At 36.8% G+C, this 144,179-nt stretch overlaps 9 protein-coding genes and 1 non-coding gene across 26 annotated transcripts in view; 5 read left to right on the top strand and 5 right to left on the bottom strand.

Annotated features, from left to right (window-relative positions):
* Positions 1–5,619, bottom strand: part of tsen54 (TSEN54 tRNA splicing endonuclease subunit) — a 7,852-nt gene extending 2,233 nt beyond the window's left edge. Inside the window, exons 1-8 of the mRNA XM_058771755.1 lie at positions 5,460–5,619; positions 4,083–4,241; positions 3,940–4,003; positions 3,770–3,853; positions 3,087–3,185; positions 2,820–2,872; positions 2,588–2,692; positions 567–1,132 (exon numbers count right to left, since the gene is read on the bottom strand). Coding sequence (XP_058627738.1) covers positions 567–1,132; positions 2,588–2,692; positions 2,820–2,872; positions 3,087–3,185; positions 3,770–3,853; positions 3,940–4,003; positions 4,083–4,241; positions 5,460–5,521 — 1,192 coding nt within the window. The 5' untranslated portion in view covers positions 5,522–5,619. The remainder of the gene's footprint in view (positions 1–566; positions 1,133–2,587; positions 2,693–2,819; positions 2,873–3,086; positions 3,186–3,769; positions 3,854–3,939; positions 4,004–4,082; positions 4,242–5,459) is intronic.
* A 4,778-nt stretch (positions 5,620–10,397) lies between these two features.
* trnaa-agc (transfer RNA alanine (anticodon AGC)) lies at positions 10,398–10,472 on the top strand. Its single transcript has one exon. It is a non-coding gene; the product is annotated as a tRNA-Ala (tRNA).
* A 14,904-nt stretch (positions 10,473–25,376) lies between these two features.
* foxj1a (forkhead box J1a) lies at positions 25,377–29,728 on the bottom strand. Its single transcript, XM_058770277.1, has 3 exons — positions 29,554–29,728; positions 28,301–28,887; positions 25,377–26,447 (listed from the first exon to the last, which is right to left on the bottom strand). Exons 1-3 carry the CDS (start codon positions 29,594–29,596, stop codon positions 25,599–25,601), a joined length of 1,479 nt encoding a protein of 492 aa, XP_058626260.1. The 5' UTR covers positions 29,597–29,728; the 3' UTR covers positions 25,377–25,598.
* Positions 29,729–34,516: 4,788 nt separating this feature from the next.
* ubald2 (UBA-like domain containing 2) lies at positions 34,517–53,391 on the top strand. 2 transcript variants are annotated; one of them, XM_058770035.1, is made up of 3 exons: positions 34,517–34,869; positions 42,628–42,681; positions 49,765–53,391. In XM_058770035.1, exons 1-3 carry the CDS (start codon positions 34,750–34,752, stop codon positions 50,122–50,124), a joined length of 534 nt encoding a protein of 177 aa, XP_058626018.1. In that variant the 5' UTR covers positions 34,517–34,749; the 3' UTR covers positions 50,125–53,391. The 2 variants fall into 2 exon arrangements, with proteins under 2 accessions (XP_058626018.1, XP_058626019.1); XM_058770036.1 differs by lacking the exon at positions 42,628–42,681.
* Positions 53,392–55,655: 2,264 nt separating this feature from the next.
* On the bottom strand, positions 55,656–86,203 carry LOC131533630 (glutamine-rich protein 2). Of its 5 annotated transcripts, XM_058765981.1 has the most exons (20): positions 85,555–86,203; positions 78,383–78,487; positions 78,218–78,298; positions 75,771–75,884; positions 75,065–75,425; positions 74,054–74,139; positions 71,057–71,214; positions 70,634–70,739; positions 69,505–69,783; positions 69,233–69,355; positions 69,085–69,159; positions 68,825–68,989; positions 68,337–68,455; positions 67,716–67,781; positions 66,746–66,847; positions 65,359–65,547; positions 64,049–64,214; positions 63,866–63,977; positions 57,544–57,663; positions 55,656–56,266 (listed from the first exon to the last, which is right to left on the bottom strand). In XM_058765981.1, exons 1-20 carry the CDS (start codon positions 85,933–85,935, stop codon positions 56,100–56,102), a joined length of 3,075 nt encoding a protein of 1,024 aa, XP_058621964.1. In that variant the 5' UTR covers positions 85,936–86,203; the 3' UTR covers positions 55,656–56,099. The 5 variants fall into 5 exon arrangements, with proteins under 5 accessions (XP_058621964.1, XP_058621973.1, XP_058621983.1 ...); XM_058765990.1 differs by lacking the exon at positions 57,544–57,663; XM_058766000.1 differs by lacking the exon at positions 65,359–65,547.
* Positions 86,204–87,396: 1,193 nt separating this feature from the next.
* Positions 87,397–93,755, bottom strand: mfsd11 (major facilitator superfamily domain containing 11). The gene is made up of 14 exons (XM_058768962.1): positions 93,597–93,755; positions 93,190–93,322; positions 93,021–93,076; positions 91,764–91,871; positions 91,563–91,642; positions 91,379–91,475; positions 91,233–91,291; positions 90,878–91,034; positions 90,717–90,757; positions 90,541–90,606; positions 89,770–89,895; positions 89,511–89,685; positions 89,260–89,395; positions 87,397–89,010 (listed from the first exon to the last, which is right to left on the bottom strand). The coding sequence occupies exons 2-14, from the start codon at positions 93,283–93,285 to the stop codon at positions 88,849–88,851; spliced, it is 1,359 nt and encodes a 452-aa protein (XP_058624945.1). The 5' UTR covers positions 93,286–93,322; positions 93,597–93,755; the 3' UTR covers positions 87,397–88,848.
* Positions 93,756–94,806: 1,051 nt separating this feature from the next.
* srsf2b (serine and arginine rich splicing factor 2b) lies at positions 94,807–99,991 on the top strand. 4 transcript variants are annotated; one of them, XR_009269891.1, is made up of 5 exons: positions 94,807–95,302; positions 97,050–97,356; positions 97,533–97,665; positions 99,159–99,264; positions 99,705–99,991. XR_009269891.1 is itself a non-coding variant. In XM_058768967.1 (3 exons), exons 1-2 carry the CDS (start codon positions 94,947–94,949, stop codon positions 97,342–97,344), a joined length of 651 nt encoding a protein of 216 aa, XP_058624950.1. In that variant the 5' UTR covers positions 94,807–94,946; the 3' UTR covers positions 97,345–97,356; positions 99,159–99,991. The 4 variants fall into 4 exon arrangements, 1 of the variants encoding a protein (XP_058624950.1); XR_009269892.1 differs by lacking the exon at positions 97,533–97,665; XR_009269890.1 differs by having other exon boundaries at positions 99,159–99,991.
* Positions 99,992–100,064: 73 nt separating this feature from the next.
* Positions 100,065–103,556, bottom strand: mettl23 (methyltransferase 23, arginine). 3 transcript variants are annotated; one of them, XM_058768964.1, is made up of 5 exons: positions 103,418–103,556; positions 103,240–103,344; positions 101,614–101,851; positions 101,447–101,531; positions 100,065–100,366 (listed from the first exon to the last, which is right to left on the bottom strand). In XM_058768964.1, exons 1-5 carry the CDS (start codon positions 103,505–103,507, stop codon positions 100,207–100,209), a joined length of 678 nt encoding a protein of 225 aa, XP_058624947.1. In that variant the 5' UTR covers positions 103,508–103,556; the 3' UTR covers positions 100,065–100,206. The 3 variants fall into 3 exon arrangements, with proteins under 3 accessions (XP_058624947.1, XP_058624949.1, XP_058624948.1); XM_058768966.1 differs by lacking the exon at positions 103,418–103,556 and having other exon boundaries at positions 101,614–101,869; positions 103,269–103,328; XM_058768965.1 differs by lacking the exons at positions 103,240–103,344; positions 103,418–103,556 and adding an exon at positions 102,803–103,166.
* Positions 103,557–104,046: 490 nt separating this feature from the next.
* On the top strand, positions 104,047–113,098 carry jmjd6 (jumonji domain containing 6, arginine demethylase and lysine hydroxylase). Of its 2 annotated transcripts, none has more exons than XR_009269888.1 (6): positions 104,047–104,186; positions 106,923–107,311; positions 108,129–108,415; positions 109,386–109,521; positions 109,858–110,104; positions 111,035–111,172. XR_009269888.1 is itself a non-coding variant. In XM_058768963.1 (6 exons), exons 1-6 carry the CDS (start codon positions 104,058–104,060, stop codon positions 111,164–111,166), a joined length of 1,212 nt encoding a protein of 403 aa, XP_058624946.1. In that variant the 5' UTR covers positions 104,047–104,057; the 3' UTR covers positions 111,167–113,098. The 2 variants fall into 2 exon arrangements, 1 of the variants encoding a protein (XP_058624946.1); XM_058768963.1 differs by having other exon boundaries at positions 109,858–109,996; positions 111,035–113,098.
* A 1,619-nt stretch (positions 113,099–114,717) lies between these two features.
* Positions 114,718–143,847, top strand: si:ch73-366l1.5 (FILIA-N KH-like domain-containing protein). Of its 6 annotated transcripts, none has more exons than XM_058771279.1 (6): positions 114,720–115,177; positions 117,277–117,411; positions 129,790–130,264; positions 133,381–133,498; positions 136,747–136,815; positions 143,227–143,835. In XM_058771279.1, the coding sequence occupies exons 1-5, from the start codon at positions 114,881–114,883 to the stop codon at positions 136,778–136,780; spliced, it is 1,059 nt and encodes a 352-aa protein (XP_058627262.1). In that variant the 5' UTR covers positions 114,720–114,880; the 3' UTR covers positions 136,781–136,815; positions 143,227–143,835. The 6 variants fall into 6 exon arrangements, with proteins under 6 accessions (XP_058627265.1, XP_058627262.1, XP_058627263.1 ...); XM_058771280.1 differs by lacking the exon at positions 143,227–143,835 and adding an exon at positions 141,590–142,726; XM_058771277.1 differs by lacking the exon at positions 136,747–136,815 and having other exon boundaries at positions 143,227–143,834.
* Positions 143,848–144,179: the final 332 nt, after the last annotated feature.

Genomic DNA, 144,179 nt, shown 5'->3' with positions numbered 1-144,179 from the left:
ACAAAACTAAAATTAGAAATGCTTCCTTGATAACTAACTGAAATAAATTCATTTGACTTAAACTAAAACCAAAATAAAAATAACTTACATCTATAGAAATATTTTAAAAATAATGATAAAAACAAGTAACAATATTACTTGTTTATTATTACTAGAAAATAAAACAACACTGTTTATTGTTAATTTATTGTATTATTGTACGGATTTATTGTATTTATTATTATTTTTATTTATTTTGAACAGTAATAAACAAATGCCATAAACAAATACTGTTTGATAAACATAGTATGATATTAACTAATATTAACACTACTATTCACTAATATTAATGTTAACAAATGGAACCTTATTGTAAAATGTCAGCAAAAATATTTTGATACAGTTAACGTATAATAAACCTTATAAGAAAGAATAACCAAACACCTCTTAATTCTTATGTTTGATTCACAAAAGTCTGGAGATGCATTTAGTCAAAAACAACAACAACAACATATTAAACTTATTTGTGTCATGCAATCTGTTAGAAATCTGCTCATTGGTTGTCTAATGAAAGTGTGTAATCTTACGGTGTGAGGTGCACTGGCCAGGCTGAGTGAGCGGCGTCACCTCCTTCTCCCACAGATGCACGGGTCTGTCTTTCTGCCTCCGTCTCCTCCTGTCCTCCAGCAGCTGCAAATACTCGGCCCAGTTCCTGCAGTGCTGCACCTCTCGGTCACTGTTAATATCCCTGTGATAGCGATCCCTGTCTCTCTGACGCTCCCTGTCCTGCCGCGACAGCTTCTCCTGCTTCATGTTGAGTCTGCTGAGCCACGGAGACAATTCGCAGCCGCCCACCTTCAGCGCTCCGGGCAGCAGGCTGGGGTCTGGAGACGCCAGAGAGACGGCGCGGCTCCGGCGAGAGCCCAGGTCCGGGAAAGAGATGCTGCTGAAGTCCCAGCGAGGAGCTGCGCTTTGGGTTTGAGCAGGAGACGACTGGACATCGCCCTCCATCCACCACGTCCTGTCTGAGGCATCGGCGGACTGCATGGGCTCCTCCAGAGGCGCATCTGCTGGAGGTTCACTGGTCCTGACTAGCTCCTCACTCTGGTCTTCAGTTGTCGTCTTCTCCTCTGGGGATGTGTTTTGTTTGTCACTGAGGCCACATGACGATCAAGACAGAGATGAGAAGACTGAGTCAGGATTTAGCAGCCACCCCGGCAAAATTTCAGGCTGCCAAAACTAATTTATTAATATTTCATGCTATTTCGTCCCTGCTTATATGATTTTATCATCCTCTTGCATCACCTGACCTGTTTGTACCATTAAAATGATTTCTGAAGGATCATGTGACACTTAAGACTGGAGTAACGATGCTGAAAATTCAGCTTTGTATCACAAAAATAAATAACATTTTAAAACATATTAAAACTGAAAACAGTTATTTTAAATTGTAATAATATTTTACAATATTACTGTTTTTGCTGTATTTTTGATCAAAGAAACTTGGTTAGCAGAAGAGACTTCTCAATAACATTTACAAAGGCTTCAAATGTGCCTCACTCAATCATATTTTGACTGTAATTCAAGTGTTACATAAATTAAAATAGCAAACTCGTCATTTGTTTAGAATAATCTTTTTGATTTGCATTCAATCAAGTTCCAAATAAATAAAGAAATTAATAAAATGAGATCAAAGTATCCTTAATTAAACGGAAAATTACATGTTTGTGTATTTAATAAAATATTCGGTAACACTTTATTTTAAGGTGTCCTTGTTACACATTTTATATGTACTTACTATTGTAATAACAATTAATTATGCATAATTACCTGCAAGTAACCCTAAGACAAACTCAAATCCTAACCATAACCATATAGTAAGTACATGTAGTTAATTAATATTACTCAGTACATAAATGCATAATTACACTGTAACAAGGACACCTTAAAATAAAGTGTAACCAAATTCTCTTTTCAATTATATTTCATTATTTTAATTATATTTGAATTATTTTTAACAATATTTAATTATTTACTAATTATTTATTTATCATGCTATTTATAAGATTTTAATAAGATTTAGCTTCTTATTATCTTGCATCATCTGACCTGTTTCCACCATGCAGTGCAGAGTAATTTGTGTAGTACAGTTTTGTATAGGGATTTGAATACACCCATTTGAATTATGGGAAGCCAAACATTTCAAGTGACTAGCTGCTGAGATAATGAAGTTCATTATATCTAAAATGTTGCTTTTTAAGATATTAAAAAAAGGAGTGTTGCCCTTTTTAATGCAAAAAAGTATTAAGATTTAAAAGATTCAAAAGCTCATTCTATGCTTTCATTCTAATTTAATGTATCTTCTCTGAGAATATCTGAAGTCAAATGAGGTCGGATATTTTTCTACAATCAGAGGACAGATTTTTACAAAGGAGGAAGACGCAGCTTGTTCCATAAATCACGGAGGTTAAGCTTTTAAAAGCCTTGTAGATTCTACTATATACTATATTATAATAATAAAACACAATCCTAAATTTCGTGTATGGAACTGTTAGTTAACATGAGCAGGACCTGAAGAAGAGACATCGGTGGGGAACGTCACATGTACCTGGACACAGGACTTTGAGAGCGCTTCCTCTTCAGCTGTTTTCTCTGTTTGTCCCCTGATGTTGCTGGCAGATTCAGCCGTCTCTCATATGTGGATGGGACTGAACTGTGTGAAAGATGATATTATTAGAAATATTAGATGAGAGCATAGAAATATTGCATGATATCATTCTGTAGAAAAGTTGGTACTAACCCGCAAATGATTGTAGTGAGAATAAGTACATGATTGTTACCTGGGGTCAAATCTGTTCACAACATACCCAAGCCTTTTCAAATGGCCAAAAACCTAAATTAAAGAAGACAAATTACACTTACGAATGTTTAAAGGTGCACTCAGTATGCTTTTGTTGTCTATTTGTCTAGTGGTTTTGAACTCTGTATCTACAGTGTACATGTCCATCATCTCAAAAATTTGTCGGAAGTTTAAACCTATTTTAATGGCAAAAAATACCGAGTGCACCTTTAATAAGAGTGCTTTCTCATTCAGATGACAAACAAACCTGATACTGATGAAGAGTCACAGTCTCACGAGAGAGAAACCGCTCATACCCCTCCTGAATGGATAAAGGAAGGTCCCGGTAAAACACCTGCACATTACCCTGAATCACAAACAGGACAAACAACTGTTTTCAACACTGATGATAATCAGCACATTAGAAAGATTTCTGAAGGATCACGTGACACTGAAGACTGGAGTAATGATGCTGAAATTTCAGCTTTAACTCACAGTAATCAATTACATTTGAGCAGATATTAAAATAGAAACCAGTTATTTTGAATTGTAATAGTATTTCAGGATTTTTCTGTTTTTACTGTATATTTGATCAAATAAATGCAGTCTTGGTGAGCATGAGAACAAACACAAAATCTTGCCAACCCACAAACTTTTGACCGGTAGTGTAATGTGCCTCATCATTATCATTATTTACAATGCATTATTCTAAATATTTGTGGCTTGAAACAGACAGGTCTGTGAAGTGGTTTTATGGATGTTTTGACCCGAGGTCTCTGCACTAGTCATATGGCTGAAAACTATAGATACAGCACGGCCTCTTAGACCTTTGCCATACATTAATGATCGAGAGATGTACTTGTCCAGTAAATGTTCAACCGCACATGCTACACGATGGTATAAAATTATGCCAAACGTGATATAAATAAGAGTATGAAAATATCCACTCACACATTCCATGAGGTAAAGAGCCTCTTCAGGAAGCAGGTACTGCTTGCCTCTCTCTGAAAAACCCATCGTCTGCCAAAACTTCCCCTGCAAAACATGCCGTAATTACTGAGAGTGGCCTAGCTATGAACAGATGGAGATGATATTTCATCTGATGTCTAACACGGACTCACTGCTGGTGACTGCAGTTCCACTAGTCTTTCGTCAGGCATCCAGACAGCTTTCACTAGGTTCCCTCTGTGCACAAACACAGCACCACGTTTCTTTCTGTCGTCTTGTGTAGTAAGTGAGTGTGTGTTTTTGTGAAATCACTCACAGTCTCTCGACTCTCTCCTCGGCCAGGAGCGTCCAGTGCTCGTCCAGACTCTGCTGCAGACGGGCCCTCTGCTGCTCCGACCCACTGGGCTGGAAGTCTTTCTGACCCCTCACCGGTATCTTATGGCTCCGGGACCTCGCCTCAAACAGCTCTGACGGACTGCATGCAAAGCCAAGACAAATACATAGAAACGTGATTTAAAAAAACATATGTGTAACAGGACAAAATAAAGATGATAAAACAGATATTTTCTTCCATATTGTGATGTACATCAGAGTGAAACACATTAACGATAAAGAAAAATGTTGTTGATTAGATGTTAAAATGTGGCCGTTGAACTCAAAACTGGAGGAAGATGAACATAAGATGGCAGCGACGGAGTTTAAGATGCAGCTATAGCATTTTTATTTAACATTATGAGGAGAATTACTTTATTATTTTTGTTTGCAATAAAATATATAACACATGGATAAGTTAATAAATAATAATAATAAGTGAATAAATAAGTGAATTTTCATTTTATGCTAACTTTTTTTTTTAATGTATAATTTTATTGTTTACCTTTGTCATACACCCATACATTAAATGTCATAATATATATATAAATATTAGTTATGTTTAAAACTATTATCATATAAACAGAGACTGAAATAATAAAAACATTTAAAATCTGATTGTGTGAAAATCATTAGTATCAATTATTTGCTAAAAATCATGACTGTCTCGTTTATTATTTCCACTAGAACACGCTTGCAGTGTAAAGTAAAAACAAGTTTACTTTAGAGCTGAACATTTCTATTGTGTCGTTTGCAATCACGCTGTAATTGTGTGAAATTATTATGTCTGTATTTAAGATAATATGCAATTATAGCTACTAAATCTAAGCCTAAAGCATGTGAAAGTTCATAGCAAAATGTTCACAGTGTCATTTTCACCACAGAATGATATTAAAGAGTGATCTGAGCTGTGGTGAGAATGACAATTGTTCACAGTGTCTCAAAAAAATGAGAAACTTGTACTCTATGCATGTGAAATGTGATGGTGTGTAATGTTTGAGCACTCATAGAAACACCAGACATAAATATCACCTGAACTGTGTATCGTGCTCGGATGGAAACAAATGTGAGTTGATCCTCACACATTCAGATGATCATTACAAACTGCAGCAGATAAATATCTTTCATTGTTTTATTATTTTGTGTTACACCCATGTGTCAGGTGGTCTAAGTTTTGCGTGTTTGCTGGCTATGCTAGGCTAGGCTAGGCATGTTTCCTGCTACCAGAAGTTACTTCTGTTTGTGTTACTGCAGACCACGAACAAATCAATAAACTAACGGCACAAACGCTTTATTACAATGAATGAATGGTGACGGTTACCTGAGAAGCTCCCCATAAACACTGTGTTTGTGAGCATCTGTAGATGTGTCTCTGTCTGCCATGTTTACTTCTGTCTGTCTCTGTCTCAGGGTCCTAGCGCGCAAAGTCTGGAGTCTAGACACGATTCATGCGATTGAGCGCCTTTACCGGTAGATGGCAGCACAGCACATAGTTTTGTTGTTGTTGTTGTTGTTGTTGTTGTTGTTGTTGTTGTTGTTTTGCAGAGCTTGTAAAAACATACAAGAACAGGGAAATGAGACATGGATGTATTCCTACAAAGAACAGTCATAAAAATAAGGATAGAAAACTAATATTCTGTATTTGCAGTGTACACAGCACAGCACAAAGTACACATAGGAGTCGTGCAGGGTTTACGTATTTTTGTAGGCCAAAACAAAAATGCATTTAACATTTCCGGTTACATTTTCCTGATATCAGTGTTTTGTATGTGTGTGTGTGTGTGTGTGTGTGTGTGTGTGTGTGTGTTTTAAATTAAATATACCTGAAATACAGTCTGTGTTTAACACTTAGTCTGTTGCAGACATTATATGTCATGGCAAACACTCATTTAAATTACTCATGCAAAATATTCAAACTCATTTTTTTTTTTTTTAATAAAGACTGAAAGAGTTGTTGGAAGCGTAATGATGGTGACATTGAAGTCACGTGACCATGGTGTAGTTTGTTTATGGCCTAAGCTTAGCTTTTTACTTCTGCCAAACTGCTTTTACATGTCAGAAAAAAAAGTGTTAATTTATGAAAATGATCATAATGAACAGAACTGGTAAGAATTATAAACTTTTGTTGGTCGCAGAGCTTATTTTGTGCAATAATCCAAAACTCACAGACAAAACTTTTTTGGGGTTTTGTCAAGGGAACCAGTGTGATGCCTTCCAGGTTGGCCTTTCAGAAGTACACCATCCTTGCAAAAACTCACAAAAGAAGATATTTTGAGAAATGTACCAGTGTTTTTTTTTTGTTTTTTTGTTTTTTTCTCCATACATTGGAAGCATAGACTGTAAAAAAAGTCATTGTTTGATTTCCCAGTGCTCTTCAAAGTCTTTTGTGTTCCACTTAGAGTGTGTAAATGACAGAATTTTCATGTTTGAAAATGTATTTTAGCATTAATTATATTACATACAATTAGCTAACCTTTAGAGAGCACTTTGACTCATTTAAGTAAAGGACTTAAAACATGACCTCTGAATTTCCTAAAAATATGAACAATATTAAAGTGTACTACCATGCCAGCATACTTTAATGCTGTTTCTACTGATTACCATGAATGATATTTATCTCCACAATACCACTGTCAGACCACAACTTTCAAAAAGTCATATGAAAGATTTGTGAGAGGAACAGGAAGCTTTTTGGTTAACAATTGTGGTGGTCATGATGAACTTCTGTGGAAAAGGATTGTAAAAGTTCACTATTTCTGGTCCACAGCAAAAAAACAGATTTTTAGGTGAACCATTTGTGACCCTGGACCACAAAACCAGTCATAAGAGTCAATTTTTCGAAATTGAGATTTATACATCATCTGAAAGCTGAATAAATAAGCTTTCCACCGATGGATGGTTTGTTGGGACAATATTTGGCCGAGATACAACTATTTGAAAAAAAAAAAAAATCAAAATATTGAGAAAATCGACTTTAAAGTTGTCCAAATTAAGTTCTTAGCAATGCATATTACTAATCAGAAATTAAGTTTTGATATATTTACGGTAGGAAATTTACAAGATATCTTCATGGAACATGATCTTCACTTAATATTCTAATGATTTTTGGCATAAAAGAAAAATCAATAATTTTGACCCAGACAATGTATTGTTGGCTATTGCTTCAAATATACCCCAGCAACTTTTGTGCTCCAGGGTCACATTTAATCCTGATTGATTTCTGTTGGTCTTTTCATAGTGAGGCTGCTCTGCTGAAGTGTTGTCAGGGGTATCAGGTGAAAGGTGTGAATGGTGACGTGTGTTTGGCCGTATCGTGCGTCCAGCTCTCTTTTGTTTGACCTGAATGGCCACAAAGCTGAGCCACCTGACCCCAGCGATGAGACAGACACCTCACAGTCCAAAACACTGGCACTACAGCTCCTCCCTCAGGCCCAGCGCACCTCCACCCCCTTCCTGAAAGTCAACAATAAAGCACGTTTCCAGTAAGCCGGATAGCTTCCCAAGTCCTAGCCATTACCATAGAAACAAACGCCTTAAGCTGACAGTGGTGTCTCTCTTGACCAAATGAGGCCACCCATGCAGAGAAATGCATGGCACAGCATGACATGTTCTGTACGTATATATAAACTCCACGAGCTTCTGATGCATCACATCCTGCTCTTGTGTTTCTAGATTTACAATTATTATGTTTTAATAGTCATAGAAGTGCACTTATTTTTATGTGTTGACTAACATATTAAGGCACATATTTAGAAACAGTCATGAAAGTATCTTTCTTTAAGTACACTTAAGTCATATATTATCTGCAGTGGTTTTGTATTTTAATAAACGTTTAAGATTTGAAGTATACAAGTGCACAAACTTCAAACTAGGTTTCAAATGGTTTAAAACTTCTAAATAAGTCTTTGTCAAGCAATTCTGTATCGTCAAAATTTTGTTTAGTATCCATATGCAAATGTAATATTTGTACATACGTATGTTACATTTATGAAATATATTGTCAAATTAAGTAAAAACATATATGAAACCTATTAAATATGGGAACATTTTCAACCAGTGTTGAGGCTTATAAACACATCAGATTATGTTTTTAAGTAACTAGTAACACATTTTTTTTTATTTACAAGACAATGTCTACTTTTTCAAATAAGTAACACCAGTTACTTTGTTTTCATATTTATTCACTGACACCTGCAATATGTATATTTATGCATGTGTAACACATTTCCTTAAACCCAGCAATACATCTTGACATTATATAAACAAATATAAAAGATTTACAATATTTAAGAAAATTACACACACACATATATATATATAAATATATATATATATATATATATATATATATATACACTTTTTTTTTATGCATGTTGTTTTAATGAAGTTGCATATATAAATCCAATATACATTGTTGACATTTGCTACATATAACATATCATATTTAAAAAAATCATCATACTGATATAAAGATATAATTTATTATGGGGATGTTATCATGTTAAAATTATATATCACCCTACAGGTAACAAATGTTGCAATATATATGTATATATACAGTAGGTCATGATATAGATCAGTATATGTCATATATTACATATCTATATGAATACATTTGATCATCTGAACTGTAAAATCTCCATTAGCATACAGTAGCACACTAGAGGCTCTGGAAACTTCTTTTTGAGGGGTGTTAGAGTCGGACTACAGGCTATAAGTGGTATTGCACCGGTGTAAAACATGAGTGGTGGTATCAATGAAAGTGCAGCAGTGTAAACAAAGCAGATTAACAGATTAGTGCTGGAGGAAGCAAAACTTCCGAATGAGTCTGTGACGCTATAAAGGTAAATGATTTGTCCTCAGCGTGGCTTTGTTTGCTAATAGTTTCAATGGTGTCAGCTTCTGCAGACCTGTTTGCACAGGAGCCCTTAAAGGGATTGACAGATCTTTGATTTTCAGAATCGAGTGGTTTCCTTTGAAGCTTTTAAATTTTATTGTTCAAAACAATGGATGAAACTCATTGAAATAAACAAGACGCCTATATTACAAATGATACATTTATATAGATCAAATGGGATGTCAGCAGTACTCGAACCACCAACTGTTATTTTATCCAGAAAGTTGGCAAAACAGTGTTTATCCATTCTTGAATGGAAGGTTTTGCAAGAAAAAAAACAAAGACGTGTTTGATTCTGATAAGATTAAAATCCCAAAGTAAGCCTGAGAAATACAAATTTACCAAAGCAAACTAAACTTTCCCAAATAGGCCTAGAGTTGGTAATCAAGTTGACCTTTTAATATGACCTCTCTGGCTATCTGTTTTAACACAGTGTTTTGCGAACCAATGGTCTGGACAAAAGTGGGGGGAAAAACCAACAGCTTTGGCGATTTTAGCCGAGACAGACCCAATTCAGTGCATTAAACAGCGGATTAGAGAGTCGCATACTATGAAAGACTTTCACACATCCCAGGACCCGGCAGTTAAGCGTTCCTGAATGGGACGAAGAGAATCACACACAAAGCTTCCACGTCACTGCTGGACCGACACAGGGGCTGTTTGACGTAACTGACCACAAATCTGTAAAACTGTACAATGAACAATATAAAACATTTACAATGCCCATTCAAGACGTTCATGTTGCTGTAAATGATTGGATATCATATTGCCATGACACTACATTATTAAGATAATTCTTGTGCAGTGCTATTAACCTGACACAAACCAGATGATACCCCAAAACGTATGAATTTATGCATTGTTAATGCTTACTGAAGGTTTCCAAACATCCTAGAAGAGGATGTCATCAAGGAAGGGAGCGTTACAAAAGAATAGCCCAACTAAAAAAATCTAACTGAAGATATGTGATGTTATTAGCTGAACTTTGGGGTGGTTTTATTCTCGACCCACTTGACTAAGTACATCTTTATGTGTAATTTCACAATTACTTCTATTGTCCATGAAATATGGTTAAAGTGAACTCACAAACATTTATTGTAACTTAAATTTACTTTATTGTCATTTTTATTGAAACTTGAGTGTTATATTTTTGTCAAATGTCACTTTAGTACATTTAATATATTTTAACTTCTAAATGAAATATTGAATAACACACTACAGTTAACCCTTGTGTGTCAATAAAAAAAAAGTTACACATGTCCATGTCAAAAAAACTGTCATACAAATTTGAAGCTTGGGAGCACCTCGGACTTAAAGGGATAGTTCACCCAAAAATGAATATTCTGTTATCTGTTATCTGTAGCTTTCCTGTAGCTCAACTAGTAGAGCATGGCGCTAGCAACGCCAAGATCATGGGTTCGATTCCCAGGGAAAGCAAGAGCTGATAAAAATGTAAAAACTGTAACTTGAATGCAATGTAAGTCGCTTTGGATAAAAGCGTCTGCTAAATGCATAAATGTAAATGTAAATGTTATCATTTACTCACCTTCAAGTAGTTCCAAACCTGTATGAATGTCTTTGTTCTGCCGAACACAAAGGAAGATATTTTTAAGAAAGTTTGTAACCAGGCTGTTTTGGGGCGCCATTGACTTCCATAGTAGGAAAAAAAAAACTATGGAAGTCAATGGTGCCCCAGAACTGCTCTGTTTCCCACATTCTTCAGAATATCTTCCTTTGTGTTCAGCAGAACAAAGACATTCATGCAGGTTTGGAACTACTTGAGGGTGAGTAAATGATGACAGAATTTTCATTTTTGGGTGAACTATCCCTTTAAGTTTGGTCTCATTTTAAAGAAGACCCATGGCAGATTATTGTTGAAGTAAAAAAAGTTAAAAAATTGAAACCAAAATTTTTTTATAGAAGTTTAAGTTTATGAAAATGCTTCACGAACAATATTTTATATAAAATATATATTTTATGAAACATGTTGAACTCTAAACCTGCTAGAAAATCAAAGCCATAAATCTAAACAAGTTGTGTTCCAAATTTGAGGTTGGTTCAGTAAGATTTTGTTTGGGCGCAGTACCAAATTTTCTCCATTAGATGTCAGCAAAACTTCGCTGGTGCACACAGTGGTTGGATTTGTGATTTGTAAATCCACACACACACAATTTTTTTTATGACACACATAGAAACCACACTCTGACATCCATACCAACACACCCACACAATTATGACTGCATTATTGATGCAATTGGCTCTATAAGCGAGTATTTGCTTTATAGGCCAAACCTTAAAAAATGGCACCACCTGGTAAAAAAAAAAAATAGTAAAAAATGTAATTTTGAAGCCTTGCCAACAGAATGAAAGCCTATTAACAAAAATTTCATCATTTTACAGTTAAATAGCACTGTGATTAAAAAATAGCCATTTTAATGGTATTCAATGGGGACATTTTTCCTGAGAGGAACTATTTTTTGTACCTAGTGCAAAATAGATTTATTAAAGGAAATGGGGGTGAAATAGTAAAATTCCAATAAAAATACACATCTGCGCCAAAATTTATGCAGCTGGCAATAACACGGGTAAAATAATAATAATAAAAAAAACAAAAACTCAAAAAGACAAAAATGTCCAAAAGGTCGCACAAGGGTTAAATGAATAATCAGGTACTTAAGTACACTTTTAAAAAAGTGCACTTTAACTTTAAAGCTTTACTTTACAGAACATTTAAAATTATTTTAATTTAATAATTATTTTTATGTGTTGACTATAACATACTGCAGCACATTTGAACTACTTGATTATATAATTTTAACTGTAGTGTGTTGTTTGATATTACATTTGAAATTAATATTTTGAATGTACTAAATCACAAATTCATCATTACAAATATGTACATGTTTTAGCTGATATCATTGCTCTTTTGTTGATTTTAATTGCTTCCATTGTCCTCATTTGTAAGTCGCTTTGGATAAAAGCATCTGCTAAATGACTAAATGTAAATAACGGCGTACTTAAGTCCTACTTAAGCAACTAAAAGCAAGTAAGTTCAACTAATTGCGTTTAATATAAATTTAAGCTATAATGCATTTTCATTTAATTGCAATTAACGTGTAATCAAGTGTCATAAATCATTACATTCCGTTCGCCCTTATCCTTTTAAAGTATATTATTTCTGTAATAAGTGCTCTTTTTATAAGTATACAAAGAGTACTTCGTTTTCACAACTTTTGAAGTTTTTGATTGTCTGCTATGGGAAAAGACCAATCAGAAACAATAAACCCTAAGGCAAACCACCTTGCAGGCAAAAATTTGTGATGGAAGTTTATGTGATCATTCATTACAGGAAAACCATCAGCTTTTAGTCTTTACAGCTTGAAAGCTAAAGTCAGAAAGTCAAGTTTGTACGAGAACATTATGTTACCTTTGTCAATAAGGCAGAACAATTATTGTTGCATTCAGTGTTCATAAACGTCCAGTGACTCCAGATATGAGCTGATTAATGTGTGCATGGCATACAGGCAGCACACTGCTTACTTTCTTGCACAAGGTCACAGTGTTCCACTGCTGGCTCCCTCGGGGAGATTCCACGCTTCTAGAATGTTCTAGCTGATTCCCTGCATGGCTAATTCTGTTCTTATGTGTGAGGTGTGTGTGTGTGTGTGTGTGTGGACGGGGGGTAGATTCCTCCTTTCTCTCCGGTGTGTTCAGCCTTTAAGTCTTGGCTTGTTTGCATTCCTCTCAGTTAATAAGTGTTTGTCTGATCCCAGAGCAGGGGCTAAAGATCACCCCACGCAAACACACGGCCCCTCCCTCGCCTCGCTGTAAAAGAGCCAGCAAGAGGGACGCTGAGCTAATGAGTGTCATAAATTTCATGGACCTTCAGCTCATCCATTAACCATGATAATATCCGGGGGACCAGCACAGATCAGATCTACCACAGTGGGTCATGTGACCTGTCTGCATGCTAACACACACACACGTACACTTTGATGGCATGTTTAGCTTTCAACCCTCTTTGAAAGGCCAGTTTATTGTGTGTTGTGTTTCAGTCCGCACAAGACCAGCACCAAACCAGAAATAAACCAGCCTGGGTTTGCACACTCATGAAAAAAAGTACACTTTAGCATACTTAAAGTATTTATTATGGGGATAATATACTGCTAAAGAATATACAGAATGGAATGTTTTTTGGACGTTTAATTACATAATATTTGCAATTGAAAATGTATTATACAATTTAAATTGACATTAAATGCAATTATTTGAACTTTACTTAAGTAAGACTTTAGTGCATCCTTACATAATTTCATGGTCAGTTCTCTTTGAAATATGGTTAATGCGCTGACAAACATTTATGATAAACTAAAGTATATTTCAATTAAATTTCTATTTAAATCTAATTTGTAATTACACATTTGTATTGATGAATTTGCAATTTAGCGCTTTTAAAATATATTAACATTAAATGTAATATCAAATACTTTATGTGTGCTTTATGTTAATCAACACATCAAAATAAGTGTACTTCTTTAAAGCACAACAAAAGAATATTTACATGCTTTACATTTTAATTCGTCATTATTACAAAGTGCACTTTTTAAAAGTGTACTTAAGTGTGATAATAAACAGCCAGAAAAAAACACTCATTAAGTTCATTATAATTACATTATCATTATTATTTTTTTTTTAATATACTTTTAAGATTTAAAGTACACTACAAGTGTTTTACACAAGGTAAGAAATTATTATTATTTTTATTATTATCATTATTTAAATGTTTAAAACTTTAATCTTTAATAAAACCTAAACAAATGGCACTGAACATTTAATTTCTGTGCCACTAACAGCAAACAATAAAATAATAACCGTAAAATAATAACAGAATAATTTTCGGCATATTAAATACTGCACAGTATACAACATACTTCCATCAATTTCAAAAATATATTTTTTTTAAATAGTGATACGTTGTTGTCACAACATTGGTCACATGACCTCAAAATTTGCATGTTTAATTAACATATTTGGCATCCATTTATCATTTTACAGTAAAAGTGTCTTAAAGTGATAGTTCAATCAAAAATGAAAATTGTCACTATTTACTCACTCAAGTCGTTCCTAAACTGTATGATTTTCTTTATTTCTTCTGCACAACACACACAAAAAAAACAGTTTTCTCCATGAAATTACAACACTAGATGCAACTTACTTTCAACATCCAAAACTCCCGCGTGAAAGAGTGTTTTCAGAACACATTCCACAGAAGAAAGAAAGCCATACAAGGTTTGGAATAACATGAGGTTCAGTGAATTCATTTTCATGTTGAACTACATCTTTAACATTTGACAGTCTGGTCAGTGATGCTTGTTTTTTCTTCTGGTTAAGTGGACTGCAGTTGCGTTAATCCTCACAGTCAGTGCATTTTGTTGTATATACCACATTTGTACGGTATTTCATGCACACAGAAAATATATACACAGTATACATACTTATATGTGTGCTATTCTAAACACGTTCAGAGTTGTTATGTCTGACCCAGTCTGCCACTAGTGGCAAAGAAATTACACACTTCACCTTTCAAAAACAGTATCAGTGTTGATTAGAAAGGGACGGGCTGTGGGAAATTACTTCAGAAGTCTGAGTTTCACTTCATCCTCCATCTGTTCCAATCAAGTCATTTAATAGGAGACGCAGCCACCATTGCTGGGGGTGGAAAACCGAGAGTGTGTTTAAAGTTGCATTGGAGAAAGCCTTGGCCGAGCCTATCTACGAGGGGGTCCCCATTTGGATTCAGCATTGGGGCTTTTGTCAGGTTTTTGTCACCACAACCGCTCACCTATTGAAGGCAGCGTCTCAGATATGTAAAGCAGCGTCATTTTAAAGTCTTTGCTCCACTGGGAAACAAACAAAGAAATAAAGAAATCAAATCAAGGGAAAAAGAGTATCTTCCCTGAGTAGCGTAAAAGGCCCTGGCAGAGGCATGTGAGGGAAATAACTAAATAAATGCAAAAACGGAGTAGGGTGAAAGAGTTTACTATGCTCTTGTTTGCTTAAAGTAGGCTTTTTGCTTTTCATTGAGCGAAGCCAAGTCCTGCAGTCGGCTTGGTGTGTCTCCCACCCAGCATTCAAAGGCAGGTCCAGACTTGCCAGTTCAAGGTCGAGCCGCGTCCGCCAGCATCGCGCACGGTCTTTCCCTGGCTACCGTGGGCCTTGTTTATGTTTGTTTTTTTCTCTCTGCAACTCTCCGCTGTAATTCTCTCTCCCTGTGGCACCGGCTCTCTTGAGGACATGGTGAGATCAGGTGTCAGGTGAGCTCTTCTCTACCTGCGTTTGTATGTGATGAACGTTTAGCGCCTCTATTGTTTCTTGGTCTCCACAACAGAAGCTTCATCCTCGACACCTATGAGATTGGATAACCTTGAGCCAACAAACCTGCACTTGAAGGTGCCATTCGGTTGCCAGGTTCATTTCTTTTTGCTTGCATGCGACAGGTCTGACTTGTTGCTATTGTCATGCTATGGAAGGTTAAGCTGTTAGATAATGCAAAATGAACGAGATTTGCTTCTCTTGAACAAACCGAAAGCAGGTACCTTTGTGACTATGGTAGACTCACAGGCTAGAAACGTTCTGAGAAAACAATACCCTACAGGCTCACTTAGATTTGCAAAGACGTAACGTATACAATACATTTAATTACTCTGTAATCAATGTGAATTTTTCATGGGAGGTGCCCCTGTAATTATGAAAATAGTGAGGAATTGGTTGTGTTTATTTCGTCAGATTAGAGAAAATACCTTATTCAAAATAAACTTTTTTTTTTTTATTGGTATCATGGTTTCATGAAAAACCTTTAACATCCATGTAACCTTTTCGTTGCACGAAGGGTTCTTTATATTGGAAGAAGGTAAGAATGAAAATGTTGAAAAAATTTTACTTTTATGGTAGGTATAAATGTATACATAATGTATGCCATCTGGATACCAACCTACCTGAGCAATCAAAGTTTTTGTCACTTTAAATAATAACATAAAGACATAATGCAAGTAACATGCATGACAATAAAATAATACAATAAACAATAACTATACAACATAAATGACCAAAAGGGCATTTTCACAGAAATTAGTTACTATTATTTGGTTCCATTAAAGGTGCATGGAAAAATTACTGCCAATAAAGTTAAATATAAAAATCAAATGTAAAAAAGTGAATAAAATAAAGTGATTTGCACAGAAATGTTCCATTCCCCACAAATTCTTTTTTTCTTGTATATACATGCATTTATTTGCTTTTTAAATATAGTAGATCGTCTTACATAAAGGTTCTTTATTGGTATCTATATTGAAGAACCTTTAATATCCATGGAATCTTTCCATTGCACAATATATATATATATATATATATATATATATTTTTTTAATGTAGTGGAAAAAGATTCTTTAGATTATTAAAATATTCTAAGAATATTTTAAGAACCGTTCACTGAAAGGTTCTTTGTGAAACCCAAAATTCTATGGCATCACTGAGAAAACCCCCTTTTGGAAGCTTTATTTTGAAGATTGTTGCTGAAGGCAATTCAATTCCAATAATTAAAATGAATTTGTAGGTACAACTTTATTTTACAGTTCTGTTTTCCATGTACATACTATTTGCTTAGTATATTAATTATAATAGGTACTAGCTAGGTACTAAACCTAACCTTAACCTATGTTACATCCATGATGGTACCTTATATTATTCAGTATTTTTTAGGGTAAACATATCCTGTAAGTGCATGTACTGTAAAATGGAAATTGCAACAGTTAATTCAATATTATTTCAATAGATCATGTGAAAATTCTGACAAAAGCTGCGTCCAAAACTGCATACTGGTTTGGTTACTTCATGACCATTTAAAAAGTATGTCCTAGTATAAATGTGTGCAGTATGAATGAAATCCAGACACACTACATTTGTCACATTGTCATTATTGCTATTTGACCTACCAGTGACAGTTGCATCTTTTCACTGCCATCCTCTCCTGTGGCCTCATGGGATAGTAATGGGATCATGGGATCAGATGCACAATTCTTGATATCGCCAGAAGTAGTAGGTCATCTGAGTACTTTTCATCTACTATTTTGCAAATACTGTGAATTCAGACATACCACTCCTTTCACATGTTGTTCACCTACTATACAGTATGCATATTTGGATGCAGCATCTGTTTTATGGCGTTATTTGTCGGATACAGTAAAAAAAAGTCAAGACCTGACCTGGCGGGACAGGCCAAATGAATCATTTTAATGTCAAATTGATGCATATTTTTAGTGTGATTCGGCAGTTTAATTTCATATATATCAATGCACAAAGAAACGGAGAAACACAGCGTTAAAAATCAAATTTTCTCCCAGATATTTAGCTTAAATAAGAACAAAACTCACTTTAAAAAATGGAAAATGGAAACTTCCATTATCAGTCATTTTAAAAACTTTGGAGTTAAACTAAACTAAAGTTTATAATAGATCAGACGTATCCATGTCATTTTCAATGCTTCTTTATGTTCTTTATAAATTGTTGTGAGAAATAAAAACTTCAGTCACACCAGGTTGGATTCAAACTCGGCTTAACAGCACAGAAGTGCTGTTGGGAACACACACAACACCCTTCATTTCATACACATCTCTACTCATTAGCACCATGATAAACAGCATTATTAGAGATGATTACAATGAGCAGTGCAAACAGCAGGAAATGGCTTTGTCATGGGGCTCTTTTGCAGGCTCACCACCACCCCCAAACACCTACAAAAGAGCATCACAGCCCTGCGTAATGAATAAAGGGCCTCCCACCGTTTCACTACGTATTGTTTTCCCTATGCTCGCTCACTGTGTGTATTGCTGCCTAAGCTGGTGATGGATGTCGGATTACTCAGCCGCTAGTATCTTGCTAACAAAGAGACAGCGGCTCTGAGAACACACACCAAACACACACACACCCGCCACCTACATCCCAGCATGTCATGGCCCACTGCTTCGCCTGACCTCCACGTCTCTGATATCAGTGTTCATGTGGTAATGATGCAGGGCACAGCTTCATTGTGTAGACTTGTTGATTTTTGTCGAACAAGTACAATATCTCCTGTCTGTGCAGCAATATATCATATAAAACCGAACACACAGCTTCTTGGCCGTAATATTATGACTAATCAGCAACAGCCTGTCAAGTGCCTCCATTTCCATGTACTGTAAATCAAATTAAAGTCAATAAAACCTATTTTGTTACCATAATCTTGTGTATTTATCTGTGAAACAGGATGTTTAACAAAAAAAATTATATATGATGGTTGATGAAACTTGGTCTCTATGTGAAAAAATAAATAAATAATTTAAATAATAATAAAAAAAACCTTGCTACCGAGACTCATCATAGCACTTGCATATCATTGCTCTTTTGTTGATTTTGATTGCTTCCATTGTCCTCATTTGTAAGTCACTGTTTCCCACACATTCAGCGCACACTTACTCTTTTATATTATTTCCATATTAAGGTCTCTTTTTGATTTAAAGAAGATATGCTTTATAGCTGTAAGTGTTATACATGGTTATGTGGTTGCATTCTGGGTGCTTGCTAGTGTGTTGCTATATGAAAACCATTAGTCTGATTTATTAGAAATGTAATAGCCCACCTCTCTTCAGCATGTCGCATACATTTGGTGTTCAATATTTTTTTTTAATTGTTCAAGAGTGTTCTAGATATATTGGTAAATGGTAATAGGCCCTGATATACTTAAAGCAACATCAAAACTGGTGTGACTTCAACCCAAGCAGAATCAGGCCAAAGCAAAAGTTCATTTAGGGTTTGAAATATCTTGCCAAAGCAAACTTTAAGGAAAAGTTTTCTCCAGATGATAAACACATTTGAACTACTATTGGTCAGCAGCGATGATGTAATAGATGGGTGTGGCTTTGTGGCTCCACCTTCTTTAACATGGAAATTTTTCTTCTGTTCAGTCTGTCATGGTCAGACGTGAGTAAAAACATGAACACACTGGAGAGCTGCTTTATAGTAGAACTGAAGTTGTAACTGTAATTAAAAGCAACATTGACACTGCTTTATCATGTTTAACACTATAAAGCTGTCTATTGTATAAAGTTCTATACAAGTAAACTGGACTTTGTGATGTGACTGGACTTTAGTGTGAATTGCAGAGCTTGTACAAACATATCCACTTCACTATGATCAGATGCTTTCTTAACTGCTGATTTTTTACCCCTATCCAAAGAATGAAAAGAACTTCACCTTGAGCTGGTCATTTTAAAAAAAGATTGATTTGTTTGTGAACCGGACATCACTCTGAACCGATTGCCTGAGGCTATGAATTACAGGTGATAATATTGTAAATAATGTTCAGTTTCTTGCACAGACTCATCGTTTTGCTTCATAAGACCATAATAAATTGTTAGGAGCCATGGGTATTTATTTTGTGTTGCATGATATGCCTTTTTTGACTCTTAAAGTAACGACAGTTGCTGACTTGCATTTTATGAATCTCTTTACTGTGTAAAATCACCTACATCTGGGAAATTAAAGGTGCCATAGAATGGAAAACTGTATTTACCTTGGCATAGTTGAATAATAAGAGTTCTGTACATGGAAATGACATACTGTGAGCCTCAAACACCATTGTTTCCTACTTCTTACGTAAATCTCGTGAATAAAAAAGACCACTGAAAAATAGGCGAATCAGAACATAACACTGACTGTGACGTAACAGTCGGGATAACTAATAGTTACGCCCCCAACATTTGCATATACACGCATGTTCTAGGCCAGCCGCCAGCCGAATCATCAGAAGTTCTGTTGGTATTGTGAAGAAACAAGCGCAGACAACAGCAAAAATGGCAGATCATGGAAATAAATGTTATGTTCCAGGCTGTGCAGGGGATGTGAAGTGCAGGGATGGGTTGGTGTCTGTATTCAGAAAGGCACGGAAAGCAAATAACGCATTCTAATAAAATAACACGAGCCACTAAAGGGACATGATTAGCTCCTAGCTAGCGGTAGCCTGTTACATTACAGTACATGAGATTTCACTTACCACATAAACAGTAAGGAGAGATGACTGAAGATGATGGCGAATGATTTACAGATCCTGAGCACCACTGACAAACATCTGATCTTGTACAATATGTGGTAAGTACTACCGCTCCATAGCCTGACTACGTCAGACTTCGTACTTCCGCTCAATTTCATTTAGCTTCTGTATTCAGTCTGATATAGCAAACCATCTCCCAATTTATCTCCGGCTCCGCACCAGCCGTCCAACCAACAAACAGAGCTGAGAGCCGTGACGTAGACGCTAAGCACCGAATTTAAGATTGTAGTTTAGGTGAGAGAAATCTAAAACGACAGCGGACATGGAGACACGGGATGCTATTTGCTCTTTTGTGGAGAATATTCCCGGCATTTGCCAACTGAAGCCCGAACAAGAAGAGTGTTTGGTTCACATTTTGAATGGAGGTGATGTTGTGGCCCTACTCCCGACAGGTTTTGGGAAAAGTTTAATTTATCAACTGTTACCGATCGTCAGCGAGAAACTGGGGAGGCCAAAGTTCGGCAAGGCGATAATTGTGGATGCATAGATTTACTTCACATAATCTGCAAAAGTTGTTCACAGCCATCTTCACTGTTTTCACCGCATACCTGTGTTTACAGCAGAAGTTCGAGGCGGCTGAGCTGGCGCATAACATACATCATAACCAAACGCTGTGTGATTGGCTTACGGGTACACCAATGATTTTAAACTTCAGACAAGCGCCCGCCCACGCTTGTAAACGCTTGTCAATTATGCCCTTCCAGACTCTGTCTACGAAGCAAAGCGAAGTAGCAGAGTTTGGTATTACCAGGCTAGCCGCTCCATAGTATAAACAGAGTATGTGCGATCGCAAATCTCCAAAGTGAAAGTGAAACTAAAAAGCGATTGTGCATTTGAAAGCAGTTTCAATGCCCCGCATATTAATAGCGGCTCCCTGATGCCCACATTCTTTCATTCTTGGGAGAAAACCTAGGGTTTTAAATGGACATGTAAAACCGTTTCTGGAGATTTTTTTCCCTTACCTAAGCCACGTACCTTCTATGTAGATATCAGACAATTTAAAATATTGTATCAATGCATTCTATGGCACCTTTAAGATTAAGATTTCCTATTAAAATTAATAGCAGATTTTCATTTTGGGGTGAACTACCCCTTTAAGATGCCTTTTCAAACACATAGTAAATCCTTGAAGAGAAAGAAATAACATGTTTCCCTTTTCGGACTCTACTCTGGAAGGTAAGTGCACTTTCACAAAGACATACAGCATCACCCTAATAACTCTCAGTGGCCGCCAGACCCCTGCCAGCCCTCCCTAATCAAACCCCCACCATTGGCCACAGAGACTGTTATGGACCCTTGCCCATTTTGTGCTCGGCCCTCATGACAATAGCACCAGTAGTTGCCCAGGAGACTGGCCTTTCACGGCCCATGTGATAAAAAAGATGTATTCGCTGCTCCTCTCCCCCTCTGCTTCGTGCTCCACCCCCATCTCTTGTGTCTGGATCATGGGGATCGGTTGAGCACATGAGAGCTGTCCGACACATCAGCGGCTCTCGGCTCTTCTTGTGCTACACAGAAGCAGAATACCAATGGAGTTGTGCGGGAAACAGCGCAAACCCCGTCCTGAAGCCACAGCTTGCCCAGTGGCTCATATTCGCAACAATGTAGTAGGTCCAGCCCCCTCATCCCACAGTCTGACGTCTGACAAACGGCCTCCCGTTACAGTAAAGGCCTGACCTCTCTGATATTTACTCTCCTTTCTGAACGTTTTCTTTCATTGAATAACATTTCCCTGATGTGACGTCAAACAGACTTGAGGAAAATTCAGAATTTGAGAACTGGCTCCATTTCAATCAGTGTGAATTTGAATGGAACTGGAAATTGAAATCATAAACATTCATTAAGGTCATCTAATGTTTATAAAATATTTTGTGTTTATGATGTTTGCAGAGAAATTGTACTGAAAAAATAAAACCTATATGAATTCTTAATTTCATTCCGTTTAAAATCCACTTCCTTAAATCCAAATTTCAATTCTACATTTTAAATTCAATTTCAGCATAACAGATATTCTCAGTTTAGGTTTGAAACACATGATCCTGATACTAAACAACAAGACATTATTGCTCGGCTGTATTTTGATCACATTATCTCTTGCTTCGAAAGCTTTTTACACTTTTAGTTTTGAACATTGTTAGAGTGAAAGACAAAAGCAGCAGGTTTAGCATTTCATCAGTGTGCTCTCCTTACCTGTAGCTATCAGCAAGACTGCAGGATAATACCTGGATCTGGTTACAGGGCCTCTCATCTGACCAAGCCACCACATTATAATTACGAGTACACTTTACCTGAAAAGACTATTCCAGCTTGGATTGGTTATCCCAGACCTCTCCTGAGAGGGGTGAGAACCCGTCTGTATACAGTACACCCATCCATCCATCCTAAATTTATTTATTTATTTATTTATTTGTTGTTTGTTTGTTTGTTTGTTTGTTTGTTTTTGTTTGTTTGTTTGTTTGTTTGCTTGACTAGAATGCTATTTTAACAGATTTATTGATAGTGTGTTTATTTATTTATTCTGTCAACACATTTGGCTTGAAATATTCTTTTAACAGAGAGGCAGTGATAAATGATTAAATAATAGAAATGCCCGTTTGTTTGTTTGTTTGCTTGTTTGTTAATTTATTTATTTATCTGTTGACATATTTATTTATTTGTTTGTTTGTTTGTTTGATCTAGAATGTTCTTTTAACAAATGTATTGATAAAGTTTATTTATTAATTTAATCTGTCAACATGTTTTTTTTTTGTGTGTGTGTTTTTACAAATTTGTATCTGAAATATTCTTATTTATTTATTTGTTTGTTTAATGTTTTTATTCCATCAACACATTTAATCTAGAATATTCTTTTAACATAGATGTACTGATAAAGTTTGTTTTCTGTTTTCTCAACACATTTTTTTAACATAGAGGTTGTAATAAATTATAATGATCAGATGAAAAAATAATAGAAACACCCTATTTCTTTCAGAAATTAAATAGGCATTGTATTGTACAAAACTGTCAATGTTTAACAAGCTGAATGTCATGTAAACATATCCAGGTCATATTTATCCTAAAATTAAAAACAAAATGCAATATGTTTGAATACTTCTAAAACAGGCTTAATTTTCTTTAAGTGAAATGTAAATTCTTAGATTTTGATCAAAACCATGTTGCTGACAGATTATGTGAGAGTCTCCCAACAAATGACTGTTCAATACAGAACAAAAACATTTTATGAGGTCCAAACCAAGTGCTTCCCAGCTTCCCAATATGAATGCCAGGTCCTGTTGATCTATGTAAAAGCACAGTGATATATGAGGGCGTGGGACGTCGTCCCCGTTGGACCCCACATGGGCCGAGCGAGGGCAGGCCTGACTGGAACTCTGGGGGGTACAAGAATCTCACTGAGCACAAACAAAGCCCTAAACACTCCCACACACAGACAGCGACACCCCCAAAATAAGACAAGCAGAGAGATGCTTGTGTAAATCACACACACACTGTCTTGCTCTATTTGACGTCCCTCCCATCACATAATAAAAGCAAGAGCACAAATGGAGCGGAATGAAGCATGAACTGAGTAAAAGATGTTGCTTTGAGAAAAAGATTCGGCTTTAGATCTTTTTTTATGTCCTTTTACACAACACACACACAACATGAGATATCTGTCTTATATTTTAATCTTAAGTACAGTGTTCAAATAGGCTAAACATGATTCAAAAGTAGGTGATGTTGAGGTGAGGTTGTCAGTCTCTGAAATAAGGCAACACTTTGTAGGCATCATTGCAGATGTATCAGTGTCAATGGGGGAAAAACATAAAGTAAGCAAAATTACCAAAATTAGGAGCTGAAAATGTGTAAAACTTATAGAACAATGACAGGTAACGATAATAAAAACAAATAATCAACCAACCCACTAGTATCTTTGGAAGAAGTTTTGTTGTTACACAATCATTTGATTTATATATACGTAGTTGCATGACAAATTCAGAAAAAAACAGGCATAGGAATAGACTTATATGTTTTTGACATATAAAATATGCCTGTTTTGCCATTTATTTTACTTGGCACATACAAAGGTTTGATATTACTGAAAGCCAATGGAATGATACAAAATAATTTTACAGATCGGGGTCCATTTTTGAGCTCATATTCTGGATAAAACAAACAAACAAACAAAAAATGTTTGGTAAATTAGTGCCTTTTTATTTTTTACTTTAATAACATATCTTCCCAAGAGATTAACTCATCCCATTTAACTTTACTTAGTACTAACACTCTAAATAAGAAGATAAAAGTAGTCTTGATGTAAAATATAATTTGTATGAAGTCAGCGTAACACTCATAACACAATATGTGCGTGAAAGTGGTTAGATGTGCATGTAGAAATCTATCAGAGCCAGAATTCAGCTGCAAGAGAGAAAGTTTGGCACATATACTTTTACCTACCAAATAATCCAACATGGGTAGGAACCCCCAAAAATGTTCACTATCAAAATACACCATTTTCATCATATCAGCCATTCAGCGCTAAAACAGCTCATTTGTTTTCTATAAACCTAAACAAATCAGTTTCAATATTCTACACCAATATTCTTCATGCGTGGTCTGGAGGACCCCAGCACTGCACATTATGGATGTCTCCTTTATCTGACACCAATGAGCTGATGATATAAATCAGGTGGGACATCCAAAATGTGTAGCCCTGGGGCCTTTCTGAGATCAACTACTTAAATTCACTCTTGAAAATAAAGGTTCCAAAAGGAACCTTTCGCAATGCCAGAAGAACCACTTTTGCTTCCCCAAAGATCCTTTCGGTGAACAGTTCTTAAGAACATTCTGAACAATGGAAAGATTCCATGGACGTTAAAGGTTCTTTATGGAAGCATGAATGCCAATTAAGAACCTTTATTTTTAGAAGTGTTCACTGATAGTACATTGTTTGCAGTCGCAAGGAAGGCTGCATAATGCACAATTCCATATGCACAGTTGATTTAAAGTTCTGCTTAAAGAGTTTGAGTATGATACAACATGTCTAACATATTAGACTTCATCCACAAGGTGTTTCAACTATTCAGTTCTGCTATGTAAATTTTAATTGTAAACAACAAACTTGCATCTCTCTTTTTTTTTTTGTCTACCTCCATACATGTTCAGTCAGCGAATCCCGTGTTCCAAGCATTTGATAGATGATTTTAAGGACTCGCTAAGGATCTTGATTAGATTAGCTTTAATGCAGGTAGATAACATGTCAAATACAAAAACATAATCATAAAAATCAGTATTAGAAATAGATATGCTTTGAAAAATACATCTTCACGTGGGCTTCATGGAATCCAGCATGAAATCTTTGGGGGTAAACAGTCCAAACCCTCTTTGTTCGTTGACTTGTTTGTGTCCAAAGGCCTGAATCTCAAGTGTCACCGATGACCTCTTCAAAGGAGAGAATCGATCTTACTGCTTAAGTCTCCTCCGAGAGAGTCTCCCAGGTCAAAGAGTTGATCGATGTTGACCGTTGAGCTACAGAGGAAGTCGGGACGGTTGCCCTCTTCCACCTCCGACCAGGGACTCTGGAGAAATGCAGTGGCCAGGAAGGTTTCCTCATCAAAGTCTGCTTCGCTGCTCCTCTGAGTTTCCATCAACACATGGTTCTCAACGACGCCTCCAGGAAGTTCGAGGGGGCTGATATGGGTGCCTCTAACCATCAAGTCCTCGTCTTGTGGTATAGGGCTCAATGGACCCCCTTCATTCAAGCTTAACTCTCCATTCAGGGCCGAGTCTAGCAGGGCGTCCCAGTCAAAGTTGCCCTTCAGGGAGCTTAAGTCCTCCTGCTCGTCCATGGCCAGCAGTGGGGAGCTTGAACGTCGTACAGCTTTGCTCCCACCAGTCCTGTGGGTGTACGGCTGTTTCCTCTTGCTGCCCTTCCCTGAGACCCAACAATTCAACATGGTGGCTTCAGCCAAACGAGGGTCCCAGTTCTGATCGGCTCCCGTGGCTTCCTCGAACTCTTTCAGGAGCTGCTGGGACTCAGGACTCACACAAAGGTTTCTGGCCACCCCTGCGGTGGCTGCAGCTTGTCCAGCGTGAGAGTTCATCCTGAGGCGGTTCTGAAGAGCTGGGTTGATCTGCACAGGGGGCATCCTGCGCTTCTTGTAGGCACCGTTGAGGAGGCGTTCTGCGTATTGGGGGTCGATCTTCCAGAACCCACCTTTGCCTGGCTCATCCTTTTGCCTTGGGACTTTTATAAAGCATTTGTTCAGCGACAGATTGTGGCGGATGGAGTTCTGCAATGATGAAGGAGAAAATCCATGATAATATGTATTAATCGCCAGTCTAATCTATAGTTCAATTGTGTATTGGAATTTGGCTTTATTATGACGCACTTAAACATATGGAAATTGTGCATTAAAGACCCTTATTTTTTCTTATGTGGATGCATTTCTTGTTGAAAAAAGAACTTAGGACAGGACATATCGTAGGGATTGATTACTTTTGATTACTTTAGACTTTAGTTTTCAGGTAAGTCTTTAGTATAGGGACCAATTCTCAATATTAACTAGTTGCTTATTAGCATGTCCATTATTAACATATTAGCTGCTTATTAGTACTTATAAAGCACATATTTTGCATGACCATATTCTACATCCCTAATCTTACCTAATATCTAAACTTAACAACTACAAATTTTATAGAAGCAAAAGTCGTAGTAGAAGTAAACCTTAAAATAAAGTGTAAACAGTTTTCATATCCTTTAACCATGACATGTAGCACTTTACAGGAAGGTTTAATACTTACGAATAATACTTCATTTAGTAATCTAGGTTAACGTTAATTTCTACATATACTAATACATTTTTAGCTTTTCGACATTCTTTATAAATTGGGTTATATTAAAGTTGTAGTCACATTTACTCGACAAATGGGCAAAATCCATTCCATTCCATTCATTTCAACAGAAATCTGCAGAATTGGGAATTTTACAATAGGTTTTTCATGCAAATTTGCTGCATTGACCAACAGAAAGCTGTTCAGTTTTAAAGAGATTTCTGTCTAAACTTTAAAATTGCGACACTATTTTTAAATTAACATGAATCAAATGAATAAATTCTGTCAAATGTGCTATTTATATAATGCATCATACATTAACTAACGTTAACAAATTGAAGCTTATCTGCTATTGTTGATCAGAAGTAGGAGGTATCATTGAGACGGACATTCTCATTATAAACAGCATTTGATTGGACAAAATTTAGATATGCAAGTAAGTTCAAAATGCATCGTCAATATTTGTGGCCATTTCCTGGAAGAGGAAAACTGTATAATTTAAAAGTCTATATCTCAATATATTAATAGACTAAATGGTAATTTTGTGAACTTTCAGTAGTATGCAAGATCGCAAAGCTAACAAACATGGACTATTAATAGCGCCGAAAGTCCAATTTTGATTTCGTAGGGTCTTTAAAGGCCTCCACTGTGTATCAACAAATCAGGCATGCCAACCAACCACCACAAGCTAATTACATTTAAATGAAGCACTGACCTCCTAACCCTGGTTAAACATTGTTTTGAGTTTAAATATCTAAAAACTGAGCGAATGTCTATGTTTTCTTCAGAGAAAAGAGGTTATGGCTAAGTGGTTAATTAATAATTCACCAAACCATCTAAATCTTTTTTGTAAATATCCAACTTATGAGCTCATTCTTCCTCCTCACCTCACTTTGAAAAGCAGTTTAAATTATAAACCCGTCTTAAGGAGACAAAAGCAGACAAATGTCCAATGTAACTTTTTAACACAACACCTTACTGCACACTTCTGCTGCGATTCTTAGAGCACACGTCATTACTCGAACAACTAAGCTGGAAAAGCTCTTACTCTGTTTTGTATAGTCATCCAAAAACTAAAAATATCAAGCCTCTAAATAAAACCAGGCTTCTGAAAGGTTTCTGTTGGTCTCTCTCCAATACACAATCCACTTCAGCAGGTGCTAAGAAGGCTTTCCCTCACTCCATTCTGCTCAAACAATAGCAAAATACCCTTTGCCAGATATGCAAATGAGCCATCTATTAAGTGCAACTTTTAAGTGCAAATGAATGTAAGGCATTAAAACAGTTGTAAAGTTCGACTGCAGCATCTTACCTGCCAAGTGGGGTCTGCGTGGCGGAAGTAGCAGAAGTTGTCTGTGATCCACTTGTAGATGCATGAGAGAGTGATTTTGGTTTTCTTACTGGCCTGCATGGCCATGCAGATGAGAGTTGCATATGAGTACGGTGGCTTGATGTGAGGGTTGGTCTTATAATCGACTTCATCTGGACAGTGTCCGTGTGCAACCAGGCTGGGAAGAGCAGACAAGCAAGGCGTCCTGCAGAAAGATGCCGCCGTGGGTTTGCCCGGGGTCAGCGGCATACCTATGGATGCCGGATCTCCTGCTAAAGGAGACGAGGGCGCATCCGAGCCTACTTGGCTCCCAAAGAAGTGGCTGTGGTGATGGCTGGATTGGGAGGCGCTGGCGTTGAGAATGGAGAACTCCTGCAGCCACTGGAGGCTGGTGAGGCTGTCGTCTAAATTGTCGGAGCTGCAGCTGCTGCTGTTGCAGTCGACTGAGCTCCGGTCCAGCTGCTCGGCCTGAGCGGCGGCCGTGACCACCTCCTCCTCCAGCCCCACCGAGCCCTCCGGCCAGGGGTCCGTGTAACTCATGGAGAGCATGGTCCCGTCCCAGCCAGATCCTGAGGAGGAGACGTAAAGTTTGAGCGCAGTCAAGTTTGAAAGTCATGTGGCTTTATTTGGATTCTCCAGCTTATAGAGGTCATAGACGTTTCCTGAAACTTCACAGGTCAAGCTTTACAACAGCTCATAACTGGCGTCTGTGAGCACACAATAGAGCAGATCCCAAACCAACAACATTCCTCAGCACGGCAGGTGCACCAGGATTCAGGAAGCCCACAAAATACTGCTCTGCCTTCAATATTCAGAGAGGAGATCTGCAATTGTTAGATAAGAACTAAAGAGCTATTTCTTGATTTAACCTATAAAAGTAAGTTTAAATTAATATATTTAGATAGATTCAGTGATATTAAATATAATTTTGACTCGAATAAACCCAGCTAACTTAGATCTTCCCATTTTTTTTTTTTTTGTTAGTGTAGTTTAACAAAATATAATAAATTATTATTCTAAAGTAAGCTTACTTCGTTTTCTTTTTAGTTCTACAACTTTATTATCATTATTATTGTTATTATATAAAAATAAGTAATTTTATCACACTAGACCAAGGTATACATTTAATGTATACAACTGACTCTACAACTGATTTATTTTCATATAAACACATTTTTGAAATGATAATACGTTTGTCGTGTCTATTCCAAAAGGCACAACTTGGACCAACTCACCTGTCTTTACTGATAGGAGGCTTGAATGGCAGGGAAATAGCATCCAATAACACAAGAGCTGTTTTCAGAGAGGAGCAGCACAAACGTTATCCGATGAAGGCGCAAGAGCCTCCAGTAGAGTGTGTCTCTGCGCGTCTCGGTTCGAGGTCTGCGGGGCAGCAGGGGCTCAGTTTAATACCTGCCGCAGGACGTTTGTCCGTCACCCCAGCAACGCGACACCCCCCTGTAAACAGCTTCCCGTTCTTCTATTGGCTGGGCGGTTGTTATGGTGACCGTGCTGTTAATCGCGAGCGCACAGGTTTGTGCTTTACGCACGTCCGTTTCTCGTCTGACTGGCAAAGAAAAAACTATATTTTACAAACAAGAGACGAGAAAAACACATTATGTTGTTAATAATGAAATTATGTAGTTCCTCGAAGGAAATAATCAAACGAAAACAATGCTAAACGCACATTCCGGTTACCTGTATACTTTTGAACTCAGCACGCAGAATGGTTTTGGTGTTTTTGTAATATATATAACGTTATATATTTTTTTTTTTTTCATTTTTTTTTTTAATTGAAAATAGCCCTTTAATACAAATTAAATGTACTTTTGTTACAAGAGTTATTTCTACTTGATCTTATGCTTAAAATTACTTTGGGTATCATATTGCCAGGTTGATTCAGCCATACTGTTATTATTATTATTATATTTTATTAATTTATTATAATTATTATTATTTGATGGTGTTGTATAAAATAATGATGAAATGACAAACAAAAACAATACTAAATGCACATTTCCAGTGAACAGTTTGAACTCAACAAACAGGATTATTTTAGTATTTATTATTTTTGTAATGTTTTTAAATTATTTTTTATGTCCTTTTTGATTATTGAAATTTCCAGTTGAATATACAGTTGTTATTTACGAATTATTTCTTCTTGATCAAACCCTTAAAATAACTTTGGATATCCTAATATTGCCAGGTTGATTCATATATTTATTATTTTATTATTTTATTTTATTTTGTTTCATTTTTTTTAAATGGCATAAAACAGGTTAATTTAATGCTACCCCACTTATTTATTTATTTAAAAACTTTTATGTACTTATGTATTTATTATTATTATTATTATTTTACATTGGCCTATGTTGGTTTTTAGCACTGTTTCTGGATTACCATATAGTAAGGTTGGTCTTGTGTCTGAAAACCAATTTGTTTCATAATGATAATTTGCTTCTCTTTCTCTCATTCAGAGTCAGCTGACCTGCTGATTGGCGGCTGCCACATGTGAAAGTGCTTGAAGAAGGAGCAACCGGTTGCTTTTGTAGAGTTTCTTTTGCAGGAAAGCACTCAGCCACACTAACAGAGCTCTCAAGAGGACAATCTTTTTTATCTTCCGTCTAGTCCCTCTATGTTACCAACAAAAAGTGCATTCCTTAAAAAACTCCCCCTTTGCTATCTGAAGAGATGCGCTCAAACTCTTAACACTTATCCTCCTAAATCTGTCCTGAGAGCAAGTTTGAGGTTTATCCCCTTGACTGTCAGTATCGTTCATTTAAACACATCAGTGACTAAAAAGGACTGTATAATGTGTCATTTGTGTGGAAACAATTCTAATACGTGCTACATAGTGTTGCTGAATGCAGTCTGACACCTGAACTCTTGTCAAGGAGGCTTTAGACTGTCTCAGTCCCATTAACAAGCATTGTATTGAGAGCAAAGAGAGCGTTCCTGAAGTCCTTTCCTCTTGCATTAGTGACAGTCATGCGTGAAATCACTCTAAACGCATTCCTTATTGTTTGACCCCGACATGTTTGTTTTCGGTCTGACCTTTTTAGACCTGTTCTCCTCTTCAAGTAATCAACAGGTGGCTTTGATATGATTAACAAACCGAGCAATTTCATAAATTCACACTTTTTGACCAAACTCAAGTTTGAATCAATCTTTTTGTTTTGAGTCTAAAAAGGAAAGCAGTGTCCTGCTATTCTTCAATGGCAAATTGGTCAAAGTTTACTAAATTGTTCAAGTTATCATTATCAATGTCGAATTCTAATATGCCAACCCATACTCTTCAATTTACATTAAAAAGAAAAAATGAAAAATGTACATGGTTTTATTGATAATAAGTTGTTTACCACTAGAGGGCGCCATCATACAGCTGCTCACAACTCAGCCTTTGCAATCGGGTTCACCTTTCATCATTTTATCGATCTATTCATTATTTTATTATATGTTTTATTAACTTTTTTAATCCACCATATTAACATTTTTCATTTTTATTTGTTTGTTTAGCTATAGATGCTTTCAGTAAATAGGCCTTTAAATTTAATATTTAATATACAGTGAGTGACATACAGGAGACATGCATTAGGCACGCGTGGGTCCCTGCCGAGGGGGGCCCAAGTCAATGCTTTTTGGGGGGCCCGGCCATAGTGGTAAACAAAAAGTCTCACTGCTTGTACTTTCCTGTTTAGTAATGAATTTATTTTCTCCTTCTGTTAGCTTAAAAATATAACTTTTTCTTTAACTTTAACTGTTTATAATTACAGTACTGAGATATTTGCTGAAATTGCTGGATGTGGCACAGCCCTACCTAGAAAATTTTCCACCAGACACCACTGACTTTCTTCTTACATCATTTCTCAGAGTAGATTAATGCAGCTGAAGGTGCGGTTTCTATCTCCTTGCCATATATCCAGCATGCAGTCTCTCACTGCTAATACTAATGTCACTGTATCCTTCTCACAACTAGATCACTGAGTTACAACTCAATACACACAGAACACAGAAGAAACGCCCAGCTCCATTACATTATAGATAGCCTTCTCCATAACAGGCTTTCTCTGACACCTGGTCTGAATTATTCAGACTCTCAGCTGGGTGGGTTGAAAGAAACTCCTGAATTCATTTCAAAGCTCTTGCTAACAAAAGGCCCATTTACACCTGACTGAAGCCTTCATGCTCTTGGGACATAAGGAAAATGAATCAGTCAGTCAAATGGTTACACATATCGTTTACTTATTTTATTTATTTATAATGTAACAATTATTATTATTTTTATTATTATCATGCTGGTGTTTTTACAGTTTTTTTTTTTATTATTATTGTTTTGGTACTATATTCACAAGTAAGGTGTACATTTTCAAAACTCTTAGTACAAAACTTTAAACTGATCACACTTGTAACACCACTTGTCATTCTTTCAAAACCTGATCTCATGATTTCATTGTAATTGCGCATATTTTCATTCCACGTAATCAGTGTTTCAGAACACAAGATCATTGTGATATGTATTGAGAACATTTGAATTAATCACCAAAACACAACAGTAAGATCTTCTTTCAACTTAGTACTTTTAACAATCAGTTCAGTCAAGAGCATACAATGCAAGATTCATGTTTCAAATCACCTTTTTTGCTGAAATAATTACAGTAATACAGGAAATAACTGCCATGTTAGAAAATACACTTACATTACCTAACTTGCATATCTCACATAAAATCAATAATGTTTGTAAAATATTTATCCAGTGTGTTATCAAAAGGTGTGATGAAGGTATGACATGACCATAAGGTTTTGTGCTAGAACAGAGTTTACTGTCAATACAGTGAATGTCCTCACTGTGCCATATGACTGAATCTATATTCTAGCTGAATTTTTCAGATGAAGGGTGAGTTATAGTAATTATGCGGTCTTTACCATGGTAGTGCCTCTATATACAGTAGCACATGGCACAATGTAATGTAAAATGCTGTATTTGATGCCATCTGTCTCCCTTCTTCTGATCGATCTCTGATCAGTTCCTCTCCCTTGTGTCCTGCTGTATGTTCACAAATAGCAAAACACACGGTTTTACAAATGAGGACGTCCTCAAAGGGAGGTTTTAGGTGATTTTGTCAAGTGTATTAAACTGAATGAGAAGTCATGCAAATGAAAAGTTTGATAGTAATAGCTTTATGAAAGGCAGTTACTGTGAATGAAACATTTATGTAGAGATGAAACACTTATTTTGTGAAGTGAAAAGGATATTTTGTGATTGTGTGTATTGTACTAACACAATTGAAAATATGCTTAAACGTTTGAAAAGAGTGCACTTTTGATGATCTGTTGTGATATTAGTACTAAGAGTTTTGAAAATGTACCAATTGCTTGTGAAAATTGTGCCAAAGCAATTTAAAAAAAAAACTGCAATGTATAAAATTGGTTTTGTCTTTGCTCACATTATAGTTTAAGGAGTACAGTGCACAGTATACCATGTGTGTATCCAGTAAAAGCAATGTAAATAGAAATGTGTTCATCATTCTTACATTTTGTCTTTGATGTTCATAAAAAACAAAATAAAAACCATTCAAAAGTCAAAAATCATTTTCAATGTTTAACCTTATAATATAATACATATTATATATAGTATAATTTCCCCCCTCTGGTTCATGTTATGTTATGTTATTTACTTATTTTTTTAGTTTATTTATTTTACTTTCTCCCTTGTATTATTTTTGAGATATTTTTGACATAACACCAGCTTTCTCTATTCTTTTTCTATTCTATTTACTTGTTTCTTCTCTACTATAGATAGATAGATAGATAGATAGATAGATAGATAGATAGATAGATAGATAGATAGATAGATAGATAGATAGATAGATAAACCTTGCTCCTTATAGGCTAACTGAGACTTGTTGTCATATAGCGCTTTCATATTATTGCTCTTTTGTTGGTTTTTGATTGCTTTGGATTAAAGCGCCTGCTAAATGACTAAATGTAAATGTGATATTTTGTCCTGTATTGTTCTTGTCATAAAGTATTTGGGCATTAATAAAAAAAAAATAATAATAATGTTTTCATCCGACCAAGAAAAACGCGACGCTTTCCTGTTATTCTGACCAATGAGCGGCTCGCTAGCGTCCAACCACGCACGACGCGTTGCTTTAAATTACGTCACTTGAGCCCATTGCCCACTTGTCGACGGACCAATGGGAGGCCCGTGTGTACTCGCTGTTTTGGCTCCGTAGCCAATCAGAGAGCGCGCTCGGGTTTGTTGTTGGTGATGATGACATGAGATATTTGTTGTTACTGGAAGGCGAGCGCGAGCGAGGAGAGAGCGTGAAGGAAGAAGGGCCTGGCAGCGACGCTCGCTTTCAACCAACACACACGCATCGTACCGGAGCTTTCCGTTCACGGGAGTCGCGGAGGAGCGAACAGCGGCGATGTCGGTGAATATGGACGAGCTGAGACATCAAGTGATGATCAACCAGTTTGTTTTGACCGCGGGCTGCGCGGCGGATCAGGCGAAGCAGCTTCTGCAGGCGGCGCACTGGCAGTTCGAGGTAAGTTAACCTAACCAGCGATTCATAATCGATAGCACCATCGTCCACCGCGACGGTTTATTCAGCGTATTTTGAGGTGGGCTGTGTGTCTGCTCGGTCGGGCTCGAGACAGCCGCCAGTGTTCGTTCAAACCGCTTTTCCGTCGTGCCGGCTGCATTATATAAAGTCACGTCGCGTTTGTTTACTAGTAAATGGCGCTCCATGTTCACTATCACTGGTTCAGATGGCCAATGTTTTCATGCTATTGTGAGGGCTAGCCTGCTGTTAGCCGGTTAGCCAGTCTGACTCTTTTAAGGAAACTGAATCCACACTCCCTGAGATGATCTGTTTGTGTGATACAGACCAAGACACTAAAACAAAGATGTGTTTTATAGTCGTGTAAATCAAGTCAAAGCTGCTCAGGGAGACTTATTCAAGACATTTTGGCTTTGCACATTGAAAATTGATGGATATGTAGATGGATGAAGAGGTACATGAATGTACAGTTGGATGGATATATAAAGAGTTAGATTGTTACATGTATTTATTAGTGCTGTCAAACGATTAATCGTATCCAAAATAAAAGTTTTTGTTTACATAACACATGCATGTGTACTGTGTATATTTATTATGTGTATATATAAATATATTTAAGAAAAATGTTATGTTTTGTTTATATATTATAAATATACTCTTTTTAAATAAATTATATGAATATAAATTTGTAAATGCATGTAATATTTTCAAAATATATACTGTATGTGTGTGTATTTTTATATATATATATATATACATATACATAATAAATATACACAGTACACATACATGTGTTATGTAAACAACTTATTTTGGATGCGATTTAATCTAATCATTTGACAGCACTAATATATTTACATATATTCATGCATTTGGCAGATGCTTTAATCTCCAGTGACTTGCATTAAATTCAGCATATGCATTTTATCAGCTCTTACATATATTGGGAGCCGAACATATAACCTTGGTGTTGCCAGCACCATACTCATTGTACACATGTACTGATAAACAGATGGATGGATAGACATTTGATATGACTAGTCATAACTGTCATATTCATTTACTGAAAATGCATGCACACAAAGTCACTCACACAGAGATGTTTATATCAAAGATAAGTACAGCAGTCAAAATATTACCAAACAATCACAGCGGAAGCACAAAAGTGGTACATAATGAAAAGTATTACATTTCATATCAGTTTGTATTTGATGATTTATTAATAAGTGCGAGCCAGTTTAATGGCAGCTCACATTTGAAGTGTCGTGTGGTTGTTTTGAGTGTTTCCTTTAAGGAGGAAGTGTTTGCCACAAACGGACATGCCTCAGAAACGATCTCATCAGCACTGTTGCAACACACTTGCACTCAGTTTTTTTATTTACATTCCCTGCTGAAAAAGCAGGCAAATTAACCCAAGTGCACTTTAATCATTCACATCGGCTCACGTGTGTTTGTGTTTTGTTCTTACTGAGGTATGTGTTAGTAGGTAGATAGGTTGGTTGTGTTGATTGCTTGAAATGGTCCAGTTGTTGAGTACAGTATATACACACACACACACACACACACACACACACACACACACACACACACACAGGTTTGACTAGTTAATGTGTGTATTGTTTATAAAGTACACATGTGTGTAGTAAGCCAAAGAGTGAGTTGATTCCCTTCAGCTCAACCCTAGGAAGTAGGGTAAAGTTTACTGTACTCACAGCAGGCTATGTTTGGACTGGAATACTGCCTATTTTTGAAGAGAGTAGTATGTGAATCAGCTTTTATTGATTACGGTAAACATTTCAAACCGTAGTACGCTATGTTGTTGTCACATGACCTTATTACGTACATGTTTAATTTAGCTAGTGGCATCCAGTTATCTTGCAGATTTAAAAATATTGTTTTGTTGTGCAGACGAATCCAATAAATAGTCAAGAAAAAATGATGGATGAAGTGACATTCATTCATGTCACTGGACCAGTTAAGTCGAGTGCACTGCATTGTGGGACTTCCATGCAGTGTGCTTTGTTGTATAGTACTGTGGATGATTGGAACAAAATAAAAAGTAAATTTTGGCTCAAAATTCAGACTTTTTTTTTTTTTTTTTAAACCTCAAATTTTGGGCTTTTTTCCAGTTATAAATTCAGAATTATGAAATAAATAGTCAAAACCTTTTTTACTCCCATTGCAGAGACAAGCCTCCGCAATGTACTGCATGTTTAAGTAAGTTTTTTTTTTCGGGAAATCACATAGCATATTCTATAAGAGTCTTTGCGTAACTTAAAAAGTATGTTCTGTATAGTATGAATGTGTGTAGTATGAATGTAATCTAAACATACTACATTCGTCATGTCTAGGGATCCACTGAATTTTCGGCCGCCGATCATTTTCAGCAGAAAATGGCGTTATTGGTTTTTGGCCGAAAGAAAAAAGGCTGAAAATACAAACCGAAAGTATATGTCGTCTTGCCCCTTGTCCTCAGCGCTAAAATTGAACTGTGCTGCCTGCTTTCAAAAAAAAAAATTCAATGTGTGATTATTTTATTGCTTTGTGGTTTTTCATTTCAGATTTGTTAAATTTCATGAAATTAAAAAGCCTGATATTAATACAATCAGTTCAATTCATTTTCAGTTTTGTTTTTTTTTTTTTTTGGCCAAGTGCGTCCTGATGTTTTGATTTTGGCCCAGAATTTTCATTTCGGTGCATCCGTAGTCACGTCATTGTCAGTTGCAGCGTTTCATTGCAATTTATTTTTTATTTTTTGACTACTATGAAATTGCTGCTCTTTTCACAAACTATTGCCCACTATCTAGTAAGGAATATTCAGATGCAGCCTAAATATTTGTCTCCTGTGCATAGTACATATGGTATATAGCGCACTAGTTTGCAATAGGGCATACTGGTGTTGTCATAACTGTTGCCTCATACACGTTCACTGTGGTTAGTGTTTGGTAACTTTTGCTGGTTTGTTTTTCAGTTGTGAAAGAAAGGAAGTCAACCACACCTTCACTAACAGATATGCCTGTGTTTACATTCCCAGCGTTGACGTTCTCAATTCAGCTGTGTTTATCCTGAAGTATCTGCAGCGTCCAGATGGTTTCTCCGATGTATCTCCTTCTGAGCGATCTGTTGGGGCTGCTGTAGTTTGAACAGGTGGTCTAGCAGGGTCTCTCTCTCTCTCTTTCTGGAGTTGGTAGTATTGTGATTGATTGTACCAAGTGCATGTCTAGGACAAGTGTTCCCTTTGGATCTCTTATACGATGTATAGCTTCAGTGACAGATGAAGGAGTCAGAGAGATCTGCTCTTAACCTTCTGATCTCATTCTGTGATAACATCAGGACGGAGAGCAGCCAGGGACGGCTAAAGCTTAAATGTTGTGAAAATATCCACACGTTGACCAACCGCCGGCAGTGCTTTAGTCTCATGAAGCTAGACATTTGATAGTCTCATCTAGATTTTAGCTTATAAACATGACTTTGTTTCCATGGCCTTCGGTTGAGCGTCTTGCATTCGTTGCATCTCGTGCATCTTTGACGAACACAAGTGGCGTGCTGTTGTGGTAGTATAACCAAAGGGACAAAAACATGAATTAAACAGTGAAACCGTTACCTAGTTACGGTGGTAAACATCTGTCGCTAGCACTCACAGTGTTACTCACCAACCATGCAAACCTATCGCAAGTCAGAACCAAATACTATCGTGTGGAAAGCCAGCAAACCAAGCGAGAAAACGGCACCAGTGACATTTTCGAGTGTTTGTTGCTATTCTCAGAGCGGTCTCCACGTTACAGTGCTGCGTGGAGCAAAGTGAGTGTGATTCGCTCTAGCAGCTTCTGTGTGGATTCTCCGTTTGTCTCTGTCCCTTTCTGCTCATCGCTGACCTGGTTTATTGTGTTGGTGAGATGGCTCTCTGTGGGCTTGTTCTGCACCCGCTTATTCCCACTGGAGCAGCAGAAATCATTCGCAGAGAGGCTGGATATGACACTCTGGCTGTGTGTCAAAACCTAGCGGGCTGCCTGCTAGAAACAGACATTAATCACAATTGTCAATTGTTTTCGTTGATATTGTAATCATGCTTGTAATTTACATGATAATACCTTTGTGGGCCAACTGAATGCTGTGTTATTTATGTAGCCTACAAATCAAAAACAAGTTGAAACGTATTTAAATGGGTGTATTGCAGTTTTATGCGTTATTAAATCAAGACGGCGACTCAACAACTTCACATTGGTCCTGCTAGCTTGATTAACAAAAGTGTTAATCAAGAATATTGACAGTATAACAGTATTATAATCATTGACTGCAGGCCCAAAATAGGGTCGCATTTACAGTTGCTTGCCGAAAATTTTGTGAAATCCACATGTATGTAAAAATTTCTCAATGTATATTTCATATCGGTTCAATGTGATTTCATCGCGTTGACCAACAGAAAGCCACTTGGTTCAATAGTTGCATCATGCATCACTCTGCCGTTGAACATGGACCTTTTTTACTGTGTAATTTCAAAAATGTGGCCATATCTTTATTCAGTATGAGCTCTGCACACAGTTCAGACTCTCATGAATGATTTATACCTTGTCTAGTCTTTATTGATTACAATAGGATTGTTCTAGATTTTTTCCACATTGCTTCCAGTATGTATGTATGTACAGTGTAGCCTACATGTAACAAATTCAAAGTGATTCCAAATTATCCTTGATTCTTTTCGCTTTGGTTTTAAAGCTTTTTGAATGTTCAGTCAATCAGACTGCTGTCGCATTGTTCAACAGAAATGTCTGTGATTGGTTACAGTGGAAAAACATGATGTAACCTACGTAGAAAACTTTGGAGCAATTGGATTAAATCTAAATATGTGACCCTTGACCACAAAACCAGTCATAAGGGTCAATTTTTGGAAATTGAGATTTATACATCCTCTGAAAGCTGAATAAACAAGCTTTTCATTGATGTGTGGTTTGTTAGGACAATATCTGGAATCTGAGGGTGCAAAAAAATTAAAATATTGAGAAAATCACCTTTAAAGTTGTCCAAATGAAGTTCTTAGCAATGCATATTACTAATCAAAAATGAAGTTTTACATTTACAGTAGGAAATTTACAAAATATCTTCATGGAACATGATCTTTACTTAATATCCTAATGATTTTTGGCATAAAAGAAATACAATGCATTTTTGGCTTTTGCTACAAATATACTACTTATGACTGGTTTTGTGGTCCAGGATATAGTTGTAGACTCATTGTTAGTGTGGATGCCAGGTTGAGGAATCCTCCTTTAGCAGTCAGTGCCAGCGTTAACACAATACAGATGCTCTAAGGTAGAAGCGAGCATTGTTTAGAGCCATAACCATATGTGTGCAGTAGGAAATGAGCAATAGTCGAGCACTTGAATGGGAACAGTCTCTGTACACATGACAGTGTTTGGGGGAGGGACGGAGAAGATCTGATGACAAAGAACTCTGTGGTTCCGTAGCAGCGGAAACAATGGCGGATTGGCGAGTTCATCTTGATATGTGTGTCACGTCAAGCCGCAGACATTCCTGCACTCGCCGTGGCTGTTGTTAAACAAAATGAGAGAGCAGAAGAAAGAGATAAAGACAGGAGAGGGGGAAGGGGCCAGACGGGGGAAGAGAGCTCACTGAGGGAAGTGTTACCAGATGAGGGGTTGAGCGAGAGAAGGCCAGACACACGTGTGTTGGGCAATATTTTGACTGTATGTTGAGTTTTGAGAAGCACTGCAACTGAACGTGTGAATCATCGTCAGATCATATTCTGAGACTGTTTTAAAATGATAGTTTACTCTTAAATGGGCCATTTACATGACACTATTTTTTCAGCCCAAATCTAATCGTTTATTTGAGATCGATTAGTAATTAATGCATGGACCTTTTTCACATTTATTAAAGTGGAAGTCATCATAGTGTGAACTTCAATATTAGTAAATGGAAACTACAACAAATGTTTGTTTGTTTTGCATTCCCATTTGCTCCAATTGCAAAAGATATAATACTATTCCACCATAAACTTTGCAAAAGAGGGAAAAAAAAGTTTATGTTGGTAGAAGAGAGAAAAATGAGTTTCCTCAGCCATTGTATTAGAAACACTCATGCAGCAGCAGTAACTAGCTTTCTGTAATTCCAGTGTAATATAATGCAAAGTATAGAGTTATACATTAATAAAAAATAAAAAAATAAAAAGATTTTTTTGGGGGAAATTTAACAATATTAATAATTATAATGCAAAGTATAGAGTTATACATTAATAAAAATTAAAAAAATGATTTTTGGGGGGGAAATTTAACAATATTAATAATTATAATGCAAAGTATAGAGTTATACATTAATAAAAATCAAAAAATATTTTTGGGGGGGAAATTTAACAAAATTAATAATTGTGATAAACACTTCATCATAGTCTGTTAAAAGGTTTCATTTATTTGCATACTGTTTAAATTAATTTGAATACACCGTTTTTCTTTTTTTTTTTTTTTAAAGTCAAAAAGGTCATTGTTACAATTACAGCTGTCCTGATATCATAATAAAGCTTCAAAATCATGTTTAAAAAATCTTGAGAAGAAAACCACATTCTTTGGCATAAACTTTTATTATCAAACACTGAACCTTTTGTTAAATTGTTAATAATGAAATTAATATTTGAAAACATTTTGTCTTCCAAATCAAATGTGGTGCAACCCAGCAGACCGAAACTTGCAGAAGAAAAAAATCATAAAATAGGAAATAATGTCTATAAGCATTGTAGTATGAGATAATAATAACAATAATAATAAAGTATCAGATGATTAAATCAAGGGTAGTTCAGGTAAAATGTCATGTGGTGCGACTCCCCAAAAAATGTGATGTTATTTAGCGAGTAAGTCATTATATTTGTTAAAAACACTTTTCATCATGAGAAATATATTACTTATTGGAAATAATGATTGTGTATACACTCGCATGTATTTGAGGTGCAAGGGAAATGTTATTAATCGATTTAAATAACATTTCAGAGTCATAAGGGCTTGCCTGTGCAAAATATAGCAATGTATTGTTTAGTATGTTGTAGTTTGTGGTCGATAAGTTGTTGTGGGTGGATGCTTAAGGTCCATGCACAATTTTCGTATGCTTTTTTTTTTGTTGTTGCTTTATTCGTATTCATCATTCTTTCCTATCAAAATGCTTGCTACGGATGTGAAAACGCAGAAAATCAAACCTGGTCCAATTAAAAATATATATATATATATATTTTTATGACAGATGCAAGTTTCGGTGTCAGTGTGTAAACGTGAAATAATTTTTTGACATGCAAAAACTTTGGACGAATTTCACTCCAATGTCCCAGGTCCCTCCTTCAGTGTAAGTCTATGGGTATTTTTGCTCCATTTATCATCCACTAGACTCAGTTTAATTTCAGTAGTACAAAAGTAGCAGTAGCAGTAGCGATGCTTGTCTTAGAAAGGAAAACTGGGGTGTCTACATGTTTGTTTATGTGTATTTTCCACTCTCACATATTTCTGTATATCTCTGAGCCTGCATAGTGTATTAGTTCCTAGAATCCTGCACAGATTGCGTGACAGTTTAGTAACCCTCATTTAGATGGCAGAGTGCTTGGACCGGTTGACCCGCGCCTGTCACTGTCAGGGAGGAGGGAGCAAAGAGCGGCCGTTTCCAAACCAGAGTTGTTCTGCTCATTCATGTTGTAACACAGATCCCTCCAGCTTATCCCCGTCTCTTTCTCTCTCTCTCTTTCCGCAGACGGCTCTGAGCTCCTTTTTCCAGGAGGCTAACATCCCCAGTCATCACCAGATGGTAAGTGCGTTTAGTTCGGAGAGAGAAGGAAAAGAGCAGAGCCGTGTTCAGCATCCTGTCATTGTCATCAGGCAACATAGCATCTGAGAGAATAATGAGGGGCTGGACTTCCTGAAGGCCACAGATATTATTAAAGAGCCTGAAATACACTTGTCATGCTAGTCAGGGCTTCTTAGAAACAGTCCGAATTGTTTTTCATCTCTGTCAGATGAAATTTGACGTCATATCCAGGGCAATTTCTGGATGACTTGTTTTTGCAACACAGTTTCAGTAAATGGTCTTAGTCGACTAGGAAGGAAGTTTTGAGTTGTTTGTATTTGCACTAGATCTTTCTTTTTAATAAGCTACTAACTGAAATAAAAGTAAAACTATTCAGAAATATTTATTTTGAATATGTACACACACACACACACACACACACACACACACACACACACACACACACACACACGTGTGTATGTATGTTTTTTTTATGTAATTATTAAAAATTCTACCTAAAATTAACTTAAATTTAATTAAATTTCAATCAAATTCCAAATATCAATAAAAATTATAATAGTATGTAAATAAATGTAAAATAACACTGATTGCGACAAACATATTGCTAAAAAAACAAGACCAAGAAAGCTGATTATCATTGTAATTCGTTCAATACAAAAAATGTAAATGTTTATGTGCGCTGTTTTATTAAAATATCATGGTATTAGGTTTAGCAACATGATAACATCAAAATACTGAAAAAGTCTCACATGTGTTTGATACAATAGCACCATTTGTGTGTCTTGTGAAGTTGCAGCCTATGTAGAGCGTTTTGAATCTGTCATTTCACTTTTTTTATTGTTCAAAAACAGCTAGATGGAGCACAAAGAGATGCTTGTTACTATTTTTAACTTGCCATGCTGTCTTTATGAACACTGGATGATGCCAGACTCTGGGGGGAAAAAGGGCTAGATGTGACGCAATGACCTAAGAATTTAGATGACTGTAGCATCGATGCTTTAAAGGGGCTGAATTTAAGAACTCAAGGTTTTAACATGCTGACAGTTTCATCCCCTTTTATGCAGTCTGGAAAGAATAGACCAGTCGAGTATCAGAGATTCTTCTACAGTCTAAACATCTTCCAGCCGTGACTCCCACTCATGTGTCCACATCCTGTCTTCCTGGATATGTAGCCTCATAAATCAGCAATTTGAAGATATGCTGGACAAATCCCTCAGTGATAGGAGCAGATCTGACCCAGCTCTTGACCGTTCGATCAGTCATGTGCTCTGGGACTTGATGAAGTGATTTTTGGGTCTGTACACACAGACACGCAGCTGTTTTTGAACTTCATCAGACGGATAAAACACGAGCCGTGCTGTTTCCTCTTTTAAAAAACAGACGTGCAACCGCTGTTCTTCAGTCTGCTGAGGATTATGCAATCCGTTTTCTTCTCGCAAAACCGGTCCCCGTGGACAAGCCGCGATATGATTCTTGCAGTCATGCTGCGTTTTAAAAGATTGACGTCAGCCTCCACCCACGACATGTGCGTGCTTGAATGTGTGTTTGTGTGTGTGTGTGTGTTTCTTTTTTCTCTCTGGCTGTATGTGAGGGGAGTGTGTTTGAGAAAGGCAGAGGCAGGAAGTCTATCTGTGTTTGTTTTTGTTTTGAGAGCAGCCATTACATCATGCAGCTGGGGACCATATATGGGCAAATGGGCGGAGCAAAGCCAAGCAGGATCTGATTGGATCAGAAGCATGTGTGTGTATAATATAGATGCAGTCAACAATGAAGTCATTTATAAACACACGGGACCCGTTTCCTGAGAGCCCCAGATGTACATGGTTATGAGTCACTTCCTTTTTGTTCTCCACACAAAATAAATAAATAATATACACTTGTTATTTTTTATCTTAAGTAGAGTGTTAGTATCTTTTTCTTTTTTTAAAGATTTGCTTTAATGATTTCTTTTCCTTCTGAAGGAATAATTTGAAAATTTTGAACACATTAAGCATCAAAATACACGTTTTACAAATAATTTATAATACCTGAGAATTACAAAATATTTATTTCTGGTAAATTGGGTGAGTTAATTAGCTCTAGTAGTTATTTGATGAATGCCAGTTATTAATGTTTATCTGAATAAGAAAAATATTCATAAGAACAGTTCTCGATGTAAAATCTAGTTTTTCATAGTATTTCTGTTTAATAATACCAATAAATGACTATTGTTGATGTTTTAATGCAAAATTAATCAGAGCATACAACATAAGACATAGATACAGTTTAATAGTTAGAGTAACGTTAAAAAAGTTAAATAAACATTAAAGATTTGTTAATAAGGCATTTACATAATGACTGTTTCTTGTCAAATTAAAACATGGTGTGAATGCATAACTTTCGAAAATGTAGTTGGATACATTAAAACTACTAAAAGAAACTAGCTAACAACCTGAATGTTGAAGTCTGACTTTATATTAAATTGATGCTAATGGATTTGTTTGGTTTAGTCCTGTCACAATGTTCTAAATAGAAGTTCTAAAAACTTATACTTAAAAAAAAAAATATTCATTGTTACTTGCCGTTTCTTTGTATTTATTCGTGGAATTTGCTAGCAATTTCTGAGTAAATCCCACACCATTTTTTGTAGTGTTAGAAGTCTGAGATCAGCTGTGGCAGTAGGGCCCAAAATCACGAGTCTGGACCTGTCTTCCTGTAGAGGAACCTGCTGAACTAGGTTGCCCCCTCTTCTCGACAGCGCCGGGCCTGTTATTGGCACACGTCCGCTTTGACTCTCTGTCTCTTGCGAGGTGGTGCAGGGCGCCACAGAAAGTCCCGCGGGCTTCAAACCGGTCCTCTGAGCTCCTGGCTGGGCCCAGCGCACACTGTTTTGTCTGTCCTTGAAAAGAGAGCCTCGTAGCAAAACACTCCACCCTCCGCCAGCATGCGCAGTTTAAACCGCTCGCTGAAGCCTGTAAACATTCATGCTGTTCGTCAGCACAAATCATATATTTACTGCACTGTAACAAAAATACAAGCTGCACGTTACGGCTTTTACTGAGAATTGGCCCAGTTAACTTCCGTTTGTGACATTATCGCTTAACTTGTATTGAATCTGGAACATTACTTTATTATCTGCGATCTCTGTCAAGACTATTTTAACCATAACTTTTTAATCAGATTTTTAAGCACCTCAAGCAATCTGTAATATGTTGTCATGAAGTATCTGCAGTCTTCTCAGAGTATTTAAACTACAGATAAAAGGTGTGTTTCCACACCCGTAATTGTTTTTTTCCTGTAATTGTCAGATTCTAATTTGTAAAAAGCATTCACGTCTTCATAGAACTGGTAATTTACTCAGAGTTCAGATTTGAAACATTCAAAATGTTTTCAGAAGTAAAATATAGTAGGTCATAATATAAAGTGGATATTAATGTAAAATGTAGTTAAATATTATATTAAAATTAGTATGTTATAATATTTAGTAACATATAGTTTACTTGAAATTAAAAAAATGTTCAAATAAAATAAAAATATATTTTATTTCAGCTAGTTTCCAAGATAACATTTCTTGACGTACTAAAATAACTTAAACTGAAATAAAAATGAATAAGAACTGTACAGGCAACTTATTTGAATGACAAAAACATACAACAAAATGGTAAATTTTGTGGAAAATATAACAAATAAAAGCTAATTCAAAATATTATTAATACACTGGCTAAAAGCCCGTTCACACCAAGGACGATAACTATAAATATAACGATAAAGATGTAGTTCTAAAAATTGTTCTCGATATGAAAGAATAGCAGAGTCCACACCACAGCTATAACGATAAAGGCACAGAGAAACGATATCGTTGGAATCACTTTCAGAATGATTTTTTCCAGCTGATGAACGATACAAACATTGACATCCAATCAGAATCAATCCTGTTATAACGAGCTGGAGAATTTAAAGCGGCAGACGTGCGTGAGCTTTGAATAAACAAACGATATCATCCGCTGGTGTGGATGCTAATATCGTTATCTTTATGGTTATCGTCCTTGGTGTGAACGGGGCTTAATACAGATTTAGATATTCTGCTAAAAAAGCTAAACAAACTTTATAAGTTTTATTAAGAAGGCATTTGCAAAACAACTGTAACTTGCTGAATTGTGTTTTCGTCTATTGATTACTCAACTGTTTTTGTAATTGTAATTAGGGATGGGTACCGAGAACCGGTATTTTTTTGGACCGGTATGTAATTGGGTCAATACCGGACTACCGGTAAGCTTCAGGACAAAAGATACTGTTATCGATACTTGCGTTGTTTTATCTCCGTATACTTCAATGTTAATGACGAATTAGAAGCAGCTGCTTGACATTTTCCTTCACTGATGTGGCCGACGTTTGCTCGACGTGTGTGTGATATCCGTGCGCATGCGGTGTGTGTGTTTGCGTGCAATCAGTCATCATGGCAAGAGTGAAACGTTCAAAAGTGTGGGCTCACGTTACAAAACTAAGCGACACCAGCATCAGATGCAATATGCAGTAGTGATCTGATTGTGATAATACTGTCAAAACACACAAGGTTTACATATAAACACAGTTAGTTATGGCTAAAGTGAAAGTAAACACTTGAGAGAGAAATGGATGCGTGCAACTCTTAAAGGGACAGAACTAAACATGCTGCCGATCGTCATTAAAGGGATAGTTCACCCAAAAATTTTAATTCTGTCATTATTTACTCACTGTCATGTTGTACCAAACCTGTATTAATTTTTATTCTTGTGCTGAACACAAAAGAAGATATTTTGAAGAATGTGGGTAACCAAACAGTTGCTGGTCCTCACTGACTTTGATAGTAGAAAAAAAAATACTATGGAAAGTCACTGTGGACCAGCAACTGTTTGGTTTCCCACATTCTTCAAAATAACAGAAGAAAGAAACTCATTCAGGTTCAAAACAACTTGAGAGTGAGTAAATGATGACACAATTTTCATTTATGGGATAACTATTCCTTTAATGATAATAAAATAAAACGCAAAGAGAAAAATAACTCACTGCTCCTGACTGAAGAACTTTAATACAGTTGCTAAAGTTGAGCAGTAATTAAATAACATAATTTTCAACAACTTTTCACATCATATCATCTTTTTTGCACCAAATAGTATCAATAACAGTATCGATAAGCATCGGTATCGGTATCGATAAAATGTAAACGATACCCATCCCTAATTGTAATAAATTCTTGTATTTTCGTTCAGCACCACTATTTGTGGGGAAAATAGCTCATTACAGGAAAGAACTACACTATTTTTAAAATGGCTAATATGCTAATTTACTTAGCGGTGTTATTTACCTTTTAAAAAGTAATGAGATATACACTGAGTGATTGTGAAATGGCCAGCGGATACAAAAACATAAATCAAAATACAGGGTGTTGCTCAAGATCTGTGGAGGAGTGTAGTTCAGCTGTGTTTTTCCAGACGCAGTGTTGATGTAAACACAGAGGAGGGTGAAGATGTGACCTTTGAGTGTTTATATCCACACTGAAGATGCTGTCTGGATGACTTACTTAACAGATGGATGTGTGTTTGTCCCTTTGACCAGAATCAGAGCTGCTCCACCGAAATAAAACTTAATAAACTTCTCTGCTGACAAACCCTTCCTGCTCTTATATCAGTCACCTGATCTCAGCGTGTGTGTGTGTGTGTGGGTGTTTGGTGGTTATTAAAGGAGCCGTTATCAGGACCTGAAACTGCTGTCAATTATATGGCCTACTTTTCCTTCATAACACACGGATGGCAGAGAAGGGCTGAGAGCTGCTGTGCAAACAAATCTCACGCTTTATGGGAATCATGGGACTGATGCTCAGCACAGTGTTGTTCAGTCTGTTGTGCAGCGAGCACATCCTTTTGTTTAAGATTCCCATAATGCCTCATCTGTAGCTGACATATTCATGTAGCTGACATGTGTGTGATTTATATAATTATAAACCTCACAATGGGACATATGTCGTTCACATATTGTAATGTAGCACAAACTGCCCTTTTCAGACCACTTGTGGAAAACTTCATTTTCATTATGTAGAGGTTGTCCAGTCAGTCATAAAAGCGATTGAAGTACAGGAAGCCATCCTGTTTATTATTAAGGGTCAGACGCTGAGATGTCATTTGAAACCATTTGAAAAGATTTTTTTGGTGCAAGTAACCTTGACTAACATAAGACATATTCTGCCCTTATATGGGTCAATAATGTGACTTATCTGTTAATTTTATTCAAATATAATTCATACATGTGATCACCTTGAATACACCTTTTCTACAATGTGCATGCGTTAATTTCTCTGTTAAAATTAATTTTGACATTTCAATTAAAATTGATTAATGATTTTACGGTCCTGAAATAACAGAGAAAAGCCTTATTTAAAAAAAAGAAATAGTTGTTTGGCATAACCTTTTATTAGTTTTTCTTAGAAATAATTTTTTTTTTTTTAATTTAAGGTAAATAAATGATGTATATTTAATGTCTTAAGACTAGATTAATCTGAAATGCATAATCCAAGTCATATTTCAACAAAACTGCTTATTAATATTTGGACAGATATTTCCATATTTCCACCAAGTCAGTCATATGGTGTGACCAGCATGCATTAAAAACAAAAACATAAAAAACAGGGAAAGATACAGACCTTTATGACTGTGTTTGAAGGTCAGTAAGTTTCTTAAATATCATGTGGTGCAAATCCCTAAAAATAATGATATTTATACATTCATAATATGTTATAAAAAGCATTTATTTATTATTTTGACAGTATGGTATAAGGAAAATGTTGTTATTTTTTGATCATATGACATTTTTAGGTATTAAATTAAAACATTACTTGAAAATCACTTTTAAAACCATTAGAAACCAATATAGCAGTATATACCATATGAATACAGAGTAGTCAAATTATTTTGGTATTTTCCCTTTTTAATTTTTATAGTTGTAGTAATTATATATGTATATGTGTATATATGTATATATGTTCATTCTGTGTTTTTTTTTAATCTATTATCTAACCAACATAGGATCAAATAAACTGAGCTGTTTTGTTGTGTTTTTGTTTGTGATCAGATGTGCACTCCACGCAACACTCCTGCTACGCCGCCCAACTTCCCCGATGCCATCACTATGTTCTCCAAGCTTCGGACGTCTGAATGCACAGGCGGCAGCGGAGCCGGCGCTTCGGCCCAGGTGTCTATGGCGTGTTCTCCTCCTCCTCCCCACTCCTCCGCACAGGGATTCGGCTCTTTCTGGGCCTCCTCGCCCCCCAACCACCAGCCTGTCTGGCTGCCGCCGTCCTCTCCCACAGGCCACCACGCGCTCCACCACCACCACCATCACATGCACCAGCCGCCCACGTGGCCACCCGTCTCGCAGCCTGCCAACGGCCAGCAGACACCCGTCATTTCAGCCCTGCACGGCCAGAGATGAGACTCCGCGGCGGGGAGACGTGGAGAGGGCCGGAGGTGTAAATTGGGGTGAGGATACATGGTTTAACAGGGCGGGAATATACTCACTGAGACTTTGGATGGCCAAGGGGGAAAGACGTGGTACTCTTTCTTTCAGTTTTCTAAAGATGAACAATCTCTCTTCTTTTGGAGATCTCGTTTTGATCTTTTACCTATTGTCGATTTCATTTCTGTCCAAACCTGGGAAGAACCACTATGAGAAAAAAATAAATTATGGAAGTTATTAAGAGGTGTTAAGAGTCCCAAAGAAGCCTCTTTTGTTTCACTATCCAACAGCGAAAGAAAGCCACGGAGTCGTCAGCAGTGGACGATCAGGACGAATGTGTGCGTGTGAATCTTCGTTCGTTTGCCATATTCGGACTCTCTCCTCCTTTGTAGCGCTGTGTCGGCAACAAGCACTCGCAATAAAACAGCTGACAAACAACAAGACTGAATCACATATCATGGTGGTCGTGCTGTTCTGCATCCCAGGAAGCATCAGGAGGACGTTTCTGTATAACTAGTGTCTGAGTTCTTAACAGAGGCTGTTATGAGATGATTAATCACCTTTTATTTGTTCGAAATGCACATTTTCAAGTGTGTCGAGTTGAATTTATTCAGAATCAACAAAAACTATTGGTCCAGATATAAATGGAAAAATCAGGAAGAGTTTGCAATAATCCTGGTCAGAAAGTTTATTCTCGTTTTATAAATTCGCAACTTTTAGCATGTTTGCGGTTAAATCAGGAAAGCTTGTTGTGTTTAAACTAAAATCGTCATGGAGGAATACAGACTCAAGTTCAAAAAAATTTTTTTTTGTTTGTTTTTTCCACCCCCAAGAACTAAAAATGCTAGCAGACTCTTGTAAAGACCTGAGCGGTCTGATGTTTGGAGGTCCAGCACAGCCGGCGTAGTAAAGCTCAGCTCCACCTACCTCAGCTCCAGCCGTGGCCTGATCCTACCTCCGGCGGCTGAATGGGCTCTCTGTGCGAGCTGCTGCGACCGAGGGCTCAAATACCTCACGCTCTCTGCCGCACGCGCTGTGTGGAAGCGACGAGACGTCTCCGTGGACGAGGACTGATCTGGTGTCACACATTGGCGTTTGTGTTGTACTGATTGTAATATAATCGAGCGGGAAGGCTGACCCTAGATCAGGACATCGATTGTCAGTGGTTTTCTGAGATGACTTGTTTCTTTAGTTTCGCATGATGTAACCTTCCCTTCATTCGTTCATCTTAGACAATCACTTTTGCCGTCTTGCGGTTTGAATTTGTGGTTTAGTATGGACCTCAGTCAGACTGGACGCCATATTTAATGTGAAGTAAACGAGGCTCTGAGGAGATAAATGTAATTTTTTTTTTTTTTTTTTGTTCTGTTACACCAGTTGTTTAGTTGATGAAACATGCCCCAAAAACTTCTGAATTTTTTTTTTTGGACAAAATTACTATGTGAATTATTCATAGCAATTAAGCAATATTGCATAAATTTACATTTCAGTTTAAGTAAGAATGGATTAATGAACAATGCTTACAGGATTTGTTTTCAGCTTGTTTCATACAAATTTTGCCAAGAATTGATTTGTGAACCATTTACACATTCTTAGTTAAACTGTCATTATATAAATAACTAAACAACAAGCAAAACAAATTTGTGTTCAGAAATCCATTCTCCGTTAAATCAACGCTATCTCATGACCAATTCGTATGTATTTTACAAGGTGGCTAATTCGTACTAATTTGTACATCCTCATTCGTATGATTTTGTTTGATATCTGTGAGGGTTAAGGGTGGTCATTCATACGAAATCCTACAAATTTGCTACCTCGTAAAATACGTACGATATTTCGCGAAATGTACAAATTCGTACGAGTGAGGGCGTGAGATCGGGTTGTGAACTATTTACTATTTAAACTGTTCATTTTACAAACTGTTAACCCAAATTCATCCTGCTTGCGATTAAGTTCGCTGTTATGATTTAACCATGACTGAATTTACAAACTATTTGTACATTCTCACATACAACGTTGCGTTCAATTTAAGCACGCACAGAATGAATTTGCAAATGTCTACAAAACCATTTTTTTTCATATAACTTAAACACAAGCAGAACGAATTTGTGCACATAATTTGTAAATGCATTGTTAAATTGAACAATAAAAGTTTTTTTTTTTTTACGAACTATTTACCCAAATTCATTCTGTTTGCGTTTAAGTTCATTTAATCGTGACTGGATTCACAAACTTTTTGTACGTTCTCTGATCAATCATCGCTTTAAGTTTAAGCGCATACAGAATGAATTTGCGAATGTTCATAAAACCGAGTTTGCGTACATTTTCGTGGCAAAATGCATCCGTTTGTTCTGCTCGTTGTTTACGAAACGACATCCACTGAATAAACTCACAGCTTCCTTCAGTTGTACCAACCTAAATATGGTGTCTAATTCTAACTCTGGTTTATTTTAAGCATTAGCCATTTTGATTTATATCATAGACGGCTACGTGATAGATCAACTTCTGCGTTTCAGCCCAGAAAATGCATGTGAAATGCGAAAAGTACTCTTGGTTTTGGAAAACGCCACTAGAACGATAATGGCAGATAATTGTTTGGTCTTCCGCCATGTCTGGTGACTGTTGCTTGCTGTGTAGAAAGAAACCTAGCATGTTGGTCTCCAAAGGTTGACAATAAGTGTTTTGTAGCTATCTGGGCAGTAGGCCATTGCTGCTAAGACGATTTCTGTTGAAGTGGTGCAAGAGATTCGAGTCTGAAGTCAAACGGCGGTGGCTCTGATGTCAGTGTCTGGAGTTTGTCTGACCAGTGCCTTGTGATTTTTGAAGTGTCTCCATTTTATTCAGCTGTCGCTCGGTTGGATTCCCATAGCAACAGGGCCAATACTCTCAAATGTCATTCTCTGGAGCGCTGAAAGGCACAAGCATTGATTGTTTGAACAGTTGCGCTGCCGTAGATCTCAGACTGTCGTGATTCAGTTCTTCGGGGACGTGTTTGTTTAGACTGTGGCTGTGATGATCAACATACGCCGTGAGTCATCAAGGCAGGAAGACTGACCAGTTCCTTCATCAAGAAAACAAATTCGTTAGCGAACAACCTTTTGTATCAATTTCCCTCCTGTACTGTTTGTTCTTTTCCCTTGTTGAGATTTGTATTTATATGTCTGACAAAAATGCTAAGATCTGAAACCATTTTGGAGGTCATTGTGTTTTTATTAAGGTCATAATAAATGATTTAATGACTAGTATGGTTTGTGTTATTTGTCTTGAACGTGTAACAACTGTGGATTTCTTGCATGCAACAGCAACCCATTTCCGATAATAACGATTTTGTTTTGTAACTGTCTAGGTATGTTAACGCACTCAAGCTGCTCGCTCAACAATCGCACAATTACATGACTGAAACTGGGACATCATTATACAACTTCACATGCTAGCAAGTGTTGATGCAAGCATAATGTCAGCCAAACATGACACCGTTATGAACACTTATGACTTTCTTCTGAAGAACACAAAAGCAGATGTTTTGAAGAATGTACACGTTGCTCTTTTCCATACAGTGAAAGTGAATGCGACTGGAGCTCTGAAAAGGGAAATCACATTCGTAAAAGTAGTGTTGCGTAAAAAGTTTTTAAATTTACACAAGAATGGCTCCATGAATGATGTACACAAACATTCATAAATCCATCATTTTGAATTGAATTTGTGTAAATTTGCGCACATTTGAGTTGTTTACACATTCTTGGTTAAATTGTCATATATGTGTATAACTTCAACACGAGCAGAACCGAGATTTGTACATGGTTTGTAAATCCATTCTCTGTAAAACTGTACCATTGAACTTAAACAAAAAAAGAACAAGTTTGGTTTAATAAACCATTTATCCAAATTCATTCTGCTCTCACATTCTTGGTTACATTTTCAGATTTTAAGTACGAGCAGAATGAAATTGTAAATGTTCTTTACTTGATGGTTTGTGAGGATAAGAAATAAGAATGGTACTACAAACAATATTTTACCAAAATTTGGTAATTTGCATACAAGCAAAGTAAATGTGGATTGGGTCTTTGAAAAGGGGGGAAAATTTACACAAAATGAAATGAGATTTGAGAGATATGCTGTGGACAACTTTCGATTTATGACTTGAGAAGACTTTTATGATGGTTTATTTGATATTATTTATTGTGGTTGACAGTGCCCAGGATCCGCCCCACATTCACTTTGTATAACACAAAGCATTTTTTTTTTTTACATTTTGCACTTAGTATCTTTGTTAAATTCAATATATTATTTTCCAAAGAAGCAATTTTGGATTGGAATTACATTGGGAGAAATAATGGCAAGATTGTCATTTCTGCATAAACCTATTAATCTTTGCATTTACATACATTACAGTTCTTTACAAAATAGTACCATGGTGTATATAATATCACCATTATTTAATTTGTACCATATATTACCATTTTACATCAGAATAATACCATTGCTCATTAATTACAATATGTTTTAAAATGACCTTGTCAATACATTGTCAACCATATGTGATTTTTTTGTTTTGTTTTGTTTTTCCGATGAAACCCTGTGTCAGTAATTTGGAAATGACGTCTTTGATGCACTACAGGAAGCGTGTGGTCTGCACATGGTAAAATTGTACACTTTGTACCTTTATATCTGTGACCTCAGATTGTTCTAAAAACAAAAGGCAAATTGGAAATGGGGTGACAACAATGGTAAATGCACAAGGTCATGAATTGAGTCATTAGTCGCTCCAAACAAAACTTAAAACATCAGCATTTACATCATTTTAACGCAAGACCTCAATTATGCTTATGATAAGTGTTTAGTAAATTGACGTGTTATACATGTGTAAGATTCAGTGCGAGATAGCTCACTGTAACGGTGACCATTGCGTTATCACCAGTGCTGTTACAGAAACACACTATATTGCCAAAAGCATTGGGTCACCCCCTTCTAATGAACAGGTTCTATTTAACATGACAATGCCTCTGTGTATAAGGCAAGGTTCAAAAAGAAATGACTGATTCAGTCAGTGTGGAAGAACTTGACTGGTCTGCAGAAAGCCAGCTGAACATCTCTGCTGTGACTTTAAATGCAGATCTTGAGCCAAAAACTCTTTACCAAACACCAGTGACTTGTACATACACTATATGGACAAAAGTATTGGGACACCCCCTTCTTTAGAACAGAAAAAGGCACTTCCAAAACTGTCTACAATGATGGAAACATAATTCATGTATTTAAAAACTGTATTTCCATCTCTGTTGCAACAGTTTTGGAAGTGTCTAAAATGACTGAACCCATATGTACAAGTCATTGGTGTTTGGTGATGAGTTTTTGGCTCAAGATCTGCATTTAAAGTCACACCAGAGGTGTTCAGCTGGCTTTCTGCAGACCAGTCAAGTTCTTCCACACTGACTGAATCAGTCATTTCTTTTTGAACCTTGCCTTATACACAGAGGCATTGTCATGTTAAATAGAAAAGGGTCCTGTCCAAACTGTTGCTATGAAATAACAGATTATCACCATTAATACTTCAATGGAATAATAAATCTGACAGATAATTTCTGTTTATTAAAGCAGTAGCTGTATGTTGTAAGAGGTAGATTTGAGGTGAAACAGACATGAATCTATTCCAGATACTTTGTACTGGTTTGAACTGATTGAAAAAATGTTCACCAACAAGTACTGGGTTAAATTCAGATCAACACTGCGAGAGAGTTTAGAATGTAAAAGCAAATTAATAATCACATTGGATGACAAACAATGTTTTGCATATTTAATATGACTGACGCTTACGCAAAAAACATTTATTAAATCTTATATAGATATTCTCAATGTTACAGAGGAACCTTCTGTTTCACATATATAGCTTGTGTTGGGCACTGCTGTAAACATTTCATTCAGACAATGGAGCGGCTCCTATTGGAGGATCTCTAGAGTGATGTCACCGGCTCCTCTTCTGATTGGTTGAGCTCTTTGTGGAGCTCCAGTGCTTCTTTCGGCTCTGTGGTGGTGTCATGGAATGAGGTCTGAAGCGGGACGTCCTGGGACAGGCAGTCCATAGAGGACAGGGGCCGATCTTTCATCGAAGTGCTGGATGCTGTGGGAGTGGAGAGGGGGGGAGGGGGGTCAGAGTTCAAAGGTTAAAGAGCATTCAAGTGTGAGTTACGATCACAACTGCATCACGTACAACTCGTGAACTGACAAACATGTGAGGCATCTGTCAGACGCTCACAGAATGACTTAAAAACATCTCCTTTAAAGGGCCTTGTGAAAAAGAAGTGTACTTAATTGTACTGAATGTGCACATGTAGTGCAGATAAAATTTTATTTTATCTTAAAATGCAACTTAAAATTGTATATATACTTGTATTTGCAGATTATATCAAATAACTGAAATAAAAGGCCACTTAAAGGGTTACTCCACCCCAAAATGAAAATTTTGTCATTAATTACTCACCCTTATGTCGTTCCACACCACACGGATACATTTACTACGTTTATTTACACTTTGATTTGAACGAAAACAGCGTATCTGCGTGGTGCAGCTGACACAGAAGAGCATACGCTGTTTGCGTTCAGTTGATATTCTCCAAAATGGCACTACAGGGTGACGCGGAGGAGACGAATTGTTGAATAAAGTCGTTATTTTTGTTTTCTTTGCGTACAAAAAGTATTCTTGTAGCTTCGTAAAATTATGGTTGAATCCCTGATGTCACATGGATTATTTTACCGATCTCCTTGCTACGTTGGACGTTGATCGTGTAAGGATCCTTGCTGTCTATGGAGGGTCAGACAGGTCTCAGAATGCATCAAAAATATCTTAATTTGTGTCCCGAAGATGAACGAAGGTCTTACGGGTTTGGAACGACATGAGGGTGAGTAATTAATGACAGAATTTTCATTTTGGGGTGAAGTAACCCTTTAATGTACTTAAAGAGAGACACTTTTACGACAGCTTTTCAACTTGCTTAAGTCACAATGAGGTTGACTTCTCCTTGTTAACGGTTTGTTCAAAGCACTAATCCTAAAAACAAGAAACAGTTTAGCAACCTTAGCATTTCACACATGCTAACTTGGGAGCCACCCAGAAACACAACCTGTCTTTGTTTACCACTGAATATTTTGACTTCTCTATTAGCTCAGGCATGGATAAGATATACACACAGGTCATAACCTGGTGAGCCTCAACTTGGACATAGCCAGGGTATTTAAAGTTCAAAGGTCAAGAACAGCACCTTAGTGTTAGCAGCTCTTGAACACCGTTAGCCTTGTAACTAAAATAGGTTGCGTTGTAAACAGCCAGTGTTCATTTACAGCCAACTTTAACGGCTTTATTCTCATCTGTGTGTTTAAGGTCAGCTCCTCATAACCCACTTGAGCGGCTGTGGTGAGTCTTGGCACTCTGTGGCCGTGCGGGACTTCCACGGCCAGCGTCCACTCCACTGGACCTCTGGGACTGTGAACGGCTGACCTTGTCTTTGCTCTTCCAGTTGCCTGCAAGAGCATCAACGATTCAAATGGCAGACATGAGAACATTGACAGCAATTCATTCACTACATGGCACAAGCTGATTGGCCTCTGCTGATGCTGCAGTTAGTCAGCTGCTTGTTCAACATTTAAATAGTCTGGTTCAGAGTGCGCTGTAAGCTGGCCTTGCAGCATGCTATAGAGTTCCTCTGAAACCCTCCACCTCCCCCAGCACCACCTGTCCAAATCTGCCACAGGATTTAGGTATACATGTTTTTTAGTCTGGTTCTCATGAGAGCACCTGGTGATTTTGTTTGGTGCTCACACTGCACGTAGTGTGACCTATTAAATATAACCACTAATTAGTGCTGTCAATTGATAACTAATTAATCGCATATTTTCCTGAAACTAATCGCGATTATTCGAGATTAATCCCATCTAACATTAAAGTTTTTAAATATACTTTAATATTGCAATAATTTCACATTCAATCTTCAAATTAATGTACAGTAGAAACAACATAAAGACAGTATATTTTTAATATTTGTTTAATTTAATCTTTTTTATGACTGAAGGTAAGTCATTTGGGACAGGACCTATCACTGATACCAATACTACTGATGTATCTAGAAAATTGTTTTTTTTTTCCTAATATTTAACCATTGACTGACTATATGTAATGTTGACTATACTAACATTACTGTACAATTGAGAGCTATCAATTTGAACTTTTATTAGACTTTAAAACATAACTTCTAATTTAAGTAAACTTAAAACAATCTTCACATAAACCCATTGTAATAAATGTCATATTTACCTGTGCCCTTCAGCAAGTACGGAACATACAGAAATTAAATAAAGTTATTATCAAACACTAACTTCTAAATTAAATATAGATGAATCTTTAAAGCTCCAAAGGTTATTGAGTTCCTCTTTTCTCTTTGTTTAACAGTCATGACAGCAGTTGGGTTATTAGGTTATTTGGCTGCTATTACTTTAAGAGCTGCCGCTGCTGAACGTGACACGGATCTGACGCTCGTAGTTTCATTGGTGCTTAAATATGAAATGATACGGGCTACAGCGCACGCCTCTGTATTTCTGCGTGCAATTGAAGAGCACACTCTACGAGCACAGTATAACGGCTGACAGGACAGGAAAATTTGTTTTTACTGACATATGGCCTGACAACATCTGGAAAACTGGAAAAATTAATCACCAACGTACTAATTTTGACAGCACTAAAAATAATTTAAAATAGTAATATTAGTATTATTGCACTTAGATGATAAACAAAATAATAAAGTGTGATAACACGATCATATTTTAAATTAAAAAGTGAGTATTAAATAAAAATACAATTCTTATATAGTAGGCTTAATATATATATATACTGTATATGTATGCCTATTCATGCAGCAGCAGATATAAACTTGTCTGACAAACCTTTATTACTATTTCTTATGGGGAAAAAAAACATATAGTTCAATCATGAAACTCTAGATGGCACAGACTGAAGGTCCTTAACATGCAATCTGCTAGCAATCACATCATTCACTGCATGGCACAAGCTTGATTGCTGATTCCGCAGCCAATGAGATTGCTTGTTCAACATTTAAATAGTCTGGTTTAGAGCTCACTGTAAGGCTGGTCCTGCAGCACGCTATAGTGTTCTTCTGAGACTCTCCACCTCCCCCAGCACCACCTGTCTAGATCTGCTACGGGATTTATGAATGATTGTTCATGCAGCAGCATATCTTACATGCTTACAGCAGCATGTCTGTGTATCTACTGGCAGGAGCAAGTCCTTCAAGGCCAAATCAAGCTCAAATCAACATCAAAAACAACAATATCAGAGAGCCCTCACGATTGTGTTAAGGTCAATAATCTCTTTTATGACATGGCTTAAGTTATAAAATGTCATGTGGTCTAATTTCCCAAAAATTATATTCATGAATTACTGTAATTACTCATGATATTTGTAGAAAACAATTCTAGTAATATATATATATATATATATAGTGGGCACGGAAAGTATTCAGGCCCCCTTAAATTTGTCACTTTTTGTTATATTGCAGCCATTTGCTAAAATCATTTAAGTTAATTTTTTTCCTCATTAATGTACACACAGCACCCCATATTGACAGAAAAACACAGAATTGTTGACATTTTTGCAGATTTATTAAAAAAGAAAAACTGAAATATCACATGTTCCTAAGTATTCAGACCCTTTGCTCAGTATTTAGTAGAAGCACCCTTTTGATCTAATACAGCCATGAGTCTTTTTGGGAAAGATGCAACAAGTTTTTCACACCTGGATTTGGGGATCCTCTGCCATTCCTCCTTGCAGATCCTCTCCAGTTCTGTCAGGTTGATGGTAAACGTTGGTGGACAGCCATTTTAGGTCTCTCCAGAGATGCTCAATTGGGTTTAAGTCAGGGCTCTGGCTGGGCCATTCAAGAACAGTCACGGAGTTGTTGTGAAGCCACCTTCGTTATTTTAGCTGTGTGCTTAGGGTCATTGTCTTGTTGGAAGGTAAACCTTCGCCCAGTCTGAGGTCCTGAGCACTCTGGAGAAGGTTTTCGTCCAGGATATCCCTGTACTTGGCCGCATTCATCTTTCCCTCGATTGCAACCAGTCGTCCTGTCCCTGCAGCTGAAAAACACCCCACAGCATGATGCTGCCACCACCATGCTTCACTGTTGGGACTGTATTGGACAGGTGATGAGCAGTGCCTGGTTTTCTCCACACATACCGCTTAGAATTAAGGCCAAAGTTCTATCTTGGTCTCATCAGACCAGAGAATCTTATTTCTCACCATCTTGGAGTCCTTCAGGTGTTTTTTAGCAAACTCCATGCAGGCTTTCATGTGTCTTGCACTGAGGAGAGGATTCCGTCGGGCCACTCTGCCATAAAGCCCCGACTAGTGGAGGGCTGCAGTGATGGTTGACTTTCTACAACTTTCTCCCATCTCCCGACTGCATCTCTGGAGCTCAGCCACAGTGATCTTTGGGTTCTTCTTTACCTCTCTCACCAAGGCTCTTCTCCCCCGATAGCTCAGTTTGGCCGGACGGCCAGCTCTAGGAAGGGTTCTGGTCGTCCCAAACGTCTTCCATTTAAGGATTATGGAGGCCACTGTGCTCTTAGGAACCTTAAGTGCAGCAGAAATTTTTTTGTAACCTTGGCCAGATCTGTGCCTTGCCACAATTCTGTCTCTGAGCTCTTCAGGCAGTTCCTTTGACCTCATGATTCTCATTTGCTCTGACATGCACTGTGAGCTGTAAGGTCTTATATAGACAGGTGTGTGGCTTTCCTAATCAAGTCCAATCAGTATAATCAAACACAGCTGGACTCAAATGAAGGTGTAGAACCATCTCAAGGATGATCAGAAGAAATGGACAGCACCTGAGTTAAATATATGAGTGTCACAGCAAAGGGTCTGAATACTTAGGACCATGTGATATTTCAGTTTTTCTTTTTTAATAAATCTGCAAAAATGTCAACAATTCTGTGTTTTTCTGTCAATATGGGGTGCTGTGTGTACATTAATGAGGAAAAAAATGAACAAATGATTTTAGCAAATGGCTGCAATATAACAAAGAGTGAAAAAATTAAGGGGGTCTGAATACTTTCTGTGCCCACTGTATATATATATATATATATATATAAAAATGAAAAAAAAAAATTATATTATTATTCAAGGTGCAGGGAAAATATATTCTAGATGTATTACATTTTGCATGATGGTTACACCTCATTTTTAGTCATTAAACTTCTGATTCTGAAAAAGGTATAAAAGTTTTTTCAAAACCAGCATAAATACAAAGAGTACATTTCCAAGAACTTGTTTTAACTAGATTTGAAAAAGATTTGTCCTTTTCTTCAACCCACATTTGTTTTCCTGAAGAGAATTAAAAAACTTTTCCGTCAAAAATTACAACAAAATCAGAGAAATGTCAATGGTAAGAGACTGTGAGGACATTTTTTACGAGGCAATGGATTGCTCATTACATGACAAAAATGTAATTGAATCCGAAACAACGGTATAATGGTCTCATGGTAGGTCTGTCTGGAATGGTTTCTACATCATTGTTCCTCTGTGGAGATATTTTCTTCAAGAATGTGACTGTTGTCCTTTGTTTGGAAACAGCAACTTCTGACCTTCAACACTAGACACATTTTCTCATAAATCATCTCTTTACTGCATGGCATGGATAAGCTGCCAAATGTTTGCTCGGTCAAGCATGACATTTGTTTGTTTGACTTTCAACCGTCTTTCTTTGATTTGGTACAACGAAGGGCAAGGTCTGAGACCAATTTTCTTCCAGGTCTGCTGTCACTTCCAGATGGTTTCTCGTTGCTGCTCTGCTATTATGTAACACAGAAAATGTTCGGTTCTTTCCAGCAAGCAACATTAAACTAGGCCCCCTACCAAGTCCAATCTCAAGCCCCACTGTTCTTCCTTCAGTCCTATTTTCCTCAGTCCTGAATAAAACTGCATCACAACCAACCACTCTACATAACTCTGAATCAAAGTTTCAGTAATCTTCTCTGTCTGCTACCAGGGAGCTCTTCTTCTCCCCTGTCGTCCACTGCGAGATGAGCAAAAAGTGGGTCAAGCGTGCAGATGGATATTATGATGCTATCATGTTAACATTCATTGCGTTGCGTTGCATAACGAGTCGTGAGGGGAAGCATGATCAGGGCTGTGAGGCCCCTGTATAGACTTCAGTCTGGACATTGTCCTGAACACAACAGAAGTTCCTACCATCAATGAACAGCTTACAGCTCAAGAATCAGTCATTCATGTGCTCAACTGTTTTCATGTCAACGCTGTTCCAGATCTGGAGCGAGCAAACACAAAGTTTCTTAGGGGAACGCAGTACTTTTGTGAGAGAATGCAAAAGATTGGCAAGCAAACAAAGGTTTTTTGAGGGAACACAATATTTTTGAAAGAGAATGTAAAGGTTCTTGAGGGAATGCGATACTTTTGCAAGAGAACACACAAGTTGCAACGAAAAAGCACTGAAATACAATATGAAATACGCCTAAGGGGCTCCGTAGACGTTCATAACCAGTTCTCTCAAATTCATGATATTTCTATTTCTAGGTGCTGAAACTCAAAAATGAATAATGTTAATGAGAAATCAATGAAGGTAAATGGACACTGAGGTGGAGCTACACCATGAAGCACCATGAAAGATGTCTATGTAACTCATGTGCTTTATTCCAAGTCTTCTGAAGAATTAGCATTATACAAAAATTGAGATTTGAGAGCTACAGTGGAGAAGAATGCCTGTTTATATGATTTCAGAATGCTTAAAATATTGCACAGAAATCATATGGACTACATTTATAATTCTTAAATGGTGTTTTTATAGTTTGGTTGTCATTTTTGGAAATTGACAGGCATGGTCAATAAAAAAAAAATAGCAGTATGCAGGTTTGGAACATTATGAGGGTGAGTAAATAATGACAGAACTCTCATATTTAAATGAACTTTTAAAGCTTTCATTACAGTAAATGGAGGCTTTATAAATGTTTAGAAGTGACGGGAATGGATACTGTGTCATACAGGATATAATAATGGCTGGAATTGCTGTCTAGGAAAACAGACATTTTTCCTATTTTGTGATTTCAAAACATGCCGAATCGTGCAGACATCATTTTTGGCCAAAGCTAATATACAAAGCTTGCTCTCATTATTCCCAGCCTATAATTGAATCAATCACTATGGCAGGTGTTAGCCATACTGAATGTGTCATTTCTAACACAATAATCCCAAACACACCACATACGCAATGCAGGCGAGCAGCGAGAGTGTTCCTTAATTCCATTGAAAACCTTTGGGAAATTCATAGCTGATGAATGAATCTCAGCTTTGGGAGGAATTTAAGGAGGCTTTGCAAGAAATTAAGCATGATACATGCACAAAGCTTATTGAGTAATGTCTAGGAGGATCAAAAACAATGGTGAACCAATGAAATATTAATAACGGACTATACTATAGTCAAAGTGTGCTTTATTTCCTGCGAGTTACTTGTTTTTATAAGCATTTGCATAGTTAAACAAAACCCATATTTCATGATTAGCTGTAGCTGTGTTTTCTTCTTCCCGATATAACACACTTCTCATAATTTGATGGTTTAATAAAACTTGTAGGGTCGTTATTGTGCAAACATTCCCTCTGGCTATTACTGTGTGTGGAGTCTTGTGTGATGTGTGATATTACCTTCTCGAGGAGAGATGGTGGGAAATTTTGTCTCGGAGAGTCTCACTGCTCTGCTGCTCATTCGGCCCTTGTAGACCTGTCCATCCAAACCTAAGATGTCTACCTCTGCTGCCTGAAGAAACACAGCTCATGGTCCATACATACTCACTGTTTATGACATTTTCAAAGGATTCTGTGGCAGACCTGTGTGGGCGGTCCAGAGGACATGGGCCGACTCTCTTCTTCGCTCTGGATCAGGTGGGTGATGTGCTGAAGGCGGGTGTAGCGGCGGCTGGGGTAGGTGAGGGTGTGGCTGCCCCCACAGTTACGGGACAGGTAACTGTAATCGGCCATTTCTGGGATCCTCTCACTGCACAAAAGACAATAAAACATCACTCTTAAAGGGATAGTTCACCCAAAAAAGAAAATTCTGTCATTAATTACTCACCCTCATGTCGTTCCAAACCTGTAAGAGCTTCGTTCATCTTCAGAACATAAATTAAGATATTTTTGATGAAATCCGAGAGCTTTCTGACCCTCCATAGACAAGCAAGGGAACTACCACAATTAAGACCCACAGTAAGTAGTAAGGACATCGTTAAAATAGTCCATGTGACATCAGTGGTTCAAAGATTGACACTGGAGAGAAGAAACTGTTGAATAAATTCGGTATTTTTGTTTTCTTTGCGCACAAAAAAGTATTCTTGTAGCTTCATAACATTACATTTGAAACACTGATGTCACATGGACTATTTTAACAGCTGCGTCCCAAATGACGCACTATACACTATGTACTCATCCATATAGTGTATGAATTATACAAGGTTATTTTGTGATTCATAATCAGAGTCTGATAGCCCCGCCCCCTTCGCTACATAATTAAAGCTGCGACAGTTGAGTGCATGAAGTGCCCAAGTGCATTTTCAGTGTGAACACAGTATTTGCATTATTTATACCACAAAACATCATAGAATAGTGCATAAGTACGCGATTTGGGATGCACCTGTTGTCCTTACTGCCTTTGTGGCCCTTGAATGTTTCAGTTGCGTTGCTGTCTATGGAGGGTCAGAAAGCTCTCCGATTTCATCAATAATATCTTAATTTGGGTTCTGAAGATGAACGAAGGTCTTACGGGTTCAGAATGACATGAGGGTGAGTAATTAATGACAGAAATTTCATTTTGGGTGAACTATCCCTTTAAAACGATTCCAAAAAGGGGTTTTCTGTTTCCCCAGAGAACCTTTCAGTGATCAGTTCTTAAAAGAACCATTTTTTCTTAGTGTGAAGAACATTTATTCACTATAAAGAACCTGTAGTGCAATGGAAAGTTTCCACGGATGTTGAAGGTTCTTCATGGAACCATCAAAGCCGATAAAGAACCTTTATTCTTAAGAGTGCATGAACAGAGAGTTTTAAATTGACATTTTCTGGAGTCTGTAGATATCTGTGGCTGGTCTGTAAAACTGACGTCTAACTACGAAAGCTTTGCTCTGTGTGTCATGAGTCTAACTCACTGCTTGCTCATGGTCCGACTGCTGCTCCTCTTTGCTGGACCCAGGTTGGGCTGGTAGAGGGTCCGTGAAATTTCTGGCAGACCCTGGCTGTATGGGAGCTTTGGGGTCCTTGATTTGGGACACTGACTGGGCTCTTGATCTATCTGCCTGCATATTAAAACATGGCTATGCTCTTCCTGCACCGAGCCTCTGTCGAAACAAGCCGTCTCAAAGTTATCCTGGTTAGTACCTGGTTCCAGGCTGAGACAAATAAACTCAATGATCAACTTATTAAGACCTCATCACTAACCACCACTGGTCATGGGGACAGTATTTCACTGCTTACACTGGGATAAAAAATGGGACACCTTAATATCATTTCATTAAATAGCTAGAAAAGAAATCTCTGATAAAAAGCATACTTCATTTGATATATTCCAAGTACTCTATGTAGTAAGTATACTGCTAGCAGTATATTTGTAAGTGTACTATTTCAATTCTTCATGGGACAAAATTGACCCACTTTTTAAATTATAAAACAAATGTTTATGTGCATAAGTAGTAAATTTTGAGTACACATCTAGTTTGTATATAGTTAAACATATTTATTTTGTTTTCAACTATACTACTAGTGAACTAGCTACTTCAAGCCCACTTTTTAAGTACACTTTGAAGTATACTCTCAGTGAACTACCGATTTTTAATAGTTTAACTGTATACTGCAAGTATACTTCTTTTTTTTTTTAATCATACTTTTAGTTTAACAATTGTATTAGTTTTGTAATTTAAGTACACTACTGGGTTTCTATTTAGGTGTTAATTTTTATACTTGAAAGAAACCTTTTTATGTACTTTAAGTGCTTCAACTCCACTATCAGTGAATTTATGCCACAATTTTTAGACACTTGCTATTTAAAATAAATATTTTATGGAAATATAAATAATAAATATAAATAGGTAATAAATATTCATTCTGGTATTAATTATTTATTCTGGTAATGACTTAATATTTACTCTAAGCTATTCTACCCTAAAACTGACTTGTTACTATAAACTACAATACTATAACCTTGAAAAGAAGTATAGACCTACTAAGAGTACGCTTGAATACTTTCTGTGAATGTTCTTGCTAGAAAAAGTGTGCTTGTGTGATTTTATTCTTTAAAAGAAACACCACCTGTTTTGATGTTTTTAGTGGTTATTACACAAAGAGTTGATACATTTTTAGGTGTGTCCAAATACTTCCTGTTAGTTCCTCAAACACTGTCCTAAAATACAAAAAGTTTTTGTACGTACAGAACAACAAGGTTCATGTCAGATATACTGTGTGGTATCTGCAGAACACAGCGGAGCAAGTTTGGGTTTTGATTCCCCCTGCTGGACAAGCACAGTAAAAGCTGTGTCTCACCTCCTGCAGTGCTGGCGCACCTGCTCCAGCTCATACACAGTGTAGGGCCGGTTGGACTTGTGAGAGGGCAGTACTGGGGCAGAGGGCAGGCTCACCAAGTTCCTGTGAAAAAAACAGAGATTGTGAGAGACGTTACTATAGCGTTTACAACAACAGTGTAAGGATGTCTAATGAGAACACTGACAAGTGACACAGGCTAGTCTTAGAAAAGTGAAATTGCACTCATCTTTTTATTGTTCTTTTGTTGTTTTATAGTTTTATTGTCATCACATTGTTGTCAACTAGCCTCCTGCATTTTGACTAATCACACTACATTGACTAATATCTAAACTAAACTTTGCTTCACTGCTTATAAAAGAAAACATCTTTCAAATGAACCCAGGGTTATTAAACTAATTAAAACCATGAAAAAAATAAATAAAACTTTTGTTACTTATAAAACTAAATGTTAACTCAAATAGGGTAACTTAAACTTGTTTGTTTTAGCTAGTTGCCAAGGCAACATTTTTCATTTTTATTTAGTTTGACTAAATTCTTTTTTTTTTTTTTTAAATGACAATTTTTGCAAAATTGCAAAGAAAACAGCAAATTCAAAATATTGATAAAAACTGTAATAGTATCTCAACTGAAGCCCCACAGAAAATATTAATAAATTGAAATATACATGATAGAAGATGTATGATCTGTATGAACAATTTAATGTATTTTTTAAATACCTTTAATACATTTTGACAAAAAATGTACGATACATTTAACATTAGCTGATGTTACAAGTGTTCATTGTTAGTTCATATTAGCTCAGGTTCATTAAATTAAATTTGATTTGAATAATGTATTAGTAAATGTTGAAATTAACATTACCTAAGATTAATGCATGCTTTACAAGTATATTTCTTAGTTAACTAGTGTTAACAATTGAAACCTTACTGTAAAGTGTTATCAAAAAGTGTCCTTTATAATATTTACGTACTGTCCTGGTGTCATCATATCCACGGGACGATCACAGGAGATGCAGTGAAACCGGGCCACTAATTGTCTTTGACACAGAGTAAGAAAGACACAAAGACAGTGAGGCTTGTGACAACACAATACGCACAATAATTATGAACTGCCATGAGTGTGTTGACAGGTCTGAAGGTGCGGAAACATTTAGTGTTGCAGGCAAAATCTAGTCATTTCAATAGGAATTCACACAAATAGAAATTTTGTATATATTTTTTTTCACGCAAATAAGCTGCATTGATCAACAGAATGAAGCTTGGTGTGAAAGTGAGTTTTGTGTTTTGTGCATCAGTGGAGAATGGACCCTTTTGGTGAAATTTCACCAATTTCTCAGAAATTTCGCAAATTTGACATTGCACCAGTGGAATATGCAGGTGTGCTCATCTAGTTAACATATCAAAAGACAAAACTTATATACAATATTTAGACAGTAATTAATAATAGACAAAAATCAAATTAAACTTAAATTAGAAATAAAATTAAATACATTAAAAGGATTAGTGCTGATTGTTAGTATTATATAATATATACATATATTAAATAATTATATATAATATATTAATTAAAAAAAGTGAATCTGGTGCCTCACTTCCTGAGTCCAGCGGCGTCGTCCTGCTCAGGGATCGGAGGTGTCTGCAGATGCTTATGAATGGTCCTCCAGCGATCATCAAGCTGTTTCTTCAGAGGGTCCAGCTCAACCCGGTTCAACTACAGTACAAGACACATGCACAAAATCATAGTCATGATGGAAGTACACGGGGTTTGTGAGATTGTGACAAACAGCAAATTTAAATTATTATTTAAAAAATTTAATTAAATTAAAAATGAACGTGTATTTGGGTAAATCTCACAAAAACATGTCCAGGTCACATTTCACCCCAAATGAAAAAGACATTAAAAAAGAAATGATGCCTTTTTTAATTACATTTTATGTGAAACATGATCATCATGCTTAGCTCCAAACTTTTTATGGAAAAGATAGAACAGTGAGAAATTGAAGTTATACGAGTTCATAAAGGTTTGAAAATATTTTAAATGACTTTAAAGAAGGACTGCTTCTGTCTGTCCGTCTCTCACCTTGCAGTCCATCTCAGTGGAGATCTTCTCGATCACCTTGTTCCAGTCCTGCTCCTGACCGCTGATCTTACTCAGCAGATCCTGTAACATGTTATTGAGCTGCTCTGCCATGCTGTCGAACTGCATGCGGCTCACCTTGCTCTCCAGAGCCCGCTTGTCTGCTTTCTGAAGAGCAACGAGATGACATCCACTGACTGAGAGTGACTGTGATGGTCCAGTGGGGACGGTCACAAAGAGTTCATGAACTTGAAACAACTCACCATTTCAATCTCCATTTCCACCACTTGCTTGTCAGCTTTCTTTTCATCCAGTTCCTCCACTATCTTGAACAGACGCTGGAAAAACCACAAGCTAAGTAAATGATGTCTTATTTCACAAAACTGCCATGAGGCTCTCTTGTTTACTCACGTCGATGTGTGTTCGTTTCTTGCTGTGTTCCTCCATCAGGTGTTTGGATGTTCTGTGGAGTTTCTCACACTCGGAATGCAGCTGCAGTATGGCTCCCTCTAAGTTGTTCACCAGATCAGTGTTCTGCAGAAAAACAACATCACAGACTCATACAAGAACGTTTCAGTGATCTTTTGGAACTCAGGAGACTTCAACATCTCAGTAAGTTTCATTTAAGTACTAGCTTTGCCTCAGATGTTTCCTAAAATCTCATCTCTCTCTCTGTCATGTACCTTGTTCCTGTCCTCGTGTCCCTGGCTCATGAGGTGAGTGGTCTTGTCCTCAGGTCTGTTGTAAGACTGGGACAACTGACTGACCTCCTGTTCCAGACCCTGACCTCCTGTCTGCTGTTGACCCTGATCCTGACCTGTACTCTGAGCCTGATCCTGACCTGAGCCTTGGGCCTGTTCAACTGCTTTGCTGAAGCTTACTGCCTCCTGCTGTCCACTTTGTGAGAGTAGAGAGGACGAGGAGGACCTCATATCCTCCATCATAGCCCTGAGGCTGTTTAACTACAGGTGAACCGTAAAATATGAAAAGAATGTTCATGAAAAATAACAATACAGTGGTCAGATATAAGCCCGATAAGGGTGGGTGATATACTGTATAGATTATTGCAAGATATTAGTTTAATGCAAAAAAATTATGCAGGGAAGAAATCATGTAATCTTTTGTATTTAATATGTAACTAATTTGTGTAGCCTGTATGTTTTTTTTTTGCTTATCAAGGTTGCATTTATCTGATCAAAAATACAGCAAAAATATTAATATTGTTAAATATTATTACAACTTAAAATAACTGTTTTTTTATTTGAATATATTTTATTTTATTTCTATGATGTCAAATCTGAATTTTCAGCATCATTACTCCAGTCTTCAGTGTCACATGATTCTTCAGAAATCATTCTAATCTGCTGATTTGTTGCTCAAGAAACATTTCTTAAAATTATCAATGTTGAAATCAGGATTCTTTAATAAAAGAAGGCCATATTTTTGAAATATAAATCTTTTGTAACATTATCATGTCTTTACTGTCACTTTTGATTAATTGAATGCATCCTTGTCAAATGAAGGTATTGATTTCTTTTAAAAATAAATTTTATACTGATCCAAAACATTTGGATGATAGTGTAAAGCCTTTTTTGTAAAACATTTTAATATATGAAAATATACAAGGAGGGAACAAGCAACTAATTGAAAAAGTCAAGCAAACTAGACATGCCCATATAAAAGCACAATCAAAATAATGTTGCAGTGCAGAACACTGATATATAATATATACTATAACTAATATATATATATATATAACTAATTTATCATGAATGTTTGACATATGACCCAGACGAACTCTGTCTGTCTGACCTGATCTTGTATGTATATGTCTTCACTGTATCTCTCTTCTGCTCTGTCACGCATCTTCTCTCTTATCAGCTCCTGCACTTTCGCATCCAACTTCAGTACTGCAATCCTGCATGAGTGTGTGTGTGTGTGTGTGACATACAGTAAAAATACTTTTATTGTGCTTTCTTTTCTAATTTATTAACTGCTAATAAAAGAATAAGTCTCAGAAAACTGAGGAACAATTTGATTCTGACATAGTGTCAGTTTAAAATGATATAGATGTGTTTGTACATCTTTCTTCTGATGCTGCATTCTCATTGGTTTTATAACACAATGACCAATTTTGACCACTAAAAGCAAATTTTGCTGTTTCAAAATTGTGGGATACAAAATTGTTGTCCCATGTCTCTAATGAGTGGCTGGTAGACTTGAGATGATTAGTACCTGATGTGAGCCGTCTGCAGGTTCAGCTGCTCTATCTGTGAGGAGTGTGTGTCCTGACCGCTGACTGCACCTGCACCTGTGCTCTGTTCTGCAGAGTCTGAACTCTCACACACCTGTACTGTCCTCATGTCCATCAACACACTCTCCACGTCTGACACCTACAGGAGTTATCCAGACTGTAACATGCTGCTTATGCTCCTGCTTATGTGTGTGTGTTGGACCTACATAAAACTTCCCCGGAAGTAAACTAAATCTGATCAAAAACCTCATTTTGGGGACATCATTAAGGAAAAACGTGGTTTAAGCATGGGCTGTGTGCCATTCAGAATTGAACTGAGAACTGAATTAATTTTAATTGAGGTAAAAAACAACAATTTGGAACTGAACTTGAAGCAGCATTAGAAATGTAAAAGAAAAATTAAAGAAATGCATATGCTTTTTGTTTTAATAGTGTAAATGTAATAGAGTGCAACAGTTGTGTTCCGGTAAGGAAACGGATTTTGAACAATTAGTTTTGAAATTGTTAATTGATAGCTGAAGCCAACAGTTCACATTATTTCAAGCTATTTTTCAAAGAATCATGTTTAACAGCAAATATATATAAACAGTTGTGCTCATAAGTTTACATACCCCTCGCAGAATGTGCAAAATGTTAATAATTGAAACAAAATAAGAGGGATCATGAAAATTGCATGTTATTTTTTATTTAGTACGGTCCTAAATAAGCTATTTTACATAACATATGGTTACATATACTGCACAAGACAAAATAATAACTGAATTTATAAAAATGACCTAATTCAAAATTCACGTTACAAGTTGTTTGAACATAAATGTGTGTTGGAAGTGTGTATACACATCCATCCTATAATGATAAAAATCCACCCAGTGGTTTTTTCAAAATCCCTATTTTAAAATCCCCTTTCTCAAATCAGGCTGTTCTGAGACTCCTGTCAGAATGCCGTAGTTCTGTACAGGCCCCTCCCACAATAGTTGATTGGCAGGACCGTATTACCTTAGACCCGCCCTGAGTGAGCTGAGTGCTGTCTGCCATTGTGTCGACTCCGTTGCAGGGGAAGACAATAGGTGTGTTTTCGACTTGAAGCGGCGCTGCGCAGAATGATCAGTGTATGACATCAAAGTACCACGAGAGCGATAAGAGAGCAGACTGATCCTGATGCTTTCGAATCGCTCTCGCGGTACTTTGATGTCACACTCATCTGCTCAGTGCTGCTTCAAGTCGAACACACCTATTATGTCTCTGATTGAGGTGCTGTGTTGTTGGATGTAATAATGAATATAGCAGTCGTCAGTTACTCCCGACATCTGAGCCGCTGAAGATGCAGAGGATTAACGTTACTTTCACTTTGAAGTGAATGCGCCGATCCCGATCTGCTTAAATGCGTCTATTTTCACGCAAATCATTCATGATCCAGCTTCATCTACAGAAGAAGTGAGTATAAGGGTTTTTATGAATCTTTGCAAATCGCGTTTCCTAATAACGTGCTAGTTAGCCAGTTTCGCAGCTAAAGTAAACAGTATTGCTCGTCACCCCACGGAAGAGAGGGGCGGGGTCAGCAGAGCTCATTAGCATTTAAAGCAACATGGACTATAATGGCTTGATGAAAACAGAGCTGATTTTGACAGGGTAAAGAAGGTGTTTTTTACACTACCATTGAGAAATTTTAACCAAAGTATGTTATAGACTTTTCATTAAGACCCTAAAGAATCAAATCAACTTGTGGAAAATGGGCATCCGATGACCTGTGTGTCATTTCCTGGATGATCCGTGACTGTTTTTTTATTTTGTGATAGTTGTTCATGAGTCCCTCGTTGGTCCTGAGCAGTTCAACTGCCTGCTGTTCTACAGAAAAATCCTGCAGCTCCTGCACATTCTTTGGTTTTCCAGCATCTTCTGCATATTTAAACCCTTTCCAAAAGTGACTGTATGATTTTGAGATCCATATTTTCACACTGAGGACAACTAAGGGACTCATACACAACTATTACAAAAGGTGAAAACATTTACTGATGCTCAAGAAGGCAACACAATGAATTACGATGCGGGGGATGTAAACTTTTGAACAGGATGATGATGTGTAAATTTTTCTCATTTTGTTTAACGATCATATTTTTTCATTTAGTACTGGACTTACGTTTCCCAGAAGACAAAATAAGTACAATTTACCCTGATCATTCAATTTAAAAAGTTTACACCCCCCGTCTCTTAATGCATTGTGTGGCCTTCTTGAGCATCAGTACATGTTTTCACCTTTTGTAATAGTTATGCATGAGTCCCGCAATTGTTCTCAGTGTTAAAAGATGGACTTCAAAATCATACAGTCAATGTTGGAAAAGGTTCAAATATGCTGGAAAACCAAAGAATGTGCAGGAGCTGGAGGATTTTTCTGAAGAACAGCAGGCAGCTGAACTGCTCAGGGCCAACAAGGGACTCATGAACAACTATCACAAAACAGAAAGACAGTCTGTATGTAAACTTTTGAACAGGGTCATTTTTATAAATTCAGTTATTATTTTGTCTTGTGGCATATATATAAACATCTGTTATATGAAATAGCTTATTCAGAACAGCACTAAGTAAAAAATAACATGCAATTTTTATGATCCCTCTTATTTTGTTTTAAGTATTAACATTTTGCACATTCTGCAGGGGATATGTAAACTTATGAGCAAAACTGTGTGTATATGTATATATATATATATATATATATATATAGCCCGGCACTGGTTGCTTAGTCACCGACATGAGTCTGTTTGACTGACACAAATAACACACTTTACTTATAAGAACAATATAAGTCTAGGTAAGGCTCTGTTTAGATAATTACAGATATTGTAAAGATAAAATCAGCTTAATCAGATTGTTAAATCTGATACAATAACACAATGAAATGACAGGTTTAAAGGACAGTTTAAGGTGTAGTAGTTATTACTTTGATTTTAAAATCATAGTCAGTGTGAGTGTTTCTGTCAGACCTTCTCTTTATCTGCTAGCAGACTGTCCACAAGAGTCCTCAGATGATTCAGCTGCTCTGGCACATGGTCAGGAATCTGCCTCTCTTCTACAGAAATCACAAAACATATCAAGCAAAAACACACTTAAACACACACACACAACCTTAATAGTAACTACTTTGAATAAAAATTGCATTATAAAAGTATTCTTAACACATTTTAAGAGAGGGATATTTGATTGGATGAGGTGCAGATGCAACATGCAAACAAAAATATTAATTATATGTTTCTTGGTAACTATAAACTACAGTTTATCTAATGAAATAATTTGGGAAATTGTTTATTCCAATGGTAACATTAAAGAGATCCCTTGTGAAAATTAGTACACTTTAACATACTGTTAAAAAACACTTATTATGGAAATAATATGCTTTAAAAGAATGTACTTATGTGTGAACTGAATGAAATTGCAATTAAATGAAAATTGAATATTGTTTAAATTTATATTAAATGCAATAAACTGAACTTTAGAGTGCTTTTATAGGTAATTTCATAATTACTTCGCTTGTCTGTTGAAATATGGGTAAAGTAGTATGAATGTACTGACACGCATTTATGGTAAACTAAAATATATTTTCATAAACATGTCATTTCTATTAAAACTTGTATTTCATGTTTTTTAATATATTTCTAATTACAAGCTGTAATTTAGTACATTTAAAAATATACTAAATTAATAAAATTAACTTGTAAATTTCAAATTGAATAACACGCTACAGTTACATTATAATCAAATACTTTACATGTGCTTTAGTATATTAGTCAACACATCAAAATAAGTGTACTTATTTAAAGTAGTGCTGTCAAACGATTAATCGCAATTAAATATCTTATGTTCCACAGATAATAACTCTACAATAACAACCCTAACCACAGTCATGATACATTATAATACTTACATAAGAGAAAGTCAAATAAGTTTGACGTGAGCAAATATAATGCATATAAAGCATGTTGCTGTCTGTGTCGTACCCATGGCATTGAGAAGATCACGCAGATGTTGAAGCTGGGTCTGATCAGCCTTGTTCGCCTCCAGCTGCCCCACGCGGGCCTCCAGACTCTCGTGCCTGTCTCTCAGTCCGCCCACCTCCATCAGAGCCTCTACGGTCTCCGGGTAGCGCTCAGCCCCAATGCTGACCCGGGACAGTCGGCGGCCCGTCACAGTGCACAGAGCCCCGTCAGACAGGGACTGCTGGGGAGGAGAAACCCGCCGAGAGAGATCTACACCAGCTGTGCCACCTGTACCTGCTCTGTCGTCTTTGAACGGGATACCCAGGTTCAAAGGGTGAACGGGTGCAATGTTTTTAGCGGCGGAGAGGGTGTCCTGCAACCCCTGGGAATGCAAGAGGGAATGTCATTTACAAAGAGCATCTCATGAATGAGAATCAGCCTGTCCTTCAGGGTATATTGTGCTTTGCATGAAACACTGAGATGAATGTCTTTGTTTTTGGCCTTGGTTTGCGTTTGTAGATGTTGGTTATGCATTTACATTTAGCAAATCATTCATTCTGGTCAATGTTTGCCTCAGCTGCAGCTGCCGCCTGCTCTAACCAAACAATGACTGTGATAAGAACCTGTGAGATTTAGTGTGGCTGTGAAAGGTTATTGGCTTCTGAAAGCTGCAGGACACACTAAATTGAGTTCGTGCAGTGTATGGAGTGATTACAGCTGGACGTGCCTCCTGAATCTTCTGCCTCTCGCTGATGAGCGCACCCTGCATCACTTCCCATGTGACACACTGCGTGAGCTCCTCTGGAACAGGGTACTGGGCCATCTTGTCCTTCAGCTCTTTCTGAGAGAGAGAGGAAAAATATAATGTGTTTGTGTATTTTCTAAATAAACACCACACAACCATTTTCCGATGTCAGGTAAAGGCAAAAATTTCTCTCCATCCACTGAAAGTCCATGTTATTGTTTGAGCACAAAACATTTTAAAGGGATAGTTCACCTAAAATGAAACATTATGTCATGCTTTACTCATCAACATGACTTAAAGGGATACTCCACCCCAAAATGAAAATTTTGTCATTAATCACTTACCCCCATGTCGTTCCAAACCCGTTAAAGCTTCGTTCGTCACAAATTAAGATATTTTAGATGAAAACCGGGAGGCTTGAGACTGTCCCATTGACTGCCAAGTAAATTACACTGTCAAGGTCCAGAAAAGTATGAAAAACATCGTCAGAATACTCCATCTGCCGTCAGTGGTTCAACGTTATGAAGCGACGAGAATACTTTTTGTACGAAAAAAAAGACTTTATTCAACAATTTGGCACCGTAACGTCACCGTAGCGCCATTTTGGAGAGTATCGCTGCACGCAAAATGCGTACACTCTTCCGTGTTAGCCGCGACATTGCAATGCGCTGTTTGCGTTCAAATCAAAGCGGAAATCCACGTAGAAAACGTGTCCTTGTGTCGCTGCTGACGCGGAAAAGCATACGCATTTTGCGTGCATCGATACTCTCCAAAATGGCGCTACGGTGACACTAAAGTGACGTACTTTTACGGGTTTGGAACGACATGGAGGTAAGTGATTAATGACAAAATTTTCATTTTGGGGTGGAGTATCCCTTTAAGATCAGTTTGACTTTATTTCTTCTGTGGAACATGAAAAGAGAAAAACAGCAGAATGCTGAAGCTGCTATTTTTCTATAGGGAATAAGGACTGAGGCAGGGTTTATTTTTAGGATTTTTTTTTTTTTTCAACAAAAATAACATTTCAGTTGACTAGAAAGGGCAAAATCCATATATTAAAACATTATTTAAACATATACATTTTTTACATTCATATACAGTTTTAATTCTACCATTCAAAGGTTTGGGTTGGTGACATTTTATTAAAGAAATTAATACTAACTTCCATTTAGCAAGGATGCATTAAATTCATAAAAAGCAGCAGAAAAGACATTAATAATGTTACAAAAGATTTCGGTAACACTTTATTTTAGGGTCTCTTAACTAGTTGCTTATTAGCATGCATATGACTAGACTATTTGCCATTTATTAGTAAGTAAGCACATATTAATGCCTTATTCTACATGACCTTATTCTACATCCCTAATCCTATCCAATACCTAAACTTAACAACTACCTTACTAACTATTAATAAGCAGCAAATTAGTAATTTATTGAGGGAAAAGTCGTAGTTAATAGTGAATAAGTGTTCCCTATTCTAAAGTGTTACCAAGATTTCTATTTCAAATGAATGCTGTTATTATGAACTTCTATTCATCTATTTTTATTCATCAAAAAATCCTGAAAAAATGTATCACGGTTTCCACAATAACATTAAACAGAAAAAACTGTTTTCAACATTGATAATAATAAGAAACGTTTCTCGAGCACACAATGATTTCTGAAGAATCATGTGACACTGTAGACTGGAGTAATGATGCTGAAAATCCAGCTTTGCATCACAGGAATAAATTACATTTTAAATTATATTCAAAAAGTAAAATATCTATTTTAGATTGTAATAATATGTTTACAAGTGTCCGTTCACTGTTCAGCTTCAGTTCACTGCGTATTTAGTGCATTGCAATCGATTACGACATGCACAAAAACTGATGCCATTTGGTGTCACCGACTAGAAAACTGGTGTAAATGTGAGATCAAATTTGCAGTTTCTTGGAAAAATTTCACTGCCAAAATCCAGTCATTTTAATGTGAATCTGTGCAATCTGGAGTTTGATTGAAGTGCAGATTTAGCTTGAATTCACGCTGACCAATGGAAAGCTGCAAGTGTAAGAGATGCATTGTCCATTAGACAATGGACCTTTTTGCCAGTGAAATTTTGATGAAATGTTGCCAATGTATCTCTGTGCTTTAACGTGTCTTCACAAACTAAGATATTAAATGAATAATAATGAATCAGTCTGCTTCCCGCACAAAGCACATGACTTCAGAGAACTATGAATATAGCAACTGAGTCATATGGACCAACTTTTTTGGTACTTGACAGTCACCGGTTACTATATGCTTACATTGTATGGAAAACATCTGCTCAGACATTCTGCTAAATACCTACTTTTCTGTTCCATGAAAAAAAGACTTATATTGGTTTGGAACAATATGAGGGTGAGTAAAGGTTTCATTTTTGGTTGTACTTTAACAGCAATACTCACCGTAGTGTTGTCCAAATCTTCCACCTGGTGGCAATACTTCTCCATAGCCATGATACGGTCTACCAACTCATTCATGTTCAGCTGAGGATCAAGTCACACAACAAGTGCTAAATATTTATTAGCAAAATTGTTTGATTAATGAAATTGGTGTGCATGTGCGGTCACCTGGCTGAGCTGATCGTTCAGAGCATCAACTTCCAGTCTCAAATTGTCTCTGGACTCTTTGAGTTCCTGGATTTCCTTCAGTAGGTCTTGGATTAAGGCCATACACTGAGGAAGAAAACAGGATTTGAAATAACTTCAGTCTTTGAAGATTTAGAGGGTTTCATTTCATACCCCTCCTACTGGGCAACAGTAACTGGGAAATCAACACGCTCTTAAGAGAAAAAAGCCCATAATCCCTTTTGCCTGGACTTTGAAGAGCACAGCTGAATCAGTTAAGCACATCTTCTCTGTGTCTCTTTATTTGAAAGGTATGTAATATACTCTTTGTGAGAGCATAGAGAACTTCTGACCTTTAACCTCAACAGAGGTTACCATGACAAGGCCTGGGAATCACTCCTGAATCAAACAGGATGTGGCATCGCTGTCCACCCGCTTACTGATATGTTTGCATGACCCCTGATGTCTAACCTCTGTTACTCTTAGTGCTGTTTGTCTCCCTGTGAGGCACTGTTAGATGAGTACATTTGTCTCGGGTTTCCCTTATTGGTTTGAAGGGACGACTAGTGTATGGAAAGAGAGGCGAAGATGACAAGCATATGAAATAGATGATTACGCTGCCTATCAAGACTGTTACTGAATGTCCACACACAGAGAGAGACAGTGTTGTGGATACATGTGGATACATCCATAAAAAAATGTCTTCCTTGTTAATGAATATACAACACTATTACCTGCTGTTAAGACAAAGTACCATAGTAATACAGTGTTTCTGGACACATACCGTGGTTATTTGGACATGTATATGATAATATCTTGGTTTTTCGGAACATAATACCATGTAAAAACTATGGGTTCGGACACGTCATGGAAATGTCTTTTCATTTATGGATATGCAACATGGAAATATCATGTTTTCTGGACATGCATCATGGTAATACCATGTTTTTCAAGATGGTAATACAGTGTTTTTAAAAACATTTATAAAACCATGGACCATGGTTATTTGGTCTTGTTTGGACATTTATTATACCCTGTTTTTTAATACCAAGAAAATTTGGATGGAATTCCCATTTTGTTTTTGGATATGTACCGTGGAAATATGATGTTCTTACACATACACATATACCATGATAATACCATGGTTTTGAGCATATGCCATGGTAATACCAAGATTGTGGACATGTACAATAGTAATCAAAGTCATGTGGTATACCAAATGGAACACTGTCATAGCTTTTGGGAGCACCATGTGAAATACTACTAATAATATGAGTACAAAAACACTAAGCAATAGATACTTGTAATATGTCTTAGTAGTAAGAAAGGAGTACTTTTATTCAGAAAGGTCACATTACATTGATCATGTGCAGTATTGGGGAGTAACTATTTACATAAAAAGGAATTATACAATTTAATTACGAAATAAATGTAACTGTAATCTGTTACAGTTACTGAGAAAAATGTGTAATTAAATTAGCTACTTATGAAAATGTAAACGTTACAAAGGAGGATTACATCTGAATATGTTCACACAAATACACAGATTTAATTGATTTGTATCCCAAATTGCTGCTCTAAAATATGTGACACCAGTGTTTTAGGAGTTTAGGACACAGAATAGGACACATGCTTGTTGATAACGGTTTTATGTCCTATTTGGGTTTATGTATATGCTTTATTTTTTTAAGATTAAGGTTAACCAGGCCTGCTTTAAATTAATTAGTTAAAATTATTAACAGTTGAAAACATTCATTACAAATTGACAAAAGTAATCAAAAAGTAATCAAATGCAATCAGTTACATACAAAAAGTGATAGTAAAGACATTTAAAATGTTACAAAAGATTTCTATTTCATATAAATGCTGTTGTTTTGAACTGTCTTCTTATCAAAGAATCCTGAAAAATGTATAACAGTTTTTGTAAAAATATTAAGCAAGTGTTTTCAATAGTGCTGTCAAACGATTAATCGCGATTAATCATGTACTGTGTATATTTATTATGTATATATAAATACACACACACATGCATGTATATATTTAAGAAAAATGTTATATTTGTATATTAAAAATATATATTATATATAATATAAATTATATAAATATATACACATGTAAATATTTGTAAAATATATACTGTATGAGTGTGTATTTATATATACATAATAAATATATATAGTACACACATATATTATGTACACAAAAACTTTTATTTTGGATGCAATTAATCGTGATTAATTGTTTGACAGCACTAGTTTTCAACAATTGTGGTAATAATAATAAAAGTTTCTTAAGCATCAAATCAGCATATTAGAATGATTTAAGATCATGTGACACTGAAGACTCAAATAATGATGCTAAAAATTTGCTATAAATTACATTTAAAAATATAAAAGTTATTTTAAATTGTAATAATAATTCACAACATTGCTGTTTTTACTGCATTTGATCAAATAAATGCAGCCTTGGTGAGTACAAGATAATTCTTTCTTTCAAAAAATCTTACCGACCCCAAACTTTTAAACAATAGTGTATCAGAAAGCACATCAGGTACCATGTTCCCGCCACAGTTCTTTTTGTAAAGGACAGTTTTTCACGATGAACCTGACAGCCCATTTGTTTATGGTAATTAGGAATGATAAGAATCTAGTCCAGCCGCTCATGGCAAACACAAACAATACACACAAGCTGTTTAACAAGTCAGACATCATTTGTTCTTTAACGACATGAGTCATTTCTCTTCAGATATTTGCCTTGGCACAGCTTATCACCACACAGCCAAACAGTCCTGTGTCCCGTTTGATTCTTGGGTCACTTTGTAACGGTGCCACGGTATCAGGGCACAGTGCCCGTCTCTACCCCACACCCTGCGATCGGTTGCTACAAGTAACTGACAGTCAAAACAACAGAAGTGAATATAGTAGGGAACACCCTAACTTCATCAGACCTGGGAAAGAGCGTGAAACTGATTCACCGGATCCATCGGTTTGAGTGGTATGCAACCGCACGACCAGCTCTAAAACACCTGGTCAATCATTCCCATCCGGACCCCCCTCAACGTCCCTCACCGAGCCGGAGTTTCCTGCACGGTCACCGTGACACACTATGTCTCATCTTTGCCGTGGACAACCTGCACAATGTGTAAGGCGAGTGCCCCGCAGGCTCCGCTCCTGAACTCCATGTACAGCTGGCAGCTGGGCGGCAGGGGTCATCCGAGGGTGCTGGCGGATAACCATGGATGACTCCAAACATGTCCAAACGAAACATTAATGATTAAGAAGATGAGCAGGACCTCCCCGTGCACTCGCGTCACTGGACTGTTTGTGAAACAAACGGCGGCTCTGCGGGAGGTTAATTACTGACGGCTTATCGGAGGATGGAGAAAGACGTGGAGGGGAGGTGATCACCGCTCAGGACAGACTGAATGTCATGTGAGATGTGTCATTAGTGTCATACTCGCTATTAGTGCTGCAATAGTACTGTAGTTGACTTTCCTATTAAAGTTAAGATAGATGGGCTAAACTGTATGCAGTTACAGTGTATACGCTGAAAAAAAGTTTGGCGTAGGAAACAATTTTCGCTTGCTTGGAAATTTCACAAATAAATACAAAGAAACGCATAGCGAGTTAAGCCCCGTTCACACCAAGAACAACAACTTTAAAGATAACTATAAAGATAACGATATTAGCATCCACACCAGCGGACAACCAGTCTGTTTCTTCTAAGCGCACGCTCGTCTGCCGCTTTAAATTCTCCAGCTCGTTATAACAGGATTGATTCTGATTGGATGTCAATGTTTGTATCGTTCATCAGCTGGAAAAAAAATTGTTCTGGAAGTGATTCCAAAGATATCGTTTCTCTGTGCCTTTATTGTTATAGTTGTGGTGTGGACTCTGCTGCTCTTTAATATCGAGAACGATTTTTAGAACTATATCTTTATTGTTATCTTTATAGTTATCGTCCTTGGTGTGAACAGGCCTTGGTGTAAGACTACCTATAGACTAAACATGTAATACATATTCACATGACATCATTGTTTTCACAAATTTGCATTTTTGTAGTTTACGATAACAGACGATGACAATATAGTTTTCAAAAACTTGCACTTTGAAACCTGTTTTCCAAAGTTTGCATTTTCAGGTCTTCAAAGCACCATTGTCATGTAAATGAATGGCTAAAACGCATTTAAAAAATTAATTTTTAGCTGAAAATGGTCTGTAAAGTACTAATATGCACCCTTTAGGAGTAATTAAGGTACAAAGGTGAACTTTTTGAAAAGGCCTCACTATAACAATGTACCATAATTGGGGTTAGGAAAAAACAAAGTTTATAAAAGGGAAAAATATACATCAATCGTAATTAAAAGGCTTAATTTGAGACTATAATGTATAATTTTCAGATGATCTTTTATCAATGTTCTCTTCTACTTATTAATCAGTTGTTATGGTCTAATGTGACTCAATATGAATATGAACGTGTTTAATTTTCTATTACAAATGTACGTATATCTACTGTTCAAAAGTTGGGGGTCAAAAATATATATATATTTTTTTTTTAAGAAACCTCTTATGCTCACCAAGGCTACGTTTATTTGATCAAAAATACAGTAAAAATAGGATTATTGTAAAAAAAAAAAAATTACAATGTAATTTTATTTCTATTTATTTTCGATTTGCTGCTCAAGAATATTTCTTATTATTAATATAAAAATTGTGATACATTTTTTAGCATTCTTTGATGAATAGAAAGACAGGGACATTGGCTATTTTTTTCACTACATACTTCCATTTGTGCTATTTCACTTAGTGCTCATGACTAAATGTGGAACATATTAAGCAGATGAGTAGGTGTGTCCAAACTTCTGACTGATACCTGATATCTCATTTGCAAACCACAAGTCTGTTGTTTGCAAATCAACATTCAGCAAGCATACAGCAGAGAGTGTTTTTTGTGCACAACAAATGGATTTATCCTCCAGATTTTTCTTGATGCCTCATCATACGCTATATTAATCTTCATATGGTAACAAGCTGTGTTGAGCAGAACTGTGTTTGGACTGAAATGAACATGCAGCACTTCTGAAATGTGTCCATGTGGTGAACAGGAACTGTTATTTGACGTCCATCACTGATATTTAAGTGTCTCAGGGGTTTGGGGAGTGTGACAAACGTGTAGTTTGTGGAACACGAGACACAGATGGTGTTATTTGAGCATGGAGCTCAGTGTCTGTCGCTCATTGTTCTGTGTCTGTCATCAGTCATCTACAGCTGAGACACATGATGAAACATTCAGCCTCCTGCAGACCCCCAACAGAGGAGCAGCTCACCGGCCCGGGCTGCGATACATGACAACTCAACTGAGAATACCTTTAATAAAGTTTTTTTTTTTTTTAATTCAGACTTTAAAAAGGACATTTAAATGTTTTTCATTTTACTTTTCAAGTACTGTATTAAAATGAAATAATTAAATTTTTAAAGGGTGTTTTACCTGTAATTTGAATTTTTCACTTCATTGTGTTGCATTTTAGGTTAACGGAATGTCTGTAAAATTAAAGGATAATATCCTGGCAAAAATAAATAAATCAATTTTATATATATATATATATATATATATACAGTATATGTGTGTGTGTGTGTGTGTGTAAAGAAAAATACATAAAATAGGGCACAATGTACTGTCTTAACATACAGTATTATTGTATTATTTTTAAACAAGTGTTTTATCTGTATTTACAATTTTGAACTGTTTAGGGTTAACAGAAATGGTCATTTTATAGACCATATTGAAAGAACTATTCATTTTCCAGAATGATGTACTTCACTCACTAAATAATTACAATATAATTACATAATTCATACATTCAAATTTACAGGTTAATATTTGTTTAATTTTATCATTGTAATTTTAAGAAAAGTGAAGGCTATTTTCATATCAGGGAACACACTAGCATAATTATTCACAATTAATGTTAAATTATTCATGTTTTTTCACTGATGAAATTCCTTCTTTTCCTGTCATTACAATTCAAATTCCAAACTAACATCCCGTGGATGTGGCCATTTCAAATGAACCAATACTTAATAGGCTAATTTAATTAACTGAAGTATTTAGATTATCTAAGTAACTAGTTTAATTACCAATACTTACATTACTTGAATTGTGCTCAGTCCTGATTAACAAGTGTTTGTTTTAAAACAAAAAAAAGAGTAAGGAAAGAGGATAAATTCACAACCTTCTTACCATTATTATTTTTTTTTTTTTTCGGTTGTCAAAAAGTAGGAAATACCATGTTATCAGTAAGGTTACATGCTACTTATATGATTATCATTCATATACAGTGGTGGCCAAAATGATTAGAGCACTAGTATTTCCAGCAGCTAAAAAATGGTTTCTTGAAGCATCTTGGAGACGTTGTCACAGTTCTTCTGGATTGAGTCTCAGTTTGTTGTGTTTCTTCATGTCCGTACAGACGGATGATGATCAGATCAGATCTCTGTGTGAAGCACTGGCTGTTGTCAGACAAAAATCTGACTCGATTATTACAATTCATGGCAAAATGAATGTTTGGAAATGTAAACTGATATTTCCTTCTGACACACTACAGCAAAATAAATAACTGACTTAAACCATTTTTAGCTGCTGGAAATACTAGTGCTCTAATCATTTTGGCCACCACTGTACAGTTTACAGTACCTTGCTTCATGTCCAAAAACATAATGTTTCCATTCGTATTTAGATTTTTTCGCACCCTCAGATTCCAGATTTTTAAATAGCTGTATCTCGGCCGAATATTGTCCTATCATAACAATACATCCATACATCAATGGAAAGCTTATTTATTCAGCTTTCATTTTATGTATAAATCTCAATTTCCTTATGGTTTTGTGGTCCAGGGTCACTTATGATTATCATTCACATACAGTACCTTGCTTCATGTCCAAAAACATAATGCTTCCATTCAATATGCCCTGTGAAACATGGTGTAATCACAGTAAATGTCCAGAAAACATGGTGTTACCATGTTAACCATAACAATATACCACAACAAGCATGGCAGTACTGTGTTCTGTGGCGTTACCGTGATCTTTTGAAATATACTATGGTACTTTCAAGCAAACCAGAATACAGAGAAGTACTTTTTGTTGTTTCCTCTTGCCTGCAGAGGTGACTCTTACCTTGGACACCCCGTCCTCGTTGGCCTGCGCCTTTCTGCGGAGCTGCATGAGCGTCCACATGTCGCTGAGCGCGGTGTCGGACCTCATGAGCTCCGAGGCGCTGGGAAGAGCCTCCAGCGCGCACATCTGCTCCTCCATCCGCCGCAGCTTCTCCTCCATCGCCCTGTAGGGGCTCGAACTGTCCAGCAGCAAGGCTTTCGTCTGGGCTGGGCTGTCATGGTCGTGGTCCACCTCCTTCCAGGTAGTTGTGACCCTCTCAATCTTCAGGTGTCCCAGGATGGCGTGCAGTAAAGTGTGCAGCGCGTTGAAATTGACAGCTCCAACGTCTGGGGTTCCTATGGAGAGATCCACCAGCTCATGTAGGCTTATGTCGGTCGACATGGTCGTCGACTGTTTAGTCCGGTTTAAACGACGATGAATAAGGTGCTGTCAATCACAGATCTGTCTGTTTGAGTTACATCGCGAGTTCCAATTCCGTCGGTTTTCAAACATAATCACTGAGTTTTAACGCTCTAAGCTGTTTTCTCATTTCTGTGAACATCGTGAAATTATACTAAGTTCTTTAGTCGTGGCGTCTAAAATCTGGCGGCGTTTGTTCATCCTTTAATTCGCACGTTACCGGCAGCTTTGCTTTGGTAAATTGCTTCAACATTGCTCTTCTGTTTACGCTTTCCCCGCCTACCGACGATGCTGATTGGTTAAAATGCCTCGCGTCACTTGTCTTCTCAATCCTCATTGGATAACGTCTCTGTCGATCAACAGAAATTACCTGATGTTGTGAGCCGCGGCGTCTTGGTTGCTCAGCAACTGATTCAGTGGCAGCATCGGTAGTGCACGTGAGAGCGGAGAGCGATGAACAGCTGTATACATTATGCAGATTTACATTATTTATATTTCTAAGGGAAATGATGTAGTGTGATGATAAAAGTAACAAGCAAACGGATTTTCTCCGTTTTAATTTCATCACATACTATACGACAACATTGGCTTGTACAAAAAGCCAGAGTGTACAAAACATGCATTCATAAATAAAATATTACATATAAAAAAACAAAACAAAACAAAATTATGCCGTTTTCTAAACAAGCGATGTTTTATAATAATAATAATAATAATAATAAACTGTATAAAATAAATCTATCTTTGTCATTATTGACCTCATAAGTCATCCAACCTAAAAAAAAAAAAAAAAAAAAGGTTTTCCTTCATATTCAAATCTTCCATCCCTGCTAAAAAACAAAAACAATAGAACTCTGCCCAAAACACAATAGAAAATGTAATGGTTTTAATGGTTATAATGGGAATTGTATTGGTTTTATTATAATGGTGTCTAGCCCAAAATAGTTATGTACAGTAGTTTAAATGTTACTTCTGTTTTTATCTAAAAGGTGTCACAAACTCTTTGGTGCAGTTTATATTTACAAACAGATTTGTCCATAATAGATTTTTATGAACAGCTGCTTAACCTTAAAAAGATTTTTCTTACTAATAACATACCCAAACTCAAAGTAGTGCTGAAATTATTATGCCAAACTGTGAAGTAGATTGGTGTAGTTTACACTTTAAATATTTTATGTTTTAATGTTTTTTTCTTTCAATTTAAAATAATAAAGTAATAATAAACATGATTCTTACACCATTTATTAGTTCACCTTTTGTTAAAAATGCAAGAGTTTTAAATAGTTTTTTTTTTTTTAATATATAAAACCAGTGTGAATACAAATATTATATTTTTAAGATCTTTCATAATCTTGGACATCCTTATTTGTCATTGTCCCACAACAAAACTTGTTACTGTAAAACAACTGTATCATATAGCTTGCAAAAATACATAGGCAAGAGTCAAAGGCTCAAAAAAGGACTTTAATCCCATATATACACATATTTATAAAAGAAAACAGAATATCCAGGCGCCATTACCATTTTTACAGTACGATACATTCAAGTATATGACCAGATATTTCCCTCATCATTCTATAGATTGCCCTGAACCAAATGAAGCCGAACCGTTTACAAAGTAATAACGTACATGTAGCTCCTACTCCCATGCAAATGAGCTCGTAACATACGTATTGTGAATGTATTAAGAGAGAGTCTTTCTGAACCCTTTCTCATTGTTATTTACAATGACATGTTGACTTAAGCCCAGCTTGATATTAGTATAGTTGCAATTACAAAAACTGATTCCCAAATCATTCTTTCTCGGTTTTCTATCGATTACATCAGCAATCGGGTTCATTGACATATTTGCTCACTTCACACAAATAAGGACAAACCTAAAAAAATAAAGCAAATTTCTTCAAAGAGTGCTTCAATCTTTGGCAAAATTGTTTTCTTAAAAAAAAAGAAAAGAAAAGAAAAGAAAAGGCAACTGGCAAAATAATTCAAATAAACAAGACAATCTAATTTAACTACTGACTGTGCATTGAGTGTTTCACGCCGATACTGATTTTGTAGTTGTGAAAAAATAAAATATTCTTTAATCATATTCCTCATCTATAGTCTCACAGCGTAGTGTACATTTAAGTGATTTATTGCATTTGCACTAAGACTTCTTTACAATAACTGAGTTTAAGTAGTATAATAACTACTTAAAGGAGTAATTCACCGAAAAAACCCCCAAAACAACTCTCTTCATTTACATAACCTCATTTTTTGTTTTCATGGAACAAAAAAAGCCAAATTTCAGAGGACTCATTACACATCTCTTTTCCACACAACAAAATTCAAAGTGACCACATCTGACAAGCGCCAAAATGGACCAATAAATATGTCTAATGCACTATATTCCAAGACATCTGTTGTCATATAATAGTTTTCTTTGTGGATCAGATTGAAATTTAGGTCAATTAATGCCCCAGCTCGCAAATTTTATTCCCCGTATTCAAACCGGTAAGTTGCATTTGTTTGTTTGTTCATTTAAAAGCCGTTCGTTCTTCAGAAAATTCCCCTCATGTTCCACAAAACAACACCCTACAAACCTGAGGGTGAGTAAATCATGACAGACCGTAGTTCCAGGTTTCTAGCATTGCACAGTATAATGCTATGTGAAAACTTCAAAATTTGAACAAACCTTTTATTGCATTACAGAACTTCATCCTAGATCCCATCTGAGGAGTAAACATATTTTAAGTGCAAATAAAGAAAACAGGAGAATGGATACATGGCCTAAACCAAAGAACTAATCCAGTGAGGAAAATGGCCGCTGAAGATGGCTTGTAGATCTGCTCACTGAGGCTGATGGCTGGAGATGAGATGGTAGTTCTGGCACTTCAGTCCTTCCAACTCTTCCTATCAGATACTGTCATAATCAGAGTCCCGTCGTCTGCTGATAACGCCCCACTCCACCATAAAGAAAGTAATGGTGCCCAGGAAGCCCGCCAGCACCATGATGAGCAGCTGCCAGTGCAGGAGAAGATAGTTGCTGTAGAAGAAGGCCACCGCAGCTGTGATGGACTGCAGAGACAGTAGAAGAAATATAACATCATGGGTCATAAACACATACTACTCATACATTTTCCTAATGTTTCATTCATTCTAATAAACTAAAATAATTATAGACTTAATTTTTTAAAGGAAAATCTAAGTTTCATATTGCATTTTTTGGATATTTGAATGAAATATGACCCAACCATTTTACATCAAAGAATTTAAATACTTCTGATGCTAATATTTAAAACACTTTAATTAAATGAAGTTTCAAACCTGTACAAATTTAAAGACTGCAAATGCTGGAGCACTGTCCTCCCGGAACAAGAAGCCCACGATGCTGATGAGCTGAGTGTTGAAACAACTATCCCCCAGACCCAGCAGGAAACTGCATATCAGCGCCACAGTCACACTGACAAAACAAGCCAGAAAAGTGTTAATAAACAACCAGTGCATCTTTATGTCTGACTTTATTCTCACTGCTCATCCTTGTTGGAAAGTCCAGTACTGTAACTGCTGTCTCTTACCTGGGCTGGATAAAAGCTTGCATTTTTGTGCCTTCCTCTGGGGCCACGGGAGCATCACTGGCTATGTTGAGGAAGATGAGGTAGAATGCCACAATATGGATCAACAGGCCGAAAAACACCACCGGGTTTCTGCCGAAACGATTACACTTATCCAGGATCCCAAATACTCCCCCTCCTGGTTAAGCAGATTAAAACAGTTTATTACATTTGCCATGTCCACAGAGAACTGAAGCACGATAATTGTAATGCACTGACTTACCAAGTATTTCACCAACACCTATCAAAATTCCAGAGAGGCCGATAAGACCCTTGGCATCATCTCCAAATTGAGTCATGGCCCCTAGACATGTCCCATACACCCCACTGTAAAAGGTGAGCTCGAGACCTGGACAGATAGGCAACCACATTGTCTCAACATTACAGTTCAGATAGTCGTCTACATCACTATAATGGTACATATCGCAATATAGTTATTTTTATCCATGTAGTGTAGTAATGCCTATGTTTGGATAATCCAGTGAACAACATGCTTTTAAAACAAAAAGGTGCTTATTTTGTTAATTTTATGTGTAACTTGGACACAAACAAAAGGAAAAGACACTTTTTGTTAATAATAATTCTTGTTAAAAAAAGACTCAAAACATTAAAACTTACATTACATATGTTATTATGTAGCATATAATAATATATCCTTATTCTTATAAGTAGCTAGAAGAACAAATCCTCCTGCTAATAAAGGGATCCCCCAGGGTTCTGTTTTGGGCCCTCGTTTTTTCGTAATCCGCTTTATTCAGCTGTCATCATGGTGTAAATTTCCACTGCTACCAGACAGATTATATATATTCTGTTTTATTATTATTATCAAATTCATTATTATTATCTAGAAGAGCAAATCCCCCTTATACTAAAGGGGTCCCCCAGGGTTCTGTTTTGAGCCCTCTTCTTTTCATAATCTGCTTTCTTTATCCGTCATTATGGTGTGAATTACCACTGCTACCAAACAGATTTTCCTTTGAGAGACTGAACTTACCAGAGTACGCAAAGGGTAGGCTCAGTAAAAGCATCTCTTTGGTCATAGCTAGCTGGATGGATTTCTCTGTTGAAAAGAGATAATAGATCTTATAAATGAAACAAGAAGTTAATAATGTGCTTTAAAACACAATTTTAAATCTTTGAATATATTTTAGATAATTTAGTACCACTTACTGAATGCCTCCAATGCTTGAGTGGACAGACTCTGGGATGGACTTATAAGAGTAAAAAGAACAGGAAACAAGACAAAGAAAAAACGACACAATACAATATGACTAAACTGGTCCAGAAAAAAATCTCTTGACTTGCAGAAGTGCATAAAAATATACACTTACACCACAGAGCTACTATCAGAGAGGTCTGCTGGTAGAAGTGACTCAGAGGCATCAGTAGGTGCAGGTTCTGGGTCTGGTCGCTGGATCAGGAAAAAAAGGAAGTTGCCTACCAGGCTGATGACCGTGAGTGTGATGAAAACCGTCTGACGGTCCTTATCTGACACCAAGAAACAACGGTTTTCAGCTTTTTCCATTCAGAAATTATTTTGCACTGATGTTTCTTTTACGGTCTCTTTTTGTTATACAAAATAAGCAAACAATTAATTTATTTCAACCAATAATTATTGTTACAATAATTTGTGGGGTGATTTCCACCAAAGTGGCTGCCATAGTTTATTATATAAAACACACTCACCTGTTATGTGACTCTTGCCATGCCAGGCAACAAATATGTAGAGATTACCAAAGAATAAGCTGCGAATAAAGAGAATCATTGAATCATTGTTCCTCATGTTCTCCTTTTCCTTCCACACATACTTAATGAAAACAAGCAAGATGTACCTAAACTGCATCAATGCCCAAAATATTCCACTGTTTCTCCCAATGGTGGAATCTTTGGAGTTGATGGTGAGTAGATTCCCCTGGGCTGTCCAGAGCACTGCAAGACACAAAGTTAGCAGAAAGCTTTAGAGAGTGTGTGGCTACAAAATATGATTTCATATCTGAGCAGATAATGATATCGCACCTGCAGCAGCGATTCCAAGCAACACGGATAAAGTGTAGAATGACGCGGTGTATGGATGAATGAAAACAGCAATATAACCACTAAAAAGAGAGCACAGATTATGTCTTTTTAATAAATACTTCATCATAAATACTAAGAAAATTACTAATTTATTACTAAAGTACTACTAATATTACTAAGTTAAGTCCTTTAGGCACTTACCTGTAAACAAGTCCACTAAAAAACAAAGACAACTGAGGTCCAATGACAGCTATCACTGAGGGCGCTATAAGGTTAGAGGCAGAGAATACGGCGTAGATAATCGCCATGCTAGAAGAGAAGTATAATAAGCTTGTGTTAAGGGTGCTTTTTTAAATTAATAGTGATCATCAAAATAAATACAATATAACTATTTCATTGTGTTATTCTATTTCATAGGAAAATATTAACCCAATACATCTCGCATATGTAGGCACCTTAAAAGAATCAATATTAATATATATTCATAATACAAAAATGATGAATCAGTTTTTTTTTTAAAGATTAATACGGTTCATTAAACAATTTAAATATTAATAAACAGAGCAATTCCAAGAGGGCCCTTGCACCATTGCTGCTCGGGTCCTAATATATTATATACATTTCATAATCAGTGTTACAACTACCCTAACACCACAGTTATGATAATATCCTGATAAAGCCATGCCATGTGTTTTAAAACATGTGCACACATGCACATGCACACGCACACATACACAAACACAAGCACACTTATTTCCCCCCCACAATATTTCTCTTCAATCACAAATAAATAAATAAACAAACATTTTGGCAAAATGATCAAATTTCTCAGGGAAAAAAATGCAGTGCATGCTGAATAAGTGTCCTAACTGTTGACATGGTCACATGCTAACATTCCTTTCTCTCTCTCTTTTTATTTTTAATTTTTTTTGAGAGCAGACAGTGCTTCTTTGTTACATAACCACGGTCAATGTGATTACTGAGGTCAAAAAGAGATTCATTAGATTACAGCACAACATCAGATGACCTGACTTTCATCTTTAACTCAGCCATCATAAATCTCACTCAAAAAGGGTGCAGAGGCCAAAACATGTCACATGACTTGAGCAGAAAGAGTGCACAGCTGTGAGATTCTGAAAGCAAAAATCTTGTTCCTTGTTTATACATGTTTGTGGATATTTTACAATACACTTCAATTACAATTTTGTTTCATTTTTAATAAATTCCTATGTTAACAGTTTTATGTAACTTCTGTTTTTTTTATGTCATTTGCAATGCTTATGCAGTTAACTTTGCATAAAAGAAGCCAAGCGCACAGTCTCGCAACTTTACATACTTGACCCATTGAATGAAAAAGTTACTTCTGGCATCAAGGCCACTGAAAAAGTAGGTGGCCACCATTGTGCTCTATAAAGAATGTCACTGATGACAGAAGAAATAAATGAAGGAAACGAATACCTTGTGTAGCCACTTCCATGAAACTCTGTACTGTTGAAACTCTTTATTACGGTTTGCTGAAAAATTGAAAAATGTTGGTTTGAATACATGCTTATAAGCCTAGCCAAGTCTGATATGATAGCATTCATCAGATCATGCATTTCAATGTCTGAAAAAGCTCAAAACCTACTTCAATATTTCCGCAGGTGCCAAAGGCAGTGAACATAACCATGAACCCCAAGCCCAGGATAATGATGTTGAGCAGGGTCTTCCCTTCTGGACTCATGTTGGCTTACAGTCTTTAGCTCGATGACAACCTGAGACTAGTGAACACACAGACGCATCAAAGTCAAGTGACACCTGACACAGCTGGTTAAAAACGTGACCTTGCTATTTTTCATATGCTGCATATGATCACTGCTTCCTCACGAGATCAAACAGCTCTGAAGGATACCGAATCAGTTATTGTACTACATGTGGGATGGGAATAAATCATGTGTTTCATTAAATAATGCATTTTTAATAAACGATTAGTCATATTATTTAGGCTTTTGAATGGAGACCGACTGCAGTAGTAATTGTGCTCAGTAAACTTACCGACTACTTGTGTGCGCTGATGTAAACAGCTAATTCATAATGTGAACACCTGTTGATCAAGGCGACTTCGATATGGAAAAAAGCATTCTGTAAAGCTGGTAAACGTAAATATATATTTGTTTCCGACTTCTTGGAAACGCTCTGCCTGTCCCTGAAATCAAAAATGTCTGTCATGTGACACCTATCAGCTGACGGTGGCGCCCTCCTCCTCCTCCGCGAATGGGTTTGTGGGTAATGTTGTTTTTCCGTAGGTGAGTACTTGAGGCGCTGTTAATAGATATTCATTAAAAATATTTATTTAAAAACATATAGTTAGTAGTTTGTATAAACTGTTTAAGTTATTTATAATTTAGAGTATCTCTTAATTTGCCTTGTTGCTTGTCAGTAAAGCAACGTACAAGCTCTCACATATTTAGAAATCTATATTATTAAAAGCGACAACAACAGAGGGTCCCCAAACCGGGGACGACTGCGTAATTTATGTTTAGAACAAAAAGCTAAACTCTTCGTATAATGTAACCTTACCCTAAATTTAAAAAAGTATACATCTTTAAACTTACAGATTTTATGCAACAATCATTACTTACAGAAATTTTAAAAAGGGATGAATATAAACTGTATTTTCTGAAAATAACTATTCATCAAGCTTTGTGTTAATTTTGGCTTACGTACTTATTCAGTTATATTGTGATTTAAGATACAGAAATGTACAACGATGAAAATATTCAGTCTTCCGAGATGAGACTCTCACTTTTATCGGAAAATATACTTTTTGGCTTCACTGGATTAAAATGTTTTTATTTAATTTGTTTAATTATATATTTTGACCAATTGTCACATTCACAAATGCAACTTTTACAGTTTATTTTGTTGACTGTTGATATTTGATGCCCCATTGTTCCTTTTTTCTGATCTTGAAATAGTTATAATGAAACAGTGAAATAGTTAAACACAATGAAATAGTTATATTGTATTTATTTTGATGATCACTATTAATTAAGTATTCTTTCTTTCCTTTTATGTATTCTTTTATTTTTGTATACATACTTGTACAATGTTCAGTATCTACATTTGAACGAAAGTGCATGTAAAATGTGTATTCAATAAAAACTCCATTATGAATTCTATTCTAAAACCCAGTGGATCACGTGGCTGGAAGATGCTAATTCTCCTCCGGGTTTTGGAACTACAGAACGCGCCATTTTGGGAGTGTGCGCGCGCGCGCTCATTGTTGTTGTGCTAGCGCCGTCGGCCACTAGTGTTTGTTTTGTGTTGGGAGACGCGAATCGATTTAGTGTATAGACAAAAAGCATAGGGAATTCAGTTCGTTTGTTGGTTACGTTCATTGAAATGAGCTACGGCAGACTTCCGCCCGACATAGAGGGCATGACTTCGTTAAAGGTGGATAATTTAACGTATCGCACGTCGCCGGAGACGCTGCGGCGCGTCTTTGAAAAGTACGGCCGAGTCGGCGACGTCTATATTCCCAGAGACAGATACTCAAAAGAGAGCCGGGGCTTCGCCTTCGTGCGCTTTCACGACAAGAGGGACGCCGAGGACGCGATGGACGCGATGGACGGAGCGATCCTGGACGGCCGAGAGCTCCGGGTCCAGATGGCCCGCTACGGCAGACCGCCGGACTCCTACTACAGCAGCGGGCGCCGCGGAGGAGGAGGAGCCGCCGCCAGGAGACACAGCCGCCGGAGGTAGAGCCAGAACCGAGCGCATCTGCTGTCCTTCACAATAACGACTCGTTACGAAGGTTTTGGGCTGTCACTTTCAATTTCAAAGTCACCAATGAACCGTCGTTTTCAAGTGATAACATTATCTGAAAAAAATCATAGATGCAAACTTCTCACCTTTCAGTGACAACTCACTTCTTTGAGATCAGAATAGGTCACCTATGAGATTTGCTGACATTAACGGTTAAAAAAAAAAAAAAAAAGGGCCGGTTGCATAAACTGTTCAGACTAGTCTTAAAAATTTAGTCATCTAATTATTTATTTTTTTCTTCAAGACTGGTCATAACTTTTTAATTTCAGTTATGAAAAGGTAGATTGGTCTTATTTGTATTGGAAAAGACTGATTACCCCTTGGCAACTGCTAGATGGTCAAACTAGTTCTTCTTAAAACACAGTCTTAACATGGTAGTTTATGTAACCGGCCCCTGGTTGTGTCAGCAAGTTTTGTGTAGTATTTTATTTACTTCAAAAACCATGTCTAACAAGGGTAATATTCTATGTATTTGAGGTGTGGGAGCAGTGAAGAGAGAGAGGGCAAACATTTTGCATTTTAGGTCAGCATTGCCAATATTGTCTTAAATAGCCTGCATAGCACTTCGTCTTTTATAACATGGGATTTTGACCAAAAATATTCAGCCTTGATTTTTGTAAAAAGATGTTTAAAATGTTGTTGTTGTTTTTTTGGTGAAAAATTACAGTTTTGGAAAATTAAGGTACTAAAAAAAATACCTTAAAGTAACTACAAATGAGCACGTAAAGCAAATATCTTTAAAGACATTCTGTGTGGAGCATGCCCCTTTGCATCTCTGAAAAATGATCTACTACAAGTACAATTTGGGATATTTCTGTCTTAGCCTTGTGTCTTAATGTCCTCGTTAATTTTAATAAGCTATAACAAGTCGAGTGTAAGTTGACTAGAAGTCTGAGCATAGAACTAGTATCTTGCATAGAACTGCAAAAATATTGTAAGAATATGCATAATGCATAAAGTGTAACATTTTCAACGTAGAAACATAACGTGGAGACAAAATATTTTTCAACATAAAATTTAAATATTAGTTCACTTCCAGAATTAAAATTTCCTGATAATTTACTCACCTCCATGTCATCCAAAATGTTCATGTCTTTCTTTCTTCAGTTTAAAAGAAATTAAGGTTTTTGAGGAAAACATTCCAGGATTTTCTCCATATAGTGGACTTCAATGGTGGCCAACAAGTTGAAGGTTCAAATTGCAGTTTCAGTGGAGCTTCAAAGGGCTCTACACGATCCCAGCCGAGGAATAACGGTCTTATCGGCCAATTTCTGAAGAAAATTAAAATTTAAATACTTTTTAACCACAAATGCTAGTCTTGCATTAGCTTTGCGATGCACGTCCACAACTTTCACATTATGTAATCACGTTGGAAAGGTCAAAAAGACAATAACTGTATCATTTTCAAAAACTAATTTTTGAAAGTTGACATTTTCAGGCACCCAATACGCCATTGTCATGTAAATGAAAATGCATGAAATGGTTTTTAGTTTGAAACTGGTATGTAAACACCCCCTAAAACTTCTAGTAGGTGTAGATAAGTTACTATGTTGAAGAGTGAGTCATTGAATCATTCATTCAACTGATTTGCTCAAAATGGCTCATTCATTACTGGAACAAAGCAAGTGACTGCAGGTCTGTATTCAATAATCTCTGATTTTACTTCATCTTCACCCACAGTCCGAGGCGTCGGAGGCGCAGCCGTTCCAGAAGCAGGAGCCGCTCTCGTTCCCGCAGCCATTCCCGTTACAGCAGGTCGCGGTCACGCTCCTATTCCCATTCCCGCTCTCGCTCCAAGTCGCACACGCCCCACAAGAGGAAGTCCAAGTCTCCTTCCAGGTCTAGATCACGTTCACGATCCAAATCCAGGTCTCGTTCCAGAAGCCGCACACCTGCGTCGAACAGAGACTCTAAGTCCAGGTCAAGGTCTAAAAGCCAACCGAAATCTGCTGGGGAAGAAGGGCCTGCATCCTAAAACTCTTCATTGGTAAGAAAACATGACACCTACCTGTGTTGCAATTCACTGGAATAATGTGCAGGAATATAGTTCAGACTTGCAGTCGCATCGCACTGGTAAAAATTTGACTTGCACAGCAGGATTTGGTTCTGCTTTGACAATGCTGTGAATGGTGTTGAACTCAATGTGGAATTGTTTCCTCCAAGCTGCTGAATCCAGTATGGCAATGTAAAAGCAGGGCTGTGTGGTGCAGTTTGAGCTGGTAGAGGGGTATGTGATCCAGCTACCTGCTCCTGCTGGGGTTGCTTTGAAGCAGATGGGTGTTTTGGTGGTGCTGAGGTACGTGTACGAGACAACGGAAAGACAGCATCCTGCCTTAGTAAAAAGTAAAACAGAACTTGCTGCCAGCTGCTTACTTAAAGCTGGAAATGTGAATAAACATAATTGTGTTATGGTATGAGTAATTTTATATCATGACCATAGTATAAAATTACCATACAATGTATTTTATTTAAAAATGTATTTTACTATTTATTTGAGATCGATACACTACACACACATATACACACACTGCCGTTCAAAAGTTCGAGATCAGTAATGTTTAATATTTTTTTTAAAGATTCTTCTGCTCACCAAGGCTGCATTTATTTGATCAAAAATACAGAAAAAAAAGAGTAACATTGTGAAATATTATTGCAATTTAAAATAGCTGTTTTCTATTAAAATATAATTTATTTAATTAGAATGATTATTCCTTCAGAAATCATTCTAATGTGCTGATTTATTATCGATGTTCATATTTTTTTGGGAACTTGTGATACAATTTTCAGGATGCTTTGATTAATAAAAAGTTACAAAAGAACAGCATTTATTAAAAATAGATTTTCTAACAAAGTCTTTATTGTCACTTTGGATCAATTTAACACATCTTTGCTGAGTAAAAGTGTTCATTTCTTTCAAAAATAAAAAAAATTAGCTTACCCCAAACTTTTAAACAGTCGTGTATATTTTTACAAAAGATTGAAGCAGCCGAAACCGTTTTCAGCATTGATAAATCAGCATCAGAATCAGAGTGATTTCTGAAGGATCATGTGACACTGAAGACCGGAGTAATGACACTGAAAATTCAGCTTTGCATCACAAGAATAAATTACATTTTAATAGAAAACAGCTATTTTAAAATGCAATAATATTTCACAATGTTACTCTTTTTTTTCTGTATTTTTGATCAAATAAATGCAACCTTGATGAGCAGAGGAATCTTCTTACAAAAAAAACATTAAAAATCTTACTAATCCCAAACTTTTGAACGGCAGTGTGTATATGTATGTAATATAAATATATTAAAAAATATAAAATTATATACACATAAATTAAAAAATTATTTATTATAATCTATAATTATACTCTTTGGAAACAATGTTAAACTGTTGCAACACTAGTTAAAAATTAAAGTATTAAACAAATCTTTACATTATAAAGACCAAGAAACTTTATAAGACCAGTATTATAATTCTGATTCAATGAGACACACATGAAGCCATTGTAAAAATGACCATTATGAGCACGTGTGCGTGGACGTCATACTGCCCAGCCCTAGATCACGATACTGTTCGAAATCTCTGGAAATTGGCTTGTGTAGTCATTTTAACTGTCTTTTTTTGTGTGTGTGTGTGTATATAATGCATTATGTATAAAATGTGTAATTTTTTGTGTTACGGTTAACTGTCCATATCTGGTTTCTCAGAGACTGTGTGCTTTGTGTAATTGTTCCCTTCTTTCATTTCCACATTTTTCATCACATGTCTGACCACAGTTTTGTGTTCTCTCAGGTCTGTCTCATCGTGGGGCGATCCTACATGTGTGGCCTCTGTTGGAGCCTGAGGAACCTCGGATTGAAAACCCTGAAATCTACACAATGGCTACATGGGCCTAAAGGTCATTATGACTGATTGGCTTATTCAAACTGTTTGATAGTTATACAGCCCTTTGTTCTTTGTGTACATTGTTCCTACTTTCAGTGAGGTTTTTTTAAACATGTATGTCCTTTTTAATTCGTTGAGTAGGACGAGCATCACAATTCTATTGGCCTTTTAAGGTAAAGCTGTTTGGGTGATGGTTCAGAGTGTGCTAGCTGCACCTCGATTGTGTCACTTTTGTAAGAAATTGATTTAGATTTGGCATTTGTGTTAAAATTTGCTTTAATTTGCAAATGCTTCAAATTGTTGTTGTGCTTTATTTTGAAATGATTTGGAAATAGTTTGAATGGCTTGTGTTTTATTACTGTATGTTACAGTCCTGATGTTAAACCTTTTTTGGCCTTTCGTGTGTGATATTTGGATTCTAACCCAATGTCTTGTGTATTTTTTGTGCACTAGGCGCAGTTGTCTAGCTGTTGAGTTTTGCTGGTTAGCTGTTAAGATCCGGTGTTGCAGTGCTGAGTGCTTGGCTGTTTCCGGTTTTCTCCAGATTTCAGCTGTTGCAGGTGTGGCCAAGGTCAAGCAGCATCTGCAAATACATTTTTGGTGGCATAAATGCTGTCGTCTTACAAAGTTTGTTTACTTTGTTCCGTAATTTGGAAAATTGGAGTATATTAAACTATACGATGAACTTTGTTCTGTCGCTTTATTTTTGGATCTTCAATAAATGAAATATTAAATCCTTATGTCTTGGTGTCATAGCAGAATGCGCTTAATTTATTGTGTATATTAGCATAATTTCTAATAAACATTTTGGTAATCTGGCATTTTTGAAGTGGAGGAGGAAAATGCACGGCAGAACTTTGTCAGGTCATGATGTTATGTGCTGGATGGAGTTGGAAAGAATTAGAAAAAGATTTTCATATTATATACAAGTTTATAAAATTCAAACACCATTGTATTAAAAAACTTGTCTTGTTATAATCATCATTTGTACAGTATGATTCCCTGGAAGCGTTGATCCAGCGAGATGGTTTTTGTTGGCATCAAATGTTTCTAATGGAACATTAATGCACTTCAGATCCCACTTATGTAACAAGGCATCTATGGACCAGTCCGCACTGCAAGAATAGAAATGGAAAAAAGTGCATTGGTTTTTAAATAGGCATCATGGATGGTGAATAATTGTGAATGGAGAACCCTTTTAATGTCCTTATCAGTTCCAAACTCTAGGGTATTACTTCCCCTTCAGGTCTTATTAGGTCTTAATTCATCCCTCCACAAATTAAGGCCTTATACAGTCTTAAATCAGAGCAGAAAATAAAATAAAATTCTTCAAATCATGGCATTAAATGTTGCATGTGCTGGAAAAAAATCCCTCAGTTTTCCAATACAATTATCTAAATTTTCTTAAAACAAGACACATTTAGTCATGCAAAATGAAGATATGTATTCTTGTTTTCTGGGAAGCTAAAAATTAAGCAAGTTTATGCTTAAAATAGGAAAAGCTCTGTCAACTGGGTATATAAAAAAAGGAATTTTCCCTTTGAATTAAATTGCTTTTCTGAGCTCAAAGCAGATCTTTTGTTCTTGTTTTAAATCCACACTCACTTCATTTTGATCAATTTTACAGAAAACAAGACTTACATGAATCCTGCAGAAACCCACAGTTTGTGGAAATAATGGAGAAATTTAATTTGTGTAATTTAGAGTAATTATATATATATATATATATATACACACACTGCCATTCAAAAGTTTGGGATCAGTAAGATTTTTAATGCTTTTTAAAAGATCTCTTATGCTCATCTCTATTTTTTAAATCAAAAATACAGAAAAAAAAAAACAGTAATATTGTGAAATAGTATTGCAATTTAATATAATGGTTGGAAACAGTTGTGCTGCTTATATACTGTATTTATTTATTTATTTTTATTTTTTTGGAAACTGATACTTTATTTGGGATTCATCAAAATCCTGAAAAAAAGGATTAAAGGTTCCAAAAACTATTAAGCCATATTTCACAAGCTACAAACTGTTCTTGTGAGTGTAATCTCAAACAAACTTTATTTTAAAGTCTTTGTCCAAGAATTACACACAACTAGAAAAGTCATGGAATCTCATTGATCAGAAAGTGTGGGATTTTAAGTGTTTATGGAAGGTACGTGATAGTCAGTAATAATGCGTGTTTGTTAGATCACCTTCTCTCCTGGTAGGTAGTCCAGAACTGAGCATGAGGGTTTCTCCTCACAATAAAGGAGACGGTCACAAGCACATCTTCAAAATCTGTTCAAAGCAGTGTTTTGTTCAATGCTTAGAAACTTAGAAGTAAGATAAAGAAGATAAAACAAGGGAAAAAAAGATTCACCTTCAGGTTCATAAAATACATCTGATCCCAAGATAACATCCACAGGTGGCAGCGAGAGGAGCTCTGGTGATGCCTGTCCCCAGGTGAGTCCGATCACAGGTACGTTGGGGAGGTGGTTGACGTCACAGGAGCGCCTGCAGTTCCTCAAGCAGAGGGGGAGCTCAGCACTGTCTGACAAAATCACACGAGCTCCACACTTGGCAGCCACCACACCAGGCAAACTCACTCCAGCACCGAGCTGCAACAAACAGACACTCTTCATTACCCTCCTATTGTGTTGCGGGTCAATTTGACCCAAATTCAATTTGTTTGAAACACTGGCTAACAACTATTTCTTCTTAAACTCTTTCCTCATTTAGGATCATGAATGTGCATGGGAATTTTTGACAAATTTTTGTTAAGGTCTGTCACATTAGCGAAATTTTGCAAGCAAAACAGGTGCATTAACTATTGTCAATAGTGTAGCAATGTATAAAGCCCAGTTCAAATGTTGAGATGTGGACGTGGCACTCAAATGAATGTAAGAAAGGGGCGGGGTTTAAGCAGACTAAATGATTGGAGAAGTCCAGCATACTTCATCAGAAAGAAAACATTTTAGGTCCAGTTATTAAATTAAGTAAACATTACAAAGTAAAAAAAAAAAAAAGTGATTAATAATTAAATAAAATGTAACAAAGAAGGACGTAATAGTGAATGAAAGTTGTTTTGCATGACTAAATGCTCTAATAGTTAAGTCCATATATTATTTGGACACAGGCGCAATTTTTATTATTTTAGCTGTTGACCAAAACATATTCAAGTTACAGTTATATAATGAATATGGGCTTAAAGTGCACACTCTGAGCTTTAATTTAAGGGTTTTCTAATCACAGCTGTACCCCCTTCTTTAATATATCTCCAAAACAAAAGCATTCTTTGGGCAGGTGAAATTAAGATCAACCTGTACCATAATGACAGGAAGAAAAAAGTCTGGAGAAGGCTTGGAACAGCTCATGATCCAAAACATCATCTGTGAAACACGTAAAAGCAACCCAGGAGTTTTTGAAGGTAAAAAAGTGGAAAATTCTGCAATGGCCAAGTCAATCTTCTCATTTCAACCTGATTGAGCTGCATTTCACTTGCTGAAGACAAAACTAAAGGCAGAAAGACCCACAAACAAACAACAACTGAAGTCAGCTGCAGTAAAGACCTGGCAAAGCATCACAAAGCAGGAAAACCAGTCTCTGGTGAAGTCCATGAGCTCCAGACTTAAGACAGTCATTGCCTGCAAAGGATTCTCAACAAAATATTAAAAATGAACATTTTATTTATGATTATATTTATTTGTCAAATTACATTTGAGCTCCTGAAAATGGGGGGGGGACTGTGTATAAAAATGGTTAAGCATTCTATGTTATATTTTTGCTCAGCCCCTTGAGTTAAAGCTTAAAGTCTGCACTTCAATTTCATCTAGATTGTTTTATTTTTAATTCTGTTGTGGTGGCATACAGAGCCTAAATTATGAAAATTGTGTCAGTGTCCAAATATATATGGACCTAAGTGTATGTATCTCCCTTTCAAGTCATGAATGTGAACTTGAATTGGCCAAAGCATCAGCTAAGTGACTAGTAAGTGGGATGTAGTCACCTCAAGAATGGTCTTGTGTTGTAGTTCACTTCTTGCCATCCACGCATACTGTGCCAGAACCACCGCACAGGGCCAAACATACATCCCATATTGTGGATCAAGAACCTGAATTATAAGAATGTTTATTGTAAGATTATTAACAAATCAATTACATAAAGTATTAAAAACTTTGCTGTACCTCAGGAACAGACAGAGTTAAGGACTGACAGCCTCCACAGTCCTCAAACGTAAATGATTTCTCTATTAGCGTTTGAGAAGATTCATTCATGGTCTTGCTGATGTTTTACCTCCCAGAACTTGACTTGGACCACATTTATTTTCAGCATTCCAAAACAATTCCGGCCATTAAATCCATTCAACCAATCACACCAGTGCGTTTAGGCGGCCTCTTTCTCTTGAAACGTTCTATTGGATCTCAGTTTGCTGGACACTCGACAGCCAATCGGATTCCAAACTGACAGTGCAATGTATACAGACAGCCAATCAGATTCTTAGATTCTCCCTCAGGGGGCGGGAAATAAGCTATTTGCAGTTAGATTGCGCCATAAGGCGTGAAAGAAGCTTGCTGCCACCAGGTTATCTAACTTTAGTTTACTATCGAACCCTTCAGTGTATCCACCGCCTCCCTCTCTGAAATAAATATAACTTAATTCCTGTGTTGCGCAGAGCACTGTCGACAGCAAAAAAGCTGCACACGCCTCTACAAGGCGTCCAGTGACTGACTAGCCGCTTCTGTCCTCATAGACTTTCATTACATTGCAGTTAGCAACCGAGCTATAAGCGTCGCCCAAACACAAGACGCGCTGAAACGCTGAAGAATGAACCATAAAAGTAAGAAACGGATCAAAGAGGCGAAGCGGAGCGCCAGACCCGAGCTGAAGGACTCGAGCGACTGGACCAAACACAATTACTGCGAGAGCTTTGATCTGTCGCACCGGACAGTGAAGGTAACGATGTTTACGCCGCGGAACGCGTAGCCCAGGCGTTACCGGTAAAGCTGGACGCTTCACGTTGGCATGTTGTAGTTTGTTGTTGAAGTTACATGCACATGTGGTCGGGTCGCGGCTCGGTGGCGGGGCCGGTGCGACGTTCATCAGCGCACGTACGCACTTCCTCATGCAAACAGACGCACTTTAAAAAGTTCATTGTTGCTTGAACAGTTGAATAGTAATGAACATATTTTATGTTTTAGATAAACTGCGTTTATTATACGTCGTGTTGAGGTGCTTTTAGAAGAATGTAGATGTTTCTAAAATGTGTACATACAGTACCACAAAGTACCATGGTATATTATATCATAACAGTGGTTCTGAATCAGGGGCTCGGGGCCTCAGCAAACTTACAAGGGGCCTAAAAATGACTTCCAATTATTTAAAATAAAACAAAATGAGCTGGGTTTGCACTGTCTGGGCTAACCCATATATCCAGGTTTTCCAAGTTCAAAAGTGAAGGAATATAATTTGGTCATACTTTATTTTAAGGTCCAATTCTTACTATTAACAACCCATTAACTACGACTTGGTAAACTCCAAATTTGCTGCTTATTAATAGTTAGTAAGGTAGTTGTTAACTTTAGGTGTTGGGTAGGATTAGGGATGTGGAATATGGTCATGCAGAATATGTGCTTTAAATCTATTAATACACAGCCAATATGTTAATAATAGGCATGCTAATAAGCAACTAGTTAATATTGAGAATTGGTCCCTATGCTAAAGTGTTACCTAATTGTATTTATTTTTTGTAGTTAAGCTGAGTTTAATTTTTTTTTTTTGAGTCGAAATTGGAAGTTTGACCTTCTACTGTACACTAGCACCCTCTATTCTATTTTTTTTTATCCTATCTATTTGTTTCTTTTTGTTTATTTAAAAAAATCTTGACCCTGCAACACTATCATTCTGTTATTTTTATAGTCTATCAACTTTTCTTTTTTATTATAAAAAAATAACTTGACTCTAATACTAGCTCTATATATTCTATTTCTGTTATATCTACTTTCCTTTTTTAAATTACTTTTAAAAAACTGTATACTGCATTAGACTAACTGGGACTTGTCACAGCACTTAGCCTATATATTGTTGCTGTTTTGTTAGTTTGGTTGCTTCTAAGTTGCTTTGGATAAAAGCATCTGCGAAATGATTAAATGTAAAATGTGTGTGTATATATATATATATATATATAAATAAAAAATCAAGTAAATTCATTAGGTAAAAAAGAGTGGAAACTTTGAAGAACTTTTACACTTAACTTTTAGAAACCTTAATTTGGAATCCTTAATTGTAAAAAAAAAAAAAAAAAAAACTTGTTTTAGTCGCTTATTTTCATCTATAGACCCTTATAGTTTCTGTAAATTAAAAAATATATATAAAATTGGAAAAACCAAAGTGCTTTGGAGTTTAAAAAAAAAAAAAAGGTTTGAGTAACTGCTCTAAAACTGTGTGTTATTTCTGTTTTGGAGTCTTCTTGACACTGTTTTCATACAATGGTAGTGTAGTTCTTGTGGATGTTGACCTCTAAAATGCACAAAAACACCATTAATTGGTCAGTACCACTTACGTACTATATTCTGAAGTCACACAAAAACTGACCAAAAAAAAAAAATCACAATGCCCATCAACACAATGATATTGTCATTGGTGTTTAGTTGAACAGATGCCATTGACATCAATCCTGCCAGCTGGCTTCTCGAGTCTTATTGCCTACTATCATGCTTTTTGTCCTTTTTGAAGCTTGACAGATGTGGTCTCTGTGAATTGCTGTTGTATAGGAAGTGCTTTGTAATGATCATGCTCCAAAGGAAAAAAAAAAAACACACCCATGACAGCAAACAGGTTCGGAGGGATGTGAGGGTCAGCTAATGACCTCTCTGCTAAAAAGCATTGGTGTGTGTCCTCTCTGAAAACAGATTAAGGTCCCATCAGCTCTCATAGATGTTGTCAAATGTAATTGAAGTTCGTTTGCAATTGAGTCATTGCATATGAGGTTCCCATGTCTGTGAAGAGCTCAACTGCAGGAAAATATTCATGGAGTGGCTAAAAATAAACTGACCAGCAAGGCCTGAGCCTTTTTAGATACCCTGTCTAAGACGAACAGTGCGCTGTAGCTCTTTTAGTGTCATGGGGTTTTTCTTAAATTCCGAATCCTAAACCAAAAGGGATCTATATCTGTCTTAGAAACCTAGGATTTTATTGGACTGTCAGTACATTTTGGCTCAGAAACCCAGAACAGAGTCTACATGCAGCTGTTTCATACAACAGTAGTTCATGTGACTGTCTACCTCTAAAATGGACAAAAACCCCATTAATTAAGTACCACTTATGAACTATATTCCAAAGTATTGAATAGCTTTGAGAAACTGACCAAATAGTAATATATTAAAAAGCAACACAGTGATGTTGTTGTTGGGGTTTCATGGTCAAACGCCTGGCAGTTTACTTTTATGATGCTTTTATGACGGCTTTATCTGCTGTAAAAAACAAAAACTGACTTGGGTTTTAATCTGAAGGTTAAATTCAGTCACATTCAGGAACATGCGAGTTCGTTGTCCTGTTAACATTATCATCCACCGGCCTTCAACTTTGGTTTCAAGTGCTCTGGTGGTTCTGTATGACTTCCTTTAAAGCTGCTGTGAAATGATTGTAAAAAGCTTCACAGAAAATAAAAACGGCTTGCCTGTCTTTGTCCAGGACAACGTGGAGCGAGCGGACACCCAGCGTCTCAGCCCAGAGGAGTTCATTCAGCGTTTTGAGAAACCGTATAAGCCCGTTGTTCTGCTGAACTGCCAGGACTCGTGGCCAGCCCGGGAAAAGTGGACCTTAGAGCGACTCAAGCGCAAATACCGCAACCAGAAGTTCAAATGCGGCGAGGACAATGATGGCTACTCTGTCAAGATGAAAATGAAGTACTACGTGGAGTATTTGGAGTCAACCCATGACGACAGCCCCCTCTACATTTTTGATAGCAGTTTCGGCGAACATGCTAAGCGCCGCAAGCTTATGGAGGACTACCAGGTGCCAGTTTTTTTTAGGGATGACCTCTTTCAGTTTGCAGGGGAGAAGCGCCGTCCTCCGTACAGGTAACACTTCCTTCAGCCTTGCTGATATAAACAAATGGATGCTAAACAAGCTGCTGATGGTGCTTACTATGGCCACAGATTGTGTTCTCTTTAGTGTCCCATTACTTTCAAAAGCATTAGAGGTACAAATCCCATGTTTACCTAGCATATATAACAGTATGATTATGCTAAATTTATAGTTTAATATAGATATTAGTTGTGACTTGATATTAGTTATGAAAAATGGAAAAAAATATAATTTGCTAAAATTACATTTGTTGAAAAGAAACTAGATTATTTATTATATTTATTGAAAAGGGAAAAATGATACGTAGTGTAATTAGTTATTACTTTAAATTAGTTATGAAAAATATAATTTTTGTTAATGACATTTGTTGAAAATAAACATATTTATTGAAAAGGGAAAAACAATGTGTAGTATAACAATGTAATAAACTTTATTAAAGTATAATGCATTTTTTATTTTTTTTATTTTTAAAATTTTCTCCAAAGGAGCGCAATATAATATAAATTTCCCCCCAAATAGGAAATTCACCATAATATAATGTAATATAATATAATCATACGCCTACATTTGATTGATTCCCCCAAAGAGGACATACAATACAATATTACTTTTTTTTTATTTCATTAGTTGAAAAATAATATATATTATATTAAATAATTTTTTTAGTAGTTAATGTTTTATGATGATTTTATAATGACTCTAATGTTTTTATAAGAGTTTCTGACACTAATTGTACCCTACTTGTGGAAAGTAGCAGTTAGTTCATGTATGTATTTTGTCTATTGAGGCTATTTTTTCCTGTTCATGTAGGTGGTTTGTGATGGGTCCTGCCCGCTCTGGGACGGGCATCCACATTGACCCGCTCGGGACGAGTGCGTGGAACGCCCTGGTGCAGGGCCACAAACGCTGGTGCCTGTTCCCCACCCACACGCCCCGGGAGCTCATCAAGGTGACGCGAGAGGACGGGGGAAACCAGCAGGACGAGGCCATCACCTGGTTCAACGTCATCTATCCCCGCACACAGCAGCCCACCTGGCCAGCCGAGTTCAGACCGCTGGAGATCCTTCAGCATCCCGGAGAGACTGTGTTTGTGCCCGGTCAGTTACTGCACTCGGCTGAGTTATATTCCTTTGACAAGGTTCTCATACTTTGGAACTTTCACAAGGCAGAATGATTACACCTGGCATTGATCCTTGATTTTTATACTTGTGAAAATATGTATGCTACCAGAGCACATGTGGAATCCCACAATGCCATAGACTGATTTGACTTTTTTCTTTTCACAACTTCTGAAGTCATAAATAGGAACAGTGTTATTTCCATTCAACATTCTTCATTCCATACAACACAACACTTACACGCCCTTTCATATCTGGTTTGTTGGACTAGTTTCAAAATGTTTTACTGACATGTCAGTCATGTTCCACTATTTTGTGCTGAAGTGGATTATCAGTTCTAATATTTATCCTGTAATAATAATAATATATTGAGTCCTGAGTAATGCCTCTACATAACTTTAAACCACATGGAATTCAAGCTTCATACCAGATGGTGTTTATGAGACTGGAAATGAATCCATGGCACTTGTTCAGGCTTTGTTTGTCTTGTTTATTGACTTTAAATAGATGTTGGCATTACAAAGAAACCATCTGAGTGCAATTTAGCTGCTCTGTTCAGTGCAAAACAGAAAGTCTTAGTAAGAAAGCGGGTGAAGTGTAGTAGCCTTCTACTAATACGACCTATACTCATAACAAAAGATAGATGAAAATGCAAAACAAAAGCACATTTAGGTCAGTCATCCCATCTGAAGAAAACAGAAATAGCTCAGACTTGACTATTGTTCACAGTAATGTTTTTGAGGAACATCTTTCAGTTTTTTCAGTGCAGATTATGTCAGAAATGTATTATATAATAAAATGATAATGCTTATGGTAATTATATCTAAGCAGCAGTAGAGATGCAAAATGATGATAATGCAGTTCAAATCCACAATTTTGTCAAAATAATATATTCTTGTGCAACAAATCAAGCAGCCGTGATTGTAATGGAGGTTCGTGTTTTGTGTAGGTGGATGGTGGCATGTTGTCCTCAATCTGGACACGGCTATTGCTGTAACCCAGAATTTTGCGAGCACCACTAACTTCCCCATCGTGTGGCACAAGACTGTGCGAGGTCGCCCCAAACTCTCCAGAAAGTGGTACCGGTAAGACCCTGCTCTGTCTGACACTGTACACTGATTTCTTCATTTGCTTAAGTTACTTTTTTTTATTAAAGATGTTTATATTTTTGCTGCCTTGTTCATTTGTTCCAAAACAAACTATTTCACACGTAACAAAGTTGATCAAAAGTTAGTGTATTAAAAATGTGAAAATTTTAAGAAGAAATGAGACGTGAAGGTGTTTAAAAAAACAATAGTATTGTGCATCATGTCCAATCAAGCTGTAAGTGGGAAAATATGTGGAAATGTGTATTTCGAGAAATGGTATTTGTTTTGGTTATTTAAGTGGGTTTGTGATGTTGTTTCTGATGTGTGTCTCAGGATCCTGAAACAGGAGAGGCCTGACATTGCTGCTTTGGCAGATAAAGTCGACCTGCAGGAATCAACAGGGATCGCCTCGGACAGCTCCAGTGACTCGTCGTCCTCTTCCTCCTCCAACTCCTCCGACTCTGATTCAGAGGTACAGCTTGTTCCTGCAGAACCCCAAACTAAACTCCTACACTAGAGTCCTGACATGAGCTGCTGAACACCTCCATCTGATTCACCTGCTCACTGACTGACCCACCATGTGAGCAAGCTCTACATGTAACTAGGCCTAAACAACAGAGCTAAAATGTGTTTTCTTCCTCAGTTTTTTTTAATAACTGTTGATAATTTAATTGATTAAGCTTTTCTTTTCTTTTCTTTTTCTTTTCTTTTCAACACTGTCATTCACTAAACATGTGAACACAAGCTAGAGGGCGCCCTGAATTCACATGGAAGAGTACAGTGTTATGCACGGTTACTAATTGATTTAAATTAACATTCAAATGTCAGAAATGATTCAACAACTTTTATTGAAGTAGTCATATCTGTATTTTCTATACATATTTCTATAACCTATCTATCTATACACACACATATGTAATAGTAATACTTAAATGCATATTAAACAATTATTTTTTGATAGTTTGATTCTTCAACAACTCGTTAAAAACTGTTTTCAGCATTGATAATAATCATTAATGTTTCTTGATCTGCAAACCAGCATATTAGACTGATTTCTGAAGGATCATGTGACACTGAAGACTGGAGTAATGAAAAATTCAGCTTTGCATCACAGGAATAAATTACATTTTAAAATGTATTCAAATAGAAAACAGCTTTTTAAATTGTAATTATTTCACAATATTGCTTTTTTTTTTTTTTTTTTTGTTAAATAATGCAGCCTTGGTTCCTGAGTTAATGTAATATGCATCTAATCTGTTTATTTTTATACAAACAATTCACCCTAAATCAGAGTTAACCATCATTTGAATTAAAACGAGCCTTTCAAGATTCACACACATTTGTTTAATTCAATAAACAGCACTGATTGTGAATCTACTGTAGTTAAAACTAAGCAAGGTATGTTTTTGACAGTAGAATAACTGAACATTTTAATTTGTATTCATTAAGTCCCAATGAGGATATTTTCATGTGTACAAATACGTTCTCACATTTGTCCTTTTCCCTGAAGGCTGACTCGGGCTCTGAGGGCGACGCCATGACCCATCGCAGGAAGAAGAGGAGAACCTGTGGCATGATGGGGAACGGTGACATCACAAGCCAGGACGACTGCGTGAGCAAAGAGCGCAGTTCGTCTCGGTGACGTCCCGCTCGACAACAGAGGGGCTGCAGCCATAATCGTCTCCGACCTAGACCATGAAGCGTCGCAGTCTCTCTGTCTGTCGCCCTCAGGAGACTCCTGTCCATTAGATAAGAGGTTGCTGCTGCGTCACGTCTGGGCACATGATAACAAACTCAGCCCTAGTGCGCTTTTAAAGATAAACACGAACAAAATATCCAAATATGTGCTTGCTGGAGGAGCGTTGCATGAACGAGTCAACAGCTGTGTGCGGGAAGAGAAGGGAAACCCTTCTTGTGTTGCCTTTGATGTCAGGCTCTGGACAGGAAGCTTGACGTCTTCTCCTGTCCCAGTGCCAACATCGTTAATCTGCGTTTGATTCAGAACAGATGTCGTTTTTATATTCACAGGGGTTATGTGCAGATTTGTGAGAGATGTATCATGACCTGTCTGCGGTAATATGGTTGACCTGATGTGTAATGCTGCCTTTAGCTTTTGATTCTAGAAAATAGATTATTTTATTACTGATTCTACTTTATTCTTGAGCTGCTCTGAAACATGGGTTTCTTGTCTTTTGGTTAAACTAGCCCGTATTACTTAACTGCTAAACAGCAGTGATTTGTGGTCCCTTTTCTCACTCTTCTAGATAAGAATTTTGATTTAAAATGTCTCAAACTTTCAATTAGAAGCCCTTGTGGAGCGCCACACAACATTTAATGTGTGATATATATGTGATATATAATATATATATCATTTGAGTTGCAAAAACAGATAACTAAAAATACAGCTAACTAACAATAAAAATGTTAACGTAATAAAAAACATGATTTTTGAAAATGAGAAAAAAATGAAGTTATCTGTTTTTTGCAAATAAACTCTTCATGTATCATCTATCGTTTGCACGAATTAAGAATTTGCTCCCATGACCTATTATTTCCTTGTTTGCCTTGTCTAATTCGTTCCCTCATTTTAGTAGCTAAAGTGTGGCTGACGTCGTACTAATTTGTTCCCTTGTTTCAATTTTGAACAAAAAAATTGGCGTCAAGTTACTCAAATTAGGGAACGAATTTAAATTTGTGCAAACGGTAAATATTTTGTCGGTATCTCATGTGTGAAGCTTATTACCTAAATAACATTGTAGTGGAACGCACCTTTCTTCAGTTGGAACTACTGTGAATGCGCAAAATGTCCGGACCATTTGAACTCTACTTTTCTCTTCTTTCGTCTATTAGCCGTGAATTCAATGGTTAATTTAGCTCAACTAACTGAAATACGAGGTGATTTTCTTTTATAACCCTTCTGCGTATGTGAAACACTAGGAGGCGCTTATTTATTATACAGTGCGCTATGAGCCACGCAAAAGAGGGGGAAACTCTCGCAATCATAATTCATGAAAATCCACATTTCCTGTTTAAAAAGGAAAACGTGACTAGCCTTTAATGTCTTAAAATGTTTTTGTATGTTTTCAATTCTTTTTTAACGGAAGGAAATAGCGTAACTCCAAAAATGGCAACCTGTCATGACCTAAATGTTTCAGGGCTGCAGTACTCTATGTTGTGATGGGTGTGAGGTGATTAATGATCGAAGTGAGTGTTGCTGAGGGGTTTGTGTCAGTGCTTTCTTTGTGTGTATGAGTCAAGGAGAAAGATGTGGTTAAAAAGTGCCTATATTTTTACCTGATGTTGGTCATTCAGGTTGCTCATATTTCACATTCTCATATCATTTCTCAGAGCTGTGGTTTTGAATTGCAAATGTTAGTGTTTTAATGAATGGCCTGTGCTGTTAGATGAAGCCTCCCACTCTTGTCGCTCCAAATCTTCAGTGTTTTCTCTAGGGTATGTTCTTACTTCAGCTCCTCATGTTCAGCACTGGCTCGGTCATGTGACACTTTGATGTTGCTCAGATCAAAACAAACTTAATAATGATAATTGTTTAATAAAAGTTTCTATGTATTTATCTTGGTGTTATCAGTGTTATTTTGTTTGTTGTCCATTGGGCATATTTAACTGTTCAGGGTGTGACTGTACATTCAAACCACCGTGGCTGAATTTTATTGACCATTGCATGCCATAATTCCTCTTTAGACGTCATTGTGGTTATTTATGACAAGATCAGTTCAAAGGGGTCACTCACCAAATACCAGCAGAATATCTCTTATCCCAAACACTTTCTAGAGGTAATATGTTTTTTTTTTTTTTTTAATACAATGACTTATTTAAAAAAAAAAAAAAAATTCTTAATTTGTTTTAGGTTACTTGTGTATTTGTAGTAACTTCCATTGAACTGGTAAACTGATAAAACAGCTTTTAGCTAGCCTACTTTCACACAGTTTTAAAACTTGTAAACTACGCCTTTGTTTAAAGAGCATTTATTAGGAATCGCGTTCCTGTTTATAAGAAAAGTTAGTTTTTGAGAGAATGCGAAATATATTGCGATCTAATATAGGCTATAAGCAGCAATATCCATTAAAACTATAACCATACTACATCAACATAAGGACAATTTACTGTCTGGTAAAACTCTATATATTTCTAAAAGATATAAGCTCATACACTCTCAGAAATAAAGGTACAAAAGCTGTCACTGGGGCAGTATACCTTTTCAAAAGTTATACTTTTGTATTAGGTTCAAATATGTACACTTTAAGTACTAATATGTACCTTTAAGGTACCAAAATGGACGCTTTAGGTACAAACATGTACCTTTTGAAAAGGTACCGCCCAGTGACAGCTTTTGTACCTTTATTTCTCAGAGTGTTTTATAAGTTCAGTAGCGACGTATACTATACTGTCCATCACAATAAAATATGTGACCCTGGACCACAAAACCAGTCTTAAGTCGCTGGGGTATATTTGTAGCAATAGCCAAAAATGCACTGTATGGGTCAAAATGATCAATTTTTCTTTTATGCCAAAAATCATTAGGATATTAAGTAAAGATCATGTTCCATGAAGATATTTTGTCAATTTCTTTACGGCGTTTTAAACTTTAAAGGCGTTTTTTTTTTCTCAATATTTAGATTTTTTTGGCACCCTCAGATTCCAGATGTTCAAATAGTTGTATCTCAGCCAAATATTGTCCAATCATAACAAACCATACATAAATTGAAAGCTTATTTATTCAGCTTTCAGATGATGTATAAATCTCAATTTCGAAAAATTGACACTTAAGACTGGTTTTGTGGCTTTTTCAAAACATACGAGACAAAAAAGAAAACCTTTTGTGCCTGCCAGTGTTGCTCCTTTAATAAGATGGGCTGTCCTGTAGAGAGTGACGCTGCTTTGAGAGTCATTGGTTGTGTCTCAAAACCTAATAACCTGCCTAACTAGCATTTATGGGTATCATTAATAGTTGCGTTTGATGCCCGCTTATTTTATTCATGCACTGGAGCTATTCATAATTTAGCTGTCTTGTTTAGCCAAGATAATTTTGTTGAAAAGGCATGACTAGTTAAAATACATTTTATTTATTTTAAGCGTTCAGAGCGCTGGATCGCTCACAGGCGCGTCCTAGTGCGCAACCCTGAATTGCTGTCTATGTAGGCAGCTGACTAGGATTTAAGACACACCCATTTGAGAAAGCGTCTCCGGCACATGGGCTTTAAGAGATCTGTCGCTCAGAAGCGTTCTAACGGGACGAGCCGAGGCGGTCACTAATCCGCGTCTTACATGCCACAATAACCAGCAACCTTTCAGACTTACACTTCCATCTTAATAACAACGACAACAGCAGGCAATCATGACTATAGACGCGCCCGTTATTTTGTCCGCACTTTTCTTTACGATTATTGCCATTATAGTTGCATCGACGTTCCTGGCGAGGAAACCTGCGCAAAAGAAAGAACAGAAACAGAAGCAGCACGAGGAGAGATCCGAGCGGGTTACTGAGTATCACCAGCCCATAGTGGAGCAACCAGCTCCTGCTCCAGCTCCAGTACAAAAGGAGGTGATTATTGAGAAGAAAAGAGAAGAACCCGTTCCTGTCGCTCCTGTTGTAGAAGCTGAAGTCATCCCCGTGCAACAAACACCTGTGCAGGTAAGCTGCGTCCTGGCCGTTCAGTGCACCCTGCGTTTCTTCTACACTATTTGTGACTGGGTTTATGTGCGCATCACACATGAGTCGCGCTGGCGTCTTTGGCCTCGCGGCATGAGTGCAGCTTTTGTAAGACGGTCTGTCAAGTTTCAAAACAGTTCAGCTTTTTAAAAAGTGTCTCAATATAGATCCGTTCAGTTCCGTTTTGTTGCGCGTGTTTTTTGACTCATGAACACGCGTCAAAAAAAAAAAAAAATATTGCGTAAACGATCTCTTTTTTTATTTTATTTTTTTTTTTAATTGTTGATGTCAAAGTGGTGTCCCTGCTGAAGAAAAAAACAATAGACACCATTAAAAAATTTGTAATGGATTTATTGGTTATGGTGGGAATTGTGTTGTTTTAAAGGAAACTGTAATGGACACTTTGGGTTTCTACTGGTAATTGGTCGCCTTCTATTGGGGTCTATTGGTGGCTTGTTAAAACCCGCTAAATCTTAATGGAATATATCTCAAAACACACTACCAAAAAAACATTTTTTAATGGTTTTACTGGTTTGTAATGGTATTTGTAGTGGAAACCATTAAAGGATTTTGTGGGGGTCTCCTGAAAGTGCCATAAGCATTGCATGTTTTAGCAGATATGAAAAATTGTGCTATTTATTTTTTGTACGCACAACTCCAAATTGGGGCAGCCTGTATAATTCGTTTAAGGATGAAGTGGCAGCACTTGAACGCTGGCCAGGGTTTATCAAGGGTTCACAGCTGATTGCTAAACGCTTTCCAGCAATACAAGAGGTCTTTCAAGAGTTTTCATAATTGTTATGAGTTTGTATGTTTTACTTTTCAGTTTGTTTATAGCCTAATTGTCATTGAGGATGACTGTAATGCAAATTGTCCTGTTTAACATGAGCACGGTGCTTCTCAATTCTTGTCCCATGGCCATAAACTCTACAATAGAGTTAAGAAACCGTGCTGATAAACAAAGTAAGCACTTAACATATTGCTGTTTGTTACTTTTAACATTCATTCAATGTAGAAACACGGTCGCTCCAGTGGCGGAGATCATTTACTAGTATAATTTCAATCCTTGTTTGGGAAAAAACCGCTACACAACTGAAGATCTTTTCAAAACGCTGTGGAGACGGCCATCTTGGCGTAGAGTACAGAATGTTTCTTTAAACATCATCCTGGTGAGAGTTCAGCAGGGTTTTTGACCTTTCATATGAGAACGTGTTTAGTCTTGTCTTTTAGAATGTGCTCACGACAGCAGAACCCAGAGCTTTGGACGTGACAAACTCTAGGGACCTTCTATATATGGCTCCAAACGTATATCCACTATATTTAAAGGCGTATATTGTATAACATGTTGCCGTTGAGAGCTCAAGGAGTCTTGAGCACAGGTGTGTGTGACACTAGTGAGCACGTGATCTTAATGAGTGAATACTCCTGAGGAACTGACATTTACAAAAACGGAGGTGCTAAAGTGAGCTTTAGTTCCAGTCTTCCAAAACGACCATTATTTCTCTCTCTGAATGATCTTCAATACATTTTTAGTTTAACACAACCAATTTTACAAAATCACTTTCTGATTAAAGTCCATATTCTGGTTATTTTATTACATTTAATCCACAGTACACTGGAATATTTGTTTACCTTTGTTTAGCCATGCGTATGTCTGAATTAATGTTTGTTTATGGATATTGTAAATAAGGTGTTTAAACAACCCAGAATTCTGGCATATGACAGAATTTTAAAAACTGCAATCTGTACTTTATCTGCTTTTGGCTTGTTCATATATTTGCATAACATAACCAGAATATGACCAAATTCTGATTGATATTGGAATATTCAGAAAATTCTTTTTTTTTTTTTTTGACTTTGGTTCCATTTACTTTCTGGAACCAATCAGTTTCACTTTACAGTTTTTATAACAATAATAATAATTTTTTATTTATTTCATAATATGGAACTTGTTCTGTATATTAATTCTCTAGCTTTTTCCAACTCGTATAACACGAAATTAGGCTTCCATATTTTACCACACTGGCAACACTGTGTGTATCCTTGCTTTTTTCTGAGCTTCATTCTCTTTGCTCAAAGAGGCAGCGGTAAAAGCTGAGGAGGAGATAGCTGTTGAGCCTGCTGCAGTCGCGCCTGTAATTGAGGAAGTTGGTGTTGTAGAGGAGCAGCCTGTAGTTGAACCTGAGGTCGTCCTCGTGCAAGAAACACCTGTCCAGGTAAGATGCATGATATGATGTACTTGTTTCACAGCGTGTAAGGGTGCAATTTATGTATTTTATATAAATTCTGTGAGAAATGTGTTTTTACTGGAAATGACATTGATGATGACCTACAGCCAATAACAGAGCAAGATAATGGGGCAAAGGAAATTTCATGGGGTAGAGTCATCTCCCCAACCATTCTTTCTTCCATATTCTTGTTTTTTTCCGCTGCAAACCAGAGTACGGACAAGCTGGAGCGTGAGCTTCTTCTTTTCACTTGGAGGAATTCCAGTCTTGAACCAGAATTCCACTCACGCGTGATCTTATGTCATTCCCTGTATTCCCTGTTCTGTAAACGAGACCGAGTTGTCTGGATTCTTCGTAGTGAAATAGTGTGTAATGTGTGATGACCCTCTCAGTCACCCATCTGGCACGTAATGTGCCAACCTTGGCAACGGCGATCTGACCGCTTTGAAAATCATGTAGTGTATACCTGGCATAAGACAGCACCAGCTTGCCTTTAATACACATAAAAATAAAGGTTCTTTTAAAAACATTCATGGTTCCATTTAAGAACCTTTAACGTCCATAGAACCTTTCCATTCTACCAAAGGTTCTTTATAGTGGAAGAACGTTCTTTAGATTGTTAAAATGTTCTTCACACTAAGAAAAACATGTTTCTTTTAAGAATTGTTCACTGAAAGGTTTTTTTGGAACTCTGTTCCTCTATGGTATGGATGCAAAACCCCCCTTTTAAGAGAACCTATTTTTAAGAGCATATATTCCTTTTGCTAGCTGTGAAGTTCCACACATGAGAAATATTAGAACTGGCGTCACACCTTCTGCTCCAATCATGTCCATTCAGTACTGCAGGAGACCCTCTGCTATCCATTACACAGTGTTATGTAACATTGCTTTTTCTGCCTCCACTAGCCTGACTAAATAACCATGAGAGTGATAAAATTACGGATAGAGCCAGGCCGAATTTTGTCTAATCTCCCATAGCCAGACTTCAGGCTGACTGCATGAAATCTGGTCTGCATTGCATCTCATTCTGGCCAGGAACCACCCACCAAAGACGACAAGGGGCTGTTTGTTTAGAAGCGAACAATCACGGTTCTTTTTACACATTTAGGGGCAGAATAGTAGACCAGCATGTGGAAAAAAAGTCAATTCAAATAATGGTAAGGCAGTCACAGTAAATGGTTTACTTCTACTGCAGAGCATATAGCTTCCACTGCACGGCATATTTATCAGTGAATGTCTTCCATGCAGAAGCTTGGAATATATTGATGATATATTACTCATTTATTGAGGCTATAAAGCATATTTACATAACCTGGTTCTTGGTTCCTGCTGAGTTTTATTTTCAGCTCTAATCAAACACACCAGGCCATAAATTTCAAATGAACCCCAAGAGCCTGACCGAGACCCAATTTGCATACTTTTACTGCACATTAGAAGTACATGATGTAAAATAAGTACTTTGAAATGGATGAGCACTTACACTGGATGTACTAATCTTTAAAGCACTACATATTATGCACAGATAGGGACCAAGGCTTTAGATTAGCTGGTTCAGGTGCGTTTGTTTAGAGGTGAAACTGAACTCTGCAGGAAGGAAGATCTCAAGGGGCAAGGTTGAGACTTATGTGTTGATTGGTTTCTAGGGATGAAATAAACTCTTGGACTGTGTTTGTTACTCATGGGGCAGTTCTCCAATAGATGTGTGACTTTGGAAGAGAACTGGAAGATGAATCATCTCCAGCAGAACTTGCCCTGCCTCGTGGATGTAGAAATGTGGTAACATGAAACACAAATCGATTTCACTCAAAAATGAAATATCCTTCATTTTCTATAAAACTTCAGTTAATGCCACTTGAGAAAAAGAAGTCCGCTTAATCATATTGAATGCACACTTTTAATGTATTTCAAATCTTAAGTGTATTAAAAACTGTACTTGCAGCCAATATTAATGAAATAAAAGCCCATTTAAGTGTACTTGTATACACTTTCATGACTGTTTCTGAACAAATTTAAATGTACTTAATGTACTTAAAGTCTTAATTTAGAGTGTATTTTTTAAATAATATTTTATCATGCTTTAAAGTACACTTATTTTGATGTGTTGACTAACATACTAGATCACATGTAAAGTAACTGTAATTTTAACTGTATTCATTAAATTTAACTAATGTATGATTATAAATGTGTAATTGATTATATATGTAAATATGACACACTTTCAATAGAAATGCCAGTAAAGTGTATTTTGCTTTACCATAAATGTTTGCCAGTACATTCAGCAGCAACTTTAAATGTATTTCAAAGACAACAGAAGTTAAGAAATAAATTGAGTTGCATATAATAAATGTAAACTATATTTTCATTTATTTCCAAATTACATGCATTTGTGCACATTTAAGTATATTATTTTAGAGTAGGGTGAATTCGGGTAAATTAAGACAATTTTTGCCATTTGAGATGGGGAAAAAATGTCCCAATCTATATTTTTTCCCATAAGTACTATTTTCAAAAAGTGCACTTTTCACAAAAGGCACCATATTTTATATCCTATATCAACCCTCTACTTACACCTTGGCAATTGAATCGCCATTGGCTAGTAATTTTATTTATTTTTATTTTTTAAGTTCATTCGCCATACTGATATACTATGGATATGTATATTATATATATTTAATATTTTATTTTATGATAATAAAGTATCATTTAATGATAAAACTTCAGTAATTTGAATTAAAACTTGGTAACCATATAACAATAACAATATACTGGTAAGGTAATAATACTATGAATTCTACTAAGAACAATATAAAACGCACTAAAAATTTACGAGGTGCTGGGTTCATGAATATTAATCAGGTAACAGGGACGATAATAGCCGAGCACCAGCCAATGAGATTGTCGTTTGCACATTAGTCCCGCCTACTACCGGAGAACCCGGCAGTTCTTAAACGCTGAAGAATTCCAAAAGAACTGTTATTTTGACAGAAAAATACAACAAAGAATATCGTTTACATGTAGCGCGTCAATTCTGCTTGGTATGTAAGACTCTCGCTCTGTATCTCTTTTTGCGTGCGTGAAAAAAGCAAAGCGACGGCGAGTCGTGCGCTTCACATTAGAGATTACGTTACATTACGTGAAACACAGGTGCGCGCCGCATCCAGTGAGATGAAGGAAAAACAGCACAGATCGCCTGACGGAGAGTGAAGCTCCGAAGCGCTCAGAGAGTGAAAATATATCTGTGCTAAACTAATACTTGGCCTCCAGCTCACACACTGGCGAGTAAAATCTGAGAATTTATTAGCCATTGGCTAATATTAGACATCATTTAGTCGCCCAGAGTGAAGATTGGTCGCATATACGAGTGATTTTCTCGCAATGTAGAGGAATCATCAATTTTGGATTACCTCCCCTTTAACCAACTTGTAAAAACACAGCAAGCTGTGTTTGGTCACTTTTAATGTCGGCCAGACAGTGTCTTCCTGTCTAAATAGTCAATTTTTGTTCACAATAACCCGGAAATTGTACAAGACTTTGATGATAGTCAAAAGTCTGTTTCTCATTTAATTGTTTCTCTTGTTTTACTTGGACATGTCACATTTGGAAGTAAAATGGGTTGAGAATGCCATTTCTTGTTGACTTTAAATGCCGTAACCCCTGTGGTCCCCCATGATCTTTGGCTCTGTGACCTTTAGACATGTTGACCTGGCATGATTCCTCCTTTCAGACCTCCCTCTGTCTCCCGAAAGACATGAGTTAATATGTACAAAGAAGGGCTCGAGTTTCACCATTCTTTGCGCTGAGACTTATGGATTGACTGCAGGTTTAGAGAGTGAGGAATTGGTTCCTTCATGATCCGGTACATAGTTTATCTGCTATCTTTGCCTCATAATCAGATTTCTTTGTTATGCTTTTGGATGGTAATCCAATGCCACAGTGTGTGGTGTGTTCTAGTCTCTCTTTTTTTTTTAAGCATCTGGACCAGTTAAAGGAATTATAAAAGGAATTTGTTCAAAAATGACAATTACTCTGAATACAATGGAACAGTATCCAAAGTGAAGCGTAGCCTATGAGCTAAATCACACTTGCTTTAGTGGCTGGTAAATTACGTCAGTTTTTTTGGTTTATCTTTCTTCCCAGTTCCTGTTCGGTCTCTTTCTCCCACATTTCCAACTCTCAGCTCCACAAGTTTCCTTTGTGCGGAGTGTTTTACCTTCCTTCATGGCAATGTGTATTCAGAGGAAAAACCTCAGAGAGGACCAATCTGCTCTGAGGTGCCGCCAACAAGAATTCAACACCAGCAAAAAAAAAAAAAATTGTCCTCCAGCGCAAAGCTTGTTTCTGTTATTTTGGCTGGAACATAACATGTGAATGAGTGGCTGAACTGCAGGGTTAATTTAAAACTGAAGACATCAGCGTTGAATATGCGGACCATGAGCATCTGAAACAGGGCGAGCGCTCAAGAACATTCCTCGGCACTTTGTTTCTGTCTCCACGCCAGTCGGGCTCCTAACAGCAGTGTGCTGTGGAATCTGTCTGTCTGCCTACTGATTGGTCAGGCTTTCCTCTGACTTTGCTGGTTTGGAATTTTGGCCTGTTACTGTTAACTTCCTTTTTCAGTGATCTGTGCAAACATGGGCATGATTGATTTCCTCTAGGTGTGAGTTTAACTGAAATTAGTATCCTAAGACTGTGACCGCTTGTATTGGGACGTTAATGTTTTTATATCCTCAATGAACGGTATACATGAACACTTGCTTGAAGAACTCTGGAAAAAATAAAGGGCATTTTTTTTTTTTTTTTTTAAGGTTTATTAGCACAGTTTTATAGTGTTATATTTGGCTCTATTCACATTTAATGTTCATATGAAATATGCTGCCAAGTTTCCATATAACATTCCAACTGAGAGGAAGCAAAATCTAAAGCTAATAATGGTCAATTCCAGCTCAAAATCTGTTCCAAATCAATGAGCTGCCTTCCTTAGACTGCATTGTAAGCATCATATTCATGCTTTCATTGTGTTCCAGAAGCAATATAATAATGGACATCATGTATCGATTCTGTTTCGATGCATTTAAAATATCACACACTGGCCTAAACTGTGTAAATACAATATGAACTCAACCCAAACATGAATAAAGACACATTTTATAAACCAGTAGTTAAGGTAGAAAAGCTTTTCCAAACATTGAATCAATTGAACCAGCAGCTTCGCAAAACGAGTCACTGTTTTGAACGCTCCAAACACCTTAAACCACTCAAGACGGTGTAAATGCAATATGAACTTGGCCTAAACATGAGTAAAAACACCTTTTACTAACCAATTACAAATCTTTTAATGAAAGCATATTCTAAACATCACTAAATACCAATAAATGTAATTAACTTTCACTCTTCTATTTTACAACGCATGCATGTTTATTAAAATTCATTAACTGAACTATAAAACTGACCCAGTTAAAACCATGTGTTAAACTCTGGTTCATGAGTTGACCAGATCACCACTCTCTAGCCGTGAACCATTTGAATTCAAACGGTTTAGAAACCAATGTTCAACATGTTACAAAGCCTTGTTTTGGTTTTGTTTTTTTAAAATGTGATTTAGCCAGTTATTTCCACTCATAGGCACAGAATGGACGTGTTAGTTGGCTGTAGTCTTTGCGGTGTGTTCAGGCGCAACTTTTTGGCCCAGACGCAGGCAATGTGAGGCGACAACACAGCCGGCTTTTGTCACTGCTTGTTCTTTGATGTTGGTTTGGTGTGTCAGCCTTTCGAACGCAGTAGTCATTAAGGTTTAGAAACACATCTACAGTCACAAGCCCTTTCAGTCACATGTGGTGATATCTCTTAACTAAACAATGGTGTAGTGCAGTATGCTAGTTATGCTAGTAGCAAGACACTGACTGTACATGACGGCTATGGCCTTATGACACAATGGCCTTTTTGTAAGAATTCAAAGCAGAGCTGAAGGGTTTTTAGTGCATTCATTCAGTGTAAACGCTTTCCGTAAATGAGTGAAACAATGAGAGCTTATTCCAGTCAAGATGCTTTGGCCCACTGCCTCAAATAAGATGTTAAACTATTAAAAATTATTATAATACATCTTTATTTTCTTGCTGGAAATATGGAAATAAGAAAATGAGGAACATGTAGGCTAAATGAGGTTTTTACATGAGTAACTGATATTTACAGGGAAACATCAAATCAAATAAGGCACAATTTATGTTTCTGTGTCTGTCAGAACTATGCATTAAATATATTTTTGACAGTTTACTTTAACAGTTTATTATATATACATATATGTATGTATATGTGACTCCAGGGACAAGTAAAAAGCATAAAGCCTCTGTAAATTCTCTCAGGATCTGTTTGTCTTAGGTGATATGCCAAATTTTGCATCACATGTATTCTCACCCTGACCTCCATATGTGGTGGCATCAAATATAGATTCCCCATCATCCACTGAGAGAGGATCTGAGATGACAGTTAAGCCTGACATGGCATCGTATGCCGTCTGACATCCTCACAGGTTGTTCACGCTTTCTAAGAGCATCAGGGGCTAATGGACTGTTGGCAGTCATCACCTCAAGGAAGAATCCGTCTCAAGCTGCCCTAATTCCCTCACCGCCTTTGTGTTTATGTCTCGAGACAGAGCGCTTGCGTGACATTAGGTGACACTTTTTTTTTTTTTATTAAAAAACATTGAAATGTTGATTTCATGTGGTCAAATAGATAGTTCTACCTTTAAATGTGTTATAAATTGGCACAATTGTGAAATCGAATTGTTATCTATAGTGTCAGAATTTTTGCTCTAAATTACAACTCCATCTGTAAAAGAAAAAAATTGCAAAAGTGAAAAATAGTTTATTGCAGTATACACTATATTGAGAAGTATTGTCAACGCTGTTTGCCAACTGTAAGTGGTATTGGAAAGTGGAAGTGTTTCAGAACAGCAGCAACTCAGTCCAAAACAGAAGACCACGTAAAGTCACAGAGCAAGGTCACCGAGTGCTAAGGTGCATGGTGCATAAGTCAACAACACTCTGCTGATTCCATAGCTGAAGAGTTACAAACTTCCACCAGCATTAATATCAGCGCAAAACTTGTGCAGCAAGAGCATCATGGAATGGTTTTCTATGGCCGAGCAGCTGCTTACAAGCCTCACATCACCAAGTGTCATGCCATGCATCAGATAGAGTGATGTAAAGTAGGGCTTCATGATTAATCAAAATTAAATCGCAATCACAATTAGGCAAAAGCTGCGATTGTCATGCGTATCTTTCAATGAAGCACGGTTCTGTGATCAGTAGTAAGTCTCCATCTGAAGAATGGAACTCCAAATATGCACCACAGAAGAAAGGTAATGCACATCATTCCAGGAAATGGAAGATGGAACTGCTTTTATTGATTCACTAATAAACTAATATCACAGGACTATGACAATATATGGTTTATCTTAGTTCTTATTGTAAATTTTATTATAGTAAAGTATATTTATAATGCATTGCTAAGTGAGTTTGGAATAAAAACATGTTATTAAATGTGGTATTTTGTGGGACAAGAGGTTCATAAATGCTTCTCATGTTTGGAAAGATGTTTGACGCATGTTGCTTTTTCAAATGCACGTTATAAACGACTAAAGGTAAAGGCTTGATGGTATACAGAAGCGGGTTCAGATGGAGCAGCATTTACTACACGGAGCTGTAGTTCATTGACAAGATACACAAACTGCTTTCATTATCGCAGAACGATTTAATCGTTTTAATAACCGCATGATTAAATCGGTCTGCGATTTATGAACACGGTTTTGCGTAGCTTGTCAGTGAAATACTGCTTCATTGTTAGTTTTCATCCCGAGATTTACTACTGATCACAGAACTGTGCTTCACTAGAAGATATGCATGACAATCACATTCGATTAATCGTGCAACTCGCCACTGGACTCTGTAGCAGTGGAAACCTGTTGTGTGACTAATCACACTTCTGTTTGCCAGTCTGATGGGTGAGTCTGGAGAACGTTACCTGCCTGGCTGCATTGTGCTAACTGTAAAGATTGAGAAAGTCCTGGCTCAACTACAGTCTTTCTTGTCAGATAACTCTATTAATGAAGTCTTTCAATCAGGGTTTTAAAGCTCTACATGGCACTGAATCGGCCCTGTTAAGACTCTTAAATAACATATTCAAGGAAACCCATGTCTCTTGTCCTCTTAGACTTAAGTGCAGCATTTGACTTCGTCGTCCACAAAATTCTTCTGTCATGCCTGGAGTCTTGTGTAGGACTTTGTGGTATGGTTTTATAGTGGTTTTGCTCTTATTTGTCAAATAGGTGTTTTACTGTTCAAATAGAGCATTGCGTTTCTACTGACATTCCTCATGGTTGTGGTGTTCCGCAAGGTTCGACGCTAGGGCCTGTGTTTTCAATCTATTTGCTCCCCCTGGCTTCTCTTTTTGAAAAATATGGTGTCTCCTTTCATCTATACCCAGCTTTATCTTCCCCTACAGCGTAATACGTATTCACTTCAACCATTGTTAGATTGCCTAAACAAACTTAAGCTGTGGCTTTCAAGCAATTTCTTGCACCGGTTAATGGCGCCTCTGGCTTGCTCAGTTGGGGACACTTAATTTCTAGCGATTATCGCTGATTTGATTGCACAGATACTATTTAAACTAAACTGAGCTAGACAATGACATCTCTGAATTCAATAATGAAATGCCTTTAACTGAAAATTGAGTGTTTAATCTTATCATTATACATTACTGACACTCTATCCTCCAATTTGATACTGTTAAGTGCTTTGACACAATCTGTATTGTAAAAGCGCTATATAAAGGTGACTTGACTTGACTGGGATGAAAACAAATCAGAAATTTTGTTTGGTCCTAGGGAAAATGTTGCTATTAATTTGGATCTTGGCTTCCTCACTCCATATAATACACAGTGTGCCAGGAACTTGGGCATTTTATTTGACTCCAGTTTAAGGTTTGATAAACAGATTTCAGCTGTAGTTAAGTCATGTTTTTACCAACTTCGCCTTCTAGGTAAAGTTAAGCCCCTTCCCATCTAGAAAAAATCTTGAAATGGCTATCCATGCCTTTATATCATCTCGGCTTGATTGTTGTAACTTTTGTATTTTAGTATTTCTCAGTCTTCAGTTAGTTCAGAATGCAGCTGCTAGACTGCTTGAAGGAAGTGAAACTTTGACCATATTACTCCTATTTTAATGTGCCTACACTGGCTTCCTGTCAAGTATGGGATTTTTTTGTTTTGTTTACAAAGCCCTCAATAACCTGGCTCTCAATACTTAACTGATTTGCTGCTTTCCTATATCCCATATAGAACCTTGAGATCTTGTGATCTTGGCCTACTCATAGTCCCTAGAGTTAAACTTAAAAATCATGGTGATCGTTCCTTTGCTACTGCGGGACTGACGGTTTGGAATAGCCTTCCTCCCTTTATCAGATGTTCCCCATCTATTAGTATTTTTAAATCTTATCTAAAGATTTTTTTTTTTTTTTTTTTTTTTCACCCTGACTTGTAACAACCCTTAGTATGTTTCCTGGGCTTTTTTTTTTAATTTTTTTTTTTTACTGTACTCTGCAGATCATATTTGTCTGTTGATTTCCTTGTTACTTTTATTTTATTTGTTTTATTCTTTGTAAAGCACTTTGGTCAACCTCGGTTGTGTTTTAAATGTGCTCTAGAAATAAACGTAGTTGTAGTTGTAAAGATTGGTTGAGGAGGGATGATGATAAGGAGCTGTTTTTCAGGGCTTGGGCTCGGCCCTTTACTTCCAGTGAAGGGAAATCTTACTGCTTCAGCATATCAAGACATTTTGGACAATGCTACGGTATGCTTCCAACTTTGAGGGAACAGTTTGGGGAAGACCCTTTTCTATTCCAGCACTACTGTGCCCCAGTCCACCAAGCAAAGTCCATAAAGACATGGTTGGATGAGTTTGGTGTGGAAAAACTCCACTGTCCATCACAGAGCCCTGACCTCAACCCCATCAAACACCTTTGGGATGAACTGGAACTGAGCCAAGCCTTCTCGTCCAACATCAGTGACTGACCTGATGACACAAATGCTCTACTGGATGAATGGGCAAAATTTCCCACTGAAACACCCCAAAAGTGTGTGGAAAGCCACAGAAGAATGGAAGCTGTTATAGCTGCAAAGAGGGACCAGTGTATTTAGGGGCACCAATGTGTTGTCATGAGGGTTGCAAAGGGGTGGAACATTTTCAGAAAATTTCCAAAATTTCTGGAAAGTTTCAAAGATTTTCCGGAAAGTTTCCACTTTTTTGCAACCCTAGTTTTCAAGTCCCTGTTGGTGTAATGGTCATGACATGTCCCAATACTTTTGTCCATATAGAGTACGTTGCAGTGCCTCGAAGAATCTCATTCTGATTGTTTGTTGAAATTGAAGTGTGAATTAAACTTGATTTCTGTGGTAATCAACAGCATGTCTTTAATGTTGATTGCTAGAGCTTAACTTGAAACTGCAATGTTCGTTTTAATGTGCCAAGTTTCTACATTGTTTGTTAACCATAAACAGTGTATTGTTAGTCTAATGAACAATATAATATGGTGTAAGAATATTTTGTAGGTATTATTATTTTCTTGCCATGGCCAAAAAAATCACTAATGCACAGGCTTTAATGGATTATAGTTCTATTGTCTCACTGTAAGCAACACTAAAAATGTGTGTATGTGCAAGTACCACTGATGAAGTTTAATTATGGGCCTTTTTGCATTTGATTCTGCTCTTCTTGGTGCATTTGACTCATTTCTCAACTCTGGAATCCAGTAGCAGAATCTTTTTCAGCAGTTTGTCAGTGGGATTTGAGGGTTACTTCTCAGTCACTCTCACACACATGAATTGTGTGTTTGTGTGAGATGGAATGCACCATCTGCTGGTGGTCAGCGGATGCCAGCATTCTTGAAGCGATAAAGTTTGGTTTCAGAAGGAATAGAGTTGCTATTCTGGTAGCAGCTGTCTTGACACGTAGATAATAAAATGCACACAAACGCTTGGGACCCAAGCCATATCTACAGTTTTAGAAACTGCAATAGCATGGTCTTGTAACCCTTAAAAAAAATAGGGGGTTTCTGTTAGTATTGCTGTCATTCTTATTGTCATTCTTTCACCAGCTTGTTGTTGGCATTCTATGTCACCTAATCTAATAATGGCACAAATCTACAGTTAATCCTAAATTTAACCTCTCTGGATAACCTTAATCCCTACAGACTCCAATTCAATCCAGTCTCCACCTTGCTCCTGTATGGTGTAAGGTGGTGCTGCAGTACGATTGAGGCCATATGAGGAATTAGTATTGGTTTCAAATTCAAATCTATTCTGCTGATTTCCACCCTGTAAAAAGTGGTGAGGCTGCAGATTTGGTCTGGCTACTAAAAGGATTAATAAACTGATATTTCCAGCACTCACTTGGATTGAATCTAAAATCTATGACGCTGTTCTTTTTGCCCACTAACCTCCAGTCCCTAACCACCAGTCACTTGGTGGTTAGAAGGCTCGTGCACCTGTTTCTCGCAGGCTTCTGGGAGTGCTTGTAAGTGGTTGAGTTAAGAGCTTTCATGGCTGGCAGAAGCAGTGAAGTGGGTTTGGACGAGGGTTAGTCAGAAGAAGTAGGAGCTTTGTCCTCTTGTCATGGACAGGTGTGTGTTTAGGCAGGAGAGGAAGGACGACAGACTGCAGATGACAGCTGTCACGCAGGCACTCTACACCAGCCACATGGGGAATGAAGCTCTGCAGAATGTGCTGCTGGCTACTGAGATGTATGTTTGAATTTAGTGACTAGTTGTTCTGAATGCAATGTACAAATGGGATTTTTAATTTGGTTTCTTTTGAGTTTTGTTTGGTTCGTTTTGTTCTGGGCCTCGGTTTGTTTTAGGTTTTGTTTTGTCCTGGGTTTTTTATTTTGGGCCTCAGTTTGTTTTTTGGATTTTGATTTTTGTTTTGTGTTGTGTTCTGGGTTTTGCTTTTTCCTGGGTTTTGCTTTGGGCCTGGGTTTGTTCTGGATTTTAGTTTTTGTTTTGTTCTGGGCCTTGAATTATTCTGGGTTTCGTTTTGGGATTTGTTTTGTTTTGGGTTAGTTCTAGATTTTGCTTTTTGTTCTAGGTTTTGTTTTGGGTTTCGTTTCATTCTGGTAATGAAGAATGAATGAAAACAAAAGTAATGAATAAACATTTGATTAGTTCAAGATAATGGAGTAATTTTTTTTCCCCCTGAGCCACCTCAATGTCCCTATTAACCTGAATTAACGCGCCTTATATTTACAGCATTATCAGCTGCATCTAAATGAGCTGAAATGACTTATTCTTTTGTCTCCACCTTCTTTGTCTCTACAGGCAGCTCCGGAGCCTGAGCCTGTACATAAAGAAGTCGTAGCATCTGCAGCTGTGGAAGAGCCCGTCCCTGTGCCAGAACCAGAGCAAGTATCCACCTCGTCACCTGAACCAGTGGCCGCACCAGTAGAAGAGCCAGTGCCTGAACCAGTGAAGGAGTTTGTCCCAGAACCAGAACCAGTGCCTGAACCAGTCCCCGAGGTGCCCATCCCTGAACCAGCATCTGAACCCACCCCTGAACCAGTGTCAGTGACCACCCCTGAACCAGCGCCTGCACCCATCGCAGAGCCAGCGTCCACACCAGCCCCTGAACCAGCGCCTGCACCCATCGCAGAGCCAGCGTCCACACCAGCCCCTGAAGCAGCGCCTGCACCCATCGCAGAGCCAGCGTCCACACCAGCCCCTGAAGCAGCGCCTGTGCCCGTCCCTGAGACCTCACCAGCAGCCGAATCTCTTCCAGAGGTCCTAGAGAATAATGGTATGGACAATACTCTGCAGTAAATTTAAAAGTATGTAGTTTCTGTACTCTTTTGCGTACAGTCCTGCCATTGCAGTGACAGGTGACCCTGTGAAGAATGCTGGATAACACTTTGTTTTACAGTGTCCTTGTTAGCAATGTTAAATATACTTACTATAATAATAACAGTAAATTAGTAAACCAGTAATTAGTAAATAGTAAACCAAGCCCTAATCCTATTGTTAAAGTAAGTATGTGTTGTTAATTTATAGTACTCGGCACTTAAACACATAATTACACTGCAACAAGGACACCTTAAAATAAATTGTAACCAAATGCTGTTGAAACTTCTTACTGATTCTGTGAAGGAATATATTTGGAATAAATTATTTATATATATATATATATATATATATATAAGTATCTCACAGAAGTGAGTACACCCCTCACATTTTTGTAAATATTTTATTATATCTTTGTGACAACACTGAAGATATCACACTTTGCTACAATGTAAAGTAGTGAGTGTACATCTTGTATAACAGTGTAAATTTGCTGTCCCCTCAAATTAACTCAGCACACAGCCATTAATGTCTAAACCGCTGGCCACAAAAGTGAGTACACCCCTAAGTTAAAATGTCCAAATTGGGCCCAAAGTGTCAATATTTTGTGTGGCCACCATTATTTTCCAGCACTGCCTTAACCCTCTTGGGCATGGAGTTCACCAGAGCTTCACAGGTTGCCACTAGAGTCCTCTTCCACTCCTCCATGAAGACATCACGGAGCTGGTGGATATTCGAGACCTTGCGCTCCTCCACCTTCCGTTTGAGGATGCCCCACAGACGCTCAATAGGGTTTAGGTCTGGAGACATGCTTGGCCAGTCCATCACCTTTACCCTCAGTTTCTTTAGCAAGGCAGTGGTCATCTTGGAGGTGTGTTTGGGGTCGTCATCATGTTGGAATACTGCCCTGAGGCCCAGTCTCCGAAGGGAGGGGATCATGCTCTGCTTCAGTATGTCACAGTACATGTTGGCATTCATGGTTCCCTCAATGAACTGTAGCTCTACAGTGCCGGCAGCGCTCATGCAGCTCCAGACCATGACACTCCCACCACCATGCTTGACTGTAGGCAAGATACACTTGTCTTTGTACTCCTCACCTGGTTGCCGACACGCATGCTTGACACCATCTGAACCAAATAAGTTTATCTTGGTCTCATCAGCCCACAGGACATAGTTCCAGTAATCCATGTCCTTAGTCTGCTTGTCTTCAGCAAACTGTTTGCGGGCTTTCTTGTGCATCATCTTTAGAAGAGGCTTCTTCCTGGGATGACAGCCATGTAGACCAGTTTTATGCAGTGTGTGGCGTATTGTCTGAGCGCTGACAGGCTGACCCCCACCCCTTCAACCTCTGCAGCAATGCTGGCAGCACTCACATATCTGTTTCCAAAACACAACCTCTGGATATGACGCTGGGCACGTGCACTCAACTTCTTTGGTCGACCATGGTGAGGCCTGTTCTGAGTGGAACCTGTCCTGTTAAACTGCTGCATGGTCTTGGTCACCGTGCTGCAGCTCAGTTTCAGGGTCTTGGCAATCTTCTTCTAGCCTACGCCATCTTTATGTAGAGCAACAATTCTTTTTTTCAGATCCTCAGAGTTCTTTGCCATGAGGTGCCATGTTGAACTTCCAGTGACCAGTATGAGAGAGTGAGAGCGATAACACCAAATTTAACACACCTGCTCCCCATTCACACCTGAGACCTTGTAACACTTACGAGTCACATGACACCGGGGAGAGAAAATGGCTAATTGGGCCCAATTTGGACATTTTTACTTAGGGGTGTACTCACTTTTGTGGCCAGCGGTTTAGACATTAATGGCTGTGTGAGTTATTTTGAGGGGACAGCAAATTTACAAATTTTACATTTCTAATTTGCTGCTGCTTAATAGTTAGTAAGGTAGTTGTTAGGTTTAGGTATTGGGTAGGATTAGGGATGTAGAATAAGGCATTAATATGTGCTTAATTTCTACTAATAAATGGCTAATATTCTATTATTATGCATGCTAATTAGCAACTAGTTAAGAGACCTTAAAATAAAGTGTTAACCTAATAATAGAATAAAAAACACCAAAATAAATAAAATGCAATGGAATTATGAGATTATTTCTTTAAAAAAAAAATAAATAAAAAAAATCACATTCTGGCTGGTAATTCATTTATATTTATACTTTTCTCTCATGCACTGAGGTAGTTTGTTTGGATCCTGGCTTCTTTCTTCAATCTTTCAGTTTCTTCTGGTTCATATCTGTCTGTGGCTCTCTGAGCTGCAGGTTTCATTATGCTCTGAGCGAGAGTTTTGAGAGCAGGGCTGTGAGTGCTCGCGGAGATAAACCCTCGTAGGGCGACACACTGGAGCTTTGTGCTCTGCGGCTGTAAACTGATGCCAATGTGTAACTGGGTCCTGGTCACACACTTCCTTTGTTCTCCCAGCGGTACATTGGCCTCTAGGTTACAGATTCTGCTGCGTTTACATCCAGACATCAGTTGGTGTGCTCAGATATAACCCTTGTTTGCAAAAGACCAGTGTCTCTACTGCAAAAACGTGTCAGTTAATGAATTATAACTGCAACAAAGCTAGTTTCAGCAGCACATAATGCAGATATGAAGTGTGTGAAATAGGTTTTTAGCCACCAACAGCATGTGCAGAACAGCCTTTGTCCTTGATTTAATATAAAGACTTCCTAGCTGCCGGTGCCAATGACTTGACAGGCCTGCAAGTGGATTAGACCTGGTAGGATGATAATCTGGGTTAGGAGCAGGGCACAGTGTCACAGAAGATTTTCTGCCCTTCCTGTGTTGTTGTCTGATCCGTCAGGACAATACAGACACCTTCATACTGATCGAACACCTGCTTTTTGTAACTAGATCAAGTGAGATCCTCTATAGCTCACTTAGACCGGAGACAGAAGTATTTGGCCGACATTTAAAGTGACCGGTGACAGAAATCATTCTAATTCTGATTTGCTGCTCATGAAACGGCATTTATTTGAAACCAAAATCTTTTTATAGCAGAGTAAAAGTCCACTTAATCACTTTTCGTCGGGCAAATGTTAAATCTGAAATCGTGTCTTTCAGATGTTGCAGCTGCTTTACTGACAGATGAGGTCGAGACCCCCGCAGTCGTGCCCGGTAATAAGAGGACCACCAAGTTTGAGAAGAGAATGACCAAGGAGGAGATGGAAGAGGAGCAGAGGTCAGTATTTTCCTTCTCCCTCAATCCATCCACTGAAGTCATAGCATCTCTGAATAACACACAGCAGTGAAATCTACATTTCACTGTTTTGTATTTCATATATATCTAGAAATGCTTGAATTGAACAGCATTTCAAGCATGTGAAGTGTGTATGTGATGTATTTGAAGCCTCTCCTCTGAAGTATGCAGAATGATGCTTTTTAGTGACTCTACAGTGCTAAAGTTTTTGATGGGGAATTGTTTAGTTACATAAAAAGTTACCTGTGTTGTATGCTGTAGTTTGGGGAATGTACAGTAGATTTGTTGTCAGAGGAAAATTCTTGTTATTCCTCCTCATAATTTTGGGCATTTATAGCCATGTAATGCACGGCCCTTCTCCACCCACTCCAGCACTCACTGTGGGTGTTTGGATAAGGAGGGTGAGATGATCACAACAGCGCTCATATCTGTAGCAGACTGTCAGGGGCGCTCGCGGGGGCTCAAGGTTTGACTGGAGGTTCAGGCACACTTTGCTGGGGGTGGGTGTGGTTTGTTTGCTTGATAAAATGTGTAGATTGAGCAGTGAGGGATCTGAACTAAAAAAAAAAAAAAAAGTTTACACAACACTGTTTCTAACTGAAAAAGTTTTTGAAACTTCTGTTATCATCTAAACTACAAAAACACAAATTTGTGAAAACAGTGACGTCATGCGTATTACATATTCAGTCTATAAGCATATGTGCGCAGACGTGTAGTGTTTCTTTAGAGTCACATCGCCAACTACTGGCCCGGCAAGAAAAATACAGCGTTTTTAGTCGTTTTACACAGATCCGTGTGAATGGGAAGGGTTTTGACAATGTTGTTGTCTGTACGCAAAACTTTTCAAAAATGCAAAGGGAAAACTTTTCTGTTGTCGTGTAAACATTGTGTTATTTTGTAACTACATGTCAACCAACTCTCATTAGAGTATTGGTAGGCTGTTAGGGTTTGAGTAGAATAGGTTGATATGTACTTTATAGTCGGTAGAGTGTCTGATGTACATCAAAATAAAGTGTTTGCAGATATTAAGCTGACAGACTACTAACACTTTAAAGAGAGAAGACTCTGATGTTGTTTTTTTCTGAATTTCATTCATTCCTTTTATAGAAATGACTCCTAAATCCAAATAAACCATTTAAATCCATAAATAAAATAATATCAGCATTGCTTAGTACACCAGTCCAGGGTTTCCACGAGTCAACAAGGTAAAAAAAAAAAATATTTGAAAATCGCATGAAACCTAGTTTCATCCTTTACTGTACACTAAAATGTAAAACTTTGGGAGATATATATATATGTATGTTGTTTTTTTTTTTTTGTTGTTTTTTATTTACTTTTATTAATTGATACTTTTATTCAGCATGGATGCATTAAATCAATCAAATGTGACAGTAAAGACTTAAATTGGTACAAAAGATTTCTGTTTCAAATTAATTCTTTTGAACTTTCCATTTATCAAAGAATCCTAAAAAAAAAAGTTTCATAGTTTTCACAAAAATAATAATCAGCTCAACTGTTTTCAACACTGATAATATTAAAGGGATAGTTCACCCAAAAATGAAAATTCTGTCATTAATTATTCACTCTCATGTCGTTCCAAATCCGTTCATCTTTGGAACACAAATTAAGATATTTTTGATTGAATCCGAGAGCTCTTGGAACCTCCATAGACCGCAACGCAACTGTCACGTTCAAGGCCCAGAAAGGGAGCAAGAGCATTGTTAAAATAGTCCATGTGACATCAGTAGATTAACTGTAATTTTACATGGCTGCAAGAATACTTTTTGTGCACAAAGAAAACAAAAATAACGACTTTATTCATCAGATCAAAGCATGCTCATGCATCATGATACTCCCCAAAATGGTGCTATAGGGTGACGTGGAGGAGATGAATAGTTGAATGAAGTCAATATTTTTGTTTTCTTTGCGCACAAAGTATTCTTATAGCTTCGTAAAATTGCGGTTGAACCACTGATGTCCCATGGACTATTTTAACGATGTCCTTACTACCTTTCTGTGCCTTGATCGTTTGAGGATCCTTGCTGTCTATGGAGGGTCAGAAAGCTCTCTGATTTCATCAAAAATATCTTAATTTGTGTTCTGAAGATGAACAAAGTTCTTACAGGTTTGTAACAACATGAGGGTCGAGTAATTAATGACAGAATTTTCATTTTTGGGTGAACTATCCCTTTAATGTTTCTTGAGCATCAAATCGGCGTATTAGAAAGATTTCTTAAGGATCGTGTAACACTGAAGACTGGAGTAATGAAGCTGAAAATTCAGCTTTGATCACAGGAATAAAATGCATTTTAAATTATATACAGCCATTTTAAATTGTAATGTTTCACAATATTCCTGTTTTTTTGTTTTTTTTGTTTTTATGAATTTAAAACAACTTTGGTGAATGTAAGAGACTTTCAAAAACAATAAAACATACTGACCCCAAACTTTTGAACGTGCATATTCTTGCATATTTGTCATTTCCCTTGTGAAGTGTTAGAGAGTGGGTTTACATGTGCAACAAAAAATTATATATATTAAAAAAAACATAAAATGAAATAAAATAAAAATACTTGCCTGACAACACATTATATTTTGAAGCAAGTTTTTCTCCATTTTTGATTTAAAAAAAAAAAAAAGGCATTTACATGACAACCAAAATAATGGTCATGACTAATCGCTGTTTACGAAAGCAAAATTTAAAGGGATAGTTCACCCAAAAATGAAAATTCTGTCATTTACTCACCCTCAAGTAGTTCCAAACCTGCATGAATATCTTTGTTCTGCTGAACACAAAGGAAGATATTCTGAAGAATGTGGGAAACCGAGCAGTTCTGGGGCACCATTGACTTCCGTAGTATTTTTTTTCCTACTATGGAAGTCAATGGTGCCCCAAAATATCTTCCTTTGTGTTTCGGCAGAAGAAAGAAATGCATACAGGTTTGGAATTACTTGAAGGTGAGTAAATGATGACAGAATTTTCATTTTTGGGTGAACAATCCCTTTAAGGCCTCATAGGTGGATTCTCAACAAGAACAGAGTCGTACACACTGTCTGCTTGATCTCAATTGTGCATGTAAATTCAGTCGGTGATTTGAGATGACTTCTACAGTTCCCATTTGCAGAAGTCACTGTGTGTAGCTATAGATTAGCAAGTTGACTCAATAGTCAGCACCCTACAGTACTGGTCTGTACATAATGTCCTCTGCTCCTGCCCTTTATCTTTGCAGGATAGAGTTCACAAATGACTTTACAGCTCTTTAAACAACACCAGGCAGTATGCCTGTGTCAGACCACTGGTAAGGTATCATTTACTTCAGTTTGACCCTGACACCCCCACAGTCTCACCCCTCGGCCTCCCCCATCATCACCATGTGCTGACACGCAGGGCGTAACGTGAATATCTTCCCTTCCACTCACTTTCCTTATTCAGCGACAGTTCTTGTCCCGACATGCTGATTTACACTAACAGTTCACCCAGAAATAAAATTCTGTCATGTACTCACCCTGTTGTTTCAAACCCATGAACTGTAATGTAACTATTTATTTGTAAAGTCACAATTTATTTATATTTTATTTATTAGCAAAATGTATGCATTCATTTCTAAGCCACAATTTATTAGTTTAGTGTTTATTTATTTGATTTATGAAGTCATGTATGCATTTATTTATTTTTGCAATGTAACATTTATTTGTAAATTACTATTTATTTATTTTAGTCACTTTATAGTCAATTATTGACTTTATAAATTAAATAAACTATGTGTTTATTTATTTGTAAACAATTAGTCAATTAATTTTTGTAATGTAACTTGTTTGTAAAGTCAATATTTATTTATAAAGTCACTTTATTTATTTATGCATGCATGGATGCATTCCTATTTATAGTGTTTTGTTTTGAGTTTTTTGTCCTTTTGGAGCTTAGCTGTATAAATGACAATCCACATATACCTTATGTGGAAAAGGGAAGCTTGTACATTCTACCAAACATCTGTTTTTGTGTTCCATGAATAAAAGACCGTACAATGTGGTAAATAATGACAGAACAATCCTTTTTGGGTGACCTACCCCGTTAACACTGTGATCCAGCTGTTTCATAGAGTTTTAGATCACTGTGTCTTCTGCACATTATGGGTTAAATATCATGGACCAGTGGACAGTCCAGTAGTCTCAGCTTAAACTCTTGATCTCCTGCTGGTCATATTATGGGCTTTGTACACAAAGCTGAGTGGCCACATGTGTTCTGCATCTGTCTAAAAGGCCCCAGAGCTCAAGGGATTCATTATTGTGACACATTACAGAAGAAAACTATAGGGAAAAGCTCACAAATACAGGTCACTGAACACATACGAAGGAGTGTGTGTGTGTTACGTACATTCCAAAGCATTATAGGTTGATTATATGGAATAGTATAAATAGTCATTCTGATGTATATTTGCAAGTTTAAATTCGCAAGTCAGAAGACCTTTGATGGAGAACACATGATGCTACTTTGAATATTAAGAAAATTAATATCAAAATAATGTATAGCTTTTATTATATATAACTATATTAAAGGAGTGCATTACTAATCATGCATTTGGACATCTAAGCCACTTAAAAATGTCTGAATGTCACTGTTGAATTACTAGTGCAAGTGTCTGTTTATTGGTATTGTGACAGTTTATGGAAGTGCAATTTTAGCTGATCATGTTGATTGTCAATGAAGAAAAGTGAAAAGAATTTAGTGGGGGGGAAAAAAAAGCTCCCATGGCATTTGACCATGTGTGTTGTGTTGTTGTTTTTTTTTTTTTTTATCAAGATACAGTGACTTTCAGATATTTTTGGATGTGGTTTGGTGTCCAACTACTTTTTGCATTACTTTGCATTTAGATCCATTCAATCCAAAAAAAAAAAAAAGTTAAATATAGTATAGTAAAATTATACTGTAAATAAAATGTCATTATATTTTAAGAATCAATCCCTTTTAGTTATTGAGAGTGAATTAGTGTTGAATTGGACACTCTACACAGGACACCACACTGGAAATTCAACAGTTTTGCATGAAACTAGTACCGTCAAATGATTAATCACATCCAAAATAAGTTTTTTTTTTTTTTTTTTTTTTTTTTTATTACTACGTGTGTGTACTATGTATATTTATCATGTTAAATACACACACATGCATGTATATATTTAAGAAAAATGTTTTATTTCTATATTAAATATTTATATATAATATAAATTATATAAATATACATGTAAATATTTTCAAAATATATACTGTATGTGTGTGCATTTATATTTACACACACATATATTACATAAATAAAAACTTTCATTTTGGATGCGATTAATCGTTTGATGGCACTACATAAAACACAATTGATACTTTGACTCTTCATGCCTATTTATTCCTGATATATAGAATATAATAAGTTCATTTATGCATTGCAGATACTTCTATCTAAACTGACTAGCACTGCATTCAAAGTATACATTTTATCAGGTTATGCTTTCCCTCAAAATCGAACCCACAACCTTGGCGTTGTTAGCGCCGCACTCTACTTTTGGAGCTACAGGAAAGATCTTCTGAGCACAATACTGTCAAAACTATAAACATCCATCAAAACGGCTTTATTTGCCAAATAGTATCACAAAATGTTCATTCTCCACGTCCAATATTTCCAGTGGTTTATTCAGGTATTTTTAAAAAAGAAATTTGTTGTTAATTGTTTTTTAGTTTGTGGGCAATTCATATAATAACAGAACATTAATAAAACCTACATTTAATTCAAATTCAAGGATGTAGAATTTAAATCAAATTAAATTATAGTTCTGTTTCTGGTTTACAACCTAAATTCAGAAATTGAATTTAAATGTTTTGTCAAGCATTTCACTTCTGAATGACTCATTCAGCTCAGGACAATTCTATAGTGCATTATTATAAAGCCCACTTTTGGGTCAGGATGTATGAGGTGTGGCATGTTGTAATTTTTGATCAAGTAATGCATGCATAATCCAATGCTTTGTCGTAGTAATAATTGATTGTCCCACTGAAAGATATATTTAGAAGAGATTTACTGTACTTTAAACAAATAACAGAAGATATTATTTGAATTTGATCTTTGACTATATAAAGGGAGATGAGAGCTACCAAAATCTTACTGAAGTGAAATTATAGCGAAGTAGCAATTAAATATCATTGGGAGGATACTTCCAGTCTTGTGTTCTGGTTTTAGACTTCCTGTATGCATATCTTTGCATGTGTATTTGTATCATTGTTGTGCTCTGCATTGGAAACAAAGGTTTTAGCACGTTCAAAACATATATTAAAGGTTAAAAATTATTTTAAAAAAAATTTATTTTATACAATGTCCGCATATATAATGTTAGTTAGATCATACCTCAGTATTTCCTGACTCTTTTTTCCACCCTCTCTCTGATCCTTTGAAATAAAGCATCATTGAAGTGTAAATGTGGGCAGTCATGTGTTGATACACATGCAGTCCATACAGTTTTCAATTGTACGCCAAGCTCCTTTATCTCAAAAGATCAAAGAAAATGAAATCCTCATGAAGTCCTTGAACATTTTTGTAAGTCACAGTAGCACATGCTTCAAATCGTCTAATCTACTAAATATGATTGCATGAGAACAAACGTGTTTGGTAGGGTACTTTACTAACATGACCACAAGCATCTTTCCTGAATGTCTCCACGACTCTGCTGGGCTTCAGTTTAACCACTGCATGATTAACATGCTCTGCCAAGCCTTAACAAGTAACAGCAAAACACCAGAGCTGTTAACGGTGAGTGACATGCTCCTTCATCTGTTCCACTAATCAATATATTCATCTTGCAGTAAATGATAAAAAAAAAAAAGTGCTTAATTTACTTGCCCCCAAGCTGTCCAAGAAGTAGATGCATTTATTTCTTCATCAGAACAGATTTGGAGAAATTTATCATTACATCTCTTGTTCACCAGTGGATCCTCTGCAGTGAATGGGTGCCGTCAGAATGAGTCCAAACAGCTGATAAAAACATCACGATAATACACAAGTAATCCTCCAATGAAAAACTCATTTCATCTGAATGAGAGAAATATGCACAAATCAAGCACCACTTACAAGCAAAGACAATTCAGTGTTATGGATTATGGACTGATATTTTGGCCAGAAGCGTCAATTTTAAAGTGCCTTGATGGATTTGTTTTTACAAACATGCAGCTTTTTGCTTCACAAGATGTTATTTGATGGACTGGAGTGGTGTGGATTATTGTGATACTTTTATCAGCTGTTTGGACTCATTCTGACGGCACCCATTCACTGCAGAGGATCCACTGGTGAACGAGATGTAATGCTACATTTCTCCAAATCTGTTTTAAAACACATGATTTATTTGCTTCTGCATATTTAAATTATAACGCACATCTTTAAAGGCCATTTTCTTAAAGGGAAAATAAAATAAAATAAATGATCCAGAAATTTCCATTTAAACCGGACGTTACAGTTGTATTCCTGTCTATATTCTAAAAGATTTTTACAGATGGATTTGTTCATATATCATTCACTTGATTATATTTAACATTTTTATTCCTAAAAACATGGTGAAAATGTATTTATTTTTTCTTGCGTTTGACAGTATTTTCTGATTTACAAATAAAATAAAATAAAATAAGGTAAATGTGATTATACAAAATGAAACAAATTTTATCCTCGCTTTATCCAGGAGCATATTTAATGAGACATCTCTCTCTCTCTATATCTTTATCTATATATTAACATAATATCATAACATAGAATTTCAGAAAACTTGTAATACAAAACAATAGTCTTATGTAACGTGATTAACTGGTGAAAGCATTATTTATCTATTTTTACCTTTGCCCGCAGTGTCTTGCTTTTTAATTTCGAGTTGCTAATGAGACCGTTTAATTGAGTCTGTGTACGGTTAATGTTTCTCTGGGGTTTTGCTACCGTGAGTTCATGCATCTGTACTTGTATGTAGAGGGACTGTGTGTTCCTGGAGACTTTCAGGTCAATTGTTCGAGGTGGTGGCTTTATGATGCTGAATAATCTTGTTTTTATTTTTCAGAGATGCTGAGTAAGCGGAAGTCTGAGCAAGAGGGGAAAACATTCTCCCTATAATGAACCTTGAGGATCTTCGAGGAGTGACTTTGTGCTTTTCTTCTTTTTTTCTTCTTTGTTTTTGGCCTGTGAATAACTTCTTTAAGCAAAATGCCAAAGAACATAAGATTATCCTTTTCTTTTCTTTTTTTTACACTTGGGTACAACTAAATACAACTATGGCCCTTAGACTATGAAAAGCTTGTTAAAACACTGTGATTCTATGGCTTACATACAGTTAATTTAGTGTATGATTCAGACACACTTTTGCAAAGGAAAGGGAGGGAACCAGTGGTTTATGTAATTCTTCTTTCTTGCACTTGCTGGGTTAAATATGGACAAATCCAGCAACTGGGTTGTTTTGACCCAGCGGTTGAGTTACATTTTTAACACAACCTTCAGGGTAATAACCCAACCACTGGGTCAAAACAACTCAATAGCAGGGTTTGTCCATATTTAACCCAGCATTTTTTAGAGTGTAGATTTGAATATGGAGTTCAGAAATTGGGATTTCTCGTGACATGAAATAATCTTGTGCCTTTGAGCATCATGTTTTCTTGAGTCAGCCAATCAGCATTCAGTCTCACATTCTGCCCACCCTGCTCTTCCGAAATACCATCACACCCTCTTGTGGACACACACAGCCATGACCATCACAGGCTGATGGGAAAATGCTTGCACTACAGAGTCAGACATGTACATGATGAAATGTAGAAACTATGTGGATTTTTGTTGTTACTGTTTTTGGATGTTATGTTAAAAAAATTAGGTGAATCTCATCAAACATAAAGAGTGACACTTCATAACAGAATCAGGAGAGAATGGAAAAGTAGTTATAATTTGCATAAAGAAAACTAAGCCTGTTTTAGAACTATTATGATTTGTTTGCATTCTAAAAAAGTAATATTTTACTGTAATTAATATTGTGATGCATTAAATTATTGGCAATACAACAAATGCTAGAATATGTACATGGTTTTTTCTGCACTATTGTAAAGAGAATATCATTTTGATTTTGCAGTGAAATGTGACTTTTGATGGGGTTTTGTGAGATTCACCCTAATGGCTTTTGTAATATCAATAAAGAGCTGAATTTGATGAATGACCGCTGTGGCATTATTTCTTCTGATACACCGTACTTAACACAAAGAAACACCAAACAGAAATATAATTTCAACTTAATTTCCTTCAATTAAATGGGCATGAATGGAAAATTTTGTCATTTACGCTTCTTTATTTTGTTCCAAACCTGTATGAGGTGGGTTTTAATTTTTTTTTTTTTTTTTTTTTTTAAGCTGTTAAACACAAAAGATGATATTTTGAAGATTGTTGGTAACCAAACATTTGCTGGTAGCCATTGATTAGCGTGGTAGCCATAGTATTTTTAATACTACAGAAGTCAATGACTACCACCAACTGTTTGGTTACCAACCAACCTTGAGTGTAAAAAAAAAAAAAAAACTCATACAGGTTTGGAACAAATTGAGGGTGAGTAAATGATGACAGAATTCTCATTTTTGGGTGAACTATCCCTTTAAGCCATTTTTGAACTGAATGAAGCCTTTTTGTGTGATTTGTATTTATGCCGTTGTGTTTGTGCTGTAGGGTACAGCAGGAGCAGCTGGCTGCCATCTTCAGACTGCTTCGAGAGAATCAGGACACGTTTGGAGAGATGACGGAGGGAGATATGGAGGAACAGCTCAAACTTTACTCGCTTTAGTCTGACCACACACACACACACAGTTTTATATAGGACAGAACACGAGCAGGTTAACATCTGTAGCGCTGTTTAAATTTACTGTACTGTACCTACTGTTATGCTTGGGGTCACAGACACTCTAGCTCTTTATAAAAGTAATTGTAGGATTGAGGGTTAAGCAGGATTTAATGCTTGTAATTTGGAAAGAGATTCACGTTCAACCCTAAAATGTTAGTGTAAAAACCTCCACACGATCACAGTGTAAAACTCTTGCTGTAAGATACACAGATACTGTAGTGTTCTCATGTCCATATCAGCTGAACTTTTTACTTTTCTAGTTTTTTAGTGCGTGAATGGGAAATGTAGAGAGTCTACATTAGTGTTCTTGCATTTCTTTTGGTGTTGATATGGATTAATGCTTCATAATCTAATTGCAATCTACTATATAGCATTCAAATTGCATATTCAAAATATTTTACTGCTGCATTTTCTGTAGATTTTTATTACTCTTCTTGTTTGTTTGTTTCTATTTACTTGAAGAAAAAATATATTAAAATAGGATTTGTATTTCCTGTTACATTTTTCTTCAGTTTTTGAAACTGTCTTGTCCTCATAAGCACATTAAATACCACAAACATAGGGAGAAAGAGAGTGAGTGAGTGTGTCTCTCTCTCTCTCTGTGTGTGTGTGTGTGTGTGTGTGTGTGTCTCTCTCTCTCTTTCTCTCTGTGTGTGTCTCTTTCTCTCTGTGTGTGTGTGTGTGTGTCTCTTCTCTCTGTGTGTGTGTGTGTGTGTGTCTCTTTCTCTGTGTGTGTGTGTCTCTTCTCTCTCTGTGTGTGTGTGTGTCTCTCTCTCTGTGT

This window comes from Onychostoma macrolepis, chromosome 03, assembly GCF_012432095.1.
Source record: "Onychostoma macrolepis isolate SWU-2019 chromosome 03, ASM1243209v1, whole genome shotgun sequence".
NCBI lineage: Eukaryota > Metazoa > Chordata > Actinopteri > Cypriniformes > Cyprinidae > Onychostoma > Onychostoma macrolepis.
Note: the sequence above shows the minus strand (reverse complement) of the source record. Positions and strands in the feature narration are given on the sequence as shown.

Coding starts and splice junctions, on each gene's coding strand:
- jmjd6 (XM_058768963.1), top strand. CDS start 104,058: ATGAACCATAAAAGTAAGAAACGGATCAAAGAGGCGAAGCGGAGCGCC. Junction 107,312..108,128: donor AAGCGCCGTCCTCCGTACAG/GTAACACTTCCT, acceptor CTGTTCATGTAG/GTGGTTTGTGATGGGTCCTG. Junction 108,416..109,385: donor AGAGACTGTGTTTGTGCCCG/GTCAGTTACTGC, acceptor TGTTTTGTGTAG/GTGGATGGTGGCATGTTGTC.
- ubald2 (XM_058770035.1), top strand. CDS start 34,750: ATGTCGGTGAATATGGACGAGCTGAGACATCAAGTGATGATCAACCAG. Junction 34,870..42,627: donor CGGCGCACTGGCAGTTCGAG/GTAAGTTAACCT, acceptor CTCTTTCCGCAG/ACGGCTCTGAGCTCCTTTTT. Junction 42,682..49,764: donor TCCCCAGTCATCACCAGATG/GTAAGTGCGTTT, acceptor GTTTGTGATCAG/ATGTGCACTCCACGCAACAC.
- srsf2b (XM_058768967.1), top strand. CDS start 94,947: ATGAGCTACGGCAGACTTCCGCCCGACATAGAGGGCATGACTTCGTTA. Junction 95,303..97,049: donor AGGAGACACAGCCGCCGGAG/GTAGAGCCAGAA, acceptor CTTCACCCACAG/TCCGAGGCGTCGGAGGCGCA.
- mfsd11 (XM_058768962.1), bottom strand. CDS start 93,285: ATGAGTCCAGAAGGGAAGACCCTGCTCAACATCATTATCCTGGGCTTG. Junction 89,896..90,540: donor CCTACCCTTTGCGTACTCTG/GTAAGTTCAGTC, acceptor CTATCTGTCCAG/GTCTCGAGCTCACCTTTTAC. Junction 89,011..89,259: donor CAGTCTTTAAATTTGTACAG/GTTTGAAACTTC, acceptor CTGTCTCTGCAG/TCCATCACAGCTGCGGTGGC.
- foxj1a (XM_058770277.1), bottom strand. CDS start 29,596: ATGCTATTTCCCTGCCATTCAAGCCTCCTATCAGTAAAGACAG. Junction 28,888..29,553: donor CCTCCTATCAGTAAAGACAG/GTGAGTTGGTCC, acceptor TCTCCTCCTCAG/GATCTGGCTGGGACGGGACC. Junction 26,448..28,300: donor ACGCAGACCCCACTTGGCAG/GTAAGATGCTGC, acceptor TCATCATTGCAG/AACTCCATCCGCCACAATCT.
- si:ch73-366l1.5 (XM_058771277.1), top strand. CDS start 114,881: ATGACTATAGACGCGCCCGTTATTTTGTCCGCACTTTTCTTTACGATT. Junction 130,265..133,380: donor AGAGGTCCTAGAGAATAATG/GTATGGACAATA, acceptor CGTGTCTTTCAG/ATGTTGCAGCTGCTTTACTG. Junction 133,499..143,226: donor GAGATGGAAGAGGAGCAGAG/GTCAGTATTTTC, acceptor TTTGTGCTGTAG/GGTACAGCAGGAGCAGCTGG.
- mettl23 (XM_058768964.1), bottom strand. CDS start 103,507: ATGAATGAATCTTCTCAAACGCTAATAGAGAAATCATTTACGTTTGAG. Junction 101,532..101,613: donor TGTATTTTATGAACCTGAAG/GTGAATCTTTTT, acceptor TGCTTTGAACAG/ATTTTGAAGATGTGCTTGTG. Junction 100,367..101,446: donor ACTACCTACCAGGAGAGAAG/GTGATCTAACAA, acceptor CTATTCTTGCAG/TGCGGACTGGTCCATAGATG.
- LOC131533630 (XM_058765981.1), bottom strand. CDS start 85,935: ATGTCGACCGACATAAGCCTACATGAGCTGGTGGATCTCTCCATAGGA. Junction 69,356..69,504: donor GACACGAGGACAGGAACAAG/GTACATGACAGA, acceptor GTTTTTCTGCAG/AACACTGATCTGGTGAACAA. Junction 66,848..67,715: donor GATATGATGACACCAGGACA/GTACGTAAATAT, acceptor TTTTTTTCACAG/GAACTTGGTGAGCCTGCCCT.